The sequence below is a fragment of the Vicugna pacos genome, chromosome 9 (genome assembly GCF_048564905.1).
Source record: "Vicugna pacos chromosome 9, VicPac4, whole genome shotgun sequence".
Classification (NCBI taxonomy): Eukaryota; Metazoa; Chordata; class Mammalia; order Artiodactyla; family Camelidae; genus Vicugna; species Vicugna pacos.
Genome location: NC_132995.1, coordinates 77,364,928 through 77,505,600, shown reverse-complemented (window position 1 = coordinate 77,505,600; position 140,673 = coordinate 77,364,928). Strand labels below are relative to the sequence as shown.

Here is a 140,673-nt window from a genome sequence, read left to right as displayed (position 1 = left end):
GATCTGTCAAAGGACTCTCCCAAATTATTAACCTCGATTCATACATAAGGAAGCTGAGGTGCACAGAGGATCCTCGTCCAGGATCACACAGCCAGGCAGTGTTTCTGGGACTTGAATTCAGGCCGTCTGCCTCCAGGAGCCATGCTCTTCTCCCCCTTTCTCACAAGGACAGTCTGCCCCCCGTGCCAGGCAGCTTCGAAAACGGTCCCCCAGCGTCGCTCTACACACCTGCTTCAAACAGATGGCCACCAGTAAGCCCCTCCTCTCGAGAAGTCCTAGCGCACCTTGGGGCTGAGCCCGACAGATGACTAACAGCAGTCATTTAAGAACATGTTCCCCCTCCAGTGAAGCACCCCGAGATGTGATAAGGGGCAGGTGTGGCTGGCTGAGCCTCAGCTGGCCCTCAGCCCACCTGTCCTTCACTCAGTCTGACCCTCGACCCTCAGCTGCTCTCTTCATCTCCCCAGGTTCTCTTCTGCTCGACTTCACCAGCCTCACAGGCCACAAAAATAATCTTTTCGTTATTGGCCTGCCGTCTTTCAGACTTCACCAGGCAGCCTCTGTAACCTGGTGTAGCTCAAGTCTTAGGGACAGAACACCTCGGCACACCCTTCCCCCACCTGCACCATTCAGGGTGGTCCTGGCAGGCAGTCTGTACGGAAACTAACTAATTCCTGGCAGGAATTAAATAACAGAAAGCTTTTAGAAACCTAGATTTGACATTGACAACTGAAAGGTTTAAGACATTAGCCATGAGACTGAGCGGGAATGTGTCCACCCCAGTCCCAGGCACCTGAACTTGGCTGTGATGTAGGACTTGCCTAGCTTTGGGCAAATGCTCCCTTGAACTGCCAGGGCATAACCAGCGTATTTGAGGGGCCATTAATCAGCACAACATGGCAGCTAATACGTGAAGTGAATGGAAAACAGGAAAGGCAATCATTTCCTCACTAAATGAAGGAGGAGACAGGAATCTGGGAAACGCTGAAAGTCAGTTACCAGCTGTAAACACGGGGAGAGAAGCCCCAACGGGCAGCTGGGTTTTATAAGGAAGAGGGAACTTGGAGAGGGCACAGGAGGCGCTGGGCCCAGCCAGGGCTGCGCTGCCAAGGTTACAGAAGCAGGCGGGAGTCACAGAAAGCGCCCGGGCGCTGGAGAAGGCAGCGCCCCCTCCCACTCTCCCAGAGCCCCACCTCCCCAGCGGGTCTGAAGGGGTTAAACAGCCCGACCCAGATCCACTGGGGGGCGTTGTTACTGGGATTCAGGAGGCACAGGAGGGGAAAACCTGTTTCATCTTATCCTCAGTCTGAAATCTTCTCACTACCAAGAAGCCAAGGACTTCCCAACCACGCTCGTCCCTGCAGCCTACAGGAACAGAGCCCACGCAGACCTCAGTGGGAGCTGCCAGCCCGCAGAGAGCAGCGAGCCACCTTCTGCAGAGAGCAGGACCGAAAGAAGCAGCGGCCGCCCCCACCCACGCCCGAAGCCGCACCCCGCTGGGAGCTGAGAACTCTGCAATCCGCGGAGCCTGGGGCCAGGAAGGCGGAGGGCGCGGCTGGAAAGCTCAGGCTCCTCTGCGCGTCCCCACAGAGCTCCCTTCTTCCTCCGGCAGAAAGCAAGCAGGGAGAGTCGGGCAGCCTAAGAGGAGGAGAGGGACTGGGCAGAGTGGTGGGGGCAGCGTGGCCGTGGTGTTGCTTCGGTGATGGAAGTGGACTCGGCCCCACGGGCAGGCGCTGCTGTGCCCACAGCCCTGAGCCCTGCCCCACAAGCTTCCGTAACCCCGGGCAAGGCAGCTGTGCGCACTCCTGGTCCAAGGAGAGACAGCAGAGGGGTGACACAGCCGCTCCGTCAGCTCGGCAGCGCTCCACCCTGTCTTCTTTGGCCTCCAGCCCTCAGGCTCTGGACATGCCTGTCAGCGCGGTGAGCTCTTGGGGTGGTGGAACCAGTGACCACAGCACTGCCGTCTGCGTCCAGGAGGAGCCACCCCGGTGGAACATGGCAGAGGGCCTCGGAGAAGCTGGGGAACGGCACAGAATGAGGATGAGGGGGAAGGAGTTGGGAAAGAAGTCTTTTTCGGGTTTGGATAGTCATTTCTTTAGCCAGATTTGACCAAAGCTGTAATTAATTCCCAGGATGGAGGCGTTTTAAGTTACAACACACACTTGAAGCTGACTGTGTTGATACCATATTTAAATGATAACTGATGTAGTTAACTGTTTAGTGAACTGGAAACAGTTCTCATTCAGCATGTAGGGGTTAGTCATTCTCAACAAATCTTTTCATTGCCTCTATAAATTCAGGTAAAGAACTCCTGAAAGCGCCTGGAGATGCCCCAAACTGTCCCACGTGCTGAGGGCAAATTTTGGATACACGGTCCTTCTTGTCAAACGCTTGCCTGACAACGCTCACAGCTGTCTGCTGTGACGCCCTTCACAAAGCCAGTGTGAACCTACCACTGAAGGAGCAGGCCTACCTTAGACTGGCCAAGGGAGGAGGCAGAGATTTTTCTGAAGTAGTTTGAGGCCAACTTTTGGACGAGGACAGAAGGGGAACTGAGTTTACTTCGTCTGGTGTTAACTGGTAACTGAAACTGAAACCCAAGTTACCAGGCCAAGTACCTGGGCCAATGACTAAAAACCAGATTGGAGAACTCGGGTTGTGACCAGGAGGAAAAGATGTCAAGACAGGAGGATCTGATGCTGAGAGCTGGTTCCCTCGTGGGGAGGAAGTGGGAAGGGAGCACAGAGGACACCGAGGAGCAGGGAGGGAAAGGGTGAAGGCCGTCAGCGCGCGCTCTTCAGTGCTCAGCCCTCTGAATAGCCCTGAGGGGGCTGGCGAGAGGCCTATTTCCAGCAGCCCCTCACGCCCACGCAGGCTTCCTGCTCCGGCAAAGAAGAGGGGAGGATCGATTTTACCGAAGGAAACACTTGGTTCTCACAGACTGGGGAAGTACACCCTACTTCTCTTAAGTCATCTCTATTTTGTTTTCCTCGGGACAGTGTATGAATCCCAGGAAGCTACAGTGGGCCCTGAGGAAGCCAGTTTGAGGCACTGAGCATGCCCAGAGGTAAGTGTGTGCCTAGTGTGCACCAGGCCCAGGGTTCAATCCCCAGTACCTCCATTAAAGGTAAGTAAATAAAAATTAAAAGTATGAAAAAAATAAAGCATTGAGTCTGTTAAAGAGAGAAAAATCTTCCAACAAGAAGAAGAGCAAGTGTTTGGTGGTAAGGTGTGTGCTCTGCTGTACAGATGTGGCCATGTAGGTAAGCTTATCTCTGGTAATAATTCTTTTCTGGGGAAAATCTCCGGTCTAAATTCTTCTGGGTAGCTGAGGGAGGGGCAGTGGTTCCTCCTGAGCCAGCAGGGTCTTGACTGCCTTCAGCTCAGAATAATCCTCACATAAAAGTGACACATTCGGGGGAGGCTTATTCTGAACCCCTACGAGTCTGCGTAGATTCCAGATTCCAGGAGAGAGCAAAGTCCATCAGTGAATCTGAAGCCAAATACACCCCCCAGCTTTTACGCACAGAGTGTCTTCATGTAACCAGGAGAGAGACCGTGTTGGCTGGAAGTAAAAACATACCTCACGGAGGAAGTCCTTGAGCAGGTAAGACTTTAGAATTGCTTTTGTGAAATCTTCTGCAAAAATAAATAAATAAATAAATAAAAACAAAACAAAAAAATCCTGTCTTAAAACTGATCCATATTAATGCAATTCCTATCTAAATCTAAGCAAGCTTCCTTGCAGGCCTAGACAAGCCTCTTCTCAAATGTACACAGGAAGGGAAGGGCCTGGAGTGGCCAAAACGATTTTGAAAAACAAAACTGAAACAGGAGAATCACTCATCGCAACGCTGAGGTGCGATATTTAACTGCAGCACTGAGACAACGTAGTATTTACTGGTGGAAGGAATAGCGAGCCCAGATACAGATCTGCCCAAATGTGCCCAATTACCATTTTTGACAAAAGAGGACAAGCGATCCAGTGGGGGAGAAGTAGCCTTCTCAATAAACGGGGCTGGAGCGGTTGGACATAAGCCTCACGCCTTGTACAGAATTAATTCAAAATGGGTCACGGGCTCAGAGTAAACACAAAACCACAAAACTTCTAGAAAAGAACCGAGGAGAATGTCTTTTTGACCTAGGACTAGGCAGAATTTTTGGACTTGACACCAAAGCATGACCTATAACAGGAAAAATGTATACATTGGACCAAATCAAAATTTAAACCTTCTTTTACAAACTCTGTGAAGGACCTTGTAAGAAGAATGAAAAGCCAAGTTACAGACGGGGAGAAAACGTATCTGAAAAAGGCCTTGGGTCTAGAATTTGTAAGGAACTCTCAAAACTCAGCATTAAAAAAGACACCCCTTTTGCACCATGTCTCATGGCCAGTGGTCTGTGGACCACCTGACCTGGGATCTTGGGGTGGGGCGTGACAGGGGAGGGCTTGGCAAAAGCAAGTTTCTGTGCCTCAGCCCAGAAATTCTGATTCTATAGATTTGGGTGGGGCCTGAGAAACCTGCGTTTAAAACAAACTCCTCAGGAGAATGCTTTTCTTACTAAAACTTGAGAACTCCCACTTCCGTTCCTTCTAGCAAACTGTGAAGGCAGAACCGCATCAGAAAGAAAACCAGCTGGGGCCGAGCCACTTGTGCCCGCGGAGGGCAGCCGAACAGGGACTGTTTAAAGACAGTCAGCAAACCAGAGGGTCATGAACAATCCCTGCAGAGAAGCGACCGCTCCCTAGTTGTACTGGGCTGTGAAGGAAATGAGGACGTGCGCCCTCCCAGCCCCCCTGCCCCCGCTCACTCAGAGAGCAAGTGGAGAGAACTTGCTGTGAACGGAGAGATTTGAAAAGACCAGCTCAGAGCCCTGCGCACGAGGGGCCTGGCGCCCCGGGGCGTGTTCACAGGGCTGCCAGGGCCCCGGGGAGACCCTGTTCTCTGCAGGCAGGGCAGGCACTTCGGCAACTCAGGGGACGCTCTTGCCCCACTGAACCCGTGTCCTTGAAGCCCGCGTGAGTGAGGCCTGAGGGACACCCACAGGCAGGGCCCCAGCTGTTGCCACCGAGCAAAGACCCGCCGTGGGGCCTCCGACATCGCCTTCCCCCCGGCCTTCCCGCCTCCTTGCACGTAAATGTAAATACGCACATCTGGAAATCAAGGAACCGCTCCTTCTCAGCAGTCCACCAAGTGGTCCGTGCCTCTGCCTCCAGCCCTCCACAGGAAGAAGAGGAGCGCCTAAGGGCGAGGCACCGTGACCAGTGCAGACACGGGTCGAAGCCGGGGCCTCTCAGCAGCCGGTGAGGAAGATGGCCGTGACCACGTCCCAGGAAACGTGGACGGGGGCCAGCCTGGCAGAGGGGGTGAGAGGACCGCCCAGCGGGGGAGGTCGGTAACTGTCAGCCCGTCAGAAACTGATGTGGTCCTCAGTGAGGTCAGGGCCAGCCCGAAGAGCAGCTGGCCAGGGCGGGTCCACACTCACCTGCGCCCAAGGGCAGGAAGGAGCCGCCTGCCTGACCCCGCACCGAGCTCCTGCGATGCCTTCCTGCCCCGGGGGCTGCTGGTGGCCTCCCAACCTCCTGCCCAGCCCCAGTCCCTGGGTTTTCCCTTCTCTGCTCATTTACGACTAGTGTATGTCCTCTTGTCAAAATTGATAGCTGCTAATTAGTGCTGAAGCCCAGACTCCCTCCAGTTCACTTCCGTTCACCTCATCATCTGTTTCTCTTCTGGGCTGAAGCCAAGCAACAAGCACTCGCATTCCCCCTGCAGGGCAGGCGCACAGACACACGCCGCCCGCTCTCACAGGCACGCGCACATGTGCTCACTTACATACACACACTAGCCCGTACGCACACACACACTTCACGCCCGGGACAGGAGAGGAGCGTAGCTGCTGGCCTGGCCGAGCGAGCCCTGGCAAGACGGAAATGGCAGTCAGACCCTGGAGCCCGGGCCCCCACCCCCGCCCTCCCGCCCCAGCGCCTGCACCCTGTAATTCACCACTACACCTTAGACCCAGTTTGCGGTCCTTGTCAGTCATGTGGCAGACCTTCCCAGGTTCCACGTCAGTGAAGACTGACTGTCCTAAAGCCCAGCTCCCCTGACACGTGCCGTCGGGGACCAGCCTGACTTGGATTTAACCAGCAGAGCTGCCCTCCCGGGATGCTGAGCAGACCGGGCGGGGAGCCCTCTCGTGGCCGCGGCTGGGGTGACACTAGACTTGGAGGGCTGGGGCTCTGGGCCGGGCCGTCAGCTCCTCTGGACGACGGGGAAGGAAACCACAGCGATAAAATCTTCAGAGTCTAACTCCTCCCTCGTCATCGCCCCCAGATCCCTTAGTCACCACATCCTCTCAAGCTGCCTTCTCAGCAGCACCCCCGTCGCCCCCACCCTGGCACTGGCCCCTCACCCACGCTTGAGGATTACAGTCTCCTTCCAGGATTTCCTGCCTCCAGCTCCCTTGCTTCCAGCTCGTCTTCCAGACGCTCCTTATCTTCCGTGCCCTGCGTTTGCGTCTCCCCACCTCCCTGCTGTCGAAGGAGGGACACCCTGGACACTGTCTCCTTGAGTGCAGCCGGCATTTCCCCGCAGCCGTCACACTGGCTCTTCCCTCCGCTCAGGACATTTTCCACACGCCTCCGTTGTTCACTCCCTGACCTCCTTCGTGACTTTGCTCAAATTTCACCTTTTCAAAAAGAAAGAAAAAAGAAAGAAAGCCTATCCTAACCACCGTACTTAAAATTTCAACCTGCCCACCTTCCCCCAGTGCTGACAACTTTGTCCAGCTTCCCCCGTTACCTCCTTGCATCACAAAAGCAAGCACTGGCAGGCGGTTGTCTTGTAAGCTGCCGTCGGATTGTAACTTGGTACGGCCACTTTGGAAATCTCCAGCAGGTTTAAGGGGTCTCCACTAGAGCTATAGATTCACTGTGCTGTCCTGGGCGTAAACCCAGCAGGAAGGAGGGCTTCTCTCCACCAGAAGACCCGTTAGTCACGGTGTGGAAAGCAGCTCTGTTCAGAATATCTCCAAGCTAGAAGCAACCCAGTATCTACCAACAGCACAAGGGACAAATAAATTGTGATAGTTTCAAACAACAGAACAACGCGCAGTAATGAGAAATGAGTTGCGGACACCCTCACCAACATGAACGAGTCCCAGGCCGGACGCTGAGAGGGAGAAGCCAGGAGCAAAAGAGAGCATTTCATATGGTTTGACTTACTTGAAGTCAAGAAAGGCGAGGACCTTGATGAGAGAGGTCAAGCGGAGCTGCTTGTTTCCGCGGTGGGGAGGCGCCCTGGCCTCTCTGAGAATAACGCCAATAGTGTCTCCCCTGCGGGACTGGGCTAACAGCTCACACCCGTCCCTGGCACAGAGCAGTGGCTAAATACATGAGAGCTCGTGTTTATGGATGTTCTCAATTTGTTAGCTTAATTATTCATAGGTGAAGAGTGGTTTTATGACATTCAGCCCAGAAGTTCCAGTTGCATCTAACGTTCGTCTCCTCCGAACAGCCACTCCCGTTCTCTTCCTTACAGAGAATCCTTTTCTCAGGGAAGCCGTATGTCCAGCCCAGCAAGATGAAGCGTGACTAAGCCCACCACGGGGCCCCCGCGGCCCTTTGCCGCACACCCGCCATCCCGTCCCCCTCACCCCTAGGGCTGACCCGGTGCCCAGCGTGGGCCGGGGGACCTACAGGGGAATTCTGACGGGAAGCTGTTTGGAAAGATGTTTCCTCTTTGCTGAAAGGAGAAGAGCACACACGTTCTTGCTGCCGCCTTTGGATGGATGACGCGTGGAGCTGTGACAGCCATTCTTGACCATGAGAATCACAGAGACAAAGACCCGGAGTCCGAAAATAGCAGAATTACCAAGCCACCTGCCTTCAGACTTCTCGTTCTAAGAGTGAAACACCCTTATGTCTATTGGTTGAGTATTCTGTCGCCTCCAGCTGGCGCCGTTCCCGCGGCAATTACCTTACAGAACACAAGCGCGCAGCAGGGAGCCCTTAAACCGATCCTTCAGGCACCCTACACGCTCCCCTTGATTTTCCCGGTGTCTGAGCACCACCCGCCCCTTCACTCGTGGTCCTTCCACAAGTCTCCTGCGAGCTAGTTTACCACAGCGCCTTCCATCTCTAAGTCAGACACCTTTCAGCGGTGTACGATCACCATAGTGAGGTCAGTAACTTCCCTCAGGCCTTAGGCTGCGGAATAAAACAGGAAAATTTGACTCAGTCGCTGACTCTTGTTGGAGGTTAGCCAGCCGAGAAGCACGCTAACCTGCACTGGCCCACAGCACGCCGGTGCGCCAACCCTGCAAGCACGAGTGTGCTGTGGAAGGATGGCTCCGCCCTGGTTGGCAAGGCAGACTCACCTTGAGGTTGAAGACATGTAGGCCCCTTGTGGGCACAGACCCCTTTCAAGGCCCTGTTTGGGGCCCAGGTAATGTATTCACATGTCACAGCTCCGTTGGCCACAGTCCTTCCCCCTCCGGCTGACCCTCTGTGACACTCGCCCTCCCGTGGGCCGGTCCTGGGGAGGCCACGGGTCGCTTGGGACTCAGCCGAAAGGCTACTGAGGTGAAGATACATAGCATTTGGGTTAAGAAGGCTGTATTTATGTGGTTCACTTTCGCATCTAGATAAGTTATTGCTGGCTATTCCGGGGCAGGAATGGCTTCCAGCAAGATGCCCACTGCCTGCTTCGGCAATGCCGGAGGTCACGCTGGGACGGGAACGTGACCTATTCACCAGGCGTTGGAAGCATGGGGGTATTGAAAGAGAAGTGAGTTTTCAAAAGGATGAAGCAGAAGCTAACCCACGAGAGTTCTGCCAATCTTTGGATTTGTGCGGTTACGAGCAGAGTGTTTTATTCTCACAGTCAAGGGAGCTTGGTCACCGCCTAGTCAAAAGCTCTGTCCGGCCATGAATATATTTGATAAGCAATGTATGCAGTTACAAACCCACAGTGTATTTTTTCTTTTTTGGTGTAAGTCACACAAAATAGAATTTATCAGGATTCCTAGGCTTGTGGGGCACAGAGCAATGCCACTTCCACGGTGACCGTGTCTGTCTGTTTAGTCCCATATTTTATGCATCCAGCACTTGGATCACGTTGCACCCTGGAGAGAATCAGCAAGTTCAGGCACGAAGGGAGGAGTGATTATCCATCGGAGGCGCACAGCCACCTGAAGAAGGAACCCGGGGGCAAACATCACTGTGCGTATTTACTAACAAATTGACGTACGTGACACAACATGAGGCGACTGTGTGACCAAGTGGCTCAGCGCAGTGCAGGCTGTTCTCACGCGTCTCAGTTACTTCTTTTAATTACTGCGTGTTGCCTGTGTGCTTATCGAGGACGGTGAGAGGTTACCACCCAGAGTATGTGTCATCAGTAAGGGCAAAAGCAGAGTTGTGCTTCCTCCCATCCGTCAGTCAAATCTGTTTGACACTTTTGTTATATTAACTAAAGAATAAGCAAATAGAAAGCTATAAATAATCTAAAACTGTAAGTATGGCGTTGAGTGGATATAATTTCCCAATCCCTTTTTCAAATCCTTTGTTGAAAGCCATATTCAGAAGTAGCCAAATTCATATCTCTGTCTTGATCTTATCTGAATCATCCATTCATTCGACAAGTATTTATTCAGCTTCCTAAATGCTCCTTTGGTCCTGCCACTCCCCTACTCAGGAATCTTCTGACTCCCCATTGCTCACGGCAGTGATTTTCCAGGGGAGGAGCCCTCCTCTGGGGAAGGGTATCAGTGACGTGGGGCTTCAATTCACCCTCACCCCCCTCTTCTCCTGCAAGCTAAGACGGGGCTTTGGGACAGGGCCGGGGGAGCGCTCTTACCTCCGGTTCCAGCCCACCCGCCTCACTGCCCTAAAAGCCATTGTGATAGCTGAGGACTCACCTCACTTGCTCTCTGTCTCCTTTGCCCACTGAAATCACTGGGATAAAAGGCAGAATGAATTATATTTCATTTGGATTCAACTTACATTTTCTTTTTTGTTAAATTAAGCTGGGAACACAACGTTGTCTGCTGGCAGCAGCCCAGAGGGCCCCTCCAGCGCTGTGCCCTGGGGAGGGGGAGCTCACGGGCTCGTGTGACGGTCATCTCCGGGGCTCTGCGGCCTCTGCCTCTGGCCCCTGGCCTGACAGAAGGTTTGGCGGCTCTGGGGCTCAGTCGGTTTGGCTCGGAGAGGGAGGGCTGCGACAGCAGGTACAGATGTCCGACCTGCACCCAGCCGGAAGGGCAGCTTTGTGGTTCACACACTCGATGAATACTTACGTATTTAAGTATCAAACTTAAATATTCCAAGACAGTACGCCCCCTGCTCTGCCCTGTGGTCTCCAGTCTATACTCTGAGATGACATGAAAGTGAATTTTTTGAGTTAAGTGTGATTATCCTGTTGCAGCTTGTTGTACGTCCATTCGAAATGCTGAAAATAACTAACCGTGGGAAACACGCTCCAAATACAAGGACTGGGAAATAAGATTGACACTGTGCACTTTCTTTTTTTTAAATTGCCTCTTTATTCTCAGTGTTTATGCTCAGTGCAACAATTATTTACTATATGCTAAACATTGGGTATTTAAAGAATCAACAAGAAAGAGTGGTGAGGCCGGGGGTTCTGGGGTACACGTGGGGAGCAGGAGCTGGCCTGACCATAGTCTTCAGTCGCCGCCCCAAAGCCACCTAGCAGCATGATAATGTTGATGATAGTAAATAAAAAGTGTGAAACCTACTGGAAAGAGTGAAAATGCTATTTTGTTAATGTGAAACCTGTCATCTCAAAGCATACACTTAGGAAAATACAGCTTCAAGATTTGACCCCTTCTTCCTGCAGATTTTTTTAAGTTGTCACAAGAGAAGCTTATGGTCTAATGGAGTAGGAGACATGTGCGCACAATTAAATGAATTACTAGAGGGGAAATGCTGTAATTGGGTACTGTGTTTTCCTAATGAACCCTTCCCAGGGTGAGCCAAGAGTGTTCATTTTCTTCTGGTAAATAGCAATCTGGCCCCAAGAGGTACTCCTTACCCAAACATCCAATCCGCCAGCGTCGGCGTCTTGATAATTCCGAGAGGCTCCCCATGGGGTCTGACCTCCCACATGAGGCCGGGAGGGGAGCGCTCCGTGCGCCCCTGCGCTCGCTGCCACTCCTGACTCAGTGCCTCCCCGGAGGCTCTGCCCGAAGCCGTCCAAGTCTGCCACGTATGGAGAGGTGTCTGGAAATCACTCTGGAAGAGACGGCTGGATTTCCTTCTCCCTAGGACGAAAGAAAGAACTGGTCTTAGAAACACGTGTTTGGCAGGGTCAGTAGGTTTCCCATCAGTTGTTGCTTTTGGAGCGTTTTCTGTGTGCCGGCACAGCGCCGTGCACTGCACATACTGCAATCAGCAAGGTGGGGGCCCTTACTCTCCGAGTTACTCACAAGGTAAACTGCCCTGGCATTTTACGTTTTCATTTCCCTCCTTTGCCAGGAAGACGAACCCGAGCTTTTTCCTCTAGGAGCTGCCCCCAAAGGCTGGTTCACTCTTACTCACACTTCTGCAGACCACCGCCCGTTTACAGCTGTTTCAGTGCGTAAGAAATGACATGCTTTCCCCGCGTCATTCTCTGTCACAGCACCCTGTTCACTGCCTTCCTCGCGTCTAACATCTGAGGATATTTCCTTAATTGATGAGTTCCCGCGTTCATGACCTCTCCCGCTCACTAGCATATAGACCCCACGGAAGCAAGGACCGCTTCTTTATCCCCAGCTGAATCTTCAGTTCCTAATCAGACCCTGCACATTGTCGGTGCTCAGTAATGTTTGTTGAATCAACAAATGCAAGGAAGGCAGGAAAGTAGGGAGGGAGGGAGGAAGGGAGGAAGGAGAGAGAAGACAAAAAAGAGAAAGTGACATAAAAAGTTATGCAAAATCTAACCACTACGAGGCAGCTGATTTCTTGAGGACTTCGTCCATCCTTGGACACACTCCACTTAAAGGGGATCGTGTACCTGGGGTGGCACCTTGGCAGCGTCTAGATCCGCAAGCAGCTCTCCCAGGCATCCTCTCAGGGTAAACGGTGAAGTCCTTTGGGCCTGCGGACCTTGAGCCACGCCCCGAAGGAGGCTATTATTACCCCCTGATGTCACTGAGCGGAGGAGAGAAGGGGCACGCGCTCGCGGGCTGCGGGCTGCGGGCTGCCAGCTTCACCTGGTGGTGCGGATGTGTCTTTGGAGGGAGGACACTGGCAAGGCTGCATGAGCCCCACATGCTTTCCTTTGACCAAGGCAAAAAGGCCAATGAAAATACTTCTTGTTTTTGTAAGGCAACCTTTAAATACATTTTTTCTAACATCCTTCAATGTGTTTTTCTAGTCAGAGCTCACACAGCCCGGCAGCAAGTCTGTTAAACTGACCAAGCAAGGATGTGTGAAGACATGAGGTCATTGCAAGGAAATGCGTGTGGTCGTAGAGGTGTGCCCCTTCAGAACCGCAGCCTAGGTCTGGGTTAAGAATTTTAGGTACTTGAAGTCCTTCGCTTATTATTGTTTCAGGCATTTATTGATCATTTATTGAGCCCACATTCTGTCTCCAGTGGATTTATTCGATGACAAACGTGCAGGACAAAAGTGAAGCGTGCTGGTCGGGAGGGAACGGTAGTGGCCACTGCTGGACGTACTGGGGGCTTCGTAGACTTGTGCCCTGCTGCGTATGGGGGTGCAGGATGCACCAGCCACTCCTGCACCCAAGAGGAGGGTTTCCCACAGCCCCGCAGTGGGGTTAAGGAGCATCTTGGAGCTGCTGAGGGTACAAAGATGTTATTTTTTAAAAGGATGTTACATCAGAAGACACAGTGGGGCTCGCTGCTTTCCATCGGCAGCCGTTGTGTGAGAATGCTGGTGAGGTCACTTCTTGGACATCAGAGCAAGAGCCAACCCTGGTGCCCACCCAAATGGTAGCCACACCGTGTGAGAGAATCACAGGGCCAGATGGCCATTTATTTCTAGGCCTCCTACGCTCACTTTTTTTACCTTTGTTTAAGTACCAGAAATTTATTTTTTCATGAACATGTGGTAAAATGACTTTTTCTGTGCACAGCTGATGAACTTTTCAAAAGTTTATTTATTTGAATTCTTATTTTTTTTTTGAAGTGTGGTAGAGTTAAAATGTTAGTTTCAGGTGTACAGCAAAGCAATTCAGTTATACATATACACACTTTATTTTTCAGATTCTTTCCCATTGAGGCTCATTTCAAGAAATTGAATATAGTTCCCTGTGCTATGTGGTAGGTCCTTGTTGTTTGCCTATTTTATATACAGTAATGCGTACCTGTTCATCCCAGACTCCTCATCTAGTCCTCCCCCCACCCCTGCTGGTAACCACCGTTTGTTTTCTGTGTCCTCCTCACACTCACTTTTGATGCAAACGCCAGAATTCACATTTCTCTGGGTTCCTCGTTTGCCAGCAAGTACCAGGAGCAAGAGTTGCCTGTAGATCACACGGAGACTTGCTGGTCCCTGCAGGCCTGCTGGCCGAGCAGCTGTCCTGTCCCCCCGCTGACCGCTGGGCAGCCACTCCGGATGGCTCCCTGGCACTGACTGATCAGCTGCCTTCTTAGGATCCTGCCTGGCTGTTAGATGTGGAATGTCACACATGCCATGAGGCTGTGAGAATCCCAGAGTCCTTGGCGGAGAGGGAACCCGTGTAATATTTCTGGACGGTTTCTAATAGTCCCTGAGAAAGATCTCTTGACTCTCTGTCTCAGCTGGAATAGTCTATCTCACCCTCAGTTCAGAGCCCTTCGGCCGCACCGTTCATGACTTGTTCTGTGGTTGTATCTCCCCTGCTGGTCTTTGAAGTCGGGGGGGTCTGTGTGGTGAGCAGGGATGGCAACGTCCCGATCCCTGGAATCCGTGAATATGACAGGCTACCTGGAAAGGGAGAGTTAAAGAAGCAGGTGGAACTAGGTTGTTAATCAGCTGTGGAGATGGGGGGTCCCTTCATGACCCAGATGGGCCCAATGTAAGCAAAAGGGTCGATTAAACAGAAGAGGGAGGCAGGCCAGTCAGAGTCAGAGAAGGTGGGGTAAAGCAGGGTTGAAGCTGGGAGGGGGCCCATGAGCCGAGGAACGCAGGCAGCGTCCAGAGCTGGGAGGGGCAAGGAAACGGGTTCTCCCGAGGGCCTTGTGGAGGGATGCGGTCCTGCTGTACCCTGATCTCAGCCGGGCCAGACTCCCTGTGACCTTCTGACCGACAGAACTATAAACAATACTGTTGTGTTGCTTTAAGCCACTAAGTTTGTGGTATTTTGCTACAGCAGCAGTAGGAAGCTGATACACTATGTCTGTTCCATCTTTCTTTCCATCAGTGTTCAACACGGATGCTCCCTGCAGGTGTTCAATAAATATGAGTCAAATGATTGAATACCAAAGAAATACTGTCTATACCTACAGATGACTTATTCGTTGTGGTAAAATTACATTACACGTTATTTATCACTGGAACCATCTGTAAGTATACAGTTTGGTAGAGCTAAATTCACTCACAATATTGTGTAACCATCCACCACTGTCTACACCCAAAAGTTTTTAATCATCCCTCCAGCAAAATGTCTCACTTATTAAGCAGTAACTCTCCTTTCGGCCTGCCCCCAGCCTCTGGGGACACCTGTGACTCTCCGTGAAGCTGCCTGTTCTGGGCCCTCCTAAGTGGACTCACACAGTAGACACCCTTCTGTGGTTGGCCTGTTTTGTTAAGCGTAATGCCTTCAAGGTGCGTTGGTGGTGTAGTGTACATCAGACTTCAACTCCTCTCTCGGCTGGGGAATATTCTGTTCTCTGTGTGCGTCTCCTTTTGTTTGGCAGTTCACCCACTGACGGACACTTGGGTGGTTTCCAGCCTTTACCTTTGGCAACAGTGCCCTTACGAACACTGTTGTGCGCATATCCGCTCGAGTTCCTGCTTTACGTTCTTTGGGGTCCCTACCTGGGACGGACGTTGCTGGGCCACATGTGGTCGTTCTGCGCTTAACCTTTTGAGACACTGCCAACGCGTCTGCAAGCAGCTGCGCCGTCTCACATTCCCACCAGCAGTGCACGAGGTCCAACCTCTCCACATCCTAGGCAACCTTTCTTTTCTTTTCCTTTCCTTGTTATTGAAAGCACGGCCATCCGGGTGGTTGTGACGCGGTAGCTCACTGGGCGTCTGACTTGCGTCTCCTTGGTGACTAGTGATGCTGAGCGTCCTTCCCTGGGCTTACTGGCCACTGGTGTACCTTCTTTGGAGAAATGTCTATTCAAATACTTTTGCCCATTTTCTGAATTGAGTTATTTATTTGCTGTTGAGTCGTAGGTGTCCTTTATATAGTCTAGGTATCAGCCTCATCAGATGATGATTTGCAAAGATTTCCTCCCATTCAGTAGGTTGTATTTTCGCTCTCTCGATGGTACCCTTTGGTGCGCAAATGTCCACCAAGTCGATAAAGTCCAAGTTACCTTTGCTTTTTCTTTTTGCTGCCTGTGCTCTTACGCGCTTGCCTTCAACCTGAATGACAGGCTTCTGTCCGAAAGTCTCACAAGAAGCACCCTAGGGTTCTTGGTCTGGTTTTCTACTCAGTGTCCATCATCAGATAAAAAATTGTCCAAACGGCAGAGTTTGAGTGCAGCTAAGTGTTCTTTTGCACGTGAGAACCTCTGACTGTGCAGCATTATTCACCACAGACCAAGGCTGTAAACAGTCCGACGTCCATGGCAGCAGGTGGACAAACAAACCATGGGACACTGTGACAGCAGAGTGAGACACAGTCATGGGGCCAAACAGAAGGAAAAAAGACAGAACGCAGTCCTGCCGCACACACGAACGCGGACGGGCCCACCGGCAGACTGACGGGGACAAGGCCAGACGTCAGAGCGCACACGCTGTGCGGCTCCACCTGCTATGGAGTCAGAGAACAGACAGAACTAACCCAAGGCAATAGAAGCCAGCGTCACGGTTACCTGGGGTGGGGCGCTGACTGGCCTGGAGAAGGCAAGGAAACACTCTGGGGTGTTGCAAGAAATCCGTCTTGATCTAGACAGTGGCTACATCGGGTACACGTGTGTACAGTTCATCGAGTGTACACAGGGTCTGTGTCCCTGGCTGTTTATGCAGTATACCTCGCTTTAAAAAGTTAAACCTCTGGCTAACAGTGAGGTTCACAGGATTCATGTTAGTACATGAGCTTGATGGTGTTTCCCAACAGGACATGGTCTGAATTAACTCTCAGAAGTACTCTGCCTTCTCTGGGAGGCTTAGAAACAATACCTGATGGAGTATCGCTGGCAAAGAGAAGCTCCGTGAGACTGTCGCCGAGGCCGGAAAGGCGCTTGCGGCAGGAAGCGTTTCCTTGAAGACAGAAGGGCAAAGAGTCATTAGCTTCCAGATTCCTGTTTTAGTCCTAAAATAGAGGTTGCCTGGAGAAAAGCCACGCGCAGCCAGGTAGGACGCTCTGAACACTGTGGTTTTAGGGGACGATGCCCCAGATTGTGGCCTGAAGATGTTGCTAAGATACTTTAGATACCAAGACACAGGATTAAAAAGGATGACACAGAAGTTTTTAAAAACACAAGTGTGAGTTCAAGCACCCATCATGTTAACTCAGACTCAGAGGCGAACTTGAGAAGGCACGGGGTGCCAGTGCTGGCTGCAATTTGTCTGCGGACTGTTCCTCTTAGCAAAGCGTCTGAAGATGTGGACACAGCCCTGCAATAGAAGACACCTGAAGAAATTAGATTCAAAAAGTGATTTGGATGAAGACCTAGGGGCCTAGAAATATGAACCCTTGGTCCATGTTACTGGAGCAGGTGGCTGTAAGAGCGAGGTGTGAAGGGCAGGCGGGGTGGGCAGGCAGCACTGGACGTGGCGAGTCCCATCCTGGAAGCTGAGGCTGTTACTCAAATCAGATGAATCAAATGCCGACCAAATACAAGGTGAAATGCATGCAGTGAGAACGCAGGCGTAAGAGTGCATGTTGGTCCAATTCCTCTTGTCCTGAGACAAGATGGAAAATAAATCACTAAATAAAAGCGCAGAAGGAAAAACCAAGGCTTTCTAAGTGAAAGCCTTACCTCAACAACGTGTGTTATTTCAAAAGTTTTGAAGACACAAGGGTTTGAGACGGAGCTCATATTTCCCGTTCTCAGAACTATTACAAAGAGGGATGCACGTTAGATGGACGACAGGCACGTGAGAAGATGCTCGAAGCCACTAACTGTCAGAGAACCGCAAATCAAAGCTGCAGTGCGGTACCGCCTCACACCAGTCAGAGTGGCCATCATTTAAAAGTCTCTAAAAAGCAAGTGCTGGACAGGGTGTGGAGAACAGGGAGCCTTCTTCACTGCTGGTGGGAGTGTAACGTGGTGCAGCCACTGTGGAGGACAGTATGGAGATCCCCTAAAAAGCTAAAACTAGAGCTACTGTATGACGCAGCCGTCCCACCCCCGGGCATGCACCCAGAGAAGGCTCTAATTTGAAAAGACGCATGCACCCCAATGCTCATGTTTACAATAGCACGTTTTACAATGGCCAAGACATGGGAGTAACCTAAATGTCCATGATCAGATGTTTGAATAAGGGAGATGTGGCATATATACACAGTGGAACACTACTTAGCTGCGAAGAAAATGAAATATTGCCATCTGCAGCAACATGGATGGACCTAGAGATGAGCACACTAAGTGAAGTCAGCCCGACAAAGACAAATTTCACACGATGTCACTTATATGTGGAATCTAAGAAAAAAAGATACAAATGAACTTATTTACAAAACAGAAATTGACTCACAGACACAGAAAACAAACTCGTTAACCAAGAGGAAAAGGGGCAGGGGAGGGACAAATGGAGAGTTTGGGATTTGCAGATACAAATTACTGCATATGAAACAGACTAACAGGGTCCTCCCGTACAGCACAAGAAACTACATTCAGTATCTTGTAATAACCTATAATGAAAAAGAATATGAAAAGAATATATTTATACATCTGTCTAACTGAATCGCTATGCTGTACATCAGAAACACACTGTAAATCAACTACACTTCAGTTTAAAAAGATGCATGTTATGCGAGAGATAAAAGGAATCCTCGATGTGCACATTATTGTCAATATCATGTTTTGCCCACTGAATATTTAGAAGAGATTTTCAAAGATAGGTTAATTTTTAAAAGAATTTTTTAAAGGAATTAGAAATTCAACTTTTATTAAGCAAGTACTGTGTGACATATGTGGAAGCCCCGAGGCACCTGACATGATCTGGACACAGTACAAATTTCAGGAGAGCTCCCCCATCCCATCTCCTTAAAAAACTATTAGAGAATTAGGAATTAGCCTTATTTCGGAAAAAAAATCACAGGAGTTACTTCATGCGTCTCTGCAAGTACGCACTTCCCAGGGTTATTAGAGAGAGGCCTGAGTAGGTGCCAACGCCATCAGTGGGGATCCAAGCAGAGCTGCGCTAAGTGCTACTAGGGCATTCCACGATGTTGTCTAGCTTGGGGTCAAGCCTGCAGCAAAAGTCATGGCGTCTATCCCAAAGGTCTTTAAAGCAGGACGGCTCCCCTCCTGTCCCTGACAATTGAGGCATTACGTACACTTTTGGAGTCAAGGAGTCAATGACTTTAAGTACGTCATACACTACAGCCTTTTCTTCAAAGCGCTCACACTGCCAACAGATGGCAGAATTGGCCATGCTGTTCTACGGTTTAATACGAATCTACGTATGAAGCAGAAAAGGTGCTTTTTAAAGGTAAGTGTGTTTTTCCCTGGGAATCAGGGCATCTTAACGAGTTTACGTGCATGTACTCTTGCTCATTGCCATCTCAAAGTACGTTTCTGAGCCTCTTTCCCCAAAACTTACCAAAAGAAGGGACCTCACCTTCGGTTGGTACCCTGGGCCAACAGCACACTCGGTTAGAGAAAACATAAGGCTCATGGACAAGAGTATGAAATAGAGCCCTGGGCCCTTTATTCACAGAAATCCCATCAACACAGGGCAGACCTTCCAATAAATAGCTTAGAATCAGCGTCAACCACCCTCAGCCTTACCTGTCTCAGCGCACCCGTTTCCCAGAGAGGCCCTGGGGTGAGTCAGGCCTGACCTCAGACCGGATCAGACTTCTCCTGACCTCTGTTCCCTCAGCCCAAATTGTGGTTCCAAACAGATCTCAAGCCCACACCTTCCTCTTGGGCCCTTGATCGCCACCTGGGTCCCTGCGACAGGCTCGGACTTCTGCTTTTAAGTCTGTCCTGAAGGCATTTCAGCTCACCACAGGGACTAGATCACACACACAGCAGCGAGGAACCCAGAGTCCTGATCGACCTGTGCGTGTGCTGCGTGCTCCCCTCCCTCCAGGATCGCAGGATCAAACTCCACGTCAGCAGTTTCTGAAATGGCAGGAATCTCAGGACCCCCTCCACTAGCTGATATTCATCAAGCCTGCACTGTGTGCTGGGCACTATTCTGAATACCGTACCTGCGTGTATTCATCCAGCAACTTTTGCTGAGTGACCACTCTTTGCCAGGCCCAGCCCTGAGCCCTGGGGATGTAGCAGCAAATTAAAACAGACAGACAAATAAAACTTGCTTTCATAAATGGCCCAGTCTAGTGGGAGGAGAAAAAGAGTAAGGAAAAATAATTAAATGATAAAGTGTAAGAGAAGGTACAGGGCCCACAGAGAAGATGACGTGGGCAGGAGGGATGGGGAGCACCAGGTGAGGGGGGGACTTGCTATGATAAATCGAGCGGTCAGGGACCCGACTGCAGAGGTGGCACGCGAGCAAAGCCCGTGCAGAAGCCCCGGGGCAGGGCTCTGCCCGGCACGTTCAGACGGGGGCGGATGCCGGTGTGGCTGGCGCGGAGTGAAGCAGGGGTGGAGCCGTGGGCGGTGCGGCCGCACAGGCGTTGGCAGGGTGGCTGGGCAGATCATGCAGAGGCCTCCAGGTCACTGTAAGGGGTCTGACCTTTACTCTGAGTGAAGAGGAGAGCCGTGGGGTGTCCTGACCTCATTATGTTTCCACGGAGTCGTTGTGCCGGCTAGCAATGGGGGGCCTGCAGACAGTCAAGGGTACGAGCACAGTGAGCATTCAGGGCTACTGCGGCACTGCGGGTCAGAGACTGTCTTTCCCCGGGTTCCTTGGAAACAAACTCAGGTGGGGGTTGCAGGCAGGAGGCCATCGGGAAGTGTGCTTGGGAGATACAGCTGTAGGGACACGAGGAAGGCAGATCAGGGCAGACGGAGAAGCCAGCCTGCAAGATGGTGGCGACCAAGGCCTCGGCCACTCCCCGGGGAGCTCTTGGAGCCGGAGTGGCCCTTCAGAGTTGTCCGAAATCGTCTGCATGTCTCACGCCTGCTGTAGCAAAGCCCCACAAACACAGTGACTCAAGACAACACGAATTTATTATCTCACAGTTCTAACTACCCCAAGTCCAAAATGAGCCTCCCTGGCTGAAGCCGAGGAGCCGGCACGCCTGCCGTCCCTCTAGACGCTCCGGGGAGAATCCAGTTCCAGCAGCAGCATCGCTCCTGCCTCTGTTTCCGTTGCCCCAGCTCCTTCCCAGACTGATTTCTGCCTCCCCTTTCATTTATATGGACCCTTCCAGTCACATGGGCTCCACCTGAATGATCAGGGTAATCTCCCATCCGAAGCTCAGCTGATCAGCCGCCCAAAATCCCCCTTGCCACGTAACCCTAACATACTCACGGGGCTGCCCCTCGGAGGAGCGTGTAAGTGTTGAGACAGGAAAGACACGCTCGTGTGCCTTCCACAACCAGTAGTTCCAGTGGGTTGGGGCTGGGCACACGGGTCCTAAAGAGACCCCCTGGGAACCATGGGTTCCCAGGAGCCGCTGCAGAGATGAAGGTGGCTACAGCCGGGTCATGGCAGTAAGCGCGGTACAAAGCGCCTGGATTCTGGAGATTTTGGAGCTAAATCCATCAGAATTTGCTAATGACAGAAGAGGGATCAGGGACACGCCATGATCTGGGGACTGAACAGTGGGAGGAAACTGAGACACAGAGGTGTCAGTGTGTCAAGTGACAGAGCTGCGGTCTGAACCCAGCCAGCCCCACGCAAAACACTGCGTGTTTCATCACTGACAAAGGGGGTAATGGGGCCCCCTTTCCAAAATGCCTGCGTGGGAGCCCAGAAGTTGAACTCATGTCATCTCACAGAACCTTGCCCTCTCACCCTGGGCTTAGAACAGCGGCAGGCACGCGGTAGAGTGCTCAGAAGAACTTGCGGACTGACTGTGTGAAGACCCAGCAGCATGCGTAGAATGCCTGTGTGTGTCCCTGCTTGGCTGTTCAGCATCACGTCCTCGCCCGAAACTCTTCAGCGCCTCCCACCTCTGCTCGCAGAGCCCAGACTCTCAGCGTGGAGTCTGTGATGTGGTCCAAGCTCGTCTCTCCCTGAGTCTCAGCCCCTCGGTGCCGCTTCGCACGTCAGCTCCTTGTCGTTCTCTGGCTCTTCTCCAGGTGCCACAGAGACGTGCTGACCGTGCTCTTCCCAGACCTGCTGGACTCCCACCTCCCTCTGAACCCCCTGTGCGGGGCCTGCTGTCCTGTCACTGGATAGGGTGCCCTCCACACCTGGGGCTCTTCTCTGTTCCCCTAACCTAGCTGAGTACTCCTGACCTTCAAAGCTTAGATGGAGACTCTGTTCCATGACGTTTTCCATAAAAGTTAGGATTGCATTCAATTGCTTGTAACAGAAACTGGACTACATTGCTTTAACCATATAAGAGTTTACTCTCCTCACACACCAAGTCCAGGACTGCTACAGCTGCTTGAAGACCTCATCAAGGGCCAGGCTGCTCTAAGTTCCTTGTCTGCCACCCTCACATTTGGCTTTAGTCCTCATGGTTGCAGGATGGCTGTTCCACTCCAGGTATTTATCTGGGTCCCAGGGAGAAGGGTCAAAGTTGCATGTCAACTGAATCTGTGCCTTCCTATCAGGAAAACAACTTTCCAGGACCCCCACCCAGCAGACTTCCTCCGTCATCACCTTGGCCAGAGTGTGACTGCATGGACACCTCTTACTGGGCACACTGGTAAAACTGAAATTTGGTTCAAAAGGAAGAGGAAGAGACTGAAGATGAGATAAACAATCATCAGTGTCTGCCAAACCTTCAGAGCCTACTCCAGCCTGTTTGAACTTTATCCTCCCCTGAGCGACTATTTATTATTGCATTTGTGAAGGGTAGAGTCCTTGTCTATATTCCCCTACTAAGTGCCAACCATACGGGAAGTGTCCCACTGGCTACTATCACAAAGGCAGAGGCAGGGTGCACAGTGGTAACTAGCCAGGTGGCCTAGGTTTGAATCCCAGCTCCGCCGTTTGCCATTTTTTTAGTTCTGCAACCTCCATCAAGCCACTTAACTTCTCTGCTCTTCAACTGCTTAGTGTATAAAAATGACACGGTAACACATAGTTTACACCGTTGTGATAAGGATTAGGTTAATTTCGGCAGTGCGTTTAGACCATTAAGCACAACGTGTCTGTTCAGTAAGCACGTGCTTGCCACCTGTGTTCAAATTTCACTGGAAAATGGGACACACAGTTTGACAAGTTAGAGCATCTTTATGGACCAAAGGGACAGAACAGGTGATGCTTCCATTAGGAGACTAGGCCATGTGCTGGCCAGAGCTCAGTCTCCAAGGTCAGGCTGCCCAGATTTGGCTGCTAACTTTCCCTCGCTTATTAAATGTGTGCCCTTGGGCAGATCACTGAATCTGTCTAATTTCGTCTGTGATGTTGTCATTACATTATTGCAAGAACAAAGGAAAATTCCTAATTGTTTATTTAAAAATTGACTGCATACTAAGCTATTCTGTGTAACAAAATCTCCCTCAATTAGAATCATAGAGAAAACTAGGTCAAAATTACTAACATCTATTTGTAGAATGAAAGCACAAAATGTGGAAAATATTTTTTGTGAAGTGTTTTTAATCCTTTTGGGTGGAATATACATAATTAGCACCAGCCCAATGTAATAAACTAAGTGAGCCTAATTAAACGACAAAAGCGATAGTTAAGAACAGCAGTGTGTCACCACCGTGCAAGTCTCTGACTATAAGAAGCCATTGCTGATTCCCACGACAGACTGCATGCGGAGGCACATAAGATTTTACTCCCTTGCTTTGAAAATAAAATAATGCTTTGAGTTTAGCAAGTAAGTCTTTGAAAATGCTCGGAAGAAATAACCTCAAAAATCCGAATTCAGTAAAATGTATTCGAGCTCTCATAGAAGTTCCAGAAGGATTTACCGTCCATCTACTATTTGTGCGAGGTATACTCGAGCTCATTTACGCCTCCCTCTCCTGTAAGATGTAAAACACACACGCTTCCAAGGAACCGGAGGCTGGACGTCTTAGCCCACACCACGCAGCGGGCCTTGAAGCTCAGTTTTCTAACTCTGAGTGTGTGGTTTGCTACATTTCAGGCAACTCCCTGTGTTACAAAATCGATGCAGAACAGTCTGAACGAATGTGCTTTCCCATGTTGTCTACATAAACTCCTCCTCTTAAATAACTTACGCCATATGGTTGCAAACAAACATAGATGACCTGGAGGAAGATCAGAATCCTCCGGTCTCACACTCCACTTGTCCTTCACCCTGCGAGAAATTTTGGAGGCCAGATGTGTCTCCGGAAGACTGTGTGGTGCTGATGGAAACCTGGAAACTTGGGCTTTGGCCTCAAATGCCATCGGGCTCCGCCAGTAGGTGAGGCTGAGCCAGATGACGTGGCCTAGAGCCTGGAAGTAAAACTGGTCATCAGCCTATTTGACCCTCCTTATCTAGGCACCCCGAGGCTCAGCCCCCTCATCCCAGCACTCGACGGGGAGGCAAAACCACGCAGTGACAGTCAGGAATGAGGGCCAAGAGAGGAGCGCTCGGGAGCTGTGTGCGTGCCGACGCCCGGGCACAGCCCTCAGATGCACGCAGTCCTGCCCTTCTGACTTACTCAGACCGAGGGCAGAGTGAGAAGGGAGAAATGAGAGAGGATGACACAAAGCAGCCAGGCCTTCTCCTTCCTTCTTCCCCCTCCAGAGGAAAGCCATCGCCAAAGACTGGAGTCTTATCTAAGCTCCACCTCCAGGGGGCAGCGCCTTATTCTAAGCGCGGCCCAAGGGTATCTCTGGCGACGGGACCGTGACCCGCCTATAGAGACATCCCTCCTTCTGGGATTGATCTCAGAGCTGGGGCTTCCTTACCCTGCGAGCCACTATACTCAATTTTTATTTTTGATGTAAAATTTTTAGAACCTAGTAACATTATACAGTATAAAATAATACATGTTGGGGGTTTTGTGAAGGGCCTTGGAAATCCTGCCCCTCAACTGGAGATCTGCCCCATCGTCTCCTAATTTTCAGCTTACAAACAGACGCAATCCGTGCTCCTGAAGGAATTTATCATGCAAAACCTTCCGAGGGTGGAGGGCAGGTTCCACCTACTTCATTTTCACAACAGGGGAAGATTGCTTCCAGGAAGGGATTCTGAAGATGTTAATGCCAAAGGAGCAGCGCCATCGTATGTATGTGAGATGGAAAAGTGCCCCCGTGTTTAGGAACGGAGGCAGTGGACCAGAGCTGGTTTTAACTATGTGGGAGTGATTGGGTATGTAAAACACGAACTGGGAAACTGCCTCAGAGCTCGCAAAGAATGCAAAAGACTTCAGAGCTGGCAGAGACGACGTGATCGTCTTATGCAGCAGTGCCCTACATTTTATTTAATCCAGTCAAAGAAGTACTTACTGAACATCTACTATGTGCTGGGAACTCAAGCACAAAAATTCCTTTTTAATGTTACAAAAGGTCACAGTCTCCCATGTGACAGTAGTTGTGGTTCTAGACGTTAGGAAAGAAAAGTACTTAATGGGATAAATTTAACTGCAAACATAGTAAAACTTTAAATATTACATTTTAATCATTACAATAGGCCTCTGATAAGTAGCCAGTTAGCAACTGAAGTGAGCATGGAAACAGCCCCTCCAGCCTCTGTTAGGCCCCCCGGTAACTGCTGCCTCATGCGACGTGACATGCGGCAGGACCACCCGGCTCAGTCCCTCCCAGCTCCTGACCCACGGAAACTGGACAACAGACGCCACTAAGCCTTGGGTTTGCAGCACAGATCGCTGATGCACTCGCTGGGTGTGCTGGCTCTGTTACCGTATACGGGGCTTGGTAGACGTGCTAGAAACGTCGCCCTCTCCCCGGTGAGGAGGCTAATTCCATGGAAATTAGCTCATGGCGTCCAGTTTTCTGTAGGGTCAGAGGTGATGATGCCTACAAACACATCTCTTCATAACGGATCTTAGACACGTGGTTTCTGGGGCTGAGGGTGGAGGTGGGCAATCTCACTAAGTACTACCCCAGACCCCAGACCCCAGACCCCAGACAAAAGGGGCAAATTGGCATCAAGTTATACAACTGATCTACATTTAGATTTTTCCTGATATTTTGGCAAAATAAACGTATAAATGCAGGAGTCGGTTCTTGTTAATCATCTAAGCAGCCACCCAGGGCACTGGGACCAGGGCCTGGCACAGCCTGTGGAGACGCTCATGGTAGTCGCGGACCGCCTCCCCTTTCTCCTGCAGTGTCCGGGCGGTCAGCCACTGCGTCTGGCAGAGACAAGCTTCCAAGTGTCCCCAGAGTCCCTTCTGCTGCCTGAGACCCATCTCCCCCGCCACGTTGATTTCCAGGGAAGGTGGGTGCCACTGTCATGTGAGGGCTCCAAGAGCATCTGAACTGAACACGTTCCTTCCCGAAATAGTCACCATGACTTCCAAATCCCAAATCAGGGCACATTCTAGTTAGGAACTATTTTTAAAAATCCGGGACCCAGGAAGGACCACTATCACAAAGAAATGGGCTGACCTGGCAGCCAGCACTTCTAATGACCCGTCATTCATTCCCCAGACAGTCCACGAGCGTCCGTATGTGCCAGACAAGACACCAAGCACCCTGACGGGGGCGGACCCGGCCCCTGCCACAGGGCTCTCCCCGTCCAGCCTTCAGAGCCGCTGCCCACGCCCCGCGGCACGCCAGCACCGCCGCGCCCCAGCCCCTGCACGCTGTGGGGGGGGGGGGGGGACCCAGCCTGTGCTTTCCCTTTGCTTTCAGGAGTGGGGTCGTGTGTGCAGCTGGAGGTGGGGGGGTCAGGAGAGTGGGCTCGCTAGGAAGCTGGTGACAGGGGCTGTCACCCTCTTCTCTGTCAAATAGCTGGAGAAGGACTTGAAATAGGCAGATCATTTTTCCAACGCCCAAGGAACTCGGGGAACAAGAGTTGCATTTTTATTCTGTGTCAAAAACAAAGCCTCCATCCCTGACTGTTACAGTGTCTAAGGCCACAGTCACAGAGAGTCCTGCGCTGGCCTTTGAGGACACAGAACAACAGGTGGCAAGTGCTCCCCTACCCCAGAGTGGGTTGCTAGCCCGCTGGCAAAGGAGGAGCTAAGAACTGATTTGAGACCTCAGCTGACTACCCAGCCACAACCTGTGAAAGGCTGGGGGTCTGAGGGCGAGGCTGGGGGTCTGAGGGCGAGGCTGGGGATCTGAGGGTGAGGCTGGGGGTCTGAGGGCGAGGCTGGGGGTCTGAGGGCGAGGCTGGGGATCTGAGGGCGAGGCTGGGGGTCTGAGGGCGAGGCTGGGGGTCTGAGGGCGAGGCTGGGGGTCTGAGGGAGAGGCTGGGGGTCTGAGGGCGAGGCTGGGGGTCTGAGGGAGAGGCTGGGGGACTGAGGGCGAGGCTGGGGGTCTGAGGGCGAGGCTGGGGGTCTGAGGGCGAGGCTGGGAGTCTGAGGGAGAGGCTGGGGGTCTGAGGGCGAGGCTGGGGGTCTGAGGGAGAGGCTGGGGGTCTGAGGGAGAGGCTGGGGGTCTGAGGGCGAGGGTGGGGATCTGAGGGTGAGGCTGGGGGTCTGAGGGAGAGGCTGGGGGTCTGAGGGCGAGGCTGGGCGTCTGAGGGAGAGGCTGGGGGTCTGAGGGCGAGGCTGGGGGTCTGAGGGCGAGGCTGGGGGTCTGAGGGCGAGGCTGGGAAGCAGAGGAGGATTTGGTCAGTGGCTGGTGTGTGGTTCTCACCAAGCCCCTCGATGCAGAAGAGGTGGCAGGCTTTCAGAGGGACTTCCTGATGCAGAGGAAATGTGTCCCTGGAGGTGGGGCTGGGACTGGAACCCACTTCGGGCCTGAGAGGTCTAAAGGGCAGGCATCTGACTGAAGCTGCCTGGGGCCACCGTGCAGCGGGTGCGATCTGGGAAGTAAGTTCCGCCCTGACCACAGGGCAAAGGTGCTTGTTTACCGTGAAACAGAAGTGCAGTATGCGAGGGTGTACTGCGAGTTGACCTGGAACCTCTTTAAAAAGAGACTTTGCCCCAAAGGGTCATTCCTTAAGGAATTCCAACAGAGAGAGCTCGCCTCCCAAGGACAGAGGCTAACAGGGGCGTTTCGACCAGCCAGCCCGTGAGGACATCACAGAATTCGGGAAGTGCAGGTGAGAGACCCCAGGAACTGGGTCTCCGAACAACCTGAGAGCAGCCCACGTGAGGAAGAGCACCAACCACCGAGCAAGAGGAGAGGGAGCACCGGGTTTTGCTGGAGGTGAAATCACGGGGTGGGGCTTCCAACTGTGAGCCAACCAATGAAGGCAGGGATGTGATGCGGGACGGTTCCCCAGACGGCCTTCTGCAGCCTCGCCAGCCCAGGTCTGCCCCCAGGAGCACCAGCATCAGCACCTGAGAGCAGGGTGGCGGCTCCCACTTCCGGCCTCCTGGAGCAGATTCACATTTCTTAAGCTCCCCAGGTGGCTCTGTGCACATTAAAGTTTGAGCAGCTCCACTCTTGAGTCTGACCAACAATCCAGCTGTGGCCTAGAAGGCGCCCAGGGTGGGGATCCTGTGCGTCTGGATAGTCCCTTCCCTTAGGTCTGCAGGAGGCTGCTGCCCTGGCCTCCCGGGAGACGAACATAGACGTGAGGTGGCATTACAGACGAGCCACTGGGCACGTGGCCAGCCACACGCAGAGGGGACCAGGCTGCCGTGGTGGCATTAGAGAATCGGGTCCACAGTGTCCCTTTCTGGGTGGCGGTTTGGAGGGGAGCGTGTGGCTGAGGGGAATCGAAGCCATTTCGTGCCTGGACAGAGCGAGAGCATGACTGAAGCGGGTATGCCGAGACAGGGCCCCGCTGCTCCCATGGTTCTGCTGCTTCGTGCCTGTCACCCCTCCCTCCGGCAGCCGACTCCACAGGTCTTTGTTGGGTGTGAACCAGGGGCCAGGCAGACACTCCTAGATATCCCTTCCAGTTTCCTGAGCCTTTGCATAATGAACCTTCTCACAGGTTAATTTTTATCCCCAAAGCCACCCTCTGAGGTCAAGAGGTGAGACAGGATATGTTTTCTTTACTTACAGCCCGTGAGGGTTTGCCCCAACTTGCACAGCTCAGAAATGCCTGAGTGGGGATTCAGTCTGCGTTTTCTGACTTCGGTCTGTCTCTGCAGAAAGGACGGGCTCTTTAACGAAGGGGTGTCTTTCTCATTTCTTAGCCTTGAGAGTCTGGCGGACCCTGAATTCTTATAAAGTGTTTGACTTCCTAATTATATGAACAAGGGACTTTGAAATGCGGAACGAGGGCCCTTTCAGGGACAACCTCCTTCCCCAGCCTGTCCAACCCACTCATGGTTTGCTGCAGACACAGGACGAGCGCCGCGGAAAGCAGACGCGCGGCTTGCGCTGCTCACCCGGGGCGGTGCGCAGAGAAGCCCTGCCGTCCTTTGTGCGGGGAGCGCGCCGGGGGAGAGCCTCCCATCGCCTCCCGCTTCCTCACCCCACGGGGGGTCAGCTTACAGCTGCGTGGCTAGAAAACACCGCCGTCCCGTCACTGATTCGAAGATGAATGCACATCACGCTCAATCGATTGCGGGCAGGAGTCTTGCTTCTCAAAAGGAGAGCGTGGTGGGAGGAAGGGGCCCGCCGCTCAGCACACCCAGACCCTCCCGCCTGCCTCCCCACGGCCGCCCTCCTCGAGGGGCCCCTCCGTGGTCAGGGAGGCTGGGCTGGGCAGGCCCCGGAGGGAGGTGCCGAGCCTCCTTTATCAGGGTTGTTTTGCAGCCGGCTTCTGCCTTTCAGTCCCACAGCCTGAGAACAGGAGTTGTTTTCCAAAACCCAGGGAAAGGAGGCTGACGTGAAGTTGCCTCATTGATGTGGAAGCTGCCCCGGCCTTCGGCCCCTGAACAGTCAGCTCCCAGGGCATGTTCCTCGGTTGTTTATGCAGACGTCCTCGGCATGAGTGGTTGGGGAAGGCAGAGAACAAGCCTGTTTGGAGCATCATCACTGGCCCGGAAGTGCCCGCCGGAGCCCCCAGCGTTTTCCCTCTGACCATGGGCTTATCGCCTTGCCCTGGAATTCCAGTTTTGTCTTTGTTTTTATTTGTTTGAAAAACACAATATGGTGACCAGAGTCTGGACCAAGGACTTGGTGGTAAGGACTATCTGTTCTGCCACGAGTCCTAACATTTTCCTTTAAGTAAACAGAGTGTGCAGGCCTGTGCTGAGTGAGCTGGTGCCAGCTCTGGGAGCAGCATGGTCCAGAAGGGTAGAGAGGTCCAGACAAGTAAAATGGTTGGCCCAGGTCCCAGAGCTGGTAAATCTTGAAACAAAGATAAGAATGTAGGTCTCTGCATACAGATGGCCAATAGGCAAATGGGAAGATGCTCAATATCACTAATTATCAGTGACATGCAAATCAAAACTGCAATGAGGTATCACCTCCCACCGGTCAGAATGGCCATCATTAAAAAGTCCACAAACCATAAATGCTGGAGAGGGTGTGGAGAAAAGGGACCCTCCTACACTGTTGGTGGGAGTGTAATTTGGTGCAGCAAATATGGAGGTTGCTTTAAAAACTAAAAATAGACTTACCCTATGACCCAGCAGTCCCACTCCTGGGCAAATATCCGGAGGAAACTAATTCGAAAAGACACATGTGCCCCAGTGTTCACGGCAGCGCTGCTTACAACAGCCAGGGTGTGGAAGCACCTAGATGTCCACTGACCAACGAGTAGATAAAAAAGATGTGGAATACGTATATACAGTGGAATCCCACTTAGCCAGAAAAAGCAATAAATAACGCCATTTGCAGCCACATGAACGGACCTAAAGATCATCACACTAAGTGAAGTAAGCCAGACAGAGAAAGACAAATGTCATATGATATCACTTATATGTGGAATCTAAAAAAAATGACACAGATGTACTTGTTTACGAAACAGAAACAGACTTAGAGACATAGAAAGCAAACTACCAAAAGGGAAAGGGGAGGGGGAGGGACAAATCAGGAGTCTGGGATTAGCAAATACAAACTACTATATATAAACTAGATAAACAACAAAATCCTGGGGTAGAGCACAGGGAACTACATTCTCTATCTTGTAATAACCTATAATGAAAAAGAATATATATGTGTATAACTGAATCACTATTATGCTGTACACCAGAAGCTAACACAACATTGCAAATCAACTATACTTCAATAAAAAAATTAAGTACATATAATTCAAAAAAAAACCCACAAAAAACCGCAGGTCTCGGACCCCTACCGGCAAGGTGCCCACCCCCTGCACAGCCTTACTGCTCCGGCCAAGAGCCACGTGCTGGAAGAGCCCTGAGCATCCGTGCAGTCTGCGTCTCTCATCGCACACTTGCAGGAACTAACTTAGTCAAGGTCACCCAATTAGCCAATAACAGAACTGGCGGAGAAACCGGACTCCTGATCACCGAATGTCCTAACTTAGCGATACTTCCATTCTTTCAAAAAGGAAACTTGTTAAGTAAAATGATCATAAAAGATCTACGTGTGCGAAACACATTTCAGTCATTTTGGAAGCATGGAGAAACTCTGGTTCTGTCTTCAACCTCACAGTACTTGCTAAGAGATTCGGTTTTGAGAAGAAAATCATTCATCGGTCACTGGAATTATAGCTATAAAATTACAAAGTAACTTTCCTTTGGTGTCCGTGTGCAGCATCCTACTAGAGACGTATTTTTATGCAGGTTATCTTAGCTCTAAAGGACCGTTTCTGGCAAAACCAGGGAACACCAGCAGCCGCAGTTCCACGCCTGAACGCGCCGCTGTGGCCTCGAGCACCAGGGGGCGCACGTGAGAAGGCTGGCCGCGCGGACGCCGGGAGCCCCGAGCAGCCGCAGGCAGACGCGCGGAGGGAACGCGGGGACGCGGCGCGGGCGCCGTCGCGGCCAGACGGCGCCCGCCTCGCGACGCGTTAGGAAGCTGCGCGCGCTGGGTCTGGTCTTCATTGTTTCCGCGTGGCGCTGGTCCAGAGCGGGCCCGGTGTTTCACACGTCGGCCGCTCGGCCCTCACAGCCCGGAAGGCAGGCGGTGGCAGCCCGCCTTCACGGATGAAGAGGCCGAGTTGCGGTGAAAGTAAGCGCGGTGCCCAGGGCCGCAGATGCAGCAGCGTTTTGCCGTCAGCCGCCCTGGCGCCCGCGTCCGCGCTGCGGCGGGAGCGCCCCCTGCGGCCGTTTGCCGTCCTGCTGCCTCGCCAAGTGCCGCCCCCTCGCAGAGCTCCTCCCTCGGAGGTCGTTCGGCGACACCTGTTACCCACACCCCTGCTCCCGCTCCAGCCGGTCCGCTGTCCTTGCTGCCCCGCGCACTCATCTTTTTGGACTCCCTGGTGACCTCGCTCAGCCTCACCTGCTAGAAATACCCTCCCACTCGTTGTCCCCCTCTGAGATGCCCCCGGGACTGCGCGGCCTCGCTGGGCGTCAGACCGTCCCTCTGCGACAGGCCCAGGAGGCGCCCCGCAAGTGCTGGTTCCCAGTCTTTCTCAAACCCCCCAGGCGCTCGCTGGACTTGCAGAGGCCCCGCCCCTACCTCAGACGTCACGTCCCCGGGGTCTGAGATAACGTCTTTGAGTATCTAACCAGCAACCCCGGTGAGTCCGACGCAGGTAGTCCGTGAAGTGCGCTTGGACAAAGCACTTCCTCCTGCGTCCCCCCGGGTGAGTTCACTCACTTGTGCACCATCAGGTGGGATGTGCCGTTCGCTGCTGCTACTTCAGGCATGTCCTCAGGTCGCCTCGTTGCTGTGCACTTGGCTTCTCACCAGTGTGGGCCCTGCTCCCCTCTTCCACACCATCGGGTCCCATTCGATCAGCAGGTTCCCAGCGCGCTGTCGGCGTGAAGCCCGGCCTCCCCGTGTCCCTCGGCTGCGGGCTCTCCTCCCCTGACCACTCAGTGGCTCAGTTCCAGCTGCGCCTCGTGAGCAGCCTGCCGGTCCGGGCGCGGCGCTCCGGCCGCTCGTTGCCACGGCAGCCCGCGGCTCTCCCGCGGCGCACACTCACCCTGCGTTCCTTACCGACTCTATCCCGGCCTCCTCTGCCGGGTGCTCGCTGCTGGGCATCCCCTTGTGAGGACAGGAGTTTGGGTTTCCTTGTTTTTACTGTATCTCGGCACCAAGTGCAGAGCCTGGTACACCAGGCTCTTCATGATTATTTGTAAAATAAGTGAATGAGAAACAGAGCATAACAACTGAGAAGAAAGAGCCGCGGGAGAAGAAATTTCAGCAAACACCTCAATTCACAATAGGCTGGGAAGTGCGGCGACAATGACGTTTGGGGCCAAATGCGGCAGCCAGGGGGCGACCAAGGGTGAGCTGTAAACCGCTGGTTACACGGCCAGCTTCGTTCTCCCTGTGGACCCAAGTCAGCTCAGCTCAGCTCGGCGCGTGTGTGGTGGGTGCCCGCGCCGCGACAGGCATCCTGCTAGACGCTGGGGAAGCAGAAACGTGTAAGCACAGCCCCCAACCTGGAGGTGCGGTGTTTGAAGTGAAACCATCTCGTGATCTGTCTGGCAGTGTGTTTACCTGTTAATAGGAAACAAGAAATGACACTGTTCCACCCTCAGGAGGGTTCAGGTGCTTCTGAGTCTTACAATTGCCGCGCAATGTGAGCGAAGACCGGAAAAGGCATGAGGCATAACGGGGAAAAGACAGGCTCCGACGTCCACGCGCCCAGGTCGGAGAGCGCCGAGTGCACGTGGAAACAGGTCTGACGGCAGTGATCGCCCTCCCGGCCCGTGACAGCCACGGCTGCCGTGACCGAGCACAGTGCTGCGCTCCCTGCGAAGCTCTTTTCGCTCTTTTCATTCACTGAGTCATTCAATCTCCTTAGCAATCTAAGTGCTTTCTTTTCACATTTGGCGACTGGAAGAAACTGGCTCAGAAACATTGCATAATTTGCCCAAAGGGACACCTGATGACAGATGGCACAGCCGGGACTTGAACCTCGCACTGGCTGATGAGTAAGTGCGATCATATAGGTACAGCCCGGTGTGGTTCCTGGCAGACAATAAGCCTTTGACAAAAGGCTTCTAATGTTCTTACTACATGCGAGAAGTCTGGGCCCGTGGAATCATCGCCGCTGGGATGAGTTACTCTGTGGAGGGGTCAACAGATGGGGAGGGGCCTGGGTCCCCGAGTCCGTGGCACAGACTGGAGGCAGGAAAGGAGCCCATCGGCCACCGGTGCTGATGCAAGTCCTCCTGCACTCCGCCTCCCAGACTCAGGGGCCATCGCCCCGCCCCCGCCCCTGGGGACACAAAGCATCTTGGGGTTCCCAAGGCCTCCCAGGCCACCCAGCTGCGGTTCCAAGCTGGTACGTGCCTCCCGGACTACGCCCCAGCAAACGGCTGTCTCTGCTTCCAGCTCTGCCCCGCCTTCTGCAGGGATCTCCTCATTGCTCTCTGCAGGGATGGCAGGGCCTAGAGCCCAGCCCCTGGAGTCATTGCTGGACAACACTTTCGAGATCTTGGAGGTCAACCCCACGTGTCCTACCAGTGGCCTGCCTGGAGTGGGGCCTAGGAGGGCAGAGCCTTGGGACAGGCTGGAGCTCTTCCCTCCCTCCAGTAGAATGTGTCATTCTTTGCCACCCCAACCCCACCCTCTTCCATTTCTGTCCCTCCAGGAGGCAGGGAGAAGCAGAGAAGATTCACGTGTCCATGAATCCAAACCAAGATCGATACAGGCCAGAGAGGTCCTCAGTCCTGGGACCCTGGGGTGATGGAGGGCATCACTGTCGAGGGCAGGAGGCATGGTCAGAGGAGAGGTGGCGCTCAGAAGGCCAGGGTCACACCACCTTGCCGCACTGGGTCCAGAAGCCGGCACACACAAGCCCTTGTGAATGCTGTCGGGCCACCAGATGCTCACGGGTGACTAATTTCCATCTTCTCGGCTCTCCTGGCCTTTCCTTTCATGGACAGGAAAACCTGGGGAGGGAGGTGTCAGAAGAGAATTTCCTGCCCCGGGACCCTCCTCACTTAGCTGTCAGCACCAGGACATCAGTGAGGGGCAGAGGATGGAACCCCTTCCTGCTACATCCACACCCAGTGCCTGTTCGTCTTCTCCTTTCCATGCGCACACGGCAGGCAAGGCCAGGCCTTAGCCGCCCTTGGTGGGTCAGGACAGCGGTCCTCTTCCAAGGGCTGGTGCCTCCAAACAAGACATCTTTCAGATTCTCCTGTCCCAGCTCTCATGAGACTGTACCAGGATCCTGACCTCCTAGGCAGACATGAGTTAGGAACTTATTATCATTTGGTATTTTGTACATTAACAGGTATTTGATAAAAGCAAAGCTGAGTAGAATTCGAGCGTGAGTCTATTCTTGGAACCAGTGCCCTGCCCCCAGGGCCCCTCTCCCCCAGGCTCCCAGCCTCCCTGTTGTGCTGGGGTCCTGCATTCCCTGCAGAGATTTGAGTTTTGAGTCTGAAAGCCCTCCCCGGACCTCATTTCCAGTTCTTCCTAACAACCAAAGCTTTCATTGCCTCTAAGACTTGTTCTCAGGCTATTTTTAACTTGTCCTTTCTTTATAAAAAAAATTACACCAAGAGGAGCTTAATGAGCCCCATTTAGCTTTTTGTCAAGAAAGAAAATTTGCAGACATTAACCAGGAAGTGCTCCTGAGTGCCGTGGCTGGCTGGCGTGCCTCTTCAAACCAGCCTCTCTCCCCCTCAGCGCAGGCGTTGGTTTTTGGACAGCAGCCTCCGCACAACATCACAAACACGCCACACAGGGCTCATGGTGAACTTGGAAGAAGGTGGAGATTTAGGTGAGAGGTTCAGGAAGAGAACTCGGGGCTGCAGAGGATGGGTGGGGGAAGGAGGGCAGAGTTCCCGTGGGATGGGAAGTCCTGACTGTCTGAAGCTGCTTTCAGCACCTCTGGCCGGCATGATTCTGTGCTTCCAGTCGGCCGCAGTATGAAGGAAATGACTGAGGTGGGAGATGGAGACAGACCTTTGTTCACCATGTAAAACTAACACACATACACCCCCCGACAACAACAACTAACACGCATACACACACACCACCACCAACTAAAGCAAAAAAACTAACAAAAAAGAGCTCACATGTTCTTGCCGAGAACAAGACACTGTGGCAATACACCTCTCAGCCGTCCATCCACCCAAACCCAAGAGTCCTGCTGGGTCAGAGCAGATTCCAGGGAGAGGTTCTCCGCCGTCCTGCCGGGCAAGAGGTCCAACTCACAGGTCACAGTGCTGCCCACTGCAGCGTCACTTCCTCTCTGGATTTTCCAGCTGCAGGATCACAGAGGCCTTTCCGGGTGTGAAAGCACAGCCCAGGCTCCTGGTGCCCGCACCAAGCCTTTCCATCCTTGCAAAGCCTGCAGCTGCCCTTCCCAGTCACTGCACTGACGCTCTTCACTGGGGCTCAGCTGTGGCTTTGCCTCGCGGGCTCACAGCGAATGCTCCCCGGGCAGAAGTGTCTGCATGCAGTTAGAGGAACGTAAACTGAGTCTGTCACTGTTGCTGGTCTAGTGAACACCCAGGGCGAAGAGAGGGAGCCACCTGGACTTCAGCAAAGGAAGAACTTCCTCCTTGGATAAATAGCCCACTCTCTCTGAACTGTGTTAGTGTCACAAGGCACGAGTCTTTAGAATCCATGTCATTTCAAGCATTCCGTGATATCTCAGAAGATAAAACTGCTCACTCAGAGCTGGATAAAGTGCTGTCGGACCATCTTAGCTGAATGAAAAGATTTTTAGGATGCTGAGAAATAAGGGAGAACTCTGTAGATAACAGGACTCATTTTTAAATGTATTACTGCAAAAAATTTCTGTGGTCAAAATGAATGTGAAGTATCTATTCAAGATGTATACAACATAGGTTAATTAATCATAGCAGACAAGATGAGAAGAGCAGTTCTTTGGAGTTGTCACTCATGTCTAGTGCTCGCAGTGAAGAAGGCAGAGGATCTCGTGTTTACAGACTCTTGATGAGAAACTTAGAAATCTGAACAGCCCCATCAAAAAAGCAATTAGCTGAGGGCTCACTTGCATGCCTGTGAGTGAGGCAAAAGGATAAAGCCATGGTTTTCACTTTTTGTACAGCATAAAAAGAAACTGTGTATTTGTTCTTATTCAAGGACTTGTTGAATTTCGGTGTGGACGAGGTCTTGTCCCTTGTCCCATGGCTACAGGATAGAGTGGAGAGGACTCAGTCCATCTCTGTGTCTGCGTTCGCACTGCTCCCTCCGCCCACGGGACTCCCCCTGCCCTCTCTACCCGCTGAACACTTATCCATTATTGGGGTCCAGCAAAATGACCACCTCTTCTGTGAAGCCTCCCTTGCTTCACAGAACACCAGGCAGAATACATTTTTCTATTTGCATTTCTGTCTCTCCCCACAAGATTGTGCGCTCTCCCGGGACTGAGAGTGTTTTATTGATATGGGGTTTCAGCTCCCAGCACAATGCTTGACTCACAGCTAACAAGTTCTCAATAAATGTTATTACTTACAATGGATAAAAATAAATTCCTGTTCAATGCATGCATGTCTGGCAATGCCAAGGGGAACAAACATTAGAAAGGATTGATGGTAGGCATTAATTCACAAATTAATAACCACTGGCTCATCACTGTTCAAGACAGGGATCGGAGAGATGGAAGAAACAGAAAGAGTCCAGATCCTGGTTGGGAGAGTCAGAGAAACACGAGTGACACAGCAGGGGAAACACACAACAACCTACAGTCACATCCTGCAGTCAACGGTCCAGGGCAGCGGGCGGCGGGGGGAGGTCAGAGCTTGTACATTACGTTCTGTTCCCCCGCCCAAGAGAGTTACACTAAACCAGTGTTCAAACGTCCACTAGCTGTTAGAATCCTTTTTCCGTGTTATTCCTGATTCCACTTGGCACTCACACCTCGTTAAACTTGGCTTATTTTCTGAACCGTCCAGCCCCCTTCTCATCTCCCCAGGCCCCACCTCATTTCTTGCTTTTGCCCTTGAAATCTCTGCAACTCCAGCCCCGACTCTCCTCACCAGCTCCTCGCCCGGGGCCCCTCCCCTCCGTCCTGGCTGTCCTGACACCCAGCAGGCGCCCTCCCTGGCAGGACCTCAGGACCTCACTCAGGAGCCAGGGCAGACCTGGCGGGGGTGGGGGTGGCCCAGGGGCTGGCATTCACCCTTCCCTTGGCACCAGAGGGTTTTCTATGAGGACCAGAGTGGTTATGGAAGATCCTTGAAGGGGGAGCTGCCTTAATGACCACACCCTCTGGCTCCACACAAAGGAATGTTCTGCCTCCAACCCAGGGTTTGCAGGCGTGGGGTCTGGGCTGTCGGTCCTCGCCCTGCAGTTACTCACCTTTCCTGTGTCCTTTTCTAGCCAATGATTCTGCTTGCTTAACGCCAGTGCAGGCCTCCCGCTGCCCAGTTTTGCGTCCCTGGCTTCTTAGCCTAATTTGTCCCTGGAAACTTCTGAACGTCCCCTTGCCTCCCTGGTGCAGCCCAGGACTAGAGCAGTCATGAGACTGTCACCATAGGGTTTAACCAGGCCCCTGGCACCACCCTGGAGAACTATGTCTCCCTTGGGCCCCTCCCCACCGTATATCCAGGTGATCTGAAAAGCGGGAGACTTCATGAGAAAGGCATGACGGAGTCCAGTGTAGAAGGGGAACAAGGAAGGTCGGCAGGCGGCGAGAACACCAGGGAGCAGGTCTGAAGAGAGCCAGCTCTCCGTGAGACGGGGGCCTTGGAATCGGCGTTCTGACAGTTCGACCCTGGGACTGGGCCGTACTTCTGGGTGGCTGCTGCCGACGCTGCTGTCCAGATTAAGGACATCAAGTGTGCAAGACAGCCACCAAGGCAGCAGCTAGAGGTCAAGAAATCACAGAGAGCATCCAACTTGGAGCAAACCAAGTTGGCCGCTTAAGTTCTACATCTCTGAGGAGGAAGCTGTGGATTCTGGGGCTTGCAAGCCCACGTGTCCTGAATGGCTGGACGTGTAGGAGCTCTGTTTGCTTAGTGCACCGACCGTTTGGCATTAGGGTCACATCGTATGGTCATTCTGCTGTGTGCACCAGCAGAGTGTCTACCAGGTTCTAGATCTCCTGTTGCCCGAAATCCAGAGCCAGCGGTCTCTAACTTGAGCACATCTCTGGGACTAAGCTGACACCAAGGGAAATGACAGGTCCAAGTGAAGTGGCTCTAATTCAAAGAGCGGGAGGAAGGCTGTGGGCAACAGACAAGCGGTCAGAGCTGCGGGAAGGGAGCCCGCTGCGTGGAATCAGGGAAGCAGACTGCCTGAGGAGGCTGCACCGGTGCTGTCTCTGGCTGCCTTCTGACAAACAGCTCCACACTCCCAGAGGCCACGGCAGCAGAGAGTGATCTCTTGCTCATGTGACGTGAGCACGTTATGTAAACAGGAGCCCTCCTACGAGTCTGCATGGCAGTGCCCGAGGATCAGCCGTCATGCGGGCTGTAACCCTGCTCCACACTGTCTTCAGTCCCAGATCCAGGCTGCAGGAGCAGCTCTAATCTGGCATGCTGACATCCTCCAGGAAGAGGGAACCGGGAGGTGGTGAGAACCTGCATGGCTCTTACGGCTCCTCCTCGGGAGTGGTACGTGTCGCTGTCACTCACATTTCACTGGCAAAGCAAGGCATGCGGCCAAGCCGGAGGCCACTGGTTGGGGAAGTATAAATCTCCCACAGAGGAGAACAGTGGACATTGGAAACTAAAACCCAGCTGCCACAAAGTTGGACCTTGAACATCAGAGCCAGGGGTTTAGAGCCAACTCACAGGAAATCACCGTACGTTTCTGAGACGAGCAGAGGCACGAGGAAGCTGCGTCCCATGGGCAGAGACAGGTGTAAATACAGAGGCGGGGAGGGGAGCAGAGAGCGCTGTGCGGGGGCCACAGCTGGAGGCCAGGCATTGATTCAAGAGTGAGTCAACGGGGGACAGGGTGCAGCTCAGTGGTAGAGTGTGTGCTTAGCTTGCAGGAGGTCCTGAGTTCAATCCCCAGTCCCTCCATTAAGTAAATATATGGATAAACCTAATTAACACCCCCGCCACCCCCCCAAAAAAAAGAATGAATCAATGGATTTGGGTAGACGAAATGGAGAGAAACATTTGGGTAGAGTAGTTATTTTAAAGGCAAAATAGACAGGACCATTTACCTGGATAGATTCGGGGGCTGAAGGGGTGTGCATCAAACCTAACTCCAAGATTTCTCCTCACCAGCTGGGCTGGGAGGCACTGACACATGCTGTCGAGTTGGTGGTCGAGAGCAACATCACAGCACACTGATTTTCAGGGGTGACGTGCAGCAGCTATGGTGCAGCTGCTATGAAGAGCGTTGAACTTGGCCTCAAACATCTGGGCTGGGCTCCTGGGTCCAGCATTTGTGGGCTGTGTGGCCATGGGCTGAATCCCTTCACTTCTCTGCGCCTCCGGTTTGCACTTGTGAAAAGCGGGGCAGTGAGTGACTCGCACCCCAGGGAACTGCCGAAGGACTACCTTTCTAAGAAAATGACCTGTCACGAGCTCTGTGGTCCAAGCATCAGAGCCCTGGCTGCAAGCGCCCCCTCGGCCCAGCCGCCTGGTAATGGTCATACACCGTCTTGGATTGTTGGCGCTTAAGGCGTGCCACCACCTCATTTTCGAATTCTCTTCAGGGCTTTCCTTGTGGAAAACCTGGGCAGACAGCCAGATTACAGAAACCACGCATCACAGCCTTAAGCACCTGGAAGAGCCAGACAGGTAGTTTAAACGTGGGTCGGGCACAGGGAACGTGAAGCACTTGTGGAGGAAAGGTTAGGAGGTGGTACAAAGGAGTGTTCCTCTGTTGCAGACAAGACAATATGCACAAAGTGGTAAAGGCCACCCCTCCCCGTGAAACCAGGGACAATCAGGCGTGGCCCCAGGCTTGAGGGCTGCTGAGCGAGAGGCAGCTGAAGGGAGCAGTACGGTTCGGCCCCAGCGCAAATTTGCTGTGCAGGAGTTACTCCAGCGAAAGTGTTGGAAATCTGGATTTTTCTGTGACATTTCCTGATTATTAAATATTGGCAACTAATTAAAAATAATTTTTTTAAGAAAACATGCTGCAGGTAAAATATATTTGCAGGCTGGAGGTTTACAGGTTGTCACATAGAGAGAAGGGGGACAAACCCAGTTACTCACAAAACTCTCACTGCATGAGAAAGAAAGAAAAGAGCAAAGATTTTAAGAGATGACGCAAACGTCGATGAGGAAGGTGGCGAGAGGAACTATCAGTGCCCTGGAGATAAACTCCGGGGAATCTCAGGAATGGGAGGGCTCTGGGCACTTAGTCTCCGGTATCCAGATTTAGATCCAGATTTAGACGCATGGTCTTAGCTACCACGTGGCTCAGGTGCCCCGCTGGGCTGAGCAATGGCGCTGACTTGGAGAGTGTCCGGGAACATGAGCGTGGACCGTTGCCTCCTCTTATCCGCACGCACTGCCAGGGAGCAACCCGCCCCAGGAAAATGGGGACTTTCAGTTCCATGACTACCTCTCCATCTCAGCTTTATTTTCAAGTCATCTCCCGGCCACGCTGTTCTGAAGGGTCGTCAGATGAAGTATAGACCATGGTCAGACATCAGTCTCTCAAAACCAGAAATGCTGGCATCTCACCGGGGAGTAAGGAAACCCCACGGGCTGGCTTCTCTCCTCCTGGGCTCGCCTTCCTCCCTGCAGCCCCAGCCCTGCTCAGCCTCATCCTGACAGCTCAGGTGTCTGGGCTGTGCTCGTCTGCTCTTCCCAGAGACACAGAGCTCGGAGGAGACACCCCAGCAGAGGGAGTTCTGAGCGGATTTTTAAACAGTCAGCTCACCATTTGAAAAGGGCCTTCATTCTTCCTTCCTCTTTTCAAACGACCATACAAATCAGTTTGCTTTGGGAGCTGGTTCTGTTTTGTTTTGTTTCAAAGTATCGCCCAGTTCCTCTTCCCAGTGCGTTTTCTCAGGCTTTTTTTGTCATTTCAACTTTCAGTGGCCAAAACTGTAATTAAGATCCCACTTGCTATTCTGTGTCACATTTGTGGTCTTTTATGTCACTTAGACCTTACCTTGCAGCCAGACTAGAATCCATGGCAACTTTGCTACGGAACGTGGCAGTTTTAAAGTCAGTAATGTGTCACGAGGAAGCGAATGTTTAACCTTCTCTAGCTTGTTCTCGTCACTGCTGTGTTACTGTGCTTAAATGTTCTCCTCGGTAAGAATGTAATTGAGGACTTTGGAATTATTTTTTGGCATTTTTCCTGCTAACTCAGGTCAGCTCGTTTTCCTTTTCCTGTTGGCTAGGGGACTAACAAAAAGGTAGCACTTTCCACTAAGTTTCTTCTTTTGCCGCACAAACCACTAGGTGTTGTTTTAGCAAAAGGTCTGAATTTGGAGATTCTGAATATGAATGCCTTTTCTCAGTTAACAAACACCTAGAGAACAGAATTACATGAAAAAAATCTCTTCCTAGGAAAGACTTCCCTGCATTTATATTGATTTGAAATCTGCAATGAATTCATTCGTTCTTTAAAACACAGCTACTGAGTGCCTGCTGTGTGCCCGCCACTATTCTGAATGCCTGCGAACATGGCAGTGGGCAGGACAGGTGCACTTTCCCGTCTCCAAAGGGCTTGTGTTCTAGCACAGAGACAGAGACTGCACAAAATGTATGTAACCAGTAGGCGGTCAGTGCTCAGAGGAAAACGACAAAGCCAGGGAAGAGGAAGGGGAGCAGGCAGGCGTTCCACCTTAGACGCGGCTGTGTGTCGGGATGCAGGCTGGGGGAGAGCCGTGCAAGCCGCTGCGAGCCCCTGGCCTTTACTCCGAGTGATGTGCGGCGCCGCCGCAGGGCCCGGGCGCAGGAGTGAGGTGACTAGACTTAATGTGTTAAAAGGGCTACCTGGGCTGCTGTTGAGAGTAGACTGCAGGGAGGGATGGGACAGCGGAGTGGAATGCAAGCACGCAGACTGGGGCAGTGGCTGGTGAGTGCGTCCAGGAGAGAGAATGGCGGAAGGAGCCAAGGTGCCGCACGGGAGGTGTGTATTTAGTAAGAAGAGCCAACAGGATTTCCTGCAGCTTTGACACAGGTTGTGAGAGGAAGAAGAGCCAAGGGTGATTCCAAGGCTTTTAGCCCAAGCGAGTGGGAAGATGGGCTTGCGATTTGCTGAGAGCGGGAAAGCTGTGTGTGTTGCACAGGTTTTGGAGGGAAACCGGAGTTCGGTTTTGGACTTAATTTCGAGGTATCTATTAGAGGTCTGGTGGGAAAGACAAATAAGCAGTTAGAGACGCAAATTAGCGCTCAGGAGGGGGAACCATGCTGGAGCTGTAAAGGTGCAGTTGTTGGCGTGGAGAGGGAATTCAACGCTCTGTGATGGGATGAGCTCCTTGGAGGGAAGGCAGGAGAAGACAGTTTACCAAAGAGCAGGGACCGGTGAGCAGTGCTGCTGAGAAGTCAATTAAGGACCAAGAACTGCTTTAACAAAACGGAAGCTGTCAGTGTCCCGGGAAGCATCAATTTCAGTGATGCAATGGGAGTAAGATCGTGATTAGATTGAGCTGAAGAGAAAATGGAAAGAACTAAATCGGAGACAATGAATACAAACAATTCTTTTGAAATGTTTAGATGAAAAGGAGAGGGAAGTGGAGTGCCTCCTCCCACTTTCCTCTTCTTTTTCTGTTTCTCTAGATGGGTTGAACCCATTTCACTTCTTGGACCTGTTTAAACTCTCAGCCTTGGAGGCAGGAAGCACATGGTCTCCCTTCTTCATAGCTGAGGAAACCTAAATGCTGGGGACCAGGCTAGAAATGAGCAGGTGGAGGGAGGAGAGCAGTGTGGAGAGGATGGAACCAGGCAGGGAGTGTGGGGTAACTCTCCACAAGTCCTGACGTAACGTAAGGTCCAAAGGGGAAGGGAAATTGCCAGACTGCTGTACTTAGAAACAATATGGCGAAATTGAAACGAGAAAAACTAAGGGGGCATGTCTTAACCAACCACAATGAGGAGAAAGAAATGGACCTATGCCTTCTCAAATGGACTCAGGGAGAGATCAGATCAGGCTTGCCTGTCTGGCAATCCAGTGCTTCTTAATCGGTAGCCCTGGACTAAGCAGTCCCTTCACTGGGGAATTTTTTTTTAAAGCATAAACACCAAATTCAACCAGTTGAGAATCCGCACCATATTCTCTGCCTTCCTGCCTGCTACTCTTAGAGATGGACTTAGCCATGTTCTTGTCAGAAGCCAGCCCCTTCGCTTTTGCACCAGATCTCATCTAGTCTCAAATGAGAGCTCTGACAATTGACTCCGGCGTACTATGACTTCCCCCCTCCACAGGATGAGGACACTACTGCTTTACCACATGCCTGGGCTGAGCTCCGACTAGGATGTATATGAGCTCCCAGGTGTTACAATATTACGTTAGCTGTTGTATTTATAATCACAAGAGACTAAGAAATCTGGTCGCACTTACAATATGCGGACACACTTGGAATGGGTAACATTTACTGAGCAGAACCTTTGTTCTAGGCACTTGGCTAAGCCTTTTCCTATGTGATTGACTCCTTGGCCTCACAGTAACTGCAGAGATGTGCTATTGTGCCCATTCCAGAACCCGAGAGAGGTGAGAGAAAGAGAGGCTCAAATGATTTGAAATCCTGCAGCTCTCCACTCTCCAGCGTTACTGCAACTTTCCAAGCCGAATGTATTCCACGTGCACTTGTGTGTGGTTAAGCAGGTACACCCAGGTTCAACTCTGTCCCCCAGGGCTGTTCTTCACTCGATGGGGAGGAGTTCATCATGACATTATTCACGAGCTACCCCAGTGTACCTGGGGTCAATTTATAAAGCTTGATTTCTGTACAACTTTTCAAAAACATGTTTACAGATGAGTGAAATTCATATTGCTTACCACACGTCGGGCACACGACTAGGCGACAAACAACGGAACAGTGCAAATCACCCCTCCAAGGAGCTCAGGTTCTCCTCTAGCAGGAAAGTCAGTCGTTCACTCATTCAGTGAGCATTACCGAGTGCCTTAGGGCATGCCAGGTGCTGTAATTTAGTAAACACAAATCAGCGTAGAACTGTGACACTTGGTAGAAAGAGAGGCACGGGTAACGGCCTTTAGCTTCCGTGGTTCTGTTCGACGGCGCGTTGAGGTTTGGACCTCTGGAGCCGAGCTGCCAAGCTTAAAGCCCAGCCCTGCACCTCGAGACTGTGGGGTCTCGCACAGCTCAGACAACCTCTCCAGGCCCGCGCTTCCGCCCCCCAGCGCGAGGCTGGAATGGCATTGACGTCACCGGGCGGCTGTGAGGGCTGAGCGCGGACGTGCGCAGCACTCCGCGCAGCGCCTGGCCTACCACAAGCACCGCGTTGGCTGTTGGCACTGTTGCTGTGACTCAGCGTCAACGCGTGCTGGAACAGTTGCCACGGCTTGTGACCATCACTCAGCAGAGGACGGTAAGTGCTCTGCGAGTCTTTTGACCAGAACTTCCTTGCAGCCTTATCACGTTTCCCCCACCTCATCCCTGTAGTCAAGTCCCGAGTGGCCCCGAATGCCTCTTCTGTCACATTTCTGCATTTTGAATCCAACGCCACATCAGTTATCCTCCTCTGCCGCCTCCTCTGTTTGTTCTCCTGGGGAGCAGGCGAGGCTGACTTTTTTTTGCATCTTAGATCCTCAGAGTGAGCTTCACTATCTGTCTTTGCTACAGCTCTTCCCAGTTTTCTTTGAAATGCTTTGTTTATTACTTTTCTTATTATCAAAGGTGCTCAACAAAAAAACAATTCAAACGGACAGAAGTTTGTAACAGAAAGCACGTGGCCCCAGTAACCCTGCATCCAGAGACAACCACTGGTCATCGCTTTGTGATGTATCTTTCCAGAGTTCCTCTAAACGTACTTTTCGGACAGAATATACAAATAAAAACGGGGCCACACTGTTCATATTGTCCTGCGACTTGCTTTTTTCACTTACAGAGTTTGGACATCCTTCCATGTCAGTACAAATAGATCTCTTATTTTTATAAAATAAGTTAAGTTTGTTTAATCAGCTCCCTACTGGGATTTTGTTACTAGGATTTTACACCATTACGTTTCCTCTGTAACAATGTGGCAACGAGCATACTTGAACATATATTTTATACGTTTATGTAAATATCTCTGAAATACATACTTTTTGCACACATATACCCAAAGTATAAAGTCCTAGATGTGTAACTGTCAAAAAAAACACACACATTAATTTTACCCCAATTTGCCAAATTGTCCTCTAAAGGGATTTACCCAATTTGCACTCACATTTATAGTGTATGAGAATGTGTACCAGTTTCTCCACATTTGACTGTTTTTTGAGTATTACTTTTTTTCTTTTCTCAATTTATCCCAAACGTAAAATCACACTTCTCTCAAGTCTAGAATAACAGCTTTAAACACAAGGGAAGATCAAAACGTGGAACAAAATGTTTTTACAAACAGCAAAACATTTCAAATTAATTACAGGGTAGGGAGGTGTTTTCAATCAGAGTGTCACCCCACTAGATATTAACAATTTTAAAACAGCTCTCACCGCCCAGATCGGCAAACTCGGCACCGCGATCAGATCACTTGCCACACAGCTGCTGCCTACACGCCTCCTTCTTTGCTGGGTGTGGGGAGCAGGAGAGGCTGCTGCCTGGAGGGACAGGGCACAGAAAGTGAGAAAGCAAGAGAAGGTCAGAGGGGCTCAAAGCCTAGTGTCGTCTTGTCAGTCGTCTAGGACGGTCCTCGGAGTGAGCTCTAGCCCTCTGTTTGCGCTCCTCCTCCTCAGGGAGGCTCTTCTTTGTTTCCGGGGCCTGATGAAAAAGTGCCCACAGCTAAGGGTCAGTTCTGCCCCCTCCTCTCTGAAGCCTTTCCTGAAGCCCTGGATAACCGCCCTCTTCACTGCCTCACGGGTCTGAGCACACACCTGAGTACCTGTAACGTTATGCGCAGCGTGCTGGTGAGAAACCGGATGTTGAGGAGATGCTGACTGAACATTCACTGACATGGAGAGATCTTGGTGGAAGAGAGATGAGGTTTCCCATTGTTCACAGAAATGGGTGGATTCCGAGTAAAGGCGATGTTGAAGTTCTGGGCTGGAACCAGCTGTCTTGATAAAAACCAACAATTCCAAACGCCTCTCCCTCCTGACGTCACTTCTTGACCTCTACTTCTCGCCACCCACGAAGAAGACTGCAAATACTCTTTGATCTTAAAGCAAAAACGAGAGGGAAAACCATCAGGTTGGAAAACACCGTTCAGTGGAGGACCTCCTTTCACCTGCCTGCTTCTGATGCAAGACATTTTTGGCAAAAAGTGAGAGGGAGAAAGGGTAGACTCAGATTAACACAAGAATCGACTCTCTAGTGTATCTTTACTAGCGGAGACAGAACCAACGAGGCTGGGAAGCTACTCGCGTCGAGAAAGTTGTATGTGCCCCAAGTCCCAGGTAAGTACGTCCTCCTTGGGGTTGGAAGCCGCTGAAATGACTTTTACAAAAATTTCCCCACCATTTCACTGCGTCCCCCTCCACGCCCGGCCTTACTGCCAGAGTTCTAATCGCTAGGACAGCCCCGGGAAGGGCGAAGGTGCCCGAAGTGGCCCCGCGCCCGCCTCGGACAGCGGCCGCAGGGTGCCGCGCCCTGCCCGGGGGGAGTGTGACAGGTGAGCGTCCGTTCGGGCGACCGCGACCTTCGGCGGCCGCCCCTCCCCGCCGCGCGCCCCTGCGCGCCGCCCCGCAGCCTCCCGCCGCCCAAGCCCGGCCCTGGGCCCCCGGACTGGCGGACCCGCCACCCCCTCCACCCCCGGACCCCGCGCGGGCCAGCCCGCCCGCTCGCCGGGCGGCGGAAGCGCGCGGACCCCCGGCAGGCGCGGGAGAGCGGCCGGGAGAGAGCGCGCCGTCACATGGAGGCCCGGGCCCGCGCCATTGGCTGCGGCCGAGCCAGTCGCGGCGCCCGCCGGCTGCGGTTGGTCCCGGGGCTGCGGCGCCTGCACGGGCCCGGAGTCCATGTTACGCTTTGTCTAATTCCCCCCGTTACAGAGTCATGTGCTGCTGCTCCCGCCGCCGCCGCTGCCGCCGCCCGTGGTGCCCCGGCTCCTCCGCCGCGCTTCGAGGTGGCAGCCGCGGGCGGGGCCGCGGGAGCAGGGTCCAGGGCGCCGCGCGCCTCCGCCGCCCCGGCGCGTCCCGGAGCAGCCGCCGCCCGCCGCGGGTGATGCCGCCGCCTCTCGCCTCCGCCTAAGCCGGGGCCCGGCGGCCGAGCTGCCCGGGCTGCCCCCGCGCCCCCCAGGTGGGTGCGCGCCTGTCCGGGCCGGGGGCCGCGGGCTGCGCGGGGAGGGGGCCGCGCCGGAGCCCTGCTCCGCGGCGCCTCGGCCCGAGCCGAGGCCGCGGCCGGGGAGGCGGGGGGGGGGGGCGGGGGCTGGAGGCGCGGGCGGCGATCGGGGCCGGGCCGGACGCCTGCCTCCGCCCGCCCGGGCCCGAGGGCCGTTCCGCTTTCGGCAGTGTGAGCGGCGGGCGCCGCGGCGGCCGGCTGGGCCCTGCGGGGGGACGGTGCCTGCGCCCGCCTCCCGCCGGCTCCCCCCGCGCGCGCTCGCTTCTCTCGCCTCCTTCCGCCTCATCGGAAGGGCGGGGAGACCCGGTTGCGGCTTCGCTGGCTCTTCGCGGAGGCGGGTGCTGGGCGTCTGGCCTCGCTGGCCCGCTGCCCGGAAGGTGAGCCCTCCAAGTTCTCCAGAAACGCCTCCCCTTCGCCTCCTTCCCGCGCCGGGTGGGCTGGGCGGGGCGGCGAGGGCCCGTCCCGCCCCCGGCGCGAGGGGGAGGGAGCCGGGGCCCGCAGGTGCACCCAGCCCGCCGCGGGCCGTCTCCGGGTTGGGTACCGGTATAATCCGCTTCTAGCTTGTTTGGAAGCGTGGGCCCTTGGGAGCCGGACTTCGGTCGCATCTCGTGCAGGGGCTTGGAGAGGAGGAGTGTTGGGGGTGGCTGCTCAGAGAATCAAACCCTCCGTTTACCGGAGGGTGGATGGGGCCTTCCTCTTTCCGCCCCCTTTATTTGGGGTATCCCTTACGGATGCAGAGATGAGGCTTTTTGGTTTCTTAAAAAGCCAGCCGCAGTAAAGAAGAGCTGCCACAGGTCGAGGGAAGAGAGGTAGGTCCCTGCTGGGGAGGGAGCGGTGGGGTGCGCGGTCTCTCTGGGACGCGCAGTTGGGGGCGCATGTGGCAGAAGGTGGGGAGGCCGGGTTTCGGGAAAGAAGAAGTGCAAAGGTGACAGGGTGGGAGCACTTCGGAGGCAGGCAGAAGGGCAGGGCGTGGGCACTGGGGAGCCCTAGCGACCGCGGGCCCCGCTTGAGCCCCTGGGGCTCCTCAGACGTGGCTCCTGCGGATTTCCTCCCTTCCTCCTCCTCCTCGACTTTGGAAAGTACTTCTTGTTGGGCAGAGAAAGCTCCGAGGACATATGCTGAAGGAGATTCGGGAGTAAAGACGGAGAGCTGACTTCTGACAACTCTCCGTAGCAGCTTTGATGATGCAGTTCCGTCCAGGCGGCGTTTACCGAGCACCTATTACGTGTTCCCTGCGGGACCTTGGAAGAGCCCGGACGGGCAGGGAATTCCCGCCTGCAGTTGTGCTGAGGGCTCCTGGTGTCAGAAAGAGCCAAGGGCGCTTCCAAGTGCCAAGAATGGCAGTGATTCAGCCCCTCCCCGCCGAAGCCTCTGGGACCTCTGCATGGGGCAGGCCTCTGGAGAGAACCTGCATCGTAGCCAGTGAAAGGGGTCTTCAGGCAGCGGTTATTTTTACAGTCCGTTAGTACTGACCAGACACGTCCCACCAGCTCCGGGAGGGTGAGAATTGTCTCTCCCTCTGTCTCCTATGTCGGTTGACTGAAGCCCTGTTAAAATGTAAGAGCAAGACAGGGAAACTCCAGGAGTGAAGAGAAGGACCCGGCCAAGCTGGAGTGTTCGGCCCCCATAGGCTAGGAAGGGAAACTCCCATGAAATGATTAGGTAACCCACGCAGCTGGGGGGGAAATCAAAAACCTTGAATTGGCAGGGTTTATGTATATGCTTGGACCTTTTATCTTAGATTTGTCTGGTTTTTATTGAGGGCGTATGCGCGAGTGCTTTGTTGATTAAAACTTAACACTTTAGAAGACTGGAGAGGAAACTGTCCTTACGTGACCCAGTTCCCCAGTCTCTTCCATTCCCATGCTGAGTGGTGTATGATGCAACGGTTCAAGTATTGAGCCATATTTGTATCTTTTTCTTCCTGCCAAAGTTTACAGAATTTTAAAAACTTGGTCAAAACTTGGCCTTTTAGAAAATATACTGTGCAGAGCCTTTTGATTAATTTAACTTTTTTGATGTGATTTCCATATCCCAACAGCTAAATTGTTTTGGCAGCTATTTTAGAAATTAGACTTGGTTCAATCTCAGACTGAAGGTGAATTGGCGAAGGAAAAGTCAAAATTTCATCAAACCTGTGTGCTCGTGATCACATACGTTCTTGAAGTGGCAGTTGGTGAAGGGTTTCGTGTATTTTCCGTATATCGTTGGAGCTGATGTTGACGTTCTGAGGAACACCAGTCATTATTTACTGAGTGCCGGCAGTAAGCCGAGAGCAAGAGTGGCACTGAGGCGCCTCACCAAAGGGCAGGTAAGCCAGGGCCACGCGAGACCACCACCAGAAGCCAGGGAGCGCCTCTGCCTACCGAGGTGGAAAGGGTGTGTGGAGCCAGCTGGGACTGCTGTGTGTGTTTGGGAAGGGAGAGGGAGCGCTGTTAGGGGAAGCTTTGAGGCTGGCCATAGGTCAAAAATAGGTCTGCCTGGCTGGCGCAGAGGACATGGCTGATGAAGGGAGGTCGGGGCCATCTGGTCAGTGGGAACCTTGAACCACACAAGTCAGCGGTGTTAATCATTTGCCTCAAGAAGAAGTAGTCTCAGCAGGGGGTGATTTTTGTCTCCCAGCAGACTTTTGGCAATATCTGCAGACATTTTTATGTTTGCTTGTCCTGGCTAGGAGGCAGGTGCTACTGACACCTGGTGCACAGAGGCCAGGGGTCCTGCTAAACACCCTGCAGTGTGCAGGCCATGCCCGTGGCAGAGTTGTCCTGCCCAGAGTGTCTCCCTGCCAGAGCCAGGGCGGAGAAGCCCTGCCTCGACAGGGCAGGTAAAGGCTGCTACGAGGTGGACTTACATCTCAGAACAGGTCTTGAAGAAGGAGGTGTTGACAGGTGAGGAAGGATGCTGAGGTTCGGAAGCAGGTCTAGGATGCTTCGCGGTGCTCAGGCCCAAAGTGATTAGGATCCGGGCAAACCCTAGTCAGAGGAAAGGCGTTTCTGAGAGATCATGGCAGCAGGGCAGTGTGGCAGGGTCAGGGGCGTCCTGGAACCAGACTGGAGTTTTAGAGAAGTCTTGGTCTAACTTCCTGGCTTTAGTACCTTCTTACACTCGCGAGGCAGCCTCTGTTTAAACACCCCCAGGAGCAGGGACCTCTGTACTTGTGAAGACATGTCATCGTATCTTTGGATTGTGTGTGTGGTGACTATTGGAGCTGAAGGCTGCCTCCTCAAAACTTGGTTCTGTTGACTCCATTCCTCTAGAACTGCCCACTTCCCCAGGACAGCTCTTGGGATGTGCAAAGACAGTGTGACGTCCCCCTCCCCCATTACCGTTCCTCAGTGCAAAATCACCCTGTCCTTGCCACAGTTCCGTGTGGGGCTTGGCTCCTAGGTGCCACCTCAGCGTGTCGTCCTCTCTCAGGGAGAGCCCTGGCATCTGGAAGTGAGCGTGGTGACCGAGACCTGATCTAGTCCACGAGGAGGACAGCGGGACAGCTATTGTCGGGGACCAGGGCGCGAGCGTCTGCTCACTGCGGCTCAGTTTACAGAGCTGCCGAGCAGAGATGCTTGTGTGAACTGCTCCGTCCTGTGTCCACTGTGCAGACCTGTGTATGTGTATGTGAAGTTGAGTGGATGTTCTCTGTTTTTGACCCTGTGCGGTGCTCTCCTGTTTGTTCTGGTCCAGTCTCCAGGCCTTTTGAGATTTTAAAATCTTGATTCTGCCTTCTTAATCATATGAGAAAGGAGGGAGGGTTGACTTTGCCGAAAGCTCTGTAGTCGCCGGTGTTGACACCTCGTGGAACCCAGTAGTTGGCACTGCTGGCCCTGCTTGAGAGCTGGGGTGCTGGGGGGTGGAGGCGAAGTCCAGGGCTTGCTTGGCCCCGGGTTTAGGGGCTTCTGAGAAATTCGTGTTCGTGGCCAAGCTCCATGTTTGCGCCTGGGGGTGCCCTTTAGAAACTGAGTCTGTTGCAAGCTTCTGAGATCTGTGTCCCATCCTCTGGGGTCTTTGCAATTCCGTTTAGACGTCTGGAAGAGAATCTCTAATGTTCTTTGCGAGTCTGAAGCTTCCAGGTCAGAGTTACTTTTGAAATTTGTGAAGAGGTAGACGGGGTAACTGACACTGGCAGAAGCCACTGCGTATGAAGGTGGTTCCCACTCGGGCTAAGCTGGGTTTTTTTTCTTTTTCTTTTTGCAAATGTGCCTGAGATTAATCAGTGACAGCTTTACATTTGGGGAAGGAGAGGGGACTGGGGCTTAGAGACGAGCCTTTTCCCCAGAACTGAGCTTTAGCTTGTTGTTGGTACAGGGTCGTACTTACCAGATTTCATGTCTTCACTGAGAAGACGTTAGAGAGTCACCATTCTCAGACGTCCTTTGAAGCAGGCGGGTCAGAGATCCTGGGTAACTTCGTGCCAAGTTCTCCCCGTATTCTAGATCGATCTAACGAGGGCTGGAGCTGAGTAAATTACCTGGCCTGGGTGGCAGCCACGCAGCCGCGTTGAGAGAGCGGGAGCGGAAAGCCAGACCTCACAGCAGCACGCGTGGCCTCTGTTGTGACTGCCCGTTGTGCCCCAGTCCGTTGCTGGTGTGTGGCCTGTCCGGGTGGTACAGTCTGCTCGTCCTCACTTCTGCGCGGGTCCACGTGGGAAACCTGGCTGTGCCCCCTGGAGATGAAGGATGTTCCTATGAGGAGAAGGGATGCTTTGCTTAAGGGGGGACGTATTTGAAAACCCTTAGCGATTGTCCTTTTGCACTTTCAAAGGCTGTGTCAAAGTTAAAGTCACCTTGGAGTTAAGGATGTGGTGTATCATTTTGAGTAGAGAGAGAATTGCATAGATGGGAGTGATCAGCTCTTGAAGCTGATGAGTTAGGTGAGAAGATCGAGGCACGGGGAGGGGAGGGGAGGGGCGCAGCTTAAACATGCAGTGACTGGGCAGGCGTGAGAACCCATCTGCCTTAAAGACCACGAGTCAAGGCTGAGGAGGAAGATTTCTCTGCTCGGAGGCATGTAAACAGTGATTCCCTTAGGTCTTGTTTACGTAATTGATCCAAAAGCAGGGGCACACAGTGGAATTGCTAGGTTTGCAGGTGATGCTAAGCTCTCTTGGAGTTACGAAACAGCCAGCGGTGGGGGGGGGTTACTGCAGGGAAACCGTACGAGGATGTGTTAATCATCAGAAGACTTGCAGGTGAGTTTCTTTGTGGGCAAATCTGAGGTCAGGTATTAAGTGAGAAATTATGGGACCGTCATAGGGCAGTTTTGGTGGGAACAGCCAGGAAAGGACTTGGAAAGTACTTTCACAGTGTTGCCCCAAACCTGTTGCAGGTTAAAAAGGACAGGAAATGCTAAGCTTCTTCAAAAAGAGTTTGGCAACAAAACAGAAAACACTGTCTGAACTGACTTTGTACTGTGCTTTGTTCAAAGCATGGGCACCTGACTTTAGGCAAGACACCAGAGCAGGAATGACACTGTGGTGGTGCCTAGAAAGTCTGCAGTCCTGCTGGAATGGAAGCTCCCTGAGGACAGGGCCTTGCCCATCTGTTTTTCTGATTAAAAATAGCAGGTTTTCTAGCATCTGGAAAGAAGGTGGCTGGGAGGAGATGACATTGAAGCCTGTGAAGCCACTCAGGCCAGGGACACAGGGGCCTGGATGGCTCCCTGCCCCAGCAAGCCTGAGGCGCTGTTTCGCTCGCCTGCCTCCCTGCCTGCCAGCCCGCTACTCGGCCAGTGCACGAGGGCAGGGAGGCGTCTGTCTTACGCTCGCTGGTTTCCTAGCGCCCCACCCACGGCAGGCCCTCCTTCGTATTTGGTGTCTGAAGGAACGCATGAGGAGGTATACCTGGAAGCTTTATAAGGCATAAATTCGGGACAAAATGCAAAAAAAAGGGAGGGGCACAGGTTTTTCTTAGCCCTGGGAGGCGTCAGAGCCCATCTGGGGAGCAGTTTAGAGTCACATGCGCCCAGCCCCTCCCTCACACCTATTGGATCAGAGTCTCTGGGAGTGGAGTTCTGTTTTGAAGAGTTCCTTTCACCCCCAGGTGGTTCTGATGTGCAGTCCAGACCGAGAACCGCCGTCTTACATGGTGGGTGGCCTCGTCTGTGATACCATCTTACGAACGGAGAGGCTGGTGCTGACTGAAACACCTTCAGAAAAGTTCTGGAACGTCTGTGGCTGATGGGCTCCCAGCTGGTTATTAAGACAAACAGTGAGCTTTTAGGTACGTCTGTGTCCCTGGAAGACAGTGGCCAAGACAGCAGAGGGTCCACCGTGTGGCCCTTGGTGCCTCCGTGCGGTGCTGCACCCTGGTTGGATGGCGTGACGGGCCGCCCCGCAGGCCTTTCCCGAGTGGGTCCGTAGTGACAGTTACACCAGCCTGTGGGAAAATAAGAAAAGGGCCATGCAGCAGGCTTTTCAGGTTTTAGTGCTAAATTTGTTCAGTTTAGGGGTTTTTTGTTGTTTTTAAAATCTGGGCTGTCCTTCCTACTCAGAGGGGTTAACCCCCCCACCCCCCTTTTATGAAAGGATGGTGATGGTTTGCTTTTTGGTATCATCTCTTGGTCACCTAAACCTGGCAACTCTGTAACGTCTTCTGCACTTTTACCAGCCTGTGACGTGCACAGTCAGGGGGTCACTGCTCCTCTGAGGTGGTCCGGCGGTCTGTGCCCTCCTCCTGCCACCTGCTGCTGGGGAGGGCTCACAGACGCCAGAGTTAGACTCTGTTTGGAAATCTGCTTTCCTAAGTGTTCCTTTTGACTTTCTTTCCCGGCTTGCTGGCAATAGTTAGGAACACGGCCAGAGAAGGCTCACTTCCCCAGCAACCCATAAATCCCACTGCTGAACCTCAGCCCTGACCGATCACCAGCACTGCAGGGAATTCCGAAGCAGGGAGAAGGAGGGAAGCGAGCGACAACCCTTCTCTTTGAAGGGTGTTGCCACCAGGAGGCCGTCTCTGCAGGTCTCACACGGGAGTCAGGCGGATCCGCGCCCATCGCACTGGGCTTGAAGCCCCATCAGGAAGAGTCTCTTTTCTCCGATTGTTCCCCATGGAGTAAGCTTTTACAATCAGTTTATTACCAGGTTTAGCTAGTTTTTTTCAAACTTAACTGGTCAAGAAGTAATTGGACAGTGTATGGAACTGTTAATTCATGAGGCATTTACGGATTGTCCAAACCTATGCCCTGGACTTTACATGCATTCTCATTTAATCCTCAAAACAGCCCTGAGTGGTGGAGGGATTTGTTCCCACTTTGCAGACGAGGTAACTGAGGCTTGAGGTGTTATGTGATTTGAAAAAAAAATCACAAGAAGTTATGGAGGTAGAATTGAAACTAGTCTTGTTTATTTCAAAGCTGATTCTCTGACGTACCGTAATCTTCTCAGGTTTCTCTGTATTTATAGTACAATTTCTGTTAAAATCTGATGTTTTTAAAGTTTTTTTCTTTTTTCTTGATTTTTGTCCTTGTTCTTTCCACATAAAGGGGTTTATACCATCCCTGCTATTTGATAGTCCCACTTTAAAAAATTTGGGGGGGTAATTAGGTTTTATTTATTTTTTAATGGAGGTAATGGGGATTGAACCCAGGACCTTGTGCATGCTAAGCACGCGCTCTACCAGTGTACCTTCCCTCCACCCTGAGAATCTGATTTTGAAGTGTAAAGGGACCTTACAAGTCCTCATTTATGGCTCAGATCCCAGACGTGGGAACACAGCTGAGAAGAGGGGAGCTGCGGTGGCACCCAGCTTTGCAGGTGTCCGGGCCAGTGTCTTTGTCAGTGTACGGTGGTTTTAGAAAAAACCACAATGAGTAAAAGTTCACCCTAGAATTTAGAGAGTAATTTAAAATCTCTTGTTTTGGTGCCTTCTCACACCCTGTTCTCTTTTAACATCAGCATGGGTGACAGGATGCTGCTGGTACTTCGCGCACACTGAGCGCCCTCCTCCAAGCTAGACCTGCCCCTGCAATACTGCTGTGCACAAAAATACAAAGATGTGGCTAACGTTTGTTAACAGGTTTTGTCCAAAAGTTTGCTGAATAAATGCTATGAAAATGTGTGTAATTAAAAACATATCATCATCCATATCCTCTAGTTAAAGGGCAAATGAACAGCCGAATATCTATATATTCATAGTCTGTTTTATTTATAGATTTATTATGCTCAGGTATAGTCATTTCAGTGGAGTGAATTCATTCTGTTTGAGTTTCTACTTTAACGGTTTTATTTTTCATATTAACATTTAGCCAATAATAAAGTCCAAATTGGGGAGTGGTCTGCAGTGTTCACAGCTTATGCAAGTGAACCCACTTCCTATACGCAGACAGAGACAGAAAGGGGAGAGATAGGCCTTCCCCTCTCTTTAACTTAGTCCTTTTCAAGTATTTCTCTATTACGGGGCATTTTCCTTACTACTTAGTGCTAAGTCCTTTTCCTTATAAATTTTTTTGTACCTGGAAAATTCTGTACCAAGCAGAAACTTTATAAGTACATCTGTTAATTTCTGCACTAACCAGAGATGGAGAGAGAGAATTAGGGTCGGATACTCGCTGTGGCCTGGGGTTGGAGGCCTCAGACACACACCAAATCCTGCCTGAAGTGGAGAAGATCGATGGCAGCTGGTGCTCAGCCTCGGGGCCAGGTGATCAGGAGGAACTGGGGGGGGGGTGGCCCCGGGCTGAACTAGAAAATGCAGGTCCTGCCTAAAGGGGCCTGTTTAACAGATCTGTTCAATTGTTGCCATATGGAAATATGGGGCAGTCTTGACAGATCTTCTGATTTTTCACTGTAAGCCAGAAATCTGGATTAGTTAAAATTCTCCTGATTTTGAAAGATCAGCTAACTCAACATTTTAAATAAGAACTTTCTGAGCAGACTGAACAAAACAGCTTTGTGGACTGGATGCAGCCTGCAAGTGCAGGCCCTTAGAGGTGGACAGCCCTTCAGCTCGGTAAGCAGAGGCACAGGGTTTGAATAAAAGCAATAATACACTTTTAAAAGGTTGAAAGAAATCAAACCTTGATGTCATGGTTTTGTGTACCGCGCTCCCCTCCCCTGACACACACACTTGTAATGGTAACAATTTCTGCCCTTTAAATTTGGTGCATTGTGACTGGAGTGGATGCATTTGAAGGGGTTTCCTGCCCAAAGGAGTAATGGAATCAGGGAGAGACAGGTGGAGTGGAGCATGGGGAAGGAAGCTGGAGGAGAGCACGTGGGTGTGGGTGGCAGGCAGGCCCAGGGACAGAGACCCACGGTGGGCTGAGGAAAGAGAAGAGGACGATTTCTGTATATATTAAGGGGGATGTGGATGTGGTCGGGAAGAGAAGAGGAGGAAAGAGGAGTCCTTGCAGGAGAAGGGAAAATTGTGACCCGATAAATATTTAGAACTAGTGCAGAATCTGTGTGGGTGGGCGCTGGGCTGCCGCTTTGCCATCCCGGGTGTGCACATTAGCTTGTGTTGTGGCTTCTGCAAAAGGAGAATTGGAGCGAGAAGGAAAAGAAGGGGTTTGTGTTGGGAAAGGAGAGTACGGAGTGAGGAAAGGAAGAGGGGACTAGGGAACAGCTGACATCACGCTGAAAATGTTTCCATTGTGCAAACCAACAGCCTTCCCCCCACCGCGCCCCCAACCACAGCATCGTTTGAGGGAGTGTGCGCGTAGCCTCCTACGTGTGGTGGCCCCCAGCTCCCAGGTAGCTCTGGGCACCAGCTTGTTTTGCTTTGGGGGCTGGTGTGCTAAGCACACTTGGAGCCGCGTGCCCACAGCCCCTCTGGGTGACGTTAGCTGTATCTGCCCTCCCCAGGGCATGCTGCGCTGCTGGGAGAGCCGTGCAGACTGAGTTTGAGCCCCTCTCCTGTCTGGGCGCCCTTGGGAGGGCATGACCGCAGAGCTGTACTGTGACCCTTCCTTCTAGGGCCCCTGTCTTAGTTTTACCTGCCCTTCTGGGGAGAGTCCTTCATTGTCCGAGTATAATCTGTCGGCCGTGCGCCCTCTGGAAGAAGAGCAGTGGTGTTTTAGCAGACCGCTGTTACTGGCTGCGTCTAGACTTCTGACCCGAGAGGGGATTTTTAAAACCATTTTTCTCTTAATCAACCCAAGTATGGCACACTGTTCCTGGAATTCCAGCGTTTTCTGGGAAAGAAACCTTTCGATGCATCAGCAGGTCTCATCCCAGCCCTGAGGACTGCCATCCCCGTGCGATTCGAACCCCGTCTTTCTCAGCTGGTGTAGCTTTAAATCTTTAACATGTTGGTTGCTCTCAGAATATAAAGTGCATTTAAAGAATGCTCCCCTGTGTCAGTTTTCTGCAATAAAGGGTCTTTGTCTTGTTCTGTTTTTCTCAGTGTGGAAGCCCGCGTGTAGAACTGAGGGGTGGGCGCACACTTGCTTGCACTGTTACTGGGAAGGAGGAAGATTCTTCAGATTCCACTGTTTGTTCTTCCAGGGACTCCAGTCCACAGATGGAAGTCCTGGAAAATCCTGTCAGGAAGTGAAACTTGTAAATAATCTTTGTGCGGGTTTGGGGCATTACGGATTAACGAATTGTACAAGAAGTCTTCTTTAACCTTATAAAATACACTGTAAAGAGAACACAATTGTAGAGACGCATCCAGCCTGGAAATAACAATAGGAGACACTTGCATGTGCCTGGCGCTGCTTGGAGCCCTTTACGCGTATAGCTCGGGTGTCCCTCAGCACGGCCCGCTGTGAGCGGGGGACGCAGAGGCCCCGCTCCCGCCGCCACGAGCGGCGGAGGGCCTCGGGGCCGCGGAGCTCCCAGGGCAGAGCCGAGGCGGGAGCCCGGGCGGGCGCGGCTCAGAGGCCCTGCTTTGGAGGCTGTGCTTTGGCCTCTGTGCTCTTCTCACAGCAAGGATCACACGTGGTTTTTAGAAACTTCCTGTGCTTTTCCCATCACCTCAGCTCTAAACTCAGGACCAGAGTTTGATTCAAAAAAAGAAAAAGTCCTCCTCCTTCCCTAATGCCTGCTCCTCAAACCGACCAAACAAACCGCGGTGTCAGGAGACAGCCTCCGTCGGGAGGGGAGAGCCGAGGGGCCCGCTGCCTGGAGCGCTGCCGACACCAGACGGCCCGCCGTTCCTGGGGCTGCAGGCGGGGCCGCGACGCCGTGGCGGCCCCACTCTTGGCACCAGAACTGTCTTAGGAGCACGGGCGCTTTACCTTCACCTTCACAGCTGGTGGATCTGGCGAGCCTCTGAGACTCAGGGTGGCCTTTCACGCCTCCCCGAGGGCGGCGGGAGGGCGGCGGGAGATCCTGCCTTCTGGTCCGGCTCTCTTCCCTGCCCACCGTGTGACCTTGCGTTTCTTAAGACCTGGGTTTCGTCCCCTGCAGGTGGTGGAGGGGATGAAACCAGTGGGACTGGTTTGCTGAGAGTCTGGACGAGAAGCTCTTGCACATGACGGTGTCTCATGGACGGGGTGGCCGTGTGTGTTGGGCGGCTGGGGACCGGCGTGTCCTTTGTGAGCCTGGGCAGTCCTCCCCGTGGGCGAGTGGCGCCTGGGATGCGTGGGGGCCGTCAGGAGGCTTTGCGTCGACCTGAACGTCTCTGATCTCCAGTCCTCTCCTTACCTGCATTGCAGTGTGGACGGTGATGTGGGTGTCGACCCAGTTCTTGGCCCAAACCCCTTTTCCTTGGTTTTCCTCCCTCCTGCTTTGGGCTCGCCTCCAGTTTGCCTACAAAGTGCCATTTGTTGTGAGGGTGAAGCCGGCAATTCTCTGGGCAGCGACACTGTGGCTGCAGGCAGTTACTGTAGTTCAAAGCAAAAAGCCAAGTTGGAGTGGGAGGGACAGACAGGGCTCGTCTGTTAGAATTTTGTACATTGATTTTTGAAGGAAAGAAGGGATTAAGAGGTGACTTCTCAATAGAAATATTGTGAAATGCCCTTCGTAACAGGACAAAATCGGGCAAGGAGAAAGGGCTTTAAGAAATCACTGTTTATTACTTTGAAATCAAGTGCTTTTTACTTTTTTGAGTGGAAGCAGATGCTTTTGAGCACTTACGTGTCTGCATGTCCGCAGTGCAGCCTCGCAGGCTGGGGAACAGACGGCAGATAAACGACCCTAACAGCAGCACCCGCGTAGGTGCACCTCAGGCGTCCGCGGTGGGCCGGACGCATTCTGTGTTTCATCCTCACGGCAGTCGTGAAGGTGGGGATTGCTTTTTGAGTGTCTCATTCAAAGATTACAAAATTGAGACTCAAAGCGTTGAAATAACCTGCCAAGGGTGACAGTGTGCGTGAGTACCTGGAGGAGCTGTCTCTCATCCACAGTGGGAGAGATGAGGAAGATGTGCCCTGCTTTCCGGCAGAACCAGCATGTAATTCAGTGCAGCGTGCCACGTATACTGTAATTTCTGCAGGAGCTGAGGTTTTTGGACATTTGGTTTTTTGGACATTTTGACTAGAAAGATCAGAGAAGATTTCACAAAGAAAAATAACTTGGCAGCCTGGCCTTGAAGGATGAGAAAGAGGGTGTGTGGTAGGGAAAGGGTAGGGGAGCTGAGGGAGCGTCGGGAGACATAAAAGCAGCATGTGATGTGTTTGGGGAATGATACTGTGACAGAGTCAGGGATGTGGAGGGGAGGAGGGCAGAAAGTAGTTTGGGACAGATCACAGAGGGCCTCAAGCGTTCTGCTAAGGAATTTGGACTTCATTCCATTGCCTTTGAAGGTTATTCCATTAAAGGTTCTTGGGAAGGGAAATCCTTTGCTCTAGTCTCTGGCGTCCGTCGCTGATTCTGGAGTCAAGAAAGGAGCAGGGTGTCTGCAGCAGAGGTGCCCCGACCAGGCTGCAGCTAGGGTCACCGGGAGCTTCTTAAACATACAGATTCTGGGAACACTCCACCCCACCTGCACTCCCCAGGAGACACTGTGTTTAAAAGCCCGTGGGGGATTCAGAGTGCCGTCAGATAAGGGAATAGTGCTGTAGGCATTCTGAGGCTGGCTGTGAGTTTGTCCTTGTGCGGATGAGTTCTAAACCATAGGAGGGGGCTGGCAACCAAACCTTGGGGAAGTCTGTCTATTTAGACTTTATCGTCTGCTTTGATTCTCTGAGATATTAAATAATCTCATGGCATCATCACTTGCACATCCATGTTCCCATTCATGTCTGGAATTCAGTATCGCTCTAATTTGTTTGCCTTTGTGCTAAGCACCCCGCTCCCTTTTTTGGAGGGCGTAGTTTGAAGGAAGCAACATAACATGTGGGGCTTCCGTGGTGACTGTCCCTTCATCGACAGCCCCTCATAGAGCTCAAGCTGCAGAGTCCGCCGCCCGCAGCGTGGTGGCCGCAGGGCTGACGGCTCAGGTCTTCAGTCTCTGGGAGATGCGGGAAACGATGCTCACTTGTGTTTCCTGGGACCCAGCGTGAAGTTAGGCCATTTTTTTTTTTCCCAGATGTCACAGACCTCTCTTACTTCCGTTTCTTGAGTTCTAAATCAACTACTCAACTTTTAAAGTATAATTTTTGCTGGGAAGGCAAATAGTTCTACCAAGGGAGAAGTGATTTCTCAACATTAAAAAAATTAGAAATTGTAATTTATGCTTAAAAAAATAATGTTAGTCCAAGTTTCAGCTCTCTTTGCTCTTCCTTCTCCGCTGTCCTTTATCCTGCCGTGTGTTTGCAAATCATTCTCATGACCTTCTGCCTGTGCGGCATATTTGTAGTGGGGCCAGATTATACATACACCACTGACTTTTTCATCTGACCTCTAAATTCAGCCTTTGAGCCCCTTCATTGCTTTGAGTTTTGCTAACAAAGTCTTCTTGTTGAAAGAAATACTGTTTCCCATGGAACTTTACTGCTGGCGTGTGGAATAATAGAATCATGCTTTTTTGAGTTCAGACCGAGGGGCCTAAGATCGTAAACATTTCCAGTTTGCTACTGCTTACTTCACTTAGCTCAGCCTTGGCATCTCAGGTCCAGAGGCAGTTCCCTCCCAGTGGCATCCTCAGCCCCTCCCTGAAAATTAAAGAGAGCACAAAAATGAGACCGAACGTCTTGTTTTTCTTCACCACTCTGTTAATTTAACTAAGTCAATTGGCTTGCCCTCATTTGCCCTTTATCACACCTCCCCAAATTAATGTTTTGCGCAAATTTGATTATAACAATGTGAACAATTTCTAAGTTACTTTTGAATACAGATTGAATACTGTTCCTTGTGGCCCTTTTCTTCATCCACTGGTGGATGTTTCCAGTCTGGTTTTTTTCTCCCCAGCCTGCTTAACTCCTGTGTGGTTCTTATAGCCACGTAAGTTTCAGTGGATTTAGTGATCCTGATTGTCTGGGACACCGTATCAAATGCTTTATCAAGATCAAAGCATGGGGAGTTCATGGCATTCCCTTCCCTTGCCAGTTCAGGTGACCTGAGCCAGGCAAACCTGGAGCCTTGCAGTCGAGGATTCTGGTCGAAGAAAGGCAGCAGCCCTCCTTCCTGACTTTGCAGCAAATCTCTGTTCCTTTCTTTTCAGTATTCGTTTATTCAGTAACATGTAGCAGGACCTGCATCCTTGACCCTGTGCAACCAGTGGTTACATTCTTGCTGCAGAGAGGAAAGCGTCTGAGCCTTTCAGTCCTCCCCTCCTGCCGAGTCATGGGGCTGCTCCCCGTGAACTTGCACGCCGCAGACAGCGAGCCCGGGCCAGCTGCGCCCCGGCGGTGGCGAAGCGCAGGGTCAGGGTGGGCGGTGGGCAGCCAGCTGCCGAGTTCTGGGCTTTGCTGGCGGTGCTACTCAGGCAGGTTGCTTAAGGGCCTGTGTCTGTTTCCTGGTCTGTAAGATGGAGGCAATGGTAGTTCCTGCCTGATAGAGTTGTTGTCAGGAACAAAGTGGTTGGAATTTGTTTAGCTAGGTTTAGTTTAAAAATTGATGAATAATCTTTTAAAGGTTTGTAATAGCTTTTCTGGATTTTGCAGGCACTTTGTTTTTCTTTCACATTTTTTGCTTTAGTCACTCCACTGCAGGCAAAGGGAAGGAAAGGAAAATCAAACTGTCCATCTTTGCCTCCTCAAGTTGCTTGTAAATTGCTTTTCTTCCTTAGGACGCCGTTGTAACAGATAATTGAGAATTGATGATGTGCTCAGCGGACAGTGATGTGGGACTTACTCCCTATCAGCTCATATATTTTGCCACTTTCTGATGTGTAATTATACAAATGTTTATATATTTTTAAAATTCTTTCAAGAACGTTATTTTCTTAATAATGAACATTTTATTTATTTGACTTGTTAAGACAAATTCTTTTAAGTTGTTGGATTTTTAATGCATTATTTTTAAATGGATGTCCAAAGAGAATTAAAAACCTTTTTTCAGTAAGGAAGCAGAAATACCCACTATAGAAGATGAATAGACAAAACATGCCTTCTTAAGAAAAACGTCTTATAGGACAGTGTTTAGTCTACACAATACACACCATGATTAACAGTCGGTAAATAACTCAAGACTGTTCATCACTAGCAGTCTGTGCCGGGACAGTTTGAATGCTCTTAATTTACGTACAGGTTTTGGCATTTAGTCAAATCCTTATGGCTTCTTGCTAACCCTTCATATTTATGCTCACTAAATCACAGTACATCAGTCATCATGGCACACTTTACGTATATATTCATGTACTAACTAAAGAATGAAAGAGGAAACTTGGAAAAACATGTATTAAGATTTTGTCCTTCACAGTCTGATTTATTATTTTATTAACTACTTTTCAGCTGCCACCTAAAGAACATTTAATTTTTTATATTTATATAAAATGTATTTTTATTTATAATAAAATAATTTAACAATAATTTATATCCACACATTACTAGGGTGTGAAAATCAGTTGACCTGTTGCAAATACATGTTTATAGTTCACACTTCACAGAAGCTTGGCCAGGCGATGAAGTGTCATGATGCAGTGAGGGAGAACGTTCCAGGTTGTGTTAAAAGTGAGATTCTTCTGAGCGAAAGGTGTGCAGCACAGGGTAGTAACTCCACGGCCAAAATGCACCCACTCACTTCTCTTCAGTTATAGAGGAGGAGCAGACCCAGGGGGAGTTTGAGCTCCAATAACTGCTGCTTTGAGAGAAGGGACTTGGCAGGCGTGCGCTCCACCCCTAACACAGCGACCACGGCTCCTCCCCACAGAGTCCGCCCTGGGAACTCGGGGAGGCTGGGCACGTGCGGGTCCTGTGCACGTGTGACCTGCTCTGGCCAGGTGGGTGAGTCGGTGTGTGTGTGTGTGGAAGCACTGAGCTGAGGGACCTCGGAGCTCAGGCCGGCGGCCGTGCTGGCCTGTGTTTCTGGCGTGTGGCTGGTGCCCAGCGTCTCGCTGCAGGCTGCCGCTCTCCGTGCTCTCCTTCTCGACTTGCTCAGGACCAGAACTGTGCCCACAGGGAGCCTGGGCTCGCTCTGCAGGCAGATTTTCTTGAAAAGGTGATGTGCTTCCCCTTTCTACGTGTTTTGCCACGGGAAACGACATGCTGGCTCCCTGAAGACGGCTAATAGCCCTCTGTGGGTAAATGCCAGTCAAGCCGGCCAGTTGGCTCTGAGGACATCTTCCTTGAAAGCCATGGCCCGAGTTCTGCCGAGGCCAGGAGGGGAGTGTGAGTGCCAGAGCCCTTCACAGAAAAGCCTGGTGCGTGTGCTGCCCTGGAAGTGAGGCTGGAGACAGGGGCGCTACTGCGAAGGCTGCTGGGACAGAGAGGCAGTCTCTTAGGTAACCGATAGCTTGTCATCTTTCTGTTTGTTTGCAGAAATCCTGCTGTAATAATGGCCAAGAATCCTTACACAGAAAAATTGTGTGGCAGACACTTTTTAATCAACAGAGTAAGGTCACTCTCTTTTAAAATGAGGGAAGATGCGCAACAGCATTTTGGGATATGAGTTTATTGTCTCCTCCTCCACACCCGTTAGTCTTCAGGAAAGGTGTCTCTCGATACTTGATTTGGAGCCTCCGAAAGTGCTTTTCATCCATGGACTGCTGTACTTAGGGAGTGGAGACTTGCAAAATGAACCTCCAGTGTTTTTCCTAAATCAGTTTTATTTTTTGTGGTGTCATTTGTGCCATTCTGGGAGCATTTTTTTTCTCTTTTTATGAGGTTGTGATTTTAATATTTTTCTCTGCTTGACAGTGGTCAGGAAGAAACACTTTTCCATGAAATACAGAAGGGGCGGGGGACTAGCTGAGCTGTGGGAATCACGACGCGGTGCTTAGGCCTTGCAATTGTCAGGATATATGGATGTCGGGGCGGGTGCAACCTAAATGGCGGTGTATTAGCCAAACTACGAACGTTGAGATCCATACAGGTTAGTTACAGCATGTTTCCTTTGCTTTTTCTGAAGAATTTCATTTTTCTTTAGAAGTTTTCCTTCTGAGCTGTTGGATATTTAATGAGTAACAGGAATGAAAGCATGGATTCCAAGAGATATTTTAAAACAGAATTGTATCCAAAACATTGTAATTATTGACAGTTCTTTTTCTCCCCTAAATCAGAGACAGGAGAGAAGTTTGAGTTTAATGCCCTCCTCCCTCCCTCCCACCAGGCACTTTATGGGGAAGAAACGGCAGTGCTTCTGGAAGAAGTCTGTAAGAGGAAATGAGGAGTCGACAGGTCCAGGGCAGGCAGGGGCCCGGGGAAGGAAAAAGGTGGCAACAGAGGCAGAGCCGGACCTAAAAGGACGCTAAGACCCCTCCCCAGGAGGTCTCTGGTACTGAGCCCTGAGGGACGGGAGTGAGTCCCTGCCCTGGTCCAGCCCAGTCCCTGCTGTCCTCTGGAACTGCCCTCGCCCCTCTCCTGCACGCTCTGCAGCTCCAGAGTCTGCACTGCTGAGTGAGGTGGTGGGACGGGCGAGTGCGATGCAGCTCATCTGGAGACAGGACAGAAGCGCCAGCTTCCTCCTGACACACAGCACTGTGTGGGTTTAGGATGCAGAGTGTTACTCTCTCCCCAAGTGCCTGGGCCCTCACCCTCGCCAAGGTCTTAATCACTTAATGCATGCTTTGTTTCTTGGCTTGTCGGGAAGCTAACAGCAGTGTGCTGCTGACAGGTGAGTGTGAACGAAGCACTAAAGCAGAAGGAAATGGAAAGTGAGAGATTTCAGGTTTCACTGGAAGCAGAGGCTGTGCATTTTTGTGTGTGTGCAGTTTTTGTCTGTTTGCTTTTTCCCTTCTTTTTGAAAAGATCCTGTTAGAGAAAAAGAATTCAGGGAACAAACACTAGTCAGCTGATTAAGAACTGAGCTGGACAGACTTTGTCCCTCGGCACGTGAGTGGCTGTCCTGGTACCTTCTGAACTTTTGCCACCGAGTAATTCTGAGAAGGCTGCTGGAGCCAGCAGCGGACAGTGGGGAAGAGCACAGCATCCTCTGACTGAGCAGTCCAGCTGCGCAGGATTCAGGTGGGTCGGGAGCCTCGCTAGTTCAGCAGAGTGGTAGCGTGGGGCCTGCAGGCTCGTCTGGAGGCGAAGGGACGGCTCACAGACGGCCGCCGGGCTTGGCTTTTCTCAGAGAAGTCACTCTTGTCTTGAGAATTAGTGGAGTGTTGAGGAAATGGCCCAGGTTTTATGCTCAGGAAAGACCTCTTCTTCAGTTCTCCATCTGACCACTTTCTAGCTGAGACATCAGGACAGTTACTTAACTTTTCTGACCCTGTTTCCTCAGTTGGGAATATGAGAATAGGACTGTTTGCAGGTCTGTTGGGAAATGTAAAGACTAAGAGGAGGTTAAAATGAGATGCTAACGCTGAGCCAGAGCTTAATGTCCATCAGTTTTTTTCTACTTCAGTCAAAATTTATCTTTCTATGTAGAAGAAGCTTGCTTTATGGTCTAGTCTCCATGTTGAGTTTTGAAACAGGAATAACTCTTTCAGGCATCACCTTGATGATAAAAGGAGCCACTTATCAGAGGCAGTCCTGTGTGAGTGTTGTAACCCGACAGACTCGTGGGCAGGGGCCGGCAGGGTGCAGATGAAGCTGTCCACACCTGGAAGCCCAGAAACTCGCTGCAAAGGCAGCGTGAGCAAACTCCTAGAGCAGGCATGCTCTGCACGTGGCAGATTCTGAAACCATCTGTCACTGCCTTTTAAACGCTGCCCTAAGGTTCACCTAAGTTCTGCATAAACCCAGAACTTTGGAACTGCTGTGTGATTCTTAGAGGCACAGAGGAGTAACTGCTTTCTGGAAGAAGGCAGTATGCCGTCGTCTTTGGGGTGGAGTTGGTATGTAGAAATCTTAGGGCTCTGTGTGGGCAAGCATCCCAGCAGAGACATCCTAGGAGCCCAGAACAGTTCTTTCGTTTTTCTTTTTCTTTTTTTTTTTTTCTTTTTTTTTTTTTGGTGGCAGTTCGCGGCCACTGTGTGCACGCTCTCCCTTTGAGTCACCCAGGCGCGAGACAAGTCATTTCCCATCCCGAAGTTCTCGGCTGCTGAGCGGTAGTGGGTAACTGGGATGTGGCTCTTAACTTTAAATTTTTGCACAAATCCAGCTTCCTCTCCCCTGGAAAGGCGCGATCTTGTCTTTATACCCTCCCTCAGCCTTTTTTTGCTTCCCCCGAGGGCAGGAAGAAGACGAAAGGAGGAAAACCGCGGCAGGCAGACGGCGTGTGGCTGACTAGGTAGGCGCGGGGCGGGGAGGGCCCGGGCGGGGGCTGGGAGCGGAAGGGCCGCCCGTGCGCGCGGGCGAGGCCGCCGGCAGGGGGAGGCCGGGCCCGGCTGCCGCCTCGCGGGCCCCAGGGCGCGGGCCGCCCGCGGGGACAGCGCCGGGCGCCTCGCCCGCCCGCCCTCCCCCGCGGCCCGCGCGCCTCTCCGCCCGGCCAGCGCCAGCGCGCGGGTGGCTCTCGCTCTTTCTCTCGCTGTTGTTTCAAACAGGAAGTGCACGGCTGCCCGTGACGCGCCGCCGGCCCGCGATGGAGGAGTGAAGCCCGCGCGACGCCGCTTCCAGCCCGCGGAGCCCGCCGGAAGCCAGTCCCCGGAGAGGAGCGCGCCCCGAGCGAGCGCGGTGGCCGCCTGGTCCAGGTGCGGGGCGGGCGCCGGGCGGGCGCGCTGCAGCAGCCCGGCTCGCGTGCGCTTCCTTGCTCGCGCCGCGCTCGCTGCGTTCTCCCCCGGGGGGTGTCTCCAGGCCGGGCGCGTCGGCCCCGGGCCGCGAGGCTCAGCGAGGCGCCCGCGGGACCTGCCCGGCTTCGCACTCGCCCCGGGCGGGAGGCTGCCCGAGTCCGCAGCCGCCCCCTCCAGCCGCTGCTCTCCTCCTGCTGCCGCCGAAGTCACGGCTCTTTGTTCCTTTGTTCGCCAGGCCAGGGGTTATCTGCATAAGTGGGTGGCTTGGGTGTTACTGAGGGTGAGAGGAGTGGGGACCTGGCGGAGAGAGGATGCGCTGAGGGTGAAGTGTGAGGGAAGGGGAGCGAGAGCCTTGGTGTCTAGGCTCAGAGCTCCCACCTCCTCAGCCGCTGGAGCAGGGATCCCCGCTCTTGGCTTTCTGTTCTGGGGGAGCTGGGCCGTCGGAACTGGGGGAATTGGCGATGCAGACACACACCGGAAAGGCAGTGACCGGGAATAGGGGCAGCTGATTCGGACATGTTTAGTCTGGAGTCTGGCTTGTTACCTTCAGTCGCGGTTTCTTAGCCAGACTCCCTTGCTGAGACAGAGGTTCTTTTAAAGGTAGGAGCCTGACAGCTTTATTCATTTAATGCCCGTTTCCATCAGAGTAAAATTGAGAACGACTTTTCTCAAATTCACTAGGGAGATGATGACTTCACAAGCTTATCTTGCTCTATCTCAAAAGTTTATAGGTGGCGAGCAGAATGCTAGAGGCAGAGGCTGGTTTTATGCACAGACTTTCTACTTGTTCGTTTCCCTAGCACCTCCTCTCTCTGCAGACTAAATCAGATGGACGTCCCCCCAGTGAAAGCCTGGCCTTGTTTCTCCACCTCCGTTTGTCCAGCTGGTGGAGGGACACTAGGGGAGGTATGACCGTAAAGGAGAATCAGTTTGTTGGAAAGATTGTAGCCTCAAAGTAAATGTTTGAATGATGTTCAAGCTGGTAGCAACTTCTTTCCTTTTCTTTTGGAGGAAGGGATCTGAGCATATGACCTGAGGGGAGGGAAGTGAGATTCTGCGAAGAAGGGTCTCCTTCTGGAGCAGGGAGGGGACGTGCTCCATCACTGTACTGTGCGCACTTAGCCCCTCACCTTGTTGGTGCCCAGAGTCCCTCCAGAAGCAGGGTTAGTTGTAGAATTTAAACTCATGGTGTTGTACGCTGACTATACCACTCTAATGCTGAAGGTTTTATTATAAAACAGTTACTACATCATTAATTTTGCTTTGAAAGGAAAATCCTTTGTAGGTACTCAGCCTGGTAAACTTGTACTGCCTCCTCCCTGCCTTCTTTCTCCTGTTGGCAGCATGGAGGTAATTTGAATGATAAGATCCCAGTATTCCAGGAGTCCTTCAGAACTTTAATCTCCCCTAAAATACAGCAGCTTTGAGCATTGTGATAATATTAGTAACTGGCACAATTGCATTCACCTTAAGTAGGCAAGATACACCATGAGCACCGAGCAGTGAGCTTCATCTTTTCCTAGATAAGTAGATGTGGACTTCTTAAATTTGAGTTTAATTGTGAGATGTCTGTGTTTATACCTCTTCTTGCCAAATGCATCATGGGATTAAAAGTGGAAACAAGCCATTAAGAGAGACTCTTGGAAGGCCTGTGCAGCCGTAGTGTTTTGCCTGTATTTTTATGCCCAGGTGTGCTCCTGGCCCCCTGGTTCACTAATTTACTTGAGGACTCTCATCAGCAACTGTCACTGTTTCAGGATGAAACAGAACAGCCTTTGTGACCTCCCAAACTTGTCCCCTGTTTAGGAACAGGATTTACTCCCACCCTAGCAGAATTTGACAATAATTACTTAATAACCCAGGAATAATGGTAACTGGCCTTTGGATCTTCATTTTCTGCTTACAGAACACATCTTCTGTATCTCATTTATAATTTATTACTCCTTTTAACAGCCTGGTAAAATAGGATTCATTTGTTCCATTTTATGGAGGGGAAACTGAGTCTGATAAAATGTGACTTGTCAGCGGTCACGTTAGTAAATGGACATGCTGGGACGTGAACAAGAGTCTTACGATGTAGGCGCGTGGCTCTCGTGACCTGGAAAGCGCTGCTTGCGGAAGAGATGGCGGTGCTGACGCGGGCGGTCTTCGCCGTTGCAGAAGAGAGCTGACCCGTGCTGATCGAGACGGCCTTTACCTGACGCTCCGGTCTTTTCCCATTCGTCTCTACCCAGAGCTCCAGGGGTTTTGTTGTTTTGTTTTTTTCCATGTTTGAAATTCACACTTACTCTGTGTTCGTGGCTACGTGTAGCTGTGTTGGCGTCATTGTGATTTGTCTCCTGCTGTCAAAATCCTGATGGCGTATTTTAATTTACAGATGTCTGATGTCAGATCTTAGGGAACGGTATCTTTTTGAAGGGTCAGATTAGCAAAGTTTAACTCTTTAGAATAAAAAACAACACTTCTGGTTACTCCAGGACAGTTTACATGCCAGAAAAGAAGTAAGTTAACAAATTAATAAATGACGTGTATGACTCTCCCCACATACTGCACGACCACCATACCTAGCCCCCAGCCTCCCCACCCCAGTTCAGGATAACTTACTGAAAAGCTCGTATTATGGAAAGACATGGGAAAACCCATATACATTTTGTGTATTAAATATCTTTGTGATACTCCCAGATGGAAAAAAGTTTATTTTTCTTATTTTTGCAGTGTTTAAAGCTGAGCCTCTCTTTAGCTGAGGTTTTATGTTGCATCGAAAAGAATATAAATTAAAACTCAGAGTACATTTTCACCAGGAGATGCTAGATAAAATATTTATTTTCTCTTCGCCGATTGGAGTATCTACAGTGATCTAAAACTTCTCCTGTGTAGAATTGTGTTCAAGCATCAGAAGGTTGGGGGGATGGGAGGGGGGAGGAAAGAGAAATAAAATGAGTGATCTTTTCTTCCGTAAATGAGGAATGGAACGACACATGCGTATTTTCCTAACACACAGTGCATTGCCGCTGCTGTTCTGAACAGGTGCAGGGGCAAGTGAGCTAAGAATGAAAGGGTAGCTAGCTTTGATGTTAAATGCCAAGGAAACGTTTATGGTCGGGAGAGGCCGAGGAGTGGAGATAAATGTGTGCTGGGATTTTCATTTTTTTCAACCCCCCCTTCTTTTCCCTTCATGTCTATTATGAAATAAAAACTAACTTCAGTTGGAAATTGTAAACTTTAAAGCAGTGATTCTCAGCCTTTGCAGAAATCGGTGCTGCACTTTCATTTAATACTGAAAGATTTCAAAGATTTTTTTTTGACTTTTTAGAGTTTCACTTCTTACTTCTGATGATTGCTCATATTTAGTGTCGCGGTTACTGTTTAAGATTACTCCGCTGCACGTGCACCGGAAACAAGGACCACAGCATCTTCCCGTGTTTGTAAGTAGTAGGACGTGTGTGTGTGGCGCAGGGTTCCGCCTGCAGCTCTCTGCCAGGGTCCCGAAGTCCACAGGCCGGGACTCAGGACCAAAGAGAAGCAGCTGCTCCAGGCGAAGATGCAGGGGTGGTGGCGCGGAGGGACACCAGCCACCAGGCTACGAAGGCTGCCGGCTGGAATGCTTCCTCCGCGTTGTGTGTTAAGCAGTTGACGTGTAAGTCCTGACCTTGGGTCTGAGTCTGTCTCCGGGTTCACTGTTGTCATGGTCAGCCTTCAGGCCCTGCAGTTACCTCACTCGGTCGTGGATAACCGAGCTCCTCTAAGAGCGTTCTCCCTGCCGTGTGTGAGTTCCCCTTCCTGATGTTTGTGGCATCGGGACTCCGACGCCCGTCGCAGGGGCACCACGGTCATGACGGCCACCAGCCGCAGCCTCCCGTGCATTTCCCGGAGCTAAAAGAGCCTCCCCAGCCTTGACCTTGACAGTTTTCAATGAGTATACGGAAGGAGAGAGGTTACTTACCCTGCCCCGCCGAGTGGGAGACCGGCGGGTAAGTCCACGCTGAATCTGTCTCTGGTTCCCCGTCTCTTGCTGTGGCTTTGGCGTTCTGTCTGAGAGGGACTGAGCTCAGCGCCAGAATCTGTCTGGGTCAGGGCGTGACGCTCCTACTTCTGGTTTAAAAAAAATCACTTCCGTTTACTGAATGCTTTGCATGCATCATCTCTGACCTTCCTGGTGGTGTGCAGGGTGGGTAACACCCCTGTTTTATAGGTAAAGAAACCGAGGCGAGTGCAGATTGCCGCTTACCCAGGTTGCACGGACAGCCGAGGCCGGCCTCGATCCGGGTGTGTCCGTCCCCCGGCTAAACGGTTTCTGTCATTACATCTGCTGCTTTTCAGCAAAGGTTAAGTGAAAACCAGACAGGACATGCAGACTTCAGGAACAGGGACATGGAAAGGCCCACATGTTTGTACGTGTCTTGGCTGCCGGGCGGCATGTGTGCGCTTTGTCCCCCGGGGGCACGAGTACACGGGCTCTGCTGCGGAGGGGTTCTCGGGCGCGCTGTCCGCGCGCAGTGCGGCCTCGCGCGCCCACCAGGACTGCACGGTCGGTGCTTCCGTTTCTTTTAACGAGTTTCCTGATTTTCGCTAACCTGATAGATGGTTGTTCTGGCTCATAGTTGATTTCGCCCTTCTGTGATGGCAGATGAGGTGAAGCCTCTCTTCATTTCCTGGTTTAGTTTCCCTTTTCTGTGAATCAGACCTCCTGCCTTGTTCTTGGGAGCGTTCGTTGAAGGAATTCTTGTGGAACCCTTGTGTGTTCTGTAAATTACCCCTTGTTAGCTGTGGCTGCTGTGAGCCCCGTTCCCAAGTACTTCGCTCGTCTGCTACCTTTGTGTGCCTTTCATTAGCAGCAACGAAATCTTTTCTTACCCACCAGTTCTTGACATTATTGTGGTCTGTGCATTTTGAGTCATTTAAGAACTCTTCCCCTATTCGGGGCTCACAACATAATCTCTCCTCCCATTTTTAGCTTCATGGGTTTACTCTCTTACGTCTTTAAAACAATTTGGAGTTTAAGGTCTGAGGCGTAAATTCGTTTTTATTTTTAGAAAACTGTTCACGTTGTGAGCCAGTTTCCTCGGTACTGTTTACCGAGTGATCCCCTCCTTCGCCGCAGGTTTGCGGGGCCGCCTCCAGCACCTGGGTGCACATTTATGCAGATCTCTTTCTGCGGTCTCTGTTTTGTCCCAGTGGCTTACTTGTGCGTTCCTGGGTCATTGATTCACTTTTTAAATTACTGTGGTTTTGAAATATGCCTTATCTTGTTACACGTACATTTATATGAGTTGATCTTATTAGCATGATTGGTACAAATTTAAAAGTTCACAAATATTCTAGGTTATTGTGAGTTGGCTTTCTTGTTCTTTTTTGCATGTGTGTTAACTCTGTACCTGCAGATTTGTTTTCTAGAAATGTGTTTACTCCTCTGGGAACAGTCCTTATTTATTTAGTAACATAATTTACTTTAGTCTTAACATTCCATTTTATTATTATTATTTTTATCTTTAGCAATTCTGGCTCCCTTTCACGTGTGGGCTCTCTGGAGGGCAGTGGGGGTCTCACTTTGGAGCCCTCTCTTGCTCCTTCAGTGCTCTGCACGTGCCTCTGTAATGAGGGTGTGCACTCCTGGTATATGGCTCTTAAATGAATGTTTTATGAGGTGTGACGCCATCTTCCAGGGCTGAATATGCTTGAAAGCCTGTTAATTATAGATGTTCCTTTTATTATCGGGAACACATTGCCAGTTTCAGCTTGGTTTTCTCCGAGTTTACTTTGCCTCGCTCCGTTCCCAGTTCCCTGGGTCTCATTCCTCCTCAGTCTCCGATGCTTGCCACACTGGATGCTAGGTTGCTTCATTTGATAAGTGGGCACTTACATGCCTTGGCAGAATACAGTGTACTTTTTCCTTAGTGTGTGGGATGATGGCATGTTGTGCATAACATGGCTTATTATACATAAATTATTGCAGGGGACAAATTTTGGCCACAAAATAGATACTGCATGACGTGGTTCCTCTGGGCCCTCGGTGCTAGGGTTATATGGGCGATGGGCTCTGTTTATTTGTTTTTCTTCTGTCTGCAGTTCTCCAGGAGCTTTATGGATGTAGGAGAGGGCTGCAGGCTAACTACTGACATTTACTGAGCTTGCACAGAGCCTGATAAAGTGATAATGCAGAATGTTCTACAGTCCACAACTTGCCTCTCAACCAGTGCCCTTGAGCTGTGGGACTTGTTCTCCTGTTAAGCAGGAGCTGTTAGATACTCACCTGGGTTTGCCGGTCACAGCCCCAGGCCTGACGGAACGTGCGTCCTCAGGAGAGGACCTGATCGGTGCCATGTTTTCCGTCCTTCATTCTGGCTCCTCTGTGCTCACCTCACCGGCTGTCAGGTCCGCCTGTCTCACCAGCCTCCCCTCTCACTCAGTTATTCTGACGTAATTGACAGCCACGCTGCCTCATTCACTCAACAGCCATTCCCTGAGCTCCGGACTGTTAAGTCTTAGTTCCCTGATCTCCGCCCTCCTGCCTGCAGTCCCAGTGCTCAAATCCTGAAGACACTGTGTGAGTGTGACACAGTGCCTGCCCTCAGAAGACAGGCACGTAAATTATTAACTGGAATTGAGGATGGAAGTACTTTACAGCGATACATTGTAATCAGTAGTGGTGGAGAGCGGGGCACACAGGAGGGCGCGATTTGCTCTTCGGTTTTGAGGAAACAGTACACAGAGCAGGTGCTGGGTGTTTGAGGGTCAGGACTATTTACCAGGCTGAGCAGAAAGGAGAGAACAGAAGAAACAGCCCCGGTTCAGAGCGCGGAAGGGCTCAGCATGAGGAGCACCAAGGAAGAGGGACAGGAGCAGAGACTCGTGGTGCAGAGCGGGGAAGGGGCGGGAGGTGCCTCTTGGTTCAGATTCTTGCTCCAGCCCTGTCAAGGGCCAGGCATGCTATTTCTGGAAGTGTAGCCCTCTTCCTGGCAGCGTTGTGGGATCATCAAAGGTGCAATAAGTGCTTAAATCACTGTCTTAAGTTATGCAGAAAGCAGGCGGGGAGAAGGCCAAGGGCTGCTAAAGTAATCCAGGGGAAAATAATGAGGACCCCAACGAAGTGATGGTGGGGCGGGTGGGAATCACTGAGGGGAAGGAACTGGTGCTGGTTGGTGGGAGGCGGGAGAGGGTAAGAGGGAAGAAGGGAGACGGCTCCTGGTGTTTCTGGCTGGGGAGAGTCGCTCTGCGAAGGCGGCACTGGTCGGAGGGGAACACGGAGGAGCGGGCTTGGAGGGAGAAGAGCGAGTCCAGCTGGAGGCGTTCTGCTGACCTGGAGCGGCCGGGAGCCCGGAGAGAAGTCAGGGCTGCAGACCTGTCGGGGAGGTACTGGGACTGACGGCTGCAGCCACGCATGTGTGAGGTCCCCAGGGGTGCCCACGGCCCAGAGACCCCGCAGGCAGAGGAAGGGGAGGGAGAAGGGGGCCAGGAAGACCCACCCACGCGGACGGTAGTGGTGCCGAGCACCGGGGCGTCGTGCTGTTCCCGTGTGTTACATCATAGGATCTTCACAGCAGTGCTCCCTGAAGTGCTTATCGCCCTTGTCTTTGCCAGATAAGTTGTCTAAAGCTCGGGAGAGCAACTTGCCCCACCGCCCAGGAGCAAGTAGGGAAGAGCTGTCAGGCCTGTCCGAGGGCACGGGAAAGTCAGGTGGAGACTGAAAATGGGAGACTGGATCTGGCAACTAGGTGTTCAGGTGGCAGCCAGAGGGCTCTGGAGGGAGGAGGGAGTGGGGCTTGAGAAGTGGGGGCGGCCTGCGCACACACCTGTCCGTGTACAGGCTTGGGCTCCGTGTGTCGTGGTGACTGGCGTTTGTGTTTTGGAGGCAGACGGGGGAAGACATGCCTGCAGGTTGGAGAGGGAATAGCTAACGGAGCAAGGCCTCCAGAAAGCCAGGCAGTGGGTCTGGGTGCCGAGTGCTCGGGGGCCTGCCTCGGGAGGGAAGGGGACAGTGGCGGCGTCCCTTTGGGGGGCCATCTGCCAGGGGAGCCGAGGAGGACGGAGGTGGTGTGACTGGAGATGAGTGTGTGGGTAGCGGGGCGGGGGGCGAGAAAGTTCGCTCCTGGTGGCTTGCGTTTTCTCCGTGAGCGGGGAGCAGACCCGCTGCTGAGCGCGAGCAGGCCTGCAGAAGGCAGCCGAAAGTCAGTAACAGCCAGCGTGGAAAGACATCCTTGCTGATGAGGACGCGTGATGGGCGTGGGCACTGAGGCCCCACCTGGGGTTCTGTCGCTGGGGACTAGGTGCCGCTGGTGGCTTTTGTTTTTTCTTTCTTTCTGTCTTCTGGTTGATAAAGACAAGTGCCACAAATGGCCTTTTAGAACAGACCTCACAGGCCTCGCCTGAAGTGTCCGGTTTAGATGGTGATTTCAGGAAGCCCAAGGCAGAAGGACCCACGCTGAGCTCAGGGAGCCTGCCTTCTGGTCCCGGTTCTCCCACCGATGGGTGGGCACGGGGAGGCCGGCCATCTCCCTGCGCCCCGGTTCTGCCGTCTCTCACTGGGTGAGGGTCCGCGTCACGTCCCCTCAGAACTTCTGTGAGACTTGACATCGTTGCACAAAAACGAGTGGACAAAAAAGTAGGAGCAGCCAGACTCCTGTCACTCACCCACCGTCCACGAGTTCTCTGACGGCAGCTCCCACGCCGTGCCTTTGGAGCACCGAGGCCCGGACAGCTGCCAGGGACGGCGCCCAGCTGCCCGCCCATGGGCTGCACTGGCCCCGGGGCCGGGGAAGCAAGTCGGGAAAGGGGGAGCAGACGTTGGGGGGGCTGTGATGGGGGCTGGGGTGTTGCTGTGCGCCACACTCGCTGAGGCACCCCGGGTCCTTTCCTGAGGGTGGCCGCGGTCTGCGTTCACTGCCTACGTGGTTTCTTTCCCTCCATTACTGTGTTTGGTTTCTGCTGGGTTCGTTTCTCCCTCTTGGCTGAAAGTGTGCCACGTAGAAGAGAACCCAACAGTTGGTTGAAGGAGCTCAGGCGTTACTTGTAGCCTCTTCCCTTCAGTGTCTTTTCTCCTTCCCAGCTCCGTCATGGCGCCTGATTTTCTTTGCCTGTAGAGAAATCAGAGACAGTCTGAAGCATTTCTTCACTCTTGTCGGTGCACTGTGTTCTTCCCTGAAGATTTATTCTGCAAAGCCATTAAGTGTCTGCCTCCCGTTAGGAACAGTGCAGGAGGGTGTGGCGAGCGCCGAGAGCTGAGTCCGGACCCAGTGGGCGGCTCAGAGGTCACTGTAGTGACTTAACAAGTCTAAGCAGGTGAGAAGCACTGTTTTTAAATTAAGCCTCTGATATTTCTCTGTGCTGTTGCATATTTGAGAGAAACATGGGCATTTCCTTTTTTCTTCCTTAAGCTGTTGCACAACTTAATGCTTGGAAAATTCTTCACAGGAAGAAACAGGGTGTAACAGTGTGAGACTTTTTAAAAAAAATGTACCCTTTTAGGTTAAATCTGAAAATATTATTCTCTCCCTCACCCCCCAGCTCTGATTTCCTTCTGAAAGTCTTAATATCACCCCATGGTTAAATATTATTTGAAGTAAGACATAGTTAAAAAACTAAAACCACGTAAACATGAAATTAAAACGTAGTCTATAAATGTGTTCTTCCATTTCCTGAGAAGCAACAGGAAGGGTTTGCTTTCTCAAAATAAACTGAGCAGCCTGACTGTGAACTCAGAGCAGCTGAGATCAAAGATTCCAGCGTCATCACTCAACGGGAAAGTTTCAGTCATTTTTCCTAACCTCAGAAAATCAAGTCGAACACTCTTTTTTTAAGCACAAGGAACCAGGACGTGTATGTAGAGCTCAGAACCCTTCCTTTGCGCACGTGACGCTGCCGTAGCCCAAGTGCTGACTGCCTGATGTCGAGAAGGGTCCGCTTCCAAGACGCAGCTGGTCGGGGCCGGCAGCTAGACACGCGCTGCGGGCGAGTGTCCTTCGGCGTCTCACGTGGAAAGAACAGGGGACACGAAAGCCAGCCGAGCTTCTACGTCCACGTAGTGTCGGAACGTGAGCTCGGACCTGCTGGGGCAGTGGACTGCTTCGTGGCTCTGCTGGTGGGAGAAGCTCAGCAGCCCGTGTTGGACTTGGGGACGGAGTCTGCGGTGGTGACAGTGTGCATGAGAGCGCTCGGGCAGGAATGGGGACGTCTGTTAGTCTTTCTCCACTGCCAGGAACAAGGAGTGAGAGCCCCTCCTAAAGAGAGGAAGTCAGCTGTGTTGTGGTTGGCAGGTTTCTGTCTGTGAGCTATAAGCAAGATTAGGGAGAAAAATATGTGGTAAGTATTCATCTGTCACTAATTAGTGGGCTCAAAGTTATGCAATTTTAATTTTCTCAAATAATATAAAGCAGGTCAGCATTTTGAAGTCTTGGACAGTGTTTGTATGTATTTGGGAAGGTGTGTACACTGATAACTTTATAGATGTTCTCAGTGGACCAGGTGTTTTCCGGTATTTGTCTTTCAAGGAAAGGTAGAGAAAGCCGTGCACAGCCCGTGACCTCGGTTCCTCTCTCAGTCCCCGTCTTCAGCTTATCTAAGTCTTGGTATTTACAGTGGGTCCCTTGTGGATGACAAACACAGGGTCTCTTTTTTAATCTTCTCTGACAATCTGTCGTTTAATTGTTGTATTTGGGTGATTCACACGTAAAGTAGTTATTGCTGTGGTTGGACTAGTATCTGCCGTGTTTGTCTGATTGTGTTCTGTTTGTTGCACTGGCTCTGTTTCTTTTTTCCACTTCTTTTTTTCTGTGGTTTTAAGTGAACATTTTATATAGTTCCATTTTGCCTCCTTTTTAGCACATACTTGCTTTACAGAGTTTTAGTCCTAGCCCTAGAGCTTACAAATGATCTCACTTGCTTAAAAAAACAAAACAAAACACCAAAAACAAAACGTGTGTGTGTGCACAGAAAGCAGCTTGCAAGGATACACGCCAGGACACCGAGTCCTTACCTCTGAGCAGCAGGGTAATAGGTAATAATTCTTTTTTATAGTTTTCTGTATTGTCTGTATTTTTAAAAGTACCAAACAGGTACTACTTTTATAATCAGAAACAACAAGGCTCTTTTCATTTTGAAGAAGCGGAAAAGGCAAATCACAGCAAAGCAGGCCGACAGTCGCTCACGGGTCTGGTGCGCCCTTTCTCCGCTGCGCACTGACCCACCGCCACCAGCAACCTCTGGGAGCAGGTGGGAGAGGGCTTGGCTGCCGCTCGCCTGCGGCGGGAAGGTGGCCCACTCCTGCCTGCGCCTCTGCCCACAGCGGGAGGGCAGCCTCTGAGTGACTTAGCAGCAGTCCACCCTTGGTTTGACAAAGAAAAGGTTTCTGTTTAATACAGAGTGAACCAAACCCCTCTGTTTCTGCGTAATTAAGTTTCCCTCTACATAGAAATGTCTTGATGCCGCTTAACTGTCTTTCAGAAAAATAATGAGCAGAGTAAGAACACTTGAAGACCAGTTTAAAGTACAGCCTTCCTCGTAAAACCTGCAGTTCTTTGGTTTCCTGCCGAGAGACCTGCTCCCCCTGGGCGGGGTGGGGACGGGCCTGCTGGGGCTGGCGTCATGGCCGCAGGCGAAGGCACTGTGACTTGCCGCGAGGCTGCCGTTCCATCTGGACGTGGGGGAACCGTCCCCCTTGTGAAGTTTAGGGAAGGTCACCGGCACTGTCCTTGCAAGGTTAACGGTGTCTTCTGAGCTCACTTGTGCGTGTAAAGCAGACCTGAGGGAGGTTTGAGAAGGTTGTAGGGCTTAGTGCAAACAGACGAAATGTGGTTCTTAGTACCAACTAACCTGCTGGGTGTTTTCAAAAAAGTCGTAAGTTTTATAAACCCTGCAGTTTGTTGGCCTGGATAATTGGGACCATTATCTTTTGCTGCTTAACTGCTGCATTCAAGTAAACAAAAGACAAATGACTTTCTGTGTCTTCTGAAAGAAGAGCCTAAAAAAAGCAAACCACTTTTTTCTCTACTTCCAAGTGAGAAAAGCTCAGTTCTCCACTTTAATACGTCTTATTACTGGAGCCAGGCGATTTTACTTAAGGTGAGAAGCAAAGTAGCAGTCTGCTTAAAGCTCACAGAATTGCACGTTCTGATACGCACAGAAACAACCGGAAAAGGGACGAAATGATAAAATGTCATCACAGTAAATGTATTGTTGCAGCTGTGTTCAAACGTACACATTTTGAAGGGAGTACAAAATATAAATATTGCTCTTCAAGGAATCACGAGTGAAATCGAACAGGCTTTCTTTATAAAATTGTGACGTTGAATATTTTACAAGAAGTAGAAGTCAGAAGTCCAGCTTCTGGGGTGCTCATTAAGATAAGCCGGAAGCGTTGCTGAGTTTACATTTGCAGTGTGAATGGTGTCAGCAGGCTGTTCAGTAGGGTGGGGAGTAGGGTAAGTGAGTTGACTCCTTTTTAAACTCGTTTCTGAAGAGGAGCCGTGGTACGTGGAAGCACCGTGGAGGAGCCGTGGCGAGGTCCAGGCCTGTGGCTGTTGGCCCGTTTCTCTAGCTCCCTCTGACCTGCTGTCCCTTCGCCCTGGTGGTAGCGGGTCAGGGTCTGCACTGCGACATTCTCTCTGCCTTTCTGCTCCCCAGGCACAGCTGTGAAAATTACTTAAGTGGGGAGTGGTTTGGGGGTAAGAATTGTGAATGGAGGAAAGAAATAATCCTCTCATTATTTAAATACAGGGAAAGAGGATTATCTGCAACCCTGAGCTTTTGCCCCCAAAGAACTGATAGTGTAATAGGTTATCTTTGCTTTTATAAATGTAAACCATAATGCTTTAATAACTGCCCTTAGGGAAAAGTCAGCAGGCACTAATTTCAAGCTACCTTTTCATCCATCTGTGTGTTTCATAATCAGTTGCTCTTTGGAAGAAGTAGGGGCTTGTGATCCGTCCTGCCACAAATGCCCAGCATGAGATCCACATCCTAGAGCAGAGCTTTGGCAAAGAGGCCAGCTCCCATTTTGTACTTTCAAGGAGGTGGTTGTAAGCAGTGAAGTGAAAATTTAAAAACTGCAAAAATGGTTTTGGCAGTAACTCATAAAAATACTAAAATAATCTTTATATAATTGGCAAATTGGTATATATTTTATAAATACATATAATGAACAAAATACATGACATACTTTATGTATTTGCTAAAATAGAGTTCTCTGCCTTTTTAGTGTTTAATTCTAGATGAGTAATTGTTGTGTTTTAGGGGGCAGTACCACTAAGGCCGAAAAGCAACGTTTTTACAACAGCCTTAAAGTACAATTTACCAAGTAGTGTTCCCACTTTATGGACGGAACCTAAGAGCTGAGTAGTTGAGTTTAAGGGCACGCGTCAGATGAGGTGTTCCTCCCAAGGGAGCCTCCCTTGGTGCTGGGCGGGGAGCTCACAGACCTCTTGCTTAAGATGGCTTTTATCTCAGCCATTCCAAGATAAGGGAAATGTACATTTTCAGCCTTTCTGGAAGAAATAAAAACCTCTGCACTCTGATCTTTCAAACTAATAATATTTTAAACTAAATTTGTTATGCTAAAACTTCTTTCTGTGGCCCCTAGAGAGAGAAGCAGACAGAGTGACCAGACGTGCCCTGTGCAGCACGCTGTGTGGGTAACGCCGAGCCGTGCGGAGGCAGAGGCAGGGGTGGGGGGTGGTCGGGACCCTCTGCTTCTGTTTGCCTCCTCAGCGGTCCTGGTAACCGGGCACATTAACAAAGGTCTGTCTCCCGCTTTAAAGAGATTAAAAATGATTCTCCCTTTTCAACTCTCTGCTTCTGGGGAGCCCACAGAAGCCAAGCCTTGTTTATTGGAGGTTTTCCTGGCAGAGGCCGGGCCAGACGTGAGCGTCCTCTCGTGTCTCTCAGTTTAGCCTTCCTTTGTTTCCCGTGCTTGGCTGTGAGGAAGGGACCCTGTTCATGAGCCTCGGTGCCTTTCGTGTATGGTGCATTCTTAAACAGATTCCATTTTGCTCTGACCCTTTGAGATTTTTTAAATTGCTTTGTCCCGGTTCCTGAGCATTTTTGAAATATTAAAAACGTTCACGAGGGGGTGGGCCATGGGAAGACTTCCCAGCGTTGTTTGTTCTTCGCCAGTTGTGCGTCCGCACGGAGAAGTTCAACGCCGGATTAAATTCCGCCAGGTGCGCTGGTCACTGGGACTGACGGTCCCAGTTCTTTTGATATTTAAATCCGTATTTCTAAGGCAGAAAGTGCCGAGTGGGAGCCTCTTAACCCAAGTGTCTGTGCTGAGCTGTTCCCATTGTCCCGTGAAAGAAAGGCCTTAAGTAGTGCCCGGGTTGGCCCTGGAGCTCCGTGTCAATGGTAAGGATCAAAAGATTGGTCTGCTCTCAGATTTTTGTCTTTGAACCAAGACTTTCCAAAAAGAACACAGACTTGTTTGAATCTTGCCGCCTCTGGGTGTGAGTGGTTGTGCAAGGCGGCAGTATTTTTTCAACTATTCATAATAGACGCAGAGGTATGAAATTGCAAGAAAAACAAAAATACGTTGCGAACAACTGTACAAAGCAGCCTTTGAACGCAGGTGGTCCTCAGCCTGGCGGGCTTGCTGCTCTCCCTCCACCTCATGGGGGACACCGTCCGTGCGTTCCCACGTGGCCGTGTTCCACAGCACGGCCTTCTCACTCAGCCCCCATCTCAGTGAGCTGCCGGGTTGTCTGGATTCTATCTTAGACCTAAATTCTTAAATGTTATCTTTTATCTCTTGAAACTCTCCAGTGTGCCGCTCCCACACAGAGCTGCCGTGTGGCCTCCGCCCTGTCCGGTGCCTTCCCTGACTCTGCCCTCCAGCGCCTTTTACACACTGAAGTCTCAGGGCTTTTTACAAAACAAAACTTTTCATTGCCCTTGAACTCATCAGAAGCAGTTAAAAGCTAGACTCCTTAAGAAGTCTTCAAGGCCTGGCAGGAGGGAGTCCCGGTCTGTCTCCAGTCCACCGCTGTGGCCCTGCCTCACCCCAGCATGCTCCTGACCCACGCCCATGCGCAGCCTCACAGCCCTCTTTCTGTTCCTCTAATCTGCCGTGCTTTCCTGACAACAAGCCTTCAGGGTGTGTCTGAGGCCCAGAACGCTCTCCCCTCTGCTGCTTCATTTTTGTGTAGCCAGCTCCTGCTTCTTCCTTTTGCCTTCGTTGCAGTGTCGTGCCCTTCAGGACGTCCACGTCACCCTTTGAGCTGAGCTGGGTCCCCATGCTGTTTGTTTCTGTAGCTGTTTGCCTCCTTAGCAGTCCTGGTAACCGGGCACATTAACAAAGGTCTGTCTCCCACTTCAAAGAGATTAAAAATGATTCTCCCTTTTCAACTCTTTGCTTCTGGGGAGCCCCCCAGCATCTCACTCATTGCATTCAGGTCCTTTTCTAATAGATTCCAAGCCCCAGGGAGGCGCAGATGTATCTGCCGTGTTCGCGCTGTGTCCTGGGAGCTGCACACAGTAGGATCGCAGGTGATCTTGGAGGGAATGGACACGTTCCAAATCACCCCCACATCTTTCATGTTATTACTTACGGCAGCGTTTGTCACACGGCCCACACAGGCATTTCAGACAACTCCTTCCGTTGACTTCATCAGCTTTCTTAATTGTACTTAAGATGTGCAAGCGTAAAATTAAATATTCCTCCATGTGCTTATAGCTCTTACACAGCTATTAAAACACTTTCAGACATCACAGATAAATGCAAACAATATTTTAAACCGTTAAAATTTAAAATGTTGATATAATGGATACTTTTTTGCTGAAACTAAATTAACTGTTGATTTTTAGAAAATGATACAAAGTTGCTGCCTTGGGTTCTCATAGATACTCAGTGCACGTTAGTCTTTGGGTTTTGATGCAGTGACATGAGGAATGCCTGCCGGCAGCACACACTAGTTATGCAGGAGCACCAGGTGGACGTGAAGGCTTGCTTGCTGTCCTGGGACCACCGGAGCACGACTCTGCCGGCGAGCGGTACTTGAATTACAATTTGAATGACTAACGATTTCCAGTTTTCTTGCTAGCACAGTCAGTGTCTCGTACATTCAGAGATAAGGTTAGCCTTCCAGTCACTGAAATCAGCACCAAACACGTAGCTAATTCAGCAGCTACTGGAATCAGGAACAGGGACATAATGTCTGTTAGTTTCAGTTCTTACAGACGTGGAACGTGCTTACTGTTCAGCGCAGCCAAGTATCTGACTGCCGGAGGGAGTCGATGGTAGAAATGACCCTTTCCACACCATTTTGGAAACAACTTAAACGTAATTCCTTTTCTTATCATCGCCTCCTCTCTGTATTTTTGAACCTCTAAAATAGACCCTTGTCCTGCCGTACCTCGGCCATCGTGACAATCCTAGGAACGCCTTGACGCCATTGCACCTTTCTGTGGCGTGACTCCCTCGGCGGTGTCTCTGCCCCGTCCTTTCCTCGTTAGCCCGTGCTGATTAGTACAGCGCTGCACTGCTCTGCCTGTCATTCCGTGGTGTCATGAAATCAAAGTCCTGCTCAGCAGCCAGTAAGGAAGTGTCTCAGATGGACCCTTATCCCCGTCGCGTGTGCCTGCCTGCACGTCATCAGCGCTGTCTGTTGCTGGCGGGGATCGCTCGGCACCACTGGCACCGTAAGTACAGTCACAAGCGCGCCCAGGTCTGCACTTTCGACTGCACTGTGTTTGTAAAGGGGGGGTTCAGACGATCCAGGGCGCACTCACATCTGCTTCTTTCAGATCAACACTTTCAGGAACGTGCAAAACTGAAAGACGATTCTGGAGACATCACGGGTTTTTGAGTGTATTCATGGCTCTCTGGGGACCCTGAGACCCTCGTTTGAGACACTTGCTTACGATGTTCACAGCAGGCCGTCCTCAGACACACCCCGGATTGCTGTGCCCGCAGAGGTGCTCTGGCTCACGTGGATCATGCCCTCGGTTCTCAGCTCCCTCTAGCCTCCCACCTGTCCCTGAGTCTCACCGAGCCCCTGCTTGTTGAGAGGATGGAGATGCCTTGTTTTCTGGTCTCTCTGACACCTCAGGGGCTCCTGTTGGAGTCTCTCTCTCGCTACCTGTGGCTCCCTGGGTAACTGCAGCCCCTTCACCGGGGAGCGCAGAGCAGCTTTTGAGGAGAGAGTGCAGTACGACCAGAGCAGACGGGTAGGGGAGGCAGAGAGGGTCTCACGTTTATCAGACCCTTATACTCAACATTAGGAGGAAAAATTAGGACGAATCTTGCTGACGTAAGACCCCAAAGTTGAAGGCATTTTATTACGCAGACATGACACCATGGCTTTGGCCTAAGGACTTAGCAAGATGCTCAATTGTTCGTGTGTATATATTTTAGTGGCTTTATTGAGATATAACTCGTACACAAGCTGTTGGCCAATTGAAGCATACGGTTCATGGTGGTAAGTACATTCAGAGTTGTGCATCTTCACGATCAGCCCTAGAATATTTCTCCCCAGAAGAAGCCCTGTGTCCGTCGTAAGTCGTTCGCATTTCCCCGCGACGCCCCCCCCCACGGGGATTTATGAGTTTCATGATGCCGGCGAGGCTTGCTGATGTCACGGCGTCTCACCTTATCCCCTCACGCGAGGCAGTCGGTTCCTGCGTGATAGCAGTTGTGGGGCTCTCGCCGCGTGCAGCCACTGTGCCGTTTAGCTGACACGGCACCTGAGTGAGGTCTGTCCTGCTCGCGTTCCCCCGTTATAATGAAATTCAGGCTCAGCACCGTTAAGTGACTTGCCCAGGGTCGCACGAGCCCTAACGCTTAGGAGGGTTCTAAGCTCCTAGCGAGTGCCCTCAGCTGCTGAACTCAGTACGGGAGAAGCCTCCCTTACCCCTGAGGCTTTGCAGCAGGAACTGGGAAGCCACAGGGTGAGAATTTTATGTGCACGGTGACGCCACGTTATTTGGATGCAGATTTCGTCATGGCTCCCTTGGCCTGCTCGCTGCAGGTGCAGTTGAGAGTGGCAGGAACCTCGCGGGTGTGTGGCCACTGCTGCCTGAAGCGGTCACTGCAGCCTTGTGTGCACTTAGCAAGGGTGGACGTGATCCATGAGCCAGTGGCGTTGCGGCGGCTGGCCTGGAGTAGGTGGAGATGCGTGTCGGGGGTTCGGTTTGGGTTACAGCCCAGATTCAGGCAGCGGGGAAGTGAGAGATTTCTAAGGTGAAACCGTTAGAACTTGATAACCTTCTGGATGCGAGAGCTGAGGGAGAACCTGAAGAAGCTGTAAGAATGCCAGCTCAGAGGACACGGGCCAGGTGCCAGACCGATGCGAACTGGGCGCGAGGTGAGGTAGGGCACGTCAGAGCCGGTGGTGGACTCGGTTCAAGGCTCTGCTCTGACGGTCCGGGAGCCTTTGTGCTCCTCCTGGCCTTGGGAGCTTCAGTCACTTTATTAGAAGAGGAAGGACGTTAAACTGTGTTTGCTTGTCTTTTAGGTTTTCTAGAAAATTGATGGACGTTAACGTTTCTCCTGGTATCAGTCGTTTAAGACAAGCATTTAATTCGCTGTTAGCGCTTCCCTAGCGTATTCCTATGTTTTTGCAGAATTTTCCTTGAAGTAGGAGTACTCAGAAGGGAAACTCGAGAAACAACGGCGGGGTGAGAGAGGTTTTAAACTCCGCTCCTCCCCCAGTGGAGTTCAGCCTGATAATGCAGGTGTTTTCTCAGCTGCAGGCCCCAGCGTCCATCCCGTCCTTCGCGACGGGATTTCTCAGGATAAAACTTCAGTTCAAGGGAGACAGATCCTGTAGGGAGCAAGTGCCTTCCCAGTTCCGCCTTGTGAGCTTGTGAATACTTGCTCAGTTTGCTAGCTTTAAGGGCACTGCTAGTAGTCACAGCGTTTTATTCTCGAGCAGTTAAATTTAGACTCAAGTTTTCAAGTTTGGCCTAGAATTGAGCTTTAATAATTCTGCTTCAAAATCTGCTTGTGAGACGCGGTGCTCAGTACTGAGGGCACCGTGGCGACAGATGTGAAGTCGCTTCCTGTGTTTCCTGCCTCGAGGTTGCAACATTATGTAAGCTGTTTACAGAGGAGCTGCTCGGGAGGAAGAGTTCAGCCGCTCCTGCCACAAGGTGCGGGCCCCCAGCGTTTCGTACGAGTCCCTCTTGTCTCTCCCTGTAGCTGGCTTCTGCTTGTGGAGTCAGCTTATCCTGCGTACATCTGGGGTTAAATGTCACGGTTCCTGTTCTGTACTTGGTTAAGGAGAGCGAGTAGATGACTGTCTGAAGTTGCACTGGTGTTTCTAGCCTCATTAATGATTAATTAAAAGCGCCCCGAAGCACACTTGTCTTCTAAGCGCCTGTACGTAACGGTCCTCGGGAGCTCGAGTGCTTCAGAGGCCCTCTTACCACGCCTGGAGAGATACGTCTGCTCTTGGGCTAAACCACGTGTGCGTACAGCCCGAGCGTGGCGTCTGAGCCTGGCTGCCTTCGCGCCAGTTTCTGCGGGCAGGGTTGCTTCTAGGTCCCTGCTGGCTGCAGAGCCCCGCTTCTCACTGACGCTCTTGCCGCGTCCTGCTGCTTCCGGGAGTACTGACCAGCGTGTGCCTAACTGTCACGTGAACAGTTACTCATTTACGTTAAGTGACTGCATTTTAAACCTTCCTGCTAATTTGCAATCGGAACACGAGGTGACCCAAATATCTGGTTACTGTGGTTTGGTGCCGGTGATTTCAGTAACTTCAGTGGCCCTTTTCTGTGGCAGAACACCACTGACCAATACGTGAGGTGTGTTTTGCACTGTTGTTTTCTTCTCTTTCCGCTCTCCCCTCCACGTGCTTGCTTTCGGCGCTGCCTCGCCCTCCTCTGGCTCTGGCCGGGCACCTGGAGCTTTACCTCCGCGCGCCGGCGGGGCCGCTGTGCTTCTGTTCGCCTGGGGAGGCTGTTCGGTGAGCGGTCTCCCCCTCAGTGCCTGCCGATCTCCTGCAGGATTTCACGTTTGTATTTCAGATGTTGGAATATGGCTTAGGTCTGTGCGTAATCACTCACCCTGAGAGCCTGTGGTCTCGCATTTAAATGCAGGTCCTTTGGTGACCAGTCCTATAGTGGACAGCCCCCAGCATGGTGCTAACTGTACGGTGCTTTCGCGGTCAGAGCTAGTGGAGTGGCCTTGCCTGGGGGCGTGGCGGGCGGCTTGTTGTCTGGTCACAGAACGCAGAGAGTGTTCTGCTAGCTGCCTTCAGAGATGTTGCGTGTCCATTCCAGGCCACATCACTCACCGCCAAGGCATGAGGTCTGAAACTGCCCCGAGCCGGTCAGTCAGCTTTCTTTATTCTTTATGAAGTCCTTGTACTGTAGTGACCAGAGTTTTGTTCTGTTATTTGTTACCAAAGAGGTAAGACATGGACCTACCCAATCATACTATGTACCAAGCGCGTTAGAATCTGTTCCTTTCCCAGTTTTGGTTTCTCCATTCACGTCTCCGAGAGACTTTCCGTAAGGGTGGCCACATTCTGAGGAACATGTCCAGTTGACGTTGAAGGACCTCAGTGCTGCCCTTGGGGAAGCTGAGTGGGATCTGTATGTAGCTCTTCAGCTTCCCCCGGGTTCTGGCTGCTCACTCAGCACAGCTGCATTTCACCGAAGCGAAGGCGTGTGTTCTGTTGCCTTCCCCAGCGTCGCCCCCCCCCCCCGCCCAGAGGAGTGTGCGTCGCCGAGGGCTCCCCGCCCCCCACACTGAGCCGGGTACATAGCAGGTGCTTGTGAGGCTCATTCAGAGCGTACGTGAATGAAAACTTCCGGAGGTTTGCCTCTGAACTAACGCATTTCCCCTAATTTCCCCCGGTTGGGAGAGGGCTGGCGTAGAGCTGAAGTTGGGGTGGAATCCTGGGGGTTTTAGGTGGTGGTTGTCTGTGACCCAAGAGGAGTAAGGATGGTTTTAGGCTGAAACCGGGCTCCCAGGGCAGAGGACGCGCGTGCTCTGTCCAGGCTGTGAACAGCTGTCTCGTTCCCACCAGAGGCAATTTTGTGGGAATGTTCTTAGAAGCAGCGTGTACAGGCTTCTGCAGCCGTGCAGAGGAGACCACGGAGATCCAGGGAACATCAAGATACTAATTCGGCCCGTCCTGTTTGAAAAGTATTTGACCCTTTCCCTCTTGACTCAACAACCCTTCAGGCTGTCAGCACGAAGTTGCAAAGTAGGAAAGAAATCAAAATTAGTTCCTATCTTTTAACCTTTTGGGACGAGGAGGCTAGCAGAAAAAACACTATTTCTGAAAACATAATCATGTATACCCTTCTTAGGCTCCTCTTGCATTTTTTACGACCTAGTATCTTGAGCATTTTGGGTAAGTTCAGTTCCTGCGGAAGAACTGAGCCCCCCCCAGCGGAAAGGCAGCTGGAGGCAGTGGGGGGCTGGCTGGCTCCCGGAGCTCGTGGCTGTTTCCGTGGCTTCTGCTTTGCACCTCGCCCCATGTCTCCACCCAGAGGACGACAGCGCTGTTAGGCTCCAGTGTGCTGGGTGTAGCGGGGGAGGGGTGTCACTCACACACTGAACAGGGCCCTCTGCAAATCTGAAAGTAATAACTGAAGAATTAAAATGTGAAATACAGCTTTGTCGTTGTGTAGGATTGAAAACTACTGAATCAGATTTATGGTGTGGTTCTTACAATCCTAAATTGTATAATCCTGTCCATTAAGTTTGTTAATAAAACCCAAATGTTACCCTTCTGTTCCTGAAACAGATTTATAAGGCAGAGAGCATCAGCTATCCCGTGGCAGACGGAGAGTGCCTCTCAGTGCTGCGAATGACCTGACGGGTTATTAATCTTTTCTGTGGGGAGTGTTTTTTCCTCATCAGCTGTCTGAAGTATTTGGGAAATTATATCTTGTAGGAGTTGCCATTCATCAGGAAGTGCTTGTTCATAGATGTAAGCCAGACCACATGGAGCAGTAAATGTTATTAATCACTATGGAAACCAAAAATCACAAATGGGGTGGCCATACGTATAAGGCATTCTGCGTCTTACGGGGGTAAGTCATACGCAGATTTGGCTCAGTCCACTCAAGTATTTATGGGGCACTTAATGGTCAGAAGGTCTGGGGGCACTTAGTCTAATGACCGATTCTCCTCCATGCAGAACCTAGAAGATCATTAAAGGGAAACGGAGGAGGAAAGAGTGCAGCTGATAGGGATGAGCTCCCTTGTAAGTGCGGGACCCGGGCCGGCAGGCAGGACGCTAGGGCTTCCGCTCTGGCCCTCAGAAACCAGCTGTGTGGCTGTAGGCGAGTCTTTTAACTCACTTGTGTTTCGGTTTTCTCATCTGTAACAAGGTGGAGTTGGGCTGTATGACCTCAGGTGACAAATCTGCTTCCTTCGTTGTCCTTCAGAGGCATGGAGCGCTCCCTGTCTGTTGAGGAGGGGCGCTGTGCTGGGAGGGGGGCCTGGTGACGTCTCGGGGGGCGAGGATTGTTGCGCTGCGATGGCTTCGCCACCTGCGAACACGCCCTCGTGCAGTGAGGACGGGGCCGCCGTCTCTGCGGTAACCGTCGTTTGTGGACCCGCCTCTCCCTCCAGGCAGCGCGTGTGAGACGGGGTGTCGGGGTCGTCTCGCAGTGACGTCCATGGACAGAGGCAGGGGCAGTGCCCTGAGAAGCAGGCTGAGGATGCCAAGAGGCTGGTGGAGGAGGAGGCTGGCGGAGTCGGCTAACAAGCGTATTTGTTCTGTAGCCACTTAGCTCTTGGTTCCACTGGACTTTGCTGTGACTGTCATTTCAGTCGTTTCCATGATGAAGTTTTCTCCTAAGTGGGGTCTGAATCATCCGGTCCCAATGACTCAGCAGAGCCTGAGAGAGGGAGAAGGCGTCCGTGTTTCTGGCTCTGTTGCTGAGCCGGGTGTGTGGCAGGCGCCTTCTCTGGGCCCTTTTCTCACTGCTAAGTGGGGAAGCGTTCATCCCGTCCTGGTCCCTCCAGAGCACCGTGAGGATGGCGACGCCCCTGGATGAAGCTGCAGGCTCACACTGCATTCGCGCTGAGGAACCACAGAGTCTTCTGCATGTGGTTCAGACTCCAGACCTCCTGCCACACTTAGGGCGACCCTTTGACTTGTTTAATAAGGAAGGGGCCTACTAGATTCTAAGTTTTAAAATACGCATATGATTAAAAGTGAGAGGCTCCAAAACACTCGACCACCTGGCTTTTACAGACGTCCCACAGGGCGAGAAGGGGCCCTTAGGTTTCTTCACGTCCTGCTACCTCGCGCCATGAGTAGGTTTTGATCACTTGCTGAGCACCAGACTCTGTTTTGGGAGCTGGAGGAAGGTAGTGCTACGACACAGTCCCGATCCTCCCGGAGACCGCGCGGTGGGCGGGGCTGGGAAGCGCACGCTCCGTGGGGCTCCCCGGCCCTCCTGTGACAAGTGTTCATCAGAGAAGTCAGGCAGGACGCGGAGCCGGAGCCGAGGGAGAGGGTGTGTGCTGGTCGGGGAGGCCTTTCTGACTGGGCGACGCTTGAGCAGAGGCCGGGAGGAAGTGAAGGCCCAGGCGGGGGGTTATCAGGAACATTCTGGTTGGAGGAAACACGAGTGAAGATGCGGCTGAAGGCGGGCACCCTGGCTGAGCCGAGAGCACGCGGGGCAGAGCAGAGGAGACCCAGAGGAGGGAGCGGGCGTGGGCATTGGCCTGGGCCTGGGCCACCAGGCACGCTCTCAGCATGTAGGTTTTGTTGTTGGTGGTTGGTTTGTTAGAACAGTGATAATTTTTTTGATTTTTCAATAGGATGACAGATTCTCGTTCCTAGGAAGATACCACCACGTATCACAAAACATACCAGCCGCGTAAACGCACACGGAAAGTTGACACTCAAGACTGTTCTTGAAGCCGTCTTATCGTGGAAGCAAATTCAGGGAGCCAAATAGTCAGTTTCCTTTTTTTAAAAAAAAAGCTCCTGTTTTCTGAGCGATACTTTGTATAGTGAGGTATAATTGACATGCAACACTGTATTAGTGTCAGGTATAAAACACTGATTCGACGTTTGTACGTATCGCAGAGTGATTACCTCAGCAAGTCTAGTTAACGTTGCTCACACACACAGTTACAGCTGCTTTCTTACGATGAGAACTTTTAAGATCTCTCAAGTTTCAAATACACAACACTGTTTATTAGCCGTAGTTGCAGTTTCACATGTATGCTGCTGTCACAGTGAGACTGTGTTTTGGTTTGGGGGAGGTTTTGGTGGATTTCCCCCACAGTCGCTGGAGACTGAACAGCGCACGACGCGCGGCGTCAGGCCAGCCGTCGCGTCTCCGCGCCCCCTCCCCGGCGTGCGGAACCCAGTCTCCCACTTGGAGGCTGGGTCTCCCGTTACGCCGCCTACTCCAGCCTCTGCCCGGCCCCAGACCAGCCAGTCAGCTTTCCTTCCCGTCTGCGCACACCCTCCCCTTCACTTTCACTTGTGAAGTGTTTACTATTGTGGTGAAGAGCACGTAGCATGGACTTGCCGTCCTAGCCAAGTGCAGGGGGCAGTGGCAGGAGCTACGGGGGAGCGGCTCTCTAGGCCGTCCTCTCTTAAGTCCCCGGAGCTCTCTGCTCCGTGTGCACATCGTGGAGGACAGTGTTTTCGCTTCCGTCTCCTCTGAGCGGCTCTTTATGTTTGTGTCTTTACATCTGACGCTGTACCTGACGCATAGGAGGCGGATATTGGATGTTAAATGGCGTTTTATCTCTTTAACACTTAAGAAAGCTTTTAGTCTATGCCAAGCAGTATTCTAAAGGTTTTGCAAATGTTAATTTGATTTTCACAAGAACTCTTTGGTACGCTTTGTCTGGCCTTACGAGGAAACTGAGGCGCTAAGATGTCCAGGAGCTTGCACAAGGTCACAGCTAACGATGAACGAGCCCACTGCTAAAGGGAGGGAAACTAGTGTGAGGAAAGATAGGTGCGTGAAGACTCTGTGCCGCCTCCGGGCTCCAGGAACAGCAGGCAGGGTGGTCTGCGCCGCTGGGAGCGTGGTGGCGCGGGGCCTGTCGGCTCCTGAGTCCTTGTGAAAAGCGCCTTTGTCCCCTGCCTCCTCCCCCGGGCTCTCTCGCCGCCTCTGCCCTCTCACCTGCTCAGCCGCCTCCTGGGCGTCCCTGGGGCCGCTGCAGTGAGGTGACGGCTTTCTGTCTGTGGTTTGGGGATCACAGCTTGGGGAGGCGGGTTTACCCGCCAGTCCTTCGTCCCTCCTCCCACCGGGTGTTTCAGAGGCTGGTGGTGTTTGTTCTTCGGACTGTGGTCCACAGACCACCAGGATTCACACCACGTGGGGGCTCCTGGACCGGCAGGGCCCTGGGCTCCGCTTCAGACCAACTCAGTCTTGGCAGGCGGGGCTCCCCTTCTGTAGTCTCAGCCCATGAAGAGCAGCTGGGCTGGGGGTGCACACTTGCCGCTCGTGAGGAAGAATGAAGTAAGGAGAGACTCAGAGGATGCGCGTTTCTCTCGTCGGAGAGCTCAGGGAGGTTCTGTAGTCCGACCACAGCTCTTTGCTGTGCTGGTTCGGGAGGAGAAGGCGCAGGGCTGAGGGCAGAGATGGGGGTGTGCGCCTGGGAGCTCTGCTCACCTGGAGTGCGGGCTGGTCCCTGCGGCCCGTGGGCCAGCTGCCTGCTCTGGCGGCGCTCACCCGTGTTCATTTGCCTGCGTGGGTCTGTGACTGCCTGGCTCTGCAGGGGCGGGTGGAGTGGCGGCTGCAAAGCCCCACGCAGCCTGCAAAGCCTAAGGTACTGACTGGCCCTTTACAGAGAAGGCTTGTCAGGAAGCTGGGCTAGCCGGGGGAGCTTCCCCCAGAGAGAGAAATGCTGCTTCTCTTTTCTCTCCAGTGGGGTCACCTCTGGAACTGAAGTTTGGGTATCAAACACCTGAAGAGTGGGTAATGTGACTGAGTTACTGAAGTTTTCATTTCATTTAGCTTTAATTTAATATTAAAAGTTAATTCGAGTTTAAGTAGCCACATTTGGCTCCTGGCTACTGTCCCAGATTGTGCGGGACCAGTGAGGGCCAAGGTTCCAGACTGGAGCTGGCTGTGGGCTGTCAGCTAAATGTTTACTGACAGGGCCGCCGAGAAGAGGGAGACTGGAGCAGGGAGCGTCCGGAAGGCCTGCATTCTGGAAGAGCTCCGCGTCTGCCCCATCGTGGTCCTTACGCGTCACCAGCGCAGGGCCCTCGCCTGCCACTTACCGGCTTTCTCAGCCTGGTCAGGTTACTTAGCTTCTCTCTGCCTCAACGTCCTCGTTTGTACGACGTGGATAGTGAAAGTTGAAGTGCTTAAACAGCGCCTTGTGTATAGTAAAACAGTGCTGAGTGTTTCCTGCTCTTGCCATCATTTCATAATGTTTTTGTGGTCCTTGTTATCGACTCCCCTCCTTTTTGTGTTTAAGGAGCCCGGATTCTGAGTGTCAGGATGACATTGTGCTGACCTGGCTCAGGCCGTCTGTCCTGAACTTGGAGGCTGTGCTCTGTCCCCCTCCATGCAGGCTCACGGCAGCTCGCCCAGTTGGGTTCAGCATGTGACGTGTCGTCTGCGGCCTCCTGCCGGTCACTGTGGACGCTGGTGGATGGCCACGTCACTCCGCAGAGACTCCACAGTGAACTGGGCGTGTGTGATCAGGGGCCAGGCATCTCCTAGCGCCCGCGCTCCTTCCTGAGCTGAAGGAGCCCTAGTGATGTTCGGAAGGAAGTATGTTTCCATCTTATCAGAACCTCCTAACATGAGAAAGCTTGACGTCTTCCCTCTTATGGAGGCGTGAGCGGGGCTGGCAGGAACGTACTGGGGGGTGGGAGTCGCAATTTGGTAAATGGTATCAGTAACAGAAATCCAGAAGTGAAAATATTCTGAACGGTGTCGCTGTAGGGTTTGAAACTGAGTGATGATGCGTTAGCCTTCTCGCCTTCGGTGGTGTCTGCCAGTAACCCAGAGCTGCCCCCATCGCAGCCGCACCATATCGACTTGAACGAACGTGGCCTCTTGAAGATCTACTTCTAGGGTTTCCGAGACAGTCACGACGTAAGTCCTTTCCAGTCCTTAGATCTGTCCTCCAAGGATGGGACGACAGGGTGCCCAGCAGATCTCACGTGCCCAGCAGTTGCTCTCCAGGCCTGCCTTTTTGATCTATAGGCCCGCGTTGCAACGCCCCTTGGTGAGCAAATCCTGTAGCTAGAAAGCTGGCCCAGACGGCGGGGGCTGCTTCGCTGTGCAAGTCCGTCCTTTGGGCCGGAGTGTTGCTTGTTTTTTGTTTCCAGATTCTGGTTTGCCTTTGAGGGCATCTGACTTACACTGAACCCGCTGAGAGTTTCCGCAGGCTCGCTTTACACGTGGTCAACTGTTAGCATCCTCTAGCTTGAAACCGTGTGCGGCCTGAAGCTGCCCGTCTTACGGAGGGAGGACGTGGACGTGTGGCGGTCTCTGACGGGATGAGCCCGTGGGGGATCGGGCTGTCCAGGAGGCACAGCTGCTGGGCTGCAGGCCTGTTTTTCCGTGCACGTCGGTGCGTCTCACTGCTCTGGTCATCACTGCGTTTGCCGGCTAGACTTCATCTCCTGCCCTTCCCGCACATCTGCCTACGGCCCAGCGACACCCGTTTCCAGCGCTTCAGCTGAGAGAAAGGAAGCAATACGAACTTCTCTCCTGCTCTGAATTCCATGGTTTCTCCTCTCTTTCTGTTTGAATGCAGAGAGAGGATGCAGCTTGCAATTTAGAAGACTCTGGTTCCAGTTATAGATTTCCTTGGGGCACAAGCCTTATTAATATGAATTGAAGAGCTAGAACGAATGAGTAGAAGTTATGAGAAGACCGATTTAAACTCAGCATAGGGAGCGCTTGCTAAGCAGCAGGGCTGGCCGGCAGTCCGCTGTCACAGACCGTGGGCGCGCTCGGTCAGGCGGCTCTGCTGGGGAGGTGGGAGTGGACGGGAAGCTGATGGGACGGCGTTGTGGGCCGTGATAGAGTGTGCTTCACAGATGTCATAACACACCCTTTTTTATTAAATTCATGGTGTTACCTTCTATACAGTGTTATGTTCAAGGAATTATTTCTTTTTTCCTAAGTCATAGTTGAGTGAGACTAACTAATGTAGCACTAACAGATGTGTTTGTTCTACTGATGTGTGTGTACAATCATCTTCCCTGCAAATTTATTTTAAAATTAATTGGCGATTGACAACGAGAGTGTTCAGCAGTGAATTCAGCAGTTACTTATTTGGGACCAACTATACCCATCACACTGTGCTAACGTCATGGAGGGTAAAATATAAATGAAACACTACTTTTGCATTCTAATTGGAGCAAGAGACGTGTACTTTAGCCAGAACATCAATGAGACTATGAAAAAAATATTAAAATCAGGTTACAAAAAAAGTGAAGAGGAAGCCATTCAGCTCTTCCTGGAGCAGTCCGTGGCGTCGATGTGGACTGGACTTTACAAGACGGGGAAGGTTGGAAGGGGCAGGTGCAGTTAGCTAACGTGGATTTGGTGTCTGCTGTCTGTGAGGCATCGTCTGTGTGCTTCGCATGTCTCTGTGTGGTTTGGTGCTGTCGCCCTCGTTCTGCAGACGGGGAATCTGGTTAAGGGCCAGGAGAGAGTTTACTTAGGGTCTGTACAGGGGGAGTGTTGAGTCGCTGGCATGGATGTGTGGGGCGGGGAGCTGGGTAACAGATGGGAAAGGTTTACTGCCGTCACGTGATCTGATCCGAATGAGGAAGTTTACTCTCCAGCGTCACTTTTGGACCATCAGAGACAAAGCGAACTGCACTGGCATTGGCGAGACGAGCTTTAGACTCCAGTTCTGGATTGTCACACACAGAAATCTCACTAGGTCAAACGTTTGTCACAAGCCAAGAAGAGCGCCATAGCTGAGACCTGACTTTGATTTTTTTTTTCCTACCACTTACTTGCTGAGTGTCCTGAGGAGACAGTCTCTTCACTCGTAACCTGAGGGGCAAAAATACTGCCCCTTGAGTACGTGACAGTCCCGGTCTCGGTGGCATATATACGTGGGAAGAACTTAATACCAGTTGAAGCTAAGTAGGCAACGGGCTTTAGAGCAGCGGCTCTTGCCCGTCAGCCAGACACCCTGAATGTACCCCCACCCCGCCAGCCTCCTGGAGCAGCTCCGTAGTTCTCCCTGCGTGGACTATGGCAGCATCTCTGCACCGGTTTCTGCACCCGCTAGCCTCAAGGTAGAATGTCAGATTAACGTTTCCAGGTTGTAATGCGTATGATGCTCCTTCCCTGTTTGAAGGTCTTCAGCAGCACCGCGGCCCACAGGATGACAGGCGGGTTCCTGCGGGCTCCAGCTGTTCCAGCGTTAACCTCGCCTTCTCACCTGCCCGCCTGACGGCTTTTCTCATTTCCTTCTCCGTCTCTGTCCCTATCCCTGCTGGTCCCAGTGGATTTCTCCTTCCTTTATTGCTCTTTATAATCTCTTGTGAGTCACCTATTCAGCCAACATTTACTGAGCAACTGATGATGGTGACGCACCGCCAGGCGGTGAGAACGCACAGGTAGGTAAGAGGGTGTTGCACGCCGATTTTAGTCGCCCGGTGATACTCACAGGCGCGTACGTATCACCATTTCCAGACCACAAGCCCCCGAGGACACGGGGAGCAGAATAGGACCTGGAGGAGGAAGTGAGGTGAAGGCGGGCTTTTTGTTTTTTTATTTTTTAAGGTAGGCAAGTCACAGTGTGCATTTGCTGACAGGTGGGACCCAGTGGCAGGGGAAGCAGTGTAACGGAGGAGAGGGGGAGACAGCTGCTGGAGGGGTGATGGAGCGGAGGCTAGAGGTGGGACGGACCGTGCAGGTGCAGGAGTGGCTGTGAGGGGGCAGACGGTCCCTCCACAGAAACGGGGCCGACAGTGCGGGTATGAACGTGGGAAGACTAGCGAAGGTGGAAGCGGCCGTGTGGGGAAGCTCTCCTATCACTTCTGTTTCTCAGTGAAACACAAGCGCACAGTTCTGCACTGCAGGTCGGGAGGAGATTTGTAAAGAGAGGGCAGAGTGCAAAACAGCCGTCCAGGCTGGGGGCAGGGTGGTGGACGCGGGGTGTGCAGTAGGGTTGCCAAGGCCGACCCGAGGACCCACCCGAGATCAGCGGTCACAGGTGACAGTGGATCGTGGGGCCCCCGTGAGTCCGGCAGCCCCGGAGATCGGCTTTCTAACCAGAACTGCGGTTTGTCCGATGAGCAGGATGAAGAAAGAAGGAGGGGCGAGGGGAGCACAGGTGGATGAGAAGGAAGGAGGTGTTCACGAGCGGAGGCCCGTGGAGGGAGAGGACGTGAGGGGCTGAGTGGCAGTGGAAAGCAAGGATCCCTGGGACGCAGTCCGGTGCCCTTAGCGGGTTGTGAGATGAGCATCGAGGCAGTGACTGGGAGGAGTAAGCACTTCGGGATGTTTCAGAGGCTAGTAGAACTTTCTGATTGCTTCGATGCAGGGAGCAGGGGAGAGAGAAGTCGGGACGCTGCCAGGGCACAGCTTGGGTTGGCTCAATAAATACGGTCCCCGAGCTCACAGGCCAGACAGGTAAGAATGTCAGAAACACGGAGAGGGCGGGGGCTGCGTGTCGGGCAGGCGGGGGTCTTCTCAAAGGGGCAGCTCCGCTGGCTGTCATTACTGTGGGGGTGAGGGTCCGGGCTGCGTGAACTTTCAGTTTCAGAAAAACGAGAGTCCGGATTTTAACGTGCAGTCTCCCAGCTCGTGGAGCTGACGACTTTTGTTCTCAACCAAACACAGCGGCAGTTGCATCCAGGCCTCCAGGCCACCGCCTTTTCCCTTGAGGGTTTTCCTTTCTGTCCGGGAGATAAAACTTACCTCCATGAAACTTCATCTGTATCTTGTCTTATTCAAGAAAGAATCTGAAGCCTCATGAGGTGGAGGCAGGTGAAGTGCTGAGTTGTGCGGCATGGCCCCCAGACACAGGGCAGCTCTGAGAGGCACAGGGCTGCGGCCTCCTGCTGAGTCAGAGCGCCTCCCCACCCGGGGGCCTTGCCCTCAGGCCCAATTCTTTGTGGTTTCCGTCCCATTAACCTTGAACAGTTACAGTGAACTTTATTTTTAGCTTCTGCTTTTAATTTCCAAATTGGTAACCGAGCTCAGTGGTCCTTGGCCCAGTGGTCCTCGGTCCGGAGCGGCCAGGCCCGGGGAGGGTACCTCTGGCCGTGAACTGGCCCTGGTGGTCACTTTACGCCTTCCTGTGAGCTGTTCATGAGGCTCCGTCCGCGCCCTGTCCGGGGGCTGGGGTGGCGTCTTGGGAGCCGGGGGCTCCGCTCTGCCCAGCAGCTGCTGGGAGGGGAGGCCGGGCTGGGGAGGGAGGAGCCCTGGGGAGTCCCATCCTCAGCCTGCCAGCAGAGGTTCTCCGGCTGCGCTGAGAGAGACAAGAAACCCGCCAGTTGGTTGAGCGACGGGTCCCCCAAGCGGCTGTAGTTACTGCTCCGAGTTTGCTGTGTCCCCGCAATGGGCCAGACCCTGTCCTGCGCCCGGGGACTCAAGGTGACGAGGCAGGTGTCCCCGCTGTCATGCTGGTGGCTTCTTGCTTCTCTCCTTCCTCGCACTCGTCCCTCGACTGACTGGCCGCGGCATGCCGCGCACCGGGCTGGCTGTTGGGAGTGCAGAGAGATGAATGTCGGCCTGCTCCAGGGGAAGCAGGCAAGTGACCGTTGTGTTTACTGAGATGAATCGAGATAGCTTGAGAGTCCACAGGGCGTTCAGTGATGAGGAGGACGCTGAGGAAAGGGGCTCAGCCCCTGCCCTGCTCGGGGGCCGGGTCGGGAGGAGGCCACGGTCCTGTACCTCCAGAAGCACCTGCCACTGTTTAAATGGTTCGCTGATCGTTTGTATCTCAGACTCCAAGTGTCTTTGTGTTCCCGGCAGAGTCCCTGGTGCCCACGTCCTGAACAAATGTTGGTTGAATCATGGACAGCAAAGTGTGGGTTGCAGGACAGAAATTAGCTTGTTGCTGTAATAGAGAGCGGTTCTTTCAGAAGACGCCACATCTGCGCCAGGCCTGGGACAATAGGGGGCAGTTCCACACGAGAAGGGAGGAGGTGGCCCAAGCCGCTCACAGAGCCCAGCCCACGCCACTCACGGGCGTGTGGGGAGCGTGGGGAGGTGAGAAAGGGCGGAGGCGGATAGTGGAGGGGCTTCGATGCTGGCGGGGGAGTTCAGACTCTACCTAGTAAGCAGCAGAGCTTTTAAAGGGCTGTTCCCGGGGGTACTTTCAGAACCTACCTTTGATGCAGTGTGATGGGTAGATTGGAAGCGTTACAGGATCAAAAATAGGGATTTTTCCCCCTAGTTTACTGACATAAAAGAGCTGTATTTTTTAAACTGGGTGGGGAGACCCAAGCATGACTGGAGGCTGGGGGACCAGTAGGAGAAGGGGAGTGCTTCTGAGGAGCACGGTCACTCTGAGACGGTGAGAGAGGGCGATCTGGGGGCCTGCTCAGCGCAGGGCAGGGCCCGTGAGCAGGCCCTGCTGGAGGGAGGTGCTCGCGGTGGAGCTGGCCGAGGCTGCGCATTCTGGGCCCTCGAGGTCACTGTTCAAACGGCTGAGCGAGAGGTTTCAGCTGGGCAAGGGGACAGGCAAGGAGAACCAGAAGGGGCTGACGCTGCTCCCCTCGTCTGCTCCACACCTGACTTGTACCAGCGCTGTGACGGGGACACCGAGCCGCGCAGGAGGTGCGCCTGGGTGCGCTACCCTCTGTCAGCTAACCCTTCAGGGCCCGTTTGGCACTGGCCGCCTGTGAACCTGTCAGCGGAGACGCGAGGGCTTTAGAAAAGCCAGGTGCCTTCAGAAGGCCGGCCGCCACCCCGCCAGCATCCGGCTCAGCGAGGGGTCCGGGCCTGGCGGGGCGTGGCTGCTTCGGTCCGTTTCTTGCTTACTCGTCATTGCTAATGCGTTGCAGGTAAAGTGTGTGGGAAAGCAGACCAGCTAGCTAGAGTGTGCTCCGGGTCAACCTTTCTTGCTTTGTCCTTGCTGAAGAAAGCAGGGCGTGTTGCGTGAACGCATCTGGTCGGGCTGCAGGCTGTACCTGAAGCTGCGGACGGGCCTTCGGCAGGAATCCCAGACGCGTGGACAGACGCAGCTCGCCCTGTGTGTTTTGGTGGAGAGGAGGCTGACCTCACCGTGAGCCTCGCGAGCTCGTCTTCGGGGCGTGCTGGGGCGAGGGGCTCTGTGTGGAGCCCTTCCTGCTTCCTGACGTTAGTCACTGAAGGAAAACGCCCACGGGACAGTAAAAATAAGCCCTGCCATCTGCTCAGCTCCCAGAGCCCCAGGTGCTGTCAGTCTTCACATCCACGTCTCGGAAGTCGCAGGCGCGATGCTCTGCTGCAGACTGCGGAGAGCGGCGTGGGTACAGGTGTCCAGGGGACGGTGTTGGCTTAGGTAAGAGTTTGTGGTGACGAGCGGCTGCTCTGTTGCTCAGGCCTTGACACCGGGGAGGCAACAGTGCGGGGTTGGACAGACATGGGTTCAAATCCCAGCCCTTTCATCTGGGTGACCGTCAGCGAGTCCTGGAGCGCCCCAGACAGTCCCTCTCAGAGCTGGCATGGTAACGGGAGAAACTGGGCTCACGACCCGCAGACACGGCCTGAACCAGCAAGGCCTGGCGGCTCACAATCGCTGGCGCCGCTCCCTCACTGAGGCCTGTGCTGTCGGATCCTGGCGTCGCCGAGCTTCCCTTCCCTGCGTTCCCTGTGTCAGGCCGTCACAGTTCCCACCAAGGGTCTCCTTTTTTTGTTTGTTTATTTATTTATTTTTAAAATTTCCCCCCCTTGATGGAGGCCCTGGGGATTGAACCCAGGCCCTCGTGCACGCCGAGCACACGCTCTACCGCCGAGCTGTACCCCGACTCCCGGTCTCCTCGTGGGCCGTGAGGCTTGCGCTCTCTGCCTCCGTCTCCTGATGCCATGCTCACCGCGCTCGGCCCCTCCCAGCTGAGGCACGGCCCCCCCTCCCGGCCAGTCCTTGACCCCCAACCTCCCCTCCGCCTACCGCCCGCTCCGTGTCGCCCTCCCCAGGCCCAGGAGGTCACGCGCGCGTGGTGTGACTGCCTTCTAAAGGCCAGTTTCATGTTCCTGTGAATTTGTACTGCTCTCTGTTGCCTCCTGAGTAAAACCAAACTCTGGAATCCAGCGTTGTCCTCGGAAATCTAGCCAACCCTTAACCTTTGCCTTTATTTTGTGTGACGCGCAGTACGAGTTGTTTGCTGCAGTCACACCAGGCATCTTGACCTGAGGCATCCGGCGGGCTCAGCGTCGCCTCTGCGACCTTGCGCGTGCTGGTCTCCACACAGCGTTGTTTATGCTCTAAGGTGCGCGTGTACGTGTGTGTGTGTCGGTGGTCATGAAAGAAACATGAGGGCCCAGAAACACACCTTTCATCTAACACATGAGGAGGAACTTCCCTTCTTGGCACACATCTCTCCGCCTCCCGTCTCGTCTCTGCCTTGATGGTCACTCTTCTTTTTTTTTTTTAACATTTTTTATTGATTTATAATCATGATGGTCACTCTTCTGACAGTGCTGGGATGCATCCCCTTCCTGGGGGTCACTGCCGCCCGGCAGGGGGGGTACCAGGGCGTCAGACTGCAGAGGAAGGGGATTTGGAAGGGCAGGAGGCAAAGAGTTTCCAGCTGACGTGCGCTAGGAAGCGTTTTTCTAGACCCCTCAGAGAATCCTCCTTTTGCTGTTGCTGGATTCACCGTCTCTCTGTGGAGTAAATGCATCCTGCTTAGGCGTGAGGGCAGGGCACCGTCTGTCTCTGCTGGGGACCGCAGCTCCTCAGACCAAGGCTTCGGACCACAGGCTGTGGAGGCGGAACTGGCAGGAGTCCCCTCCTTCAGGCGTCGCCAGGGGCTTCTTGGACACGTGGGCAGATGCGGTGTTGCTTGGTCCTCACGGCTGAAATCACGCTGATTGTTGGGCTGTGTGGCCTCGCTGACTTCGTCCTTCCCTCCGTCCCTCTGCCTCGGAGGGCAAGCTGAGAGGGACATTAGTGGGGAGCTCTGTTCTGTGTCGCTCTCCCCCCAGTGAATTTCGTTCATCTTTCGCGTTCTCTCCCACCTTCTGGAGCCTGGTGCCTCACCGCCGGCAGGTGGGAGCATCTCAGATATCCCAGGATCCTCTCTTCTTGCCAATTCGTTCCTTCTCCGAAGAGTGGGAGACACAGCCCTTACTCCAGAGGCCTGGGCCGCCGGCCTTTGTAGCTGCCGAGGGCGCGGCCCTCAGAGTCAGGGTTTCCTTTTTGGTCTGAGTTTCTTCTTAAAGGTGCACGACGTGGGGCGGGGGGCTCTGGTAGCGCTGGGCTAGCTCACCCAGTAAAACTTCTCCTTGTTCAGTAAGGTAAGTGCTCCTTAAATCATGGCGACGATTAAAAGGCTGCGTTCACTTACAGAGACAGCGTCTTTATAGAATCCTTACAGCGATCGGCTGGTAACAAGTGATTCAAAACGGGCGGAGGAGGAAACATCTTCCCTGGTGTTGTCTTGAAACATACGGCATGTTCACAGCCCACAAACCGACAGCAACGCAGCTCATTTAGTAAAAGGGGAAAACGCTCGTCAGGTTAACCAGGTCGAGTACAAATGTGCGTATGCAGTTACAATAGCTTCAGTGTAAAACGAAACCCACACGTGTATTCATAGCAGAAAGTGGAGGCGAAACACCGCAGGTGATGCAGCGGTCGGGAGATTACCTGCTTTGTTTCGTTTCTTCCTCTTCCCTCTCTGTCTGTATTCTCCGGTTCCTCTTTGTGGAGTGTTACTAACTTTATAATCAAAAAGTCACTTTTAAAAAGTTACGCCAGGTAATGACAGGCGTGTGCCAGTTTGGTGTTTAATTACTTAAACATTTTGAGAGAAGAAAAACGGGGAAAAGCACGTGGCATAAACTGTAGAATAGTTGATTAAATGAGCCTGTTGAGTATAGTGACTGTTCCCTTGTGGGCAGAAACGCGGGAGCCTCAGATACCTGGGCAACTTACCAAGAAGCAAAGTAAGTCACCTGGTTAAATTAATTAACGTATAGAAAGTGCTCCAAGCAACACGTGGGACACGGTAAGTTGGTTATTTTCTCTGTTGTTATTTTCACCACTACCACCCCTGGATACTAGCACATTTTGTAACACCTTGAATAGGTCACAATACTCACTGAATGCCTGGCGAGTTAGTGTCCCCAGGCCCTTCACGACGCTGGTTCATCTAGCAGTTGTGTTGGCGGGACGCGGTGCGGCAGGCGTGATCTGAAGAGCGCTGGGATGAGGGGGACCGTCTCCTCCCCGTCCCGGTCACTGCCCTCCTGGTGACGTTTGTTCGGTGGCCACGTCTCATCTTTGCTTCATGCTGAGCCCTCAGTCTACAGAAACGTCGATGTCTTTCTCACAGGTGCAGTTGGCAAGCCGGTTTCCTTACCCGATCTGTGCTCTCGAACTGTTTGAACTAAATTATTTAACTTGATGCCTGCTGAATCTAACCTCTTTTGGCCCAACTTCCAGACTGCTATGTGTTTTTACTCCCAATTCTTTTTCTGTACCGTTCGCTATCCTCTTAGGCTTAATGCAATCCAAACTTCTTCTGCAACATCATCATTGACTTAAAAAGTGGGACAGGACAGAGAGCCCTGAGCAGGGGCTGCCAGGACCCCCCGTAGGCTGGCGTAGAGGAACATCTCAGGCCCTCGTGCACTACCTGCTTATTCTTGTTTTATTTATAATGCTAGCAGAACGCATCTGTTTGGTGGTTTTTTGTTTGTTTGTTTGTTTGTTTGTTTTTTGGCTAAGGACAGATTAGGAGCCACAAGTTGACGAGGGAAAGAATTCTTAGGGATGAGTGGACTGACCGTAGCCTGAGTTGATGGTCTGATGCTTCCGGAGGAGACAGAAGGATGAGGCCCAAGGGACACGTGGCATTTAGGGGTTTGGAGGATCTCAGGATGGAATTCAGACTGTGACTGAAGAATCTGTGTTACAAAGTATGAAATAAACCCACTGAAGGGCGCGGGTGAGAAGGATGCTGACCTGCATCACTCAGGAGAGAGTGGGGCCGGCAAGACTAAAGCGAAGGAGCTGCACACAAGTGCTTCATCAAGCCTGTTTGAAAAGTCACTTCCCATGAGGGTGAGGGTTCAGGTTAGTGAATCTGGAGCTACTGTATATATACTAGACTAGAAAAATGAAGTAACTGGAGAGTGGGCGGTGGGGCCAGGAGTGGGAGGTGACAGGTAAGTGAGAGGAGTGATCCGTGTGGTCCACGCGGAAATGGGTTACAGTTGGAGCCATCAGTGTGGATTCGTGTAACACAGCATTAAGCTAAACTACAGATAAAGCTGTACGGAGTATGTGTTGACAAGTGTGCAGGATGCGTTACTGTAGCAACGTGTTCTTTGCTCTGTCAGCTGAGGGCCTGGCGGCAGCGACTCCCCAGAGCAAGAGCACGCCTTGCACCCGGACTGTGGCTTCTCGTGCCTTTTCTAGCGAAAGGAACCGGGCCCTCTGCAGAACGGCAGGCTCCGGGGCTGGGGCAGGGAATCGGCAGAACCCAGAGCCCCTGGGTGCCCTGGGAAGTGAAGAAGTGCTCACGAAGCCCACAATGGTGGGGTTTCGTCAAAGGTGCACAGGAGTTAATTGAAATAGGTCCAATGGCCAAAGATGAAACAATCTGAGCAGCAAAATAAAGTAGTAATGAGTTATGACCCAAAGTATAAGATAAATACTCATGAATCCATCCTGATGTAAGGAAGTGACTGAATAAAGAAGCAGGGAGCATAAACACATCTGTGCAGGAAGATCGCAAATGGTTTAACCAGACCCTCTGCCCTTGAGGAGGTGGAGTGTAATCCCAGGTGTGGGATTTGCACAGTGACTGCCCTCCAAGGAGAGCAGCACGAAAAGCAGGCAGAGCTCACAGTGACCACCTCGGCCATCTGGTCACGGTCCACGCCAACACAGGGACAAGCCGTGGCAGTACTTCTCCGCGATACGACGTAACGAAAAGAGCACTTTACCTCTGGGGTCTTCCTCCCCCAAACCCGTAATTCAGACTAATCATGAGAAAAGCATGAGACAAATCTCAGCTGAGGGACGCGCTGTACGTACCTGACCAGCACTCCTCCCACTGTCAGGGTCATCAAAACACAGGGAAGGTCTGAGCCGCGGTCGCAGCCCAGAGGAGCCTGAGGAGCCAGAACTGCTGAACGTACTGCGAGGTCCTGGGACAGGAGGAGGACGAGACGCAAATGGCAGGAAAACCTGCAAAAAGCATAAACTTTAATGAATGACAATGGACTGACGTTGGCTCGTTAATTGTGGCAAATGTGACGCCAAGGCCAGGCGTTAATAACCGGGAAAGCCAGGCGTGAGGGCTGCTCTGACCCTCGGCAGCAGCCTCACGGCTTTCCTGTGAATCTGAAACCGTTCCAGAGTAAAAGGCTGAAGGGGGAAGAAGGTACCAGGACCTCAGAAGCATCGCAGGGGTCCTTGCACACCACACCCCAGGAGCCCGCGGGCCTCCCTGCCACCGAGCTCTGCCGGCTGAAGTTCACGTAGGAGCTGAGTCACCCAGAACAGGTCCAGCTCTCCCCATGTTCCATTTAACGCAGAGCGGCTCTCACCACATTCTCTGCTCAGGGCCGGCTTTTTGGTATTTCTAGCCCCAGGCTCTGTATGTGCTCTGTCCTCCCTTCCATCTTCCTGACGTCGTTTGGCCTGGGAGTCCCAGGATTCAGGATTCAGGTCCCTCCTCATTCCTTTTTGTCTCCTGGCAGAGTCTCTGGCTCCTGGCTCAGGTACATCCACTTTCTCTTAACATTTTATTTTGAAATACTTTTAGACTTCCAAGGAAAAGTCACAAAAATAGACTCAGAAAGTTCTCAAATACTCTGTGCCCAGCTTCCCCCAATGTCAAGTGTCTTACCTAACATAGCACAATGACAGAAACCGGGAAATTAACACTCACAGTACGATTAAGCTGCAGACCTTGTTTGAATGTTGCCAGCTTTTCTTGGATTGATCCCTTGAGCGCTACGTAGTGTCCTTCTTTGTCTTTTGTAACAGTCTTTATTTGAACGTCAGTTTTGTCTGATTTAAGAACTGCTGCTCCAGCTTTCTTTTGCTTTCCGTTTGCGTGGAATATTTTTCCCGTCCCCTCACGTTGAGCCTGCGTGGGTCTTCAGCTCTGGGGTGGGTCTCTTGCAGACAGCATATTTACTTGTTTTTGTATCCATTCAGCCAGTCTGTGTCTTTTGGGTGGAGTGTTTAATCCATTTACATTTAAGGTAATTACTGATACACCAGTTGTTCTGTGAATGTCCTTTTTTTGTTTTGGATCCAGCCCCAGATCACACCTGGCACTCCGTCACCCCCGTTCTGTGATAGCGCCTCCGTTTTTCTTTTTGTCTTTCATGACACTTAAAGCGTATCGACCGGTTGTTTTACACGCTGTCCTTGGATGGGAGTTTTGACTGTTTTCTCATGTTTAGAGCAGGGTTGTGTATTTTTGGCAGGCGTGTCACAGAAGGGGTGTGCCCTTCCCAGTCCGTCAGGGCACAGGGCATGTGGTGTCGATTGTCTCATCACTGGAGCTGTGAACTTCGACCGCTTGGTCAGGGGGGTGTCTGCCAGGTTTCCCTACTGTAAAGTTGCTACTTTTCCTTCTGTAACAGGCGTCTCAGTGGTACTTTGAGACCACGCAGATACCCCGTTTCTCGTCATACTCTTGCCCGCCAGTTGTAGGTCCGTCAGCGATTCTGGCCCGCAGCAGTTACCAGGCGATGGCAGCAGCAGTGCCCAGCGTTGTTGCTGCGACGTGCCGCGTGCCTGGCGCTGCGCTGAGCTCTGGGTTTCACTTGCTTTCACAACAGCCACTGAATTAGGTACTTTGTCCCCAAGAGTTTTCTTCTCTGCGGAACCGTCTGCAGCCTGTGTGGACTGGGTAACTCCGTGTTCCTGTAACTTACAGTCTGCCCTTCTGCCATCGTCCTTCCCGCCCTCTGTGGTCATTCTGGGTTTTCTCTCTCCCGCACTAGACCTGTGGGCTCTTACCCCTGCATCTCCACTTCTGTGTGCGATGCCAGTCACGCCATAAGTGCTCAGAAATGTGAACGAAATAATTTGGTCTTAGAGTCTCTGTAACCCTGGTTCGTCCCTCCTGATCATGCCACGTTGTTCTGTTTCACTGGCTGATCGTGGCTCTTCGATAGCCAGGCCATGTTCCTGCCCTACATAAAGCTCACAGCCAAAGATCAAAACTGGGCTTTTTCACAGGTGCTGTAGCTCTTAAGCTAGGTGTCCCGAACGCCATCTCTCTACTCTTGAATTTTTCAGTTAAGTTCAAGGCTTTAGACTGATCCCTATTAAATACCATCTTGTTTGTTTAGCCTGCCTTTTCAACAACGGAGATCTTTCCAGGACCTAATTCTGTTCTCTAGCCCGTTCGCTATCTTTTCAGCTTAGTGCAAGCTATACATTTTCTTTCTCCCTCCAAGTGATTGATGACAGTGTGAGATAAGCCAGGACCAAGTACACCAGGAAGGCTCCTGACGCTGTTCAGCACTCTCCAGATGCAGTGGAAGCCTTTTCTGAAAATAAGGTGGACTGTCTCTGGTATTCTTTACCACGGCGCAGAACAGTAAGATTTGACGAGACATAGCTGATTTAAAATTACATGTTCTTTGTGGCATTTCACTGACATCTGTGTAATTTTTTCTCTCACACATTCATTCATTAATCTTATTCTTATGGAACATCTACTGTATGACAGACACTGTTCCAAGTGTATAGTGTGAACAAAATACATGAGTTCCTGGCTTATAGGCAAACAAAAATGTAAATGAGAGCATGTTTCAAATAATTTTAGAAGCTATGAAGATGCAAAGTAGGGTGGTGACTAATCAGGAGAGGCCTCAGTGAAGAGCTGATAGTGGAGCTAGGGTCTGAATGATACGACAAAGGAGCTATGAGAAGATCAGGGGAGGAATAGTCCTGCAGAGGGAAGAGCAAGTGCAAAGGGCCTGAGGCATGTGAGTTTAACATGTTCAAAGACCAGAAGGGTGGCCAGTCAGCTGGAACATGGTTGTAACTTCCAGTTACTTGACCGAGATACTTGTTGCTTTTTTTTCTAGAAATTGTCTAATTTTATACTTAAAATTTGACATTGTTTCTCAGATACTAGAAAAAAAGTTAGAACAGAATTGCAGGAAGAGAACTAGCGCATTTCCCCAGGAACAAAGTCTCATCTGAAAACGAAACAAAATATTGGAAGTTCTGGATGCTCGAGGGTTGGTAAGAGCTCCTGATGTTCCCAGCGTGCGCCTCTCCCCAGGCTGGATGCGGTGATGCGTCCTAAGTAGAAAGTCATCTGTACTGTAATGGGTATTGTTTTGGGTGCGTTAATAGCGAGTATGGAACACTGCCTTGAAGCGTGCACTTGGTTTGTAAACTGAAGACCTGATGACTGCGGACTTGGCGTAAATGAGGCGACGGAAGCTGTTTCCCGAGCCTTTTCAGGGGCGCGCAGTGGAAAGCGAGAGCTTTGTTAGAAGGCGTTCACATTTGTTTGTTTTTCTTACTTGACAGGAGTTCTGAATCTCTCTGCATTTACACACTTGACAGACTTGGTATGTTTTCTCAAACAAGCAAACAGCTTAGAAAAGTTCACAGCTAGGTAATTTTGTCTCAGATATCTGCTTAAATTTCAAAGGCAACTTGAGCCTGGGCGAGCTCTGAAACCATGTAAACGTGTGTATTCGCAGACACTTTTTTCTGTACAGCACACATATCTTCTGAGTAGCATCTGTGTTGATGTGAAGAGTTCACATGAAGACGCACCTGTTCTTTCTCCAGCTTGTCTTTAGTTTCTTTTAGTTTAGTTTGACGTGAACAGGGCTGATCTGTGTAATTTTAGGTCATGTTGTCTGAGGCCGTCATTAGAAGGGGAACAGAGATCCGAAAGGTCCGTGTGGCTGGCCCAAGGTCACGTGGCGGGTGGCCAAGCAGGACCTAGAACCCAGGTCTGAATGGCAGCTCGCTTCGGGCAGGTGCTGACGGGAAGCCCACAGCCCGGGGCTCGGAGGGAGGGAGGCAGTGAGGAAGGGCCGGGCGGGGGAAGCCCCGGCCTCAGGGCAGGGTTTTAGCTTTCCTGGAGGACGGAGGTGGCAGGAACGGGGCAGGTAGGCCAGGCTCCTCGTGGAGCAGATCAGCGTCCAGGACAGAGGCCGGCCTGAGGGGGAACCTGCCACCCGCAGCGGTGACAGCGGCGCTTGTAACTTCTGCCTTCGGGACAGCGAGCACGCACTGGGCGTCGGCTTGTGCGTCTGAGGTAACCTTTGATTTTCGTCGTAACCCTGGCAGGAAGGTGCTGTGTTCCCATTTTCAGAGGAGGACGCTGATACTCAGAGCGTTAATGCCGTGCCCGCGATCACGCGGCTTGCCCTGAGAGAGCGCGCCGTGCCTTGACACTGTCTGCCTTTGCCAGGTCTCTGATTTCTGCAGTTCTACGCTGCCAAGTCAAAATCGTAGATAAAAAAGGGCTGGGCAGACGTGCCGAGGTCAGAGATGGGGTAAGGCGCGGCGCGGCGTGTGCCCGGCCCTGGGGGCGTAGGGCAGAGGAGCAGCACGGAGGCCCTCCTGCGCAGCAGGTGACGGAAGGAGCCCCAGCAGCTCTCACGCTTCCCCCTGCGGCGCTGACGCGTGATGACTCCCTGCCTCTGAAATGCGGCTGGACCTCTGTAGGTGGTGTGGTGCCCACAGGCAACTGATACCGAGAGGGAACTGATACTGGGCTCGGAGAACATTTAACAGGAGCCGGTGAGCAGTTGCTGGTATACCACGTTCACTGTGCCGGACTCCGCTGGTGCTCTGGAAGAGAGGCCACCGCGGATGCTGTCAGATCTACCGAGTGCCGAGAGGAGAACTGGAGTGGTGAGGAGGGAAGCCACGTGCCCGTGAGGAATCACCGAGTGCCTGTGCGTTGCTGAGCCTCGTGGGTGTTCAGCCTGAGGAAGGAGAACCTGGGGGAAGACCGGCACGCCACTTTTATGGGGAAGGGAAGGAAGGGTTCTTCCCTGAGCATCTTACAGTGATCCAGTCCTAGCAGCCCCGCAGAGGAAACACGCCCGCTCCCTGTGGATCAGGAAGTGAAGCTGAGAGAGGGAGCATTTGCTGCGGTGCTTAGCTAGTAAGTGGACCCAGCCCTGTTGTCCCCGCATGCAAAGCCAGTGGAAGAGGCCTTAGCCTTCAGGCTGAGTGGCCCGTAGCAAAGCCAGAACCCGCGTTATGACGTAGCGAGGCTAATTGCACAGCTTAGTCCAAAAGCACTTCCCTGTGAGAAACACTGTTCCTTCCCCAAATAAAACGCGGTGCCATGAAAGCACACTCACGATGGCTTTGCTGAGACGTAATTTTATAAAGTAACACTCGCCTGCTCTAAGCATACAGTTCCAAAGCGCCCGTAAGGCAGCAGGTTTCCTGTCGTTGGAGCTGCTCGAGTAGAAGAGGCCGGGGCATCTTTCAGGCGAGAATACAGGAAGAGGAAGGTCCCGCTTCTATCTCCAGAAAAGCTGGTTTTAAGCCTGTTACACGTGGTTTCAATACCCCTGGGGCACTGAGCAGCTTCCCACCTCAGTGTTTTAAACTTCGGTGGCTACACAGGAGTGGAAGGGCCCAGGATTTGCTCGTTTGTGCTTGTCACAGTGTTGGCCGCACACCAGAATCACAGAGGAAGTTCTGAACACTTCAGATGCAGATCTGAGGACCACGCCCCAGGGCAGCTAAGTCAGCACCTCCGGGGTGGGCCCGGCACCTGACCCCCGTTAGCGTTAGCGGCAGCTGTGCCGGAAGCTGCCTTCCTCGGTGGGGTGTTCCCAGAGGGTCACAAAGGGTCAAAGCCCCAAACCAGCCCCGTCCTGCCAGCTGCCCCCAGTTCCTGCCTGTTGTCGCTTCTCTGCGCCCAGTGGTGAATCAGCCACGTTCGAGTTGCTTCAGGTCTCACAACAGCTGCCACTGCCCCCTGTGCAGCTCCTCCAAGACGTCCAAGGCAGTGCTGACAGCTTAACCCCAGACAGTCTGTCTCATGACCTTTCAGCCAGCAGAACGCTTATCTGTATCTCAGTCGTGCCCTCAGTCCTCATTTCTGCAGGACGGAAAGGCCCTTGAGAGAGGAGTTCGTGGTAACTCCGTCTCCACCCCTGGCCAGCGCTCCAGCTTTCCGAACAGTGATTTCACCCGTATTTCCAAGCTTCTGTGCATCTTTTCTTCAGTTGTGCGGGTCATTGCATGTGTGCCTGCATCGGAGCATCAGTGCTTTGACTTGAACAGTTAAACTGATCGTAATGTGGTCCCGTGATAATCTGGCCTGGGAGCCAGAAAGCATCAAAACTGGTGGCCTTGGGGAACCTTGAGACCTCTCTGAGCCTTGATCTCTTTGTAGAATGAGGCTAACGGTTCCAGCCTAAGTGTCCCTCTAATGCATGTGATCACGCCTGACAACTTGTCAGGCTGCGCTCCTGCTGTGTGCCAAGCGCTGCACGGGTCCCTGGGGAAACCAGCGTGAGCAAGTTTCGATTCCTGCCCCGGAGAACCTTCCAGCTTAGTGAAGGAGATACGCTCAAAACCAGGTCGTTGTGGAAGGGTGTGGTGGGTCAGAAATGTCTAGGATGCTCTGGGAGCATCAAGGAAGGGTCAGAGCTGTCGGCACGGAGATTTCAGGAAAGGCTTCGCACGGGTGCTGATGGAAGACAAAGGGGAGGTTAGCAAGGAGAACCAGAGAAGGAGGGGGCGGAGGGGGCGGAGGACGTAGGTGAGCGCACGGAGGAGGGCTGCTGTGCTGCTGCCGCCGATGGGGTTGTGTTCAGTCCTCACGCGTTTCCCTGGGGAGAAGTGACTTGTCACTGGGTGGGGTGCACGGGAGAGGGTTCAAAGGCGGAAAGCAAGACACACAGGTTCAAACGATCGTCTGTTTTCCTCTTCACTTGCCTGACTCCATGCGGGTGTGTGGGATGTGGAGCAGGAGTGAGTCTGAGTGATTTACACGCATCATCACAACCCCATGGTTAAAGGAGTGCTTTGTCCAGGTCGGCTGCAGTATACGTTTGACACTTCAGGTAATTGAACCCAGAGGTGGTCCCCAGACCACGCAGAGCACTGAGAATGGGCTTCCGCTGAGCCGCCCAGGGATTTCCTGTGTCTGCCCCAGCTCCACAGCCGGCAGGACCACAGCGCATCCCTCGGGGGGTCCTTAAAGCAGCTGCCTCCGTCAGACGGTGTGTCTCACCTCGCCGCGTCCTCCACGGTGCTGCTCTCTTAGGAATCAGGAAATCACAAAGCTGCTCCCCAGTGGTGATCTCCATGCTTCTGCAGCCGCCAGTGGAGGCAGCAGGGGGCCGGCAGTGTGAGGGGTGCGGCTTCCTTGTGCTGTATGCTTTCCTCGTGCCGCAGACCATCAGGCCGGAGCCTGGTCCAGCCAGACTTCCTCCTGGCCGAGGGACGGACGTTTCTAGTCCAGTGCATCCTATCGGGGCCAAATGGCGTCATCAGAAGCCACGTGACAGCCAGGAGCCTGATCTCTCCTGCCTCTTCTGTTGCCTCTCAGCGTGTGGTGCTGAGGTGGGGGAGACTGCAAGGCTTTCTCGGGGCTGCCTGAGTTCTGAGCCATTTGCCGAGCCCGAGTGTCCCGGCCCAGGGAGCGTAAAGCAGGGATGTGCCGAGTAGAAAGAGCTCCGAGCAGGCGGCCCTGAGACCCAGATTCCAGTTCTGGCCTCAGACCAGCAGCTTTGGCCTTGAGTGAGCCATCGGTGGGTTGTAACTCCTCTCCTGTGAAGGAGCAGGTTGGGTTTAGGGAGACTCTGAAGTTCTGTCTAGACCGAAGCTGGCAGGAGCGGAAGGCGCTCCCTGGCTCTCGCTGCTGCGCCCCACCCTCTCCATCTGGGCCCCGTCTCCCAGCCCTCCCGTCGCGGCCCCCCCGCGGCTCCCCCGCCTCCCTCCCTCTCCCCGCCGCCTGCCTGGCTCCCTTCCTTCACGCCCGCCTCTGTATCTGGAGGGAACCCTTTGGTGCACAGGCAGGGCTAGATTACCAGACAGGCAGGCTAGATGTGTGTTCGGGGCTCCTGCAAAGCAAAGGCACCACTAGAAAATGTTTTAAGAAGACTTTGGTATACACTGCTTAAAAAAAATCAGAGCAGTCACCATGGGGAAGAACACAGACTTTCGCTGGACTTCCTTAGTCTTTCTTCATGGTGTGTTATTTTATTTTTATGTGGAGGAGCACTAAAATCCATTCAGCACTTGGGGCTGCTGAAGGCGTAACCGGCCAGCTCTGCACTCCTTGGACTCCGGCTTCGCACCGAAGCCTCAGGGAGGTCGGGGAGCGCCTCGCGTCGCTCTGCGCCCTCTGTGCCAGCTGCGTGCGTGCACTGTGTGCGGCAGCATGTGTCTGCAGCATCGGCTGCTCAGAGCCTCCCACGTCATGGTGTGCTTTCTGGTCGCTCACGTCCACGGTGGGTATTAGGCCCTGGGACAGAGGTGGGCCGGGAAGAGGGGCTCAAGACTGCAAGACACACTCGCCCGCCTCCAGAGGTTTTAATCTCGTTGAGACACGTTATTCCCCAGAACGACTCAACGCCGTAGGCACCCATGCGTGTTGGAAGGGCTGCTACAGAAGCTCGGCGGCAGAGCAGTCTCTAGAAGAGGCTCCCTGCCAGAGGGGCTTGAAGGGAAAATGGTGGAGAGCTCTCCGTAGTAACAAGAGAGGCAACCTGAAGGGCTTGTTACTTTATTTCTAAGTTTGAAATCCCGTGATTGTGGACTCTTGGCTGCGACCCATTCTCAGACTGCCCCAGTCAGCTTCCCCCAGACCCAGGCTTCTCCGTCTGTGTTTCCGCCTCTCTCCGGCCCTGACTCTGGTCCTTTGAGGCTGTCCCTTCCGATCCGCTGCTGTAGCCGCGGAGAAGAGCAGCCACGCTGAGTCCCGTGGGCCCGCAGGGTGGGAGGGCTTTTTTCTAGCTGATTCCGTGCGTTGCCAGGAGAACACTCGGCTTTTCAGAGGCCCTGAGTGGCCCCCAGCCCCTACTTCGCCGCAGCCTGTGTAAGCCCATGTCATTGTCATCATCAGAGGCAGACGTGCTGAGCCATACCGTGTGCCAGGGCCCGGTGCTCGGGGCAGGGCACGTGCGGATCCAGTGACTCCTCACCGCAGCCTGCGAGGTGAGTGCTGGTCTTCTGTCTTCCTGATGTGGACAGGGAAGGACGCGGGTGTTAAGCACCTGCCTGAAGGTCCCGCAGCTGGCAGGTGGCAGAGCCACGAGATGCCCGAGCCCCTTCTCAGCCATGACGTCGCACTGCGGGTTCAGAGGAGGAGGCGGTGGGCGGCCGCAGGCTGCGGGGAGCGTGGACCAGGGAGCAGCTCTTTGAGGAGAGGAAGAGCCCGTTCTTAGCGTCTTCCCATCAAGATGGCAGTGCTCTGAATGGTGAAGCCAGAGGAAATTCCAGAAAGTGCTTCCTCTTGAATATGCTAGGCTGCCTTTTCTCTTTAATGCCATCTTTTCAATTCTCTTTATCTTTTTTTTTAACCCACTATTTGGTCAAAATAAGAGCTGTTTGATGGGGGTGCCTTCTCAGTGATGGGCCCAGTATCGCACTGCTGAGCGCAGTTCCCGCTCAGGCGACGCCGTCCTCCCCGCCGAGGAGAACGGCAGGCTGGCCAGAGAGCGTGGGGTCAGGTGTCTTGGCTCCCGCTCGACAAGAAGCACTGTGAGTCACAGTGTGACGTGTCTTTTCAGGATTCTGGAGGCGTCGATTCCTTTGTTTGAAGGAGGAGGGTTTCCTTCAGAAAGTCTAACATTGTTCCCTCTGCTGCTTTACCGCGTTGGCTTTGGTGGTAACTGGGCTGATACCCATGGTTCATAGCAGAAGTCTCTTACAAACTTCTCAGGCAGCTGCTTCGCTTGAATGGAGTTCTTAAGACTAATTTGATGTCTCGAGGTGAGCCCAGCAACTTTATAGTTAGCTTTGAATTGAGTTCTCCCAAAACAGAAGTCGATCTTTAAGATTCTCTTAACAGCTCTGGCATCTAACACCCACCCGTCACCTTATTTAATGGTTCTAGTGGCTCTGGAGGGCCTGGTTATTCACTGTTTTTGCCCCTAAGCTTAATGATCCTTATGGAATCCCCAGTTCAGCCCGAAACCACACAACTGCCCCCGACTCAGGACTCAAGCCTGTGGCTGTTACTCCAGGGACAAACCAGAGAACGTGGGGCCAAAGGATTGAAGTGAGGAGACAGGATGGAAACTCAGCAACGGCCGTGCCTTTCTGAGCACCCTGGGAGGATCCCTCTCCCTGCCCCATACTTTCAGCAAAGCCGAAGGCACTTCACCCTTAGCTGGGTTGGCTCCGTCAGGAGTCCCCAGCCTCAGGTGTGCATCGTGCCTGCGAGTGAGCGTCTGACCACTGGGGAGTTCAAGAGAGTCGGACCTTCAGGTTCTCGCTGGAGTTAATGGAGCATCTGTAGTTCGACAGATGAGAACCTGTCTTTAGAGCTACCAGCTGCCTACTGGACTGTGTCTTTGTGGGTCAGGCCCGGGGGAAGGAAGGAGATGAAATGAGTTCACTCACTCTTCCTCCTTAAAAGGACTCTGCAGCGACACAAAGGGGGGCCTGAACTCAGGAACTGGCTGGCTCTTCTCTCTGTGCAGAGCTGCTGCTTCTGATTTTGCAGGCGTGCTCTGCCTGGAGCTCTGTTTACCACTCCTGCCGTGCCCAGGGCTCTGTCAGGCTGCAGGGAAGTATGTGGCCCCCTTAGAATCCCTGTTGCATAATCGAGACTGCGTGGAAAGCACTTCTGTCCTGTTACTAGAAAACCCAGGTTTGAGTCCCGGTGCCACGACTGTTAATTAGCCGAGTAATCTGGGCAAGGGGTTGAGCACCTCAAACACAGTTTTCTCCCCTGTTTGAGGTTGATAAGAGCATTTATTTCACAGGGTGGCCTGAGGACGACTGAAAAAGATGACACGTTAGAGTCACATTGTCAGCCGCCCCATATCCGTGCTGTTAGGTTTCTGCCCGTGGAGACGTTTGCAGTTGCAGGAGGGTGGCTGGCTACACGAACTTTTACATGGAAGCACTTCACTTTGAAGGGTTTAAATAGCCCTTCGATGGAGGACTGACAGAGTGTAAAGTATCTGGCTGTGAAAACGAGGAAGCACTTGGGAAGACGCCCCGTGGGCCGTTGGTGGCTTGCGCGGCGTTTGGAGGAAAGTCCCCACACGGTTAGCACTCCTCGGGGCTCGGAGCCAGGTCCGCGCCTGAGCCGCCAGCGCTGTTTAGGGCTGGTTCTCCGCCGGGTGTATCTGTAGGTGAGCTGTTCCCCCCAAGAGCTCACGCAGACGTCGATGCCACATTTGGACCACCTCCCCGGTGCTGGTGGGACGGGGTGTGGTCCCAGAGCCGCCACGAGCGGAAAGGCCACGCAGATTGTCTGGTTTTCCTTCCCGCCACGTGTCTGCACATGTGCCTTCAGTCAGTACTTGCCAAAACCTGTGAGGTGCATGAGGCAGGAGGCTGCCCACTCTGGAGGTCTGAGGAGGGCCCATAAGGAGCCCCTCTTCCATTAATTAAAAAGCAGGCGAGAGAGATAAAGGAGCCAAGGGAATGGACAGCAAAGCACCATCCTTATTGCTGAAAATGCGTTTTGGAGAATGTGGCTTTGGGTCTGCAGCCAAGTGGGCCTTCTGAAGTTTCATCCTTGAGTTAGATGATTTACCCCCCTTTTCCCCGGCACAGCAGGGGAAGCGTCTCACCACCAGCTGCAGAAGAGTCCCGAGCTCACCACTCCTGCAGGCAGGCAGGTCCCAAAGGAAAGGGGACGGAGGTGCCGGGGGGGAGGCCAGGTCCGTCACTGGGGGCAGTTCTCTCTGGGTAACAGCATGAGGAGAGGGAATAAGAGCCCCCCGTAGCACCGCAGTGGGGCCCTCAGAGGACGCTCAGTCCCGGCCCCTCTCCCGGGACGTCGGCAGGGAAGGGAGCTGCGGCGTCTGCGCAGCCGGGCTGAGCCCGAGATCGCGCTCCTTTGCTGAAGCTGAAGCTTTAAAAGTGGAGGAGGAGCACTTTTTTGTGGCTGCCACATTTTTCTGGCATTTTAACTGGCCTTCTCCCGAAGTCTGACGGTTCTTTCAAGCACCACTTTTTAATTAATCCTTATTTGACTGAAAAACAATGGGAGGAACAGTTCCTCTTCGTGACGTGCCCTCCGGCCACCTGGCGGAGCACATGACGCAGCCCTTCGTGACTGTGCCCTCTAACGTGTGTGGGAGGCGGAGTACCTTGCATGACAGCGCTGGGCTCAAATGGAAGCAAGTGCGTTGCAGCTGCCCAAGGACAGAAAAAAGAAGTCACTGTCATCCCTGAAGGGAATTCATTCTTATTATCCTCAGCATGGTTAGCTTCCGAGCTTTGGAATTGAATTTGTAGAGCTGAGCTGAACAGGACCCCGCGGTCCCACCCCCCACGCAGCTTCTCTCGCCTCAGCTTCTTTCTAAAGAACAGAGCTTTGCAGACCGTAGGGTGGGCCAGCGCTTTTTGGTGGGCGCGCTCAGCTGGTGGTCAGCCAGGACCTGGCCTGGCTTTCCACGGGAACGCCTGCTGTGGGTGGTGCCCGCTGCGGTGGCCACTCCGCGATGCTCTCGGATGGGCTCTGGAGTAAGGCCGACCCGCGCGTGTGCATTTGCAGTAGCCACTGGATAAGAACCAGAATGAGGACTCCGGAAGGAACGGGTCACAGCTCTAACCTGCTGAGTCATCTCGGCTCCGCCTGGCTGGCAGGGGCGTTCCAGCCTGCAAGGGCTCTTTTGCAGATCAGTGGAGGCTCCTGTGGAAAGGGTAGGTCCGGGTGGAGCCCAGGAATCTGAATTTATAGTGTATACCCCCAGCTCATCTTGATTCAGGTGTTAACTTTGGAAGAAACACAAAAGGGTGGGTAACTCAAGCTCCTCCGGACAAACCTTTCAGCATTGACTCATGCAGAGGGGCTGCTGTGACTGGTCACGTTCCCAGCACAAGGGTCCCAGAGGGCTTCCCGGCCGCCCTTCGGGTGCTGGGCTGCCTGCCTCCCACTGGGCCTTTGTGCACAGGTGCCAGCAGCCTGCACTCCCTTTTGTTCCTAATCACAAGGGATGTGCATGAACAAGAAAAATAAATAAAAGGACAGACAAGTACTCCATGAAATTTTTTCTTGGAACTTGAAAGGTAAACAGTGTCAGGCCAAAAATCATATATCTTTTCTTCTTTTCTTTTCCCTGCCCCGGCCTGATGTAACCTCACTCTTAACTTGCAGTACCCCAAGGAAAGTTTTTGTTAACCTTTTCTAAACTTTTTCTTTTGCTTATCTTCAAGTGTTTTAGTCATTTCCGCCTCTGAATCAGTCTTTCTCTTTTGAGGTCACTTTTTCTCCCAAATAATTGAATCATTAAAAACAATCACAATGCAGATTCATGCTCCTAACAAAGAAGGGGAATAGAGGCAAAATGGTAAAGCCGTGCAAGACGGGTCACAAAATGTTAAGTCATCAAAGATCTTCGCTCTTAAACTCCAAGAGCACGTCTTGTCCTGTAGAACTGGCTTCAGCTTATGAGTTAAAAGCACTAAACTTGTGTTATTATTCATCATCACATATGACTGCCCTGTTTCTAAACTGCAGATGCTTTATGGTTGGTACCTTGATGCATCGCCAGGATGTGGTCTGGGACACAAACAGAAAAGTACCCAATGCGTGCTTGATGGGCAATTTGAAGAGTATCTTCTGAAAAGGGTCGCTGCGTGACTTTTGTATACCAGGCGACTAAGATCTAACTGTTGGGTGACAAATACACAACAATCGGTGAGACACAGCCTCTCCCCGAGAGGAACTCACAGGCCGCTGGGTAAACAAGTCACTGTATCCTAATGGTGGCGCTCACGACTGTGAATGAAGTAGACTTGGCTCTTCCGAGTAGCCAGCTCTGCTTGGGGTGTGGATGGGAGGCAAATGGCTTTCCCTGAAGGATGTGATTGAGTTTGGGTTTTAAGTGTGAACTGGCTCTTAGAATTTTACATCCGGAAGGAAGAAACGATCTAACACAGTCTTCTCGTTTCACAGACCAGGAACTGGAGACCTAGAGATTTAACTTGCTAGGGTCCAGTAGCCAGTCCACATCAGGCCTGAGTTCCACTAGAAGCAGGACTTGAGGTAACCAAGGAAATCATTGTTTTGGGAAAATGGGGTCCACTTTGAACATAGTTTCTCCTGGAACAGCCTGTCGCTTCTAAGAGTCGTGTTGATCCTACAGCTGCCTTAGAAGGACTGAGTAACTGTTCTGTACGAGTCTGAGGTAACGGCCCCCCTGCTATGCGGGCTGGCTGCGTTGCTTTAGCATTTCATTACGAAAACGGTAAAAGACAGGGCTGCCTGGAAACTTGCTAACCGGAGTAGTCTGGCCCCTAGGGATCTAGGAGCTGTAAGTCACTGTACTAAGTGTATCAGAAGCAGTAAGTGGCTCGGATTTCCTAAATGTTGAATCCTACCTGAAATAAACCTTTTCTATAAAATTACTAAAATACCACCATACTCCTTTTTGTTTTTGATTAATTCTGATTATAAGGATTGGTTGGATGAGCATTACAGTAGCCTTTTGGACCTTACAGAGGTGCCTAAAATTTCTGTTTCTGTAAGATTTTTTCCCAAATTTTTGGTCATATATCCACAAAGCTCTTAGAAGTTTGTTATATCATATCATTTATAATTCCTGATGAGTAGAATTAAATAGACGTATCTACCCTCACCAGGAATCATTTGAATTCTTTCCTTCCTTATGTTTCTCTAAAGTGATGGCCAGCCTGCAAGACTGTGTGTGTGTGTGTGTGTGTTTAGTTTTACCTCCTGGTCTGTCAGTCTTTAGCTCTGTAACTTTATGAGAATGTTACCTAACATTTCCAAGCTTTATCTTTTTTTTCACCTGTAAAATTAGAGAAATAATTTGTCTCGAGGACTTGCATTAATTAAATGAAATGGTCTTTGTAAAATCCGTGCCCCAGTGTGCCCGGCACACACTTGAATCTCAGTGAATTGCAGCTTGAATGACTTGGCTTCACTTCCTGTGACTGTGCTACAGAGCGCTAAGAATCGCAGAGCAACCCTGTTTTTTATTGAGAAAAATCAGCCCATTCTTTTCAGAACATAAGAAGGGTATGATAAATATCCAGCCTCCCTATTCTTTTGGGGTTCTGGTGAACATTTTTTGCAGCGGCAAGTTTTAATGTTTAATTTTAAGGCCTGAACCTCCTAAGCATTATTGACTAAGATAAAAAACACAGGCCTCAAGAGTCTGTAAGTATTGATGTTGGTTGAGAGCCATTGGATGAATGGTGCTTAGTATATTAAATATTAAAGGCAGAATCTTTTGGTTTGGTGAGTGTTGCTAATGCTGCCAATGAAAACATCCAGTCTGATTTACAGAAGTTTAATTTTATCTGGATACAATCCATTTCACCTGATAGTTACTATATAGGAATAATGAAATACCGTTAGCAGCCCATATAATTTCCTAAAATTCTGTGTGAAGTCAATAACAAAAAAAAATAATGGTTATTTAAATGCTTATATTTTTCAGTGGGTGGCTTAGTTTGCGTTTTTAATATTCCCTTGATTGCTTATCATTTTAAAGGACTATAAATTGTATTTTAAACATAAAATGAAAACAGTAGGGAAAAAGGGAACTTTGCAGGGTTATGGGCATCCTTCCTCCTTTCCTTCTGCTTCTCTGTAATTTCCAAAATATCATTCAAAGTCATACTTACTGTGTTACATTCCCCCAAATTCTGCTTAAGTGTCGTTCTGCAGCAGACAACCTACACTTCGTCCTGGATTCACTGAGCTTCCCGTGCAGTTCTGCAAAGTGGAAATTGCAGATTGAGACCAAATTAGAAACTTCCAGGCTTGCGGGGGTACCTTCAGAGGAGCAACCCAAAACGCTAGTCACTGCACTTTGGCAAATCACAAGCAGCTGATTCACGTGGCCTTTACTTTGTGCCGAGAACTGTTCTCAGCGCTTGTGTATATTAGCTCGTTTAATTCTCACAGCAGCCCTCTGAGGGAGGCGGTGGCACCATCTTCACCACCATCCTCACCGTCTTCACCACCATCATCACCACCATCCTCACCATCTTCACCATCATCACCATCCTCATTCCTCCTCCTCCTGTTTCTCCTCCTCTCCCCCCAGCACACTACTCCTGCCGCCACTGCCATTTCACAGGTGAGACAACTAAAGCACAGAGAGATCAAATAACTTGCCTAGTAGCAAAACCAGTAACCAGCAGAGTCAAGAGTTTAACCCAGACCGTCTGGCCCTAGGATCTAGTGTCATAGTTGCCGCACATCAGGGTGACTGTAGACCCAGCTCCCACGAGCTTCCACGGACATACAAGCATGATTTGTCTTTCAGTCATATTCTGCAAAATCTCATTTTTCAGCATTTTCTGAAATACAGTTATCTATCACTTGAGGTATCTTGGTTATCTTAAATGCTGTGTTGGCTCTGAGTGGACGTGGAAGAGGAGTGGTGCTGTGTGTTAACATTGCTGGTGATCTCTCTAGGCCTAGTTTTCTCAGAGTTTAGCCACAAAAGGGACGTTGATAAGTACGCAGTCTGATGCCCTTCGTTTCCCAGTCACAGAGGAGCGGGTTCCCCCAGAGTCCCCCGGACAGAGTTAGTCACTTCCTGCTTTGCAATCCCAAGGCACTTTGTTCATTCTCTGTATTTTAAGTAAATACTATTTTGTAATTAATCTGTTTATATGTCACTTCTTTCCACCCCCTACCCTTGCCTCTGGGTGACTTCTTCAAGTGCTGGGACCAGGTCTAATTTACTTTTGTCTCCCACTGGCCTGGTGACGGATGGATGAATCATTGCCCGGAGGGACGTGCCCAGAGTAGCAGACCTGAAACCAGACGGCTTGCGCGACTCCCAGTCTTACACTTAACCACTCATGCGCTGCCAGAAGTGTTTTCAGATGATTTGGATGCTTTGCTGACGGAGTGGGGACACAGCTTTCCTGTTACGTGTCCTCGACTGGCTCATTCATCAGACAGTGATAATGGCGGTGCCGCCGCCACCATTGCTATGGATCCCACGGTGTCATCTGCAGGACGAAACGAAATGATGTTCCTGAAAGCTTTGGAACCGGCAAAGCCCCTTCCGGAGGATGTGTGTCACTGTTCTAGTCTGTTGTTATTTAAGTGTGATTTACGAAGTGTTTTCAATCTTCTGGTCCCTTTACTGTTCACTGTACTTTGGTGAAATAGATGGTGTCTCCTTGGCGATTCACCCGCGAGAGGGTGAGGCTGAGAAAGTCGAAGTCCTTCAGCCACAAACACAAGTGGCTGACGGGAGCTGGCACCCTGCCCTCTTGCCCTTGCAGCGCAGCCACCAGTCAGCGCGAGGCGCAGAGGCCCCCAGGCGAGGTGGTGTCCTAGAGCTCGGGGAGAGAGCCCAGGAGAGGCGGACGCAGGGCTCTCCTAGGACCCAGACGGTTACAGATATGTGTTTAGATTCCAGTCTGATGTTTCACTTTCTCAAGAGGCAGGGCCTGGGCACAGAAGGCTTTGTAAGACCAAGTGAGCGGGGTGGTTTGGAAGGGGCCAGCCAGCACTGTCAGCAGCAGCCACGCGGGGTGGGGGGTCCAGCGGGAGAAGGCGGCCCCTGCCATTGCTTTGACCTTGATGGGGAGTTCCTCACTGCAGCTCTCAGGAAATGAAGGGTGATAAATCCAGCTGCTGCTTCCTGTTTCTAGAATTCTGAGATTTATTATTTTTTTGAAGGGTAGAATGCTTTATTTTTAAACCAGTGGAAAATACCCTCAACCTGTTCCTTGTTGGTGTCTCCTTAAAAACTTTTTGTCCTCACTTGGGCTTTAAGGGGTGTGTGTGTGTGTATCTGTCTGTCTGTGTCTGAAATCCCCATGATGCCCTGGGCTGGCTCACTCTCTGTTTTCCAACAACAGCAACAGAAAGGAAACCAACGAAGGCAGATTTCACCGGGCAGGAGCCCTGTGAGGTTGATGATGGTCTGACTGAGCGCAGGCCTGTGATTGATGCACGTGGTGTGTTACTGTCTCTCAGTTAGCTTGTGCCATTCAGGCCTGGTCTTGCTTCTCCCTGTGGTTGTGTTATTAGTGAGTAAAGGCCTGAGTCATTTAGCAAGCACACCGCTTCCGCACATGCCGCCAGTTTATGGAAGGCAGCCGGGAGGTGTAGATCACCAGGATGCAGCTTGGTGGCTTCGGCTGTGTAGCCAGTGACTCCACAACTAAAAGCAATGGGTGGGAAGATTTTCTCTAGTGGCATTTTTTATTGCCTGATTTGAGAGGCAGAGAATGTGTGTGGAGACCCCAGCAGTTCTCTTCTCAGAAGCACTGAAGGAGGTTCATCTGGCAAAGCAGGGTAGAGGCAGACAGCGAGCACAGCCCGTCCGCTCGCGGAGGGGGTCTCAGCTCTGATCGCAGCCCTTGGCCGGCCCCTCACTGGCCCTAAGGCGCAGCTGTGGCGGCGGGCCGCTCTCAGTGGGACCCAGGACATGCTGCCTTGATGGACTGCCCGGCCAGGTGACTTCGTTACTCTTATAGAATTATAGTTGCAGTTTATGTTGGATGAATTCAGAATAAAAAGGGAATGTCCGTAACTCAGATTGAAAGACAAGCTTACACTGGGTGCGCGGTCTGGCTTTGCTAGCAGCGCCTTCTGAAGGCAAGCGCGGTGAGGCCGACGCCGGGTGGAGGCTGTGCGGTGCCCGTGGCTGCGTGTGCTCCGGGCCTCAGCCCCGCGGCACCGCTGCCTCGTTGCCGCAGTTTCTCAGCCAAGAAATGAAGCTGACGCTGTTCCTTTGTCTCTCAGTAGCTTGTGAGGATCAGGTTAGTTGGAAGCCAAGCCAGCGCCTTTAAAACCTGAGGTGGTGGTAAAGACGTGGAGGGAGCCTCTCGTTCAACGGCGCTCGAGCTGTAAATTGTAATTTCACTTTTCAGACTTTGCTCCTTGTGTCCCGAGGCAGCCTTTGAACCCCAGGGTTTCGTCTCCTCCACTTCAGATTTCCGTCTAATAGCTTGTAAATTTGATTGAGGGGTTGGGGGGGATTTAATTTAATTTGAGCTAATCTCTGATTTAAAACCAGCTGACAGGGGCAGGTGTGGGCTTGGGAGGGTCAGTCAGATCTGGGTTTGGACCCTGGTTAGCGATACTTTAGCTCTGTGATCTTGGCTGCACTTTTTCCTCCAGAACTAGGACAGTGACACTCCTGCTCAGGGAGGATGGGGCGGTGGAACGAGGTCAGGTGTGTGAGCACGTGGTCACTCGGTAGGCCTGGAGCTCTGTCTCCTTCTGTGCGTCTGAGGAAGCCTCAGTGATGTGGCCAAGGACGGCGGCTCAACACACAGCAGCTCTCCTTCACCTCCTCTGCCCTCCGTGCTGCGGCCAGGGAAACGGGCAGAGAATGAAGCCGCTTTAGGTCACCAACACCCTCCGTAGGAATAATAAATATTTCTGTTCCCACCTTCTTCCTTTCAGTATAATCTGACTTGAGTTCTTTTAATGCTCAACCTGCAAAGGGAGTTTCAGTGGGCGAGAAATCCTGACCCCGGACGGACCGCGGGAACGCGTACAGAGCCCCCTCAGTCATATGACCACGTGCTGTGTTTTCTTTTCAAACTTATGTGAGTTGTGCAGTTATTTTTGCAAGGCACCTTTTTTTTTTGCCTTTAGACTTTCCCCAAAAAGGACCTTCTAAAGTTTTACGGCTGGCTAGGTAACACAGTGCTTGGCAAGGTTAATGTTTACCAGCTCACCGAAGGGAAAAGCAAACAAGATACAGCCAGACTCTGTTGAAGAATTTCCGTCGAATTATGAATTCCTTAATCTTGACGCCGTCACGTAGTCAGGACAGCATGCTCCCTCCTGGAGTCAGGCCGCCCCGTGGAGATGCGTTTATGGCGCACAATTTACCTTTATGCTCCGCATAAGAGACGGCGTATGAAAACCATCTCCGTGCTTCCTCATGCTGTTATTTTTAACTTCCAACTCCCTGCTCTTTTCCATCCAGCAACCCAGCCTCCCCTCTCGCTGCTTTCCCAGGTTTGGTTTTTCTCCCCAGCCAACTTCCAAGACGCCAACGTTCCCTTTCCCACTTGCTCCCGCCCGCGGTGGCCCGGCTCCTTCCCGGCCCTGCGTGGCCGAGGGGCACTGAGCCTCCAGGCCCGGCGGCACTCCAGCTTTACTCCTCAGCTCCCTCCCCCCGGGGTAAGTGACACTGCTTTCCATTCGCCCCTTGAAGTGCCGCCTCGTTTGGCTTCCAGTACGAAGTTCTCTTCCTCCTTCTGACCCTGTCTTCTCCCTACGGTGCTGAGCCCTCTTCTCCCCGTCCCCTGAGTGGTAGTGACCCCGGGGCCCTTTGACCTTTCTCTCTGTCAACTCCTGTGGGTGGTCTCATTCTCCGTGGACGGATGAGCCACAACATGTAATTCCACCCCAGCTCCTTCTCTTGAGATGCAGGGCGACTGACTGCTGGACATCCCCACTTAAATTTTTTGTACCAGTTCTGGCTCCTTAAGCTGAAAAATTGAATTTGCTTGGAAATCATCTTGATGAACAAAGCTTTCTCATTCGTTTCCCATCCTCCAGTCTCGCCTCCCTCCAGCCCGCCTTCCGTACTCTGGGAAGAACCCTTTCTGAGCTGGCGTGCTGGCCTCGTGGCCCGCCCTGTTCAGGCCCTGTGGGGACTCCTTGCTGCCTCTGTAACTTAGACCTGATGGTGTTGCCCTCCCCTGAGCCCTGCTGCCGGGGAGCCCTCCCCTGTGTGTCCTGGGAAGGCACCCGGAGCACTCACAGGTCAGTCTGCCCTAATCTTTCTATTTCTAGATGCTTTTATTTAAGAGGCATTTTTTTAGTGATTCAAAAAAGTTTTAAATGATGGTGGCACATGCTAAGTTGCTGTAACAGAGACCCCGGGTGGAGTGGTTTAAACAGGACAGATACTTCATTCTCATGTAACAGCCCAGTGTGAGCAGCCAGGGGCTGGCAGGACGGCTCTGCCTTGAGCCCATGGTTCCCACGGCTGTGCCCGCTTGCCTGCTTCTAGCCGGCAGGAGAGGGGGCAGGAGGGCGAGCCAGGTAGCCTGGTCCTCCTGGAGGTGGCCGGGAAGCGGGCGGCCACTCCTCACACCCATTCGCCCAGCGTGGTCACGAGCCGTCACTGGTAGATGAGGCCGCGCAGTATTCTCTCTGGCTGGGCAGCGGGGCACCAGCTCAGCTGACTGCTGTGGCCAGGACGTAGGCGGGAGAGTGACTTCTGGGAAGGACTTAGTTGTCCTTATCATGGGAACAAAGAACTATGTTGACTGAAAAGTCAAGCTGGGAGAAAATGAGTGGGGTTTTTTAGCGCATCTGGATCTACTCTGGAAGGTTTGGGCAGCTGCAACACGTAGGTGATAGGATTCAACGCTTTTTTTCCTTCCGCTCCCAAAAAAGGCACGTCACCCAGGGTTAAGGGTGTATAAACACAAAGGGCAGCTTGTAGCTCTTACCCTCAGCTCAGGCGTTTGTGGTGAAAATCGGTGGCGCCTGATGTGTGAGCGCATGTGCAGGTTAGCGCTCGCGGCGTGGAGCTTCCCTCTGCTTCTCTGCCGCACTGTTCATGGGCTCACGTTCGGCACAACTCTTGGAAGCATTTTATCACCGTCTTCAGAACATTCTCTGAAAGGCGGTGTTGACATATTCGCTTTCTAAGTGGAGTTACCGTTCCTCCTGCCATCTTGTGTTCTTCACGCTCAGGTGTGAAAATAAACTTCACCTGTCGGGGCGTTGCATAATTTGGGTCGGCTTCTCAGGGCTGTGGCCCGCAGGTCACAGCGTAAGTACCCGTTTGCCGAAATACAAAGCCTCTTAGCCCCCGTGCAGGGCACTCCGGCTGGGACTAGCTCCAGCAGCCTTCCATTTTGTACAAACACCGTTATTTCCCACCTACACGCTGATGGGCGCAAGGGTGGGAGATGCTGCTCAGATGTCTGTTTCATCTTTTTTAATTCTAGATTTCTTGCTAAAAAATAATTACACTGTGTAACATGCTACCGTGATAAAAGGCCAGTCCCCATTCGCAAAGGAGTAAAGACGGTCCTGAGGCTGCTCTGCACTGACTGCGGCGGGAGGCACCTAAGCCGGGTGCGTCTGCGGGTGAGCTGCCTAAGGAGCATCTAGGTATCTAAGGGTATTTCTAGCCTGTGCTTAGGGCGACGGCAACTCTGGCTTTCCTGGGGGCGTCCCAGTGACGCCTCATCCTGGCGCCTCACCTTGTCTGGCGTTTGTCGCTGTGAACAGGTTTCCAGTTGAGAAGGTGAATCGCGTCTGTGTCTCTTGCCCGTTGCTGGTCCCAGCTGTCGCAGCTTTCTAGGCAGTCATACGCTTGCTCTGCCGTCACTTCAGGGTAGGCTGCTTCAGGACCACTCACCCGAAGGAGTCCTGGGCAGGATGGCGCGGTGGTGCGCGCTTCAGAAGCACTTTTCCGGAGCACTGAAGGCAGGCGTGGGCAGGGCCTGAGCTCCGGGGGTGGAAGGATTGCTCCCGCTGCTCTGTTACGTGCACATTCTCAGCGCTGTCACATCGCCTCAGCCAAATACGTGGCGAAAATGGAACAGTGTGGGATTGATGGCCTCGGGACAGCACAGGTCTCCTGAAGCCTCTGACGGGTGAGGTGAGCTGTCTTCGCCTCAGGCCCCCCCCTGCCGCCCAGTGTGCGTGTTTGAGTGGCAGGCAGCTGCTCGCGGCCTCTGCGTTAGCGGCCTCTGCCCGACGGTGCCGGCCCAGCGAGGCGGGGGCGTCACTGCTACAGTTCTCCTGTGTTGCATGTAAAATGGCACAAATGAGCCACTGGTTTCTTGGTTGTAAAGATCTGATTTTACTGTCTGGGGCTCTCATGAGGAAGAAAGGAAGGTGATGTTTAATCACTCCCGAATGATCGCACCGCAGGATAAAGTCTAGACGTAATTCTGTTGTATTTGTGGGAGGGGACGAGCCGTGAGTCTCTGCTCCGCCATCTTTGCTCCCCCCTAATAAATCCTGTCACTTAGAAGATGTAGACCTTGTTTTACATCCAGTATCTGATACTTTTTTCTGGAATTCCCAACGAGAGCGCCAGGAATGGGCACCAGGTGGCCGCGGCACCAGTTCACGTGGGTGGAGCCGAAGGCCGGGGCCTTCCTGGCTCACGGGCTTTCTTCTCCCAGGGCGTGTCCAGACGCCCCCTCCTCTGTGGGCCACGACCCGAACGGGGCTGGGAAGCACCATAGCGACCTCTGCAAGCGGGACAGCAGACGCGTAAACAAACGTGCTGGCCCCGCTGGCACTCAAGTGTTAACACGCTGTTTCCGAAGTGTCATCTTGGGCCGTTGTTTTCAGAGTCACATAGATGCCATACTTTAGCGGAAAGTAAATATCCAAAAATCTCCAGAGTCAAAGATCTTCGTGTAATCTTCAAAACAGCAGCTCATCTGAAATAAGTAACAGAGTACCGAATTAGAAGTTTTGCTTTTTTGTAACCGAAGTGATTACGCACAAGCAAAGCAATCGTGTGCCTCCCCAGTACAAAAGGGTTTACGGAGTTTTACGGACTGTGGGCTGCCCAGCTGTGGTCCAAGTTTACAGCCCCAGTAATTCTTCATAACTGGAGGAAATGTTGTGAATTATACCATGGTGACGGTGGCTGTCTGTCACATCTCCGCTGGTCCGCTGTAATTTGGGGAAGAGGAGAAGCGCACGAACGCCACGCGCACCGTGGCTGGTGAAGGGCTTCCGGCTGAACGTCCTATCAGACCTGCTTTTCTAAACATCATTCGTAGTTTTCACAAGAGCTGCACAAAGAGACGCTAAGTCCTGAGAAACAAGACTGAGTGAACAGTACGCACAACGCTTTCCCGTGAAGCAGGACAACGGTGCGGCTCTGCCATTTCTGCCGATCTCCCACGGCTCATCCCAGACGAAGGCTCTGGTTGTGTTCCGCTGAAAGGCTAGCCGTTTGGGGGTTTTCAGTCAACCCTGAGGTGGTTTCTGGCGTTCACAATGCGTCGCGTCCCACTGTGGTCAGCTCGTGTTGTCAGAGGCATTAACGGTCTTCAAGAGTTTCGACTGCCCTTCATCTCTGCGGCATTTGTCTGATTCATACCTTTGTTCTCTCTGACGTCAACTCCTTGTCTTCATTTTCTTGATTTTCTCTTCTCTTCTTTTTTCTTCATTTTTTTTTTTCACCCGCAAAGGCTTCACGGCCATCTTTCCTCTCTGCTGCCACCACATTTCATCCTGGGTTTTCCTCAGGGGCTCCCCCTCCCCCAGTGTTTTGGACACCTGGGGCCAATCTTGGAGAGTACCTGGGGTGGGAGCGCCCAACGAGCACGCCTGTGGGCTTGACGTTACAGAGGGTGACGCGTGTCTCTTGTCACAGTCGTGTTTTATACCCATTTCACTGATAAGGAAAACAAAGGCCCAGGTTTTCATGGTGAGTCATGTGAGACATTATCTGTGTCCCCGTTTCACAGGTGAATCAGTAGGAGGTGGAGATGGGTGAAATCTCAGGCAGCCTCACGCCTTAAGCCGCGTTCCTATCCAGTACGCGACTGACGTGTTAAGAACTGAATTCTAGTTCAAATGGTCAGCTCAGTAAAAGGCGACTGGAGATGATGTGTGCGTAGGTTACGCCATTTCTCAGTTATCTTTGTACAGGTTTACAGTATTTGGTTTTCTTTTTCCCGCTCCGTTACCCCTTGTATCTTTGCCCCCCCTTTACTGCTGCCCCACTGTTTGGCTGTTGTTCACCTGTAAAATGCAAACTCACTTTAATACTGACCTAAAGAGAACTCAGTGAATGGTGAGCCTACCTGCCTTTCCCTGGTTTTGTTTTTTTTTTGCTGTTCTCTCCTTTGGTTCATCCCAGAAACCAGATTTTGTCAGCAGCGGCTTTGGTTGTTGGATCCTTACGGCCGGCTCCCTTCTGAGTACGCGGCGTGTACATCACTGTGCGACACATCATGTGCATGTGGTCTCCAAAGACAGGTGAGGACAGGCTGTTTTGGGCTTTAAAATTGTGCTTCACTCCAGAAGTGTTGTGCAAAGACAGCCGTCCATCATCTGCATGTTGATAGCACTAAGGCAATGATTTTCAGACGATCTAAGCTTACAGATTTCATGCCCAACCATGTGAGGGCTTATATAAATAAATATGTATTTATTACATATAATCTGCCTACTTTTTCAAAGGACTTGAAAAAATAAAGGATTCTGGAAGATGTGTGAGGGGCAAAAAAGGACTTGAAGGGCTTACGAAAAAAATTCAGGTGCAATAAAGTCATGTAAATGGATATGAAAGAAGAAGGGTATGGAGCAATGGAGTGGAGAATTGAAGAAATCTGAGAGCCATCCTGGACGCCTTGCTCTCCTTCACCCTCCCCACGCAGTCATTAAGTCCTGTTGTTGCTTCTTTGGCCTGTTAGCGCATACATCCACGCATTTTTTCCCTCTCAGTTCTCCACCAGTCACAGCCCCGTCTTTCCCTCCATCCTTCGCCCGGACAGCTGCCTTCCTCATCTCACGTCGCCCCTCACTAACTGGCACCCTAGGCCTGCAGTGACCTTTTAAGAGACACGAGTCTGATGTCACCCACCTCCAGCTAAAAGCGCATCAGAGGCGTCCGCCTGCCCTGAGGTGCGAGCCGCCAGCTCTCACGCCCTGAGCTCCAGGCTCTAGCCTCTTCCAGTTGCTCCGATGTTTTCTGCTCTCCTGCTCTCTCTCCACGGGGCCTTTGCACTTTGTGGTCCAGCCCGCCCTGCACTTGTTCTTCACCCCTCACTTCAGTCACAACTTCCTCCTCGATCTTGCCACCTGGAGGAAAATCCCTGTTAATCCACCTTCATGATTCCAGGCAAGCAGGGAAGGTCCAGGTTTTCTGGAATCTGAAATGGAGCAGGGAGTGGAGGGGGCTCTTTAAGAAAAAGAACACAAAGTTAGAGATATAAACAGAGGTGCAGGGCCCTGTGGTCGGGGGTGGTCCTGAAGCTGGGGTTTTGCCTGCACGGCGGGCCTGACGCTGTCCTCAGCTGGCCGTTTTACCTGCCTGGTGACACGGACGCTTCTCTCCGTGGGGAAGGAAGTGGGTCTGAATTTGCTCAGCAAGGTTTCTCCAGGAGTGTGCCTCGTGGTGACATTTGAGGACGCAGCCTGTATTTCATGGATAGAAGGATGAGTGAGTGAGTGGTTAAATGAAGATTCAGGCTACAAGTTAATGCTTATAATGCATATGTAAAATGCAGATGAGTTTCTTGGAATCCGCCGCTCAGTGGAGAGCATCGGACCCCACAGTGCTCAGCATCAGTCATCATGAAAGACGGGCCTCTGTCCGCACCTGGGGGTAAAGATGTCTTTCTGCAGCGTTCTCTACTGAGACGCCTTATGCAACACGGAGAATAATAACAGTGGCTACTTGTATCAAGCACTTCCCACGTTCTGGGCACTCACTCCTCGTTTGGACACGGCATCCTGACATAAGTGTTCATTGACTCCGGTAAGCGGTGCACACGCAGTTAGATGCAGTCAGGACTCTGCGTCCGTTGCCTGTGGGGACAGGTAGCAAACCCCCGTGCGGACAGGGAGAAGGAGGACCCGAGGCCCTGGCAGCTTCCCGCGTCCGCGAGCCTGGCCTCCTACGGCCCCTGGCTGTGGGCCAGACTGACGCTTGCCTGCCTTGGCCCTGGGGGTCGCGCTGGCTTGTCACCCGCTCTCCCTCGGGGATCACACCTGGGTCTTCTGTCCTGGTGAGGGGGTGCCCGTGTTTGTCTTTGTCTTTTTGTGTTCCTGTGGAATGTTTAATTACGAGCCGAACTGCATGCAGATGGCCTATCAGAATGAGTTACCTTCAGGATAACCTGTTCAAAGGGCTGTGTAGGGCTGCCCACCTGGACACTGAAGAACGCCTGTCAGAGCTGACCATTTGCCTTTGGCGTAAGTAGCAGTGACCTTGTATGTCACTGTAATTAGCAGCGACAGCACTTGGCTCCCAGGTACAGGGCCTCCAGAGCCGTCTCCGAGAATGCTGTCGCAGGCTTGTGTGGTTCATTCAGTCACAGACCGCCATTCGGTGCCTGAACTGGGCCCTGCCCAGGGGACACGCAGGCAACAGGAACTCCTCTCCCTTTAGGCTGGGGATTCAGACCCAGGCGGAGGGAGGAAAGGAGACAGACAGACAGGTGGAGCTCACGGTGAGACGGGCCCTGAGTGGCCGCTGTGTGGCTCTGCGTTCGCTGTTAGTCCTGACGGCCAAGGTCTCCTGATAAACTGCCAAGTTGTTGTTGTTTTGTTGGTTTTTTCACTAAATGAGCTCCCTGCTCAAGGTGTGCTGTGTCAGTCTGTGAGCGTCTTCTCCTAACTGTTTTGAGGGTTAGTAAGATGGCCCCAGGGCAAGATACTCAAGTACTTTCTAGCAGTTTTTACCAAACCAGAAATAAAAACGGGCGGGCTCCCAGCTGCCCAAGCCCAGAGCAGATGCCCGTGGGCTTGGGGCCAGAGGGGCCTTCTGTCCCAGAGGCTGCTGGAGGAGAACGTGGCGAACCTCCCAGTCCTTGGAAAGCTGCTCGGGGTGGCGGGGGCCCCGCCTTCACTTCCCTTCGGCTACTTACAGGCATGTGCCAGTGGCGCTCCCCGGAAGCAGGGCTACGAGGGAAACACTCAGTTTGGGTCGAAGACATCTATCTCGCAAGTGGGAGGAAGCAGGGAACTTAGAAATACAAGCAGAGCTCCCCTTAGAAACCCCACTGGCTGCCTGGTGAACTGGATGAAGCTACGGCTGTAAAGGCCTTGGAACCATGCGGTCCTCACGCGCGGCTCCAGCTCGGGAGGGCCTTCTCCGGGTCCTTCATCGCGGTCTCCCGGCCGGGCTCTCTGTCGGGGCTACTCAGGCCCTTTGCCCAGGACCTCTTCCTGTCTGTTTCCTCCAGGCGGCCTTCTCGGGAGGGACAGCGGCTCATGTTGTTGCTGTTCCTGTTTTTCTCCCTAGACCCTCTGTCCAGCGCACGGAGTTTACTCACCCCGTAACTATTGGTTGAATGAAGTGCAGTTCGCAGTAGAGGGTGCAACGAGGGAGGCCTGTAGGGACTGAAGCGTTTCTGCAGTTCCGTTGGCCTGAGCTCCTGGTCAGGGGAACGTAGTGTTAACATGTAGAAGGACCTCTGATGCTGTGTGGGATAAAATGCGGAGCCGGCGATTTAGAGGCCTTTCCGTGCCGTTCCACGAGTGAGGCCTCGTGTCCGGGTCCCCCACGTGGGCCCTGACTTTCAGAACTGAGCGCTAAGCGGGGGCGGGGTGCATAGCTCACGCAGTGGAGTCCGTGCTTAGCATACGCAGGTCCTGGGTGCGTTCCCCGGTCCCTCTACCTCCCTCCCTCCCCAAAATAAATTAATTAACTAAAAAAATAAAGAGCTAAAGGAAGAGGCAAGAGTGCCGACCACCGAGCATTAGCACGTCTCTGCCGTTCCCTGCCATGTTTACCTCAGGTCTGCAGTACGTACTTGGGGTTGTGTTCCTTGGCTTCGAAGTACATTCTCTCTGTGAGTAGCTGCTCTAGGACGAGCCCCAGCAGGTGGTAAAGGACACTGTCAGGCAGTTCATGGACATCCCGTGTTTGAGGCCAGAACTCTCCAGGGCAGTGCTGGTTTCCTGCCGTGCGGCCCAGGCACGTCCTGAAAACCGAGCTAAACCGTCAACGGATGCCTTGGCATCCGTCTTGTGACTTAGCCATGAAGTGTGGTGTCTGTACGGGGCATTGCTAGACAGACAGTGGGGTGACTTTTAATAATCACGTGTAGTTTCTGTAACACCGTTTTTCCATGCCGCTGTGCCTTTGACGTCCTGTTTCTTCTGCCAGAATTGCTTCCACTCCCCGCCACCCCGTGACGGCCCCCTTCCTTCCAGTCTCATCGTAAAAACCTCCTCTCACCCACCAAACGCAGGCGTGCGTTTCCCCCGTCGGAGCCATTTTCTTCCGTGTTGTGATAGCACACTTACCGCTTGCTGTTCACACAGCCAGGAGCTCCTTGGGGGCAAGGGCCAGGTTGCACCGTTCCTGTACTCCCGTCCGTGGCACCTGGCTCCGGGCTTTCTTGAGTGCTGGGCGGACGTCACGAGAGGTTGTTTTAGGGACGGTGGTGGTTCCATGGTTTCATTCCTCTCGTCAAAGCCAAGGACAACGGTGAGAAGGCCCCTTCTTAAGCAGCTAGCCCTTGGATGGCAGCGTGATGGAGAAGGAGATTTGAAGACGAAGGTTCTGTTGGCACTCTCACCTGATTAGCTCAGGAAGGTCATTCACGCTTCCTGTGCCTCAGGGTTCCTCATTCATCCCTGGACGGCCGTGCTGCCTGGCTCCCTGGGTTAGGGTGAGAGTCAGAGGAGACACTCTGCAGACCGTAGAGCCCTGCCAACGAGAAGGAGAGGAGAGTGGCGGTGGGGTCTGGCAGGAGGAACACGCGGCTTGGCCTTGGGCGAGACTTTAAACCCAGGCTCCACCGCTGTTCCTTTGACTAGCACAACTCAGCTCCCGCGAGCCAGTTTCGTTACTTGTCCAGCGGACGCAGCAGCGCTGCGGGCAAGGCTGTGAAGGGCGCTGGCTCCCAGGCCGTGTTCCATCTGTGTGCGCCCTGCTGTGGCCAGCCAGAGCCACTGCACCCTGCGTGCTCATACCTCTGCGCTCTCTTTTCCGTGGCCGACTCAGTCCTCTACCCCAGGGAGAGCGTGCCGCTTCTCTCAGGCTGGGGGGATGAGCAGGCAGAGGTGAGAGGTGAGGACGGTTGGGACTTCCCTGGCCTGTGACCCCCGCCTGGATGTGCCTTGGGACAGTGCTGAGGCCAAGCCTCAGTGTGGTGTCCCAGCGCATTCCCAGGGCAGCAACAGAAAGAAAGAAAAGGTAATGAGCTGGAGGACACGGCGGGCGCACAGAGCCCTGGGTGGGCAGCGTGGACGGCATGCTGCGGGGAGAGCCGTCCGAGGCTGGGGTCGTCGCGTGCTGGTGTTGCCGGGAGGGGCGAGGCCGAGCTGGTCGCCGTGCAGGCTCAGTGTGAATGCTGTGTTCTCCGCCCCCTACCTCTGAACTTTGCTCACTCCCCGAGGAGAGCAGCCAGCCCCCTCTTCTCTCTCCTGGGATCCAAGCCCATCCCGAGCACAGGGTGCGTGACAGCCACCACTGAAGCTGCCGTTGGTTACGAGGATCCCACAGGTTCCTTGCCGCGTGGGCCTTAGCTATTTGTTTTTATGGAGAGGGCTGGCTTAGAGTTGTTATTTTTGCATGGGCCCAAATGCTTTGTGGTGGCAGTTAAGTTTATTAAAATGCCCTTCTGCCCGGCACCCCGTGTGGGCAGTGAGTAAACGTGCGTGAGGAGTTTTGATGGTGATGATGACGACGATGGTGCTCAGCAGCCCGCACGGTCTTCCCCTGCCTGAGCGTCAGCGTTGTGCCAGACCTTGGCTGTGTCGCAGTAAGGAAGATGGGCAGGGTCGCTGTCCCCATGGAATTTATAACCCCGTGAGGGAGCAGACGAGTGAACAGCCGCTCTCCCACGGCGTGATAAGGGCAGAGTCCCGTGGGAACCCATCAGAGAGGCACCTCACCCAGACTGGGGATCAGGGCGCGCCTCCTGGGAAAGGCAGCCGACGCCCGATGGCCTGGTGGAGGCCGGCGGGGAGGAAATGCTCCAGGTAGAGGGAGCCGTGTTGGCTGGAGAAACTGGAAGCAGCAGCCAGAAGAAGAAAGCATTTCCTCATCTGCTGTTTTCGCTTGCGTCTCTGCAATAATGTCTTTCGTTTCCTCGTTTTCTAGGAATGTTCACCCTTGCGGAGGTTGCTTCGCTCAATGACATCCAGCCGACTTACCGGATCCTGAAGCCATGGTGGGACGTGTTTATGGATTACCTGGCTGTCGTCATGCTGATGGTAGCCATCTTTGCGGGAACCATGCAGCTTACCAAAGATCAGGTGGTCTGCTTGCCGGTGCTGCCGTCTCCTATAAATTCAAAGGCACACACGCCCCCGGGAAGTGCTGACGTCACCACCCACATCCCGAGGGCGGAATCAGCCACGGAGCAAGACCGGGACGGGCGGACGGCGAAGGAGACTTCCTTCGGCACATCTGCTGTGACGCCCGACATGCCTCTCAGAGCCACGTATCCTCACACAGATGCCGCAGCTCCCGATCCGGAGGTGAAGAAAGAGGAGAAGGATCCCGCAGGCCGAAAAACAAACCTGGACTTCCAGCAGTACGTGTTCATTAACCAGATGTGCTACCACCTGGCGCTCCCCTGGTACTCCAAGTACTTCCCGTACCTTGCGCTGATCCACACGCTCATTCTCATGGTCAGCAGCAACTTCTGGCTCAAGTACCCCAAGACGTGCTCGAAGGTGGAGCACTTTGTCTCCATACTGGGCAAGTGCTTCGAGTCCCCCTGGACGACCAAGGCGCTGTCAGAGACGGCGTGCGAGGACTCGGAGGAGAACAAGCAGAGGATGGCAGGTGCCCAGGCTCTGCCCAAGCACGTGTCCACCAGCAGCGACGAGGGGAGCCCCAGCGCCAGCACCCCGATGATCAGCAAGGCGGGCTTGAAGTTTTCAGCCGAGAAGCCGGTGATCGAAGTCCCCAGCATGACCATTCTGGACAAAAAGGACGGGGAACAGGCCAAAGCCCTGTTTGAGAAGGTGAGGAAGTTCCGCGCGCACGTGGAAGACAGCGACCTGATCTACAAACTCTACGTGGTCCAGACCGTCATCAAAACGGCCAAGTTCATCTTCATCCTGTGCTACACCGCGAACTTTGTCAACGCCATCAGCTTCGAGCACGTCTGCAAGCCGAAAGTGGAGCACCTGACGGGCTATGAGGAGTTCGAGTGCACCCACAACATGGCCTACATGCTGAAGAAGCTGCTCGTCAGCTACATCTCCATCATCTGCGTCTACGGCTCCATCTGCCTCTACACCCTCTTCTGGCTGTTCCGGATTCCTCTGAAGGAGTACTCCTTCGAGAAGGTCCGAGAGGAGAGCAGTTTCAGTGACATCCCCGACGTCAAAAATGACTTCGCGTTCCTCCTGCACATGGTAGACCAGTACGACCAGCTCTATTCCAAGCGTTTCGGGGTGTTCCTGTCGGAAGTCAGTGAAAATAAACTTAGGGAAATCAGCTTGAACCACGAGTGGACCTTTGAGAAGCTGAGGCAGCACGTGTCCCGCAACGCGCAGGACAGGCAGGAGCTGCACCTGTTCATGCTGTCGGGGGTGCCCGACGCCGTCTTTGACCTCACGGACCTGGACGTGCTGAAGCTCGAGCTGATTCCAGAGGCGAAAATCCCTGCGAAGATTTCTCAGATGACTAACCTCCAAGAGCTTCACCTCTGCCACTGCCCTGCAAAAGTGGAGCAGACTGCTTTCAGCTTTCTCCGCGATCACTTGCGATGCCTTCACGTGAAGTTCACGGATGTGGCTGAAATCCCCGCCTGGGTGTACCTGCTCAAAAACCTCCGGGAGTTGTACTTGATCGGCAACTTGAACTCCGAAAACAACAAGATGATTGGGCTTGAATCCCTCCGGGAGCTGCGGCACCTGAAGATCCTCCACGTGAAGAGCAACTTGACCAAAGTTCCCTCCAACATTACCGACGTGGCCCCACACCTTACCAAGCTGGTCATCCATAATGACGGCACGAAACTCTTGGTACTGAACAGCCTTAAGAAAATGATGAACGTGGCCGAGCTCGAACTCCAGAGCTGTGAGCTCGAGAGGATTCCACATGCGATTTTCAGCCTCTCCAACTTACAGGAACTAGATTTAAAGTCAAACAACATCCGCACAATTGAGGAAATCATCAGTTTCCAGCATTTGAAACGACTGACTTGCTTGAAATTATGGCATAATAAAATTGTCACCATTCCTCCCTCCATCACCCACGTCAAAAACCTCGAGTCACTTTACTTCTCTAACAACAAGCTCGAGTCCTTACCCGTGGCAGTGTTCAGTTTACAGAAACTCCGATGTTTAGATGTAAGCTACAACAACATTTCCATGATTCCTGTAGAAATAGGGTTGCTTCAGAACCTGCAGCATTTGCATGTCACGGGGAACAAAGTGGACGTTCTGCCAAAGCAGTTGTTCAAGTGCGTCAAGTTGAGGACTTTGAACCTGGGGCAGAACTGCATCACGTCCCTCCCAGAGAAGATCGGGCAGCTCTCCCAGCTCACGCAGCTGGAGCTGAAGGGGAACTGCTTGGACCGCCTGCCAGCCCAGCTGGGCCAGTGCCGCCTGCTCAAGAAAAGCGGGCTTGTTGTGGAAGATCACCTTTTTGACACCCTGCCCCTGGAAGTCAAAGAAGCATTGAATCAAGACATAAACGTTCCCTTTGCAAACGGGATTTAACCCGAGACGACGCACGCGCTCCCGCGTGCGGGCGCAGCTTCCTGGACTGCAGGCGCTCACGTGCCAGTTACCGCAAGACATGCGTTTTAGGAGTAGGTGCATCTTTGAACGTAAAACACAGAGAGGATGCGTAGAAGCTGGTAGAAGACGTCACTGAATGTTCAATGTTTGTAGTGTTTTAAGGCGTTCACTTCCAAATCTTTTCTCGCTCTCTTTTTTTTTTTTTCTTTTGGGGAAAGGGAAGGAAAAATTGTAATCACTAATCTTGGTTTCTTTTTAAATTGTTTGTAACTTGGATGCTGCCGCTACTAAATGTTTACAAATTGCTTGCCTGCTAAAGTACATGATTAAATTGACATTTTCTTACTCTGCCACTTTTTTTTTTTTTTGAGGTGTCTTGATTTACTTTGCTTAATTGGTGCAATATTGCTTTAATTCAGACCACTGGCGACACATCAGGTCCAATCGTGTAAATTTAGGTTTGCTGAAATGTCGATTTATTTTTTGTTCTAATTTAAAGCACCTCAAACAAGCACTTCTTAGCATATTTAACTGGTGCTACTGCTTCTGAGAATCCCATTTTACAGATTTTACACTCTTGAAGGCCTGGAATGCAGTTAAGGTGTGTAGATCATTGAGGGAGTTTTGTTTGTTTGTTTTTTAAGAATAAATAACAAGAAAAAATAAAATAATGCTCTCCTAACTAATAGCTGTTTTCCCATAGTCTGGAGTTGTGATTATATGATACCTCTTTCTGTCAACACTGTAGGGTTGCCAATAAATAGAAAATGTTATTTTAAAATAAATTTAATTACAACCAAAATAAAATTTTTAATGCCTTAATGATTAGCATCCTCCCAGTGTATCGCCGTGTGGAAGGCAACGCAACGTCAAAGCAAGTGTCGCTGCATCACTTGCCCTCTTCACTGTCGCGGACAGAAAGTAGGACTCGTAGTTCAGTGAGTTGGAATCCAGACTGCCTCTGTTCATTTTAGTGGCAGGCTGTACTTGCTGTGCGTGCCTGCAGCGGGGAGGGTGTGTGCCCAGGAAAACGCGGGCAGAATGTGCTTTTTAGATGACGCTTTTTCCTTCTTTAGCTGACAAAGTGTCTAAATCCATTTCAGAAAATCAAAAACTTCCCTTCCATCGGTTCGGGTGTTCGTTGGCAGGTACTTATAGGCCTTTCTACAGGAGTGCCTTTTTCAGGAGAAGAGACTGTCTGGCCCTCTGGTTGAGAAGGTGGTGTCCTCTCCTTACAAGACTGGACTCATTCAGTGAAGCACTGGGCGGTCTCTCGCCACATCTTAGCATAGCTTGAAGGAGAACGCGAAGAGGTGAGCTCGCATCCTTGCTCCTCCCCCCCAGACTGACCCTGGGGCTGCTGGCCGGCAGCAGGTGGGGGGCTGCCTGCCGTAGGGCCCCTGAGCGCCTCCGGAGGCGTTGTCACTGACGGGAAGGGCTGCGGCCACTGCGGCTGAGTTAGGGACTCACCCAGCT

General features: G+C 52.3%; 1 protein-coding gene and 1 long non-coding RNA gene across 10 annotated transcripts; one reads left to right on the top strand and one right to left on the bottom strand.

The window, feature by feature from the left end:
• Nucleotides 1–30,322: 30,322 nt before the first annotated feature.
• On the bottom strand, nucleotides 30,323–48,110 carry LOC107034016 (uncharacterized). 3 transcript variants are annotated; one of them, XR_012076061.1, is made up of 4 exons: nucleotides 47,971–48,110; nucleotides 46,298–46,581; nucleotides 44,261–46,024; nucleotides 30,323–34,597 (listed from the first exon to the last, which is right to left on the bottom strand). It is a non-coding gene; the product is annotated as an uncharacterized lncRNA (long non-coding RNA). The 3 variants fall into 3 exon arrangements; XR_012076062.1 differs by lacking the exon at nucleotides 47,971–48,110 and having other exon boundaries at nucleotides 44,261–44,403; nucleotides 45,920–46,024; nucleotides 46,298–46,923; XR_012076060.1 differs by lacking the exon at nucleotides 47,971–48,110 and having other exon boundaries at nucleotides 46,298–46,923.
• Nucleotides 46,750–139,544, top strand: LRRC8D (leucine rich repeat containing 8 VRAC subunit D). Of its 7 annotated transcripts, none has more exons than XM_072968278.1 (4): nucleotides 46,750–46,819; nucleotides 67,240–67,293; nucleotides 67,547–67,693; nucleotides 136,598–139,544. In XM_072968278.1, exon 4 carries the CDS (start codon nucleotides 136,600–136,602, stop codon nucleotides 139,174–139,176), a length of 2,577 nt encoding a protein of 858 aa, XP_072824379.1. In that variant the 5' UTR covers nucleotides 46,750–46,819; nucleotides 67,240–67,293; nucleotides 67,547–67,693; nucleotides 136,598–136,599; the 3' UTR covers nucleotides 139,177–139,544. The 7 variants fall into 7 exon arrangements, with proteins under 7 accessions (XP_072824379.1, XP_072824381.1, XP_072824376.1 ...); XM_072968275.1 differs by lacking the exon at nucleotides 46,750–46,819 and adding an exon at nucleotides 47,236–47,657; XM_072968276.1 differs by lacking the exon at nucleotides 46,750–46,819 and adding an exon at nucleotides 47,780–48,076.
• The last annotated feature ends 1,129 nt before the right edge of the window (nucleotides 139,545–140,673 follow it).

Bases quoted from the DNA above. Each gene is read 5' to 3' on its own strand.
- LRRC8D (XM_072968278.1), top strand. From the start codon at position 136,600: ATGTTCACCCTTGCGGAGGTTGCTTCGCTCAATGACATCCAGCCGACT.